We start from the raw sequence: 144,179 nt of genomic DNA, 5'->3' as shown, positions 1-144,179 counted from the left end.
GCCGGCCACGGAGCAAACTGTAATCGTATGTGATGAGTAGACATTTACACTGTAGAGGAACGTAACGGGCGGGCCATTAGGTTGCAAGAACTAAGGTGTCTAACAGTTACGGAATCGGTGGACGTACATTTTATAATTAAAATACGACAGGGCCAGTTACAATAAAATTATCTAGATATACATTTGCGGGCAAGTACCATGGGTGACGTTAATTCGAACTTTCAACAGTACAGTAATCAATAACACATCAGAACTTAATATCAATAGGGATGTCGAAATATTCAATCAATTCTCGTCCCCGCCCGCCATGTGCTTCAAAACTGCATACGTATCTCGTGATTTCAAGGTTCTGCAACCAGTACACAACAAGGAGTTACGAGTCCCATTTATTCCGGCGCCATTTTGGGCGAGGACGGGCAGGTCCAGGATATAGTCAAAATGTCTCTACCAACCATCGACTATGATGATGTTCATATGCTGTATTTATTAGAGTAACACTCATCTGTCCACATGAAATTAATTTGCCACAATCTAAACATGTCATTTTAATCTTTCCAAAGTTCTTCTAAAAATTTGGGACCGTTTCCCTTGCCTCTGAAGCTCTCAGTGCCACTTCTTTGATGAATGTACTAGCAGGTCAGGGGTTCTCCTCCAAATCTCTCTTTTATGCAGCACTATAATTAATTGGTGCCACCTCTCCATATGACGATGCATGGTATAGTTACCACAACTATATTTTTTTTCGGTTCCTCTGGAGAGTTCATCGTGGCAGATGAAGCGTGTAACGTACCGGGCATTTACCTTTTTTTGCATGTACAGGAAAGGAAAAAAAAATCGAGCGTCCGAGTTCTAAGGTGTCCCAGGGCCATTTTAGTGGAGGACATGATACAGCGATAATGCCCTGGATAAGGACACTTCCTTCGGGCACCCCACGCCGTCTTTCGGCGCAGCATTGTAGGATGGCCACACCAGTGCGGCAACTTGCTAGACACCACCTCGGTGCCATCCGGATCTCGGCGCCCCACTGCAGATGAACTGCCTCCACATGGAGAAGCGGGAGAGGCTCGTTTGCGCCGCCTCCCCCCCCCCCTTCGGGCACCCCACGCCGACTTTCGGCGCAGCATTGTAGGATGGCCACACCAGTGCGGCAACTTGCTGGACACCACCTCGGTGCCAACCGAATCTCAGCGCCTTGTGTTGTCTTCCATTCCGAAAATATTGTTGGCAGCATTTTGAAAGGAAAGACAAACAGCCGTTTGTGGCCCTCACTACACCGTTCTCCTAGTGAGTCTCACATTGTTACATTTAGGAAGAATGTTGAAGAGTAGTATGTTTAAAATCTGAAGCCATTGTTATACAAACTCTCAACCAGCCTTGGATGGAAAAATCCTGAAGAATGTACAAACTGAAAACCAGTTTTTCTCTGTATAGCATCAGCAGCAACGCTTGAGTCAGCTTTGTGTGAAGCCGCCATTTTGATTCAATCAATAGCGTCCCCCTGCACACATTCAGGGACCTGGTCGTGTCTTCAGGTCAAACGGATTGTGGGACAAGATGCACAAAGGAAAAGGAAAAAAGTTCCGCCGGACCCCGGGAGGTGGCCGCCTATGTCATGGGCGATCTTAGGCCACACCAGGGCAATAGTGAAGCTGCAGCAGGTGCAAATAAGCTTCAGACAGTGTTACAAGCGCTGCTCAGAACTCTCAACTATGACACCACCTCGGTGCCATCCGGATCTTGGCGCCTTGTGCTGGTTCCGGCCTATTCACACATCGGTCCGCTACTGACGCCACCTCACAGGCCAACGGGGCACCCCACGCCGACTTTCGGCGCAGCATTGTAGGATGGCCACACCAGTGCGGCAAATTGCTGGACACCACCTCGGTGCCATCCAGATCTCGGCGCGTTGTGCTGCCTTCGGCCTATTCGCCACAAGTGCGCACGCAACTCAGCTGCATAGCGAGTGAAACACCAAGGGGCGCCCCACTGCAGCCGAGGAACCTCCATCTTGGGGGCGACGCACAGCATCACATTGCTTTCCAATGCAGTCAGATCCTCAAACAGCCCCCACTGACTGACGCGAACTCACAGGCCAACGGGGCGCCCCACGCCGACTTTCGGCGCAGCATTGTAGGATGGCCACACCAGTGCGGCAAGTTGCTGGACACCACCTCGGTGCCATCCGGATCTTGGCGCGTTGTGCTGCCTTTGGCCCCATTCGCACATCAGTCCGCTACTGACGCCATCTCACAGGCTAATGGGGCGCCCCACGCCGACTTTCAGCATTGTAGGATGACCACACCAGTACAGCAACTTGCTAGACATCACCTCGGTGCCATCCGGATCTCGGCGCCCCACTGCAGATGAAGTGCCTCTCAACTATGAAACCACCACTGTGACATCCGGATCTTGGCGCGTTGTGCTGCCTTCGGCCTATTCGCACATCGGTCCGCTACTGACGCCATCTCACAGGCTAATGGGGCGACCCACGCCGAGTTTCAGCATTGTAGGATGACCACACCAGTGCAGCAACTTGCTAGACATCACCTCGGTGCCATCCGAATCTTGGCATCTCAACGCCTAGTGGTATCTTCCATACAGAAAATATTGTTACGCTACCTTTGGCCCCATTCGCACATCAGTCCGCAACTTAGACATCACCTCGGTGCCATCCGGATCTTGGCATCTCAGCGCCTTGTGGTGTCAGTCAGAAAATATTGTTGCGCTGCCTTTGGCCCCATTCGCACATCAGTCCGCTACTGACACCATCTCACAGGCCAACAGGGCGCCCCACGCCGACTTTCAGCATTGTAGGATGGCCACACCAGTGCGGCAACTTACTAGACACCACCTCGGTGCCATCCGGATCTTGGCGCGTTGTGCTGCCTTCGGCCTATTCGCACATCGGTCCGCTACTGACGCAAACTCACAGGCCAACGGGGCGCCCCACGCCGACTTTCAACATTGTAGGATGGCCACACCAGTGCTGCAACTTGCTGGACACCACCTCGGTGCCATCCGGATCTTGGCGCGCTGTGTTGCCTTCGGCCTATTCGCACATCGGTCCGCTACTGACGCCGCCTCACGTGCCAACGTATTTTCTCCGCATTTTATACCCTATGCCGCATAACAGGTCATGTGACTTGTTTATAAAACTTTTCATTGGTTCATTTTACTTTTGGTTTCCTAATGATGGAAGGCTTGATCATATGACCTAAAAACAACACTTTTCATTGGATGAAAACTTTTTTTTTTTCCAAACGATGAAAGCCCCACCTTGTTTCTGGATGTTTCAGACTGAAGCTGGCGTCAGCATGAGAGCACCACCATCTCGTAGCTCCGTCGTAGTCATTCCGCGAGCAATCATGGCAGCCGCTCCCCACCAGAAGCCTGCAGGAGTCGGGGCCCCCAAAACTTTTGATGAATTCTCAAGGCGGAGGGGACGCTTTCGAGAATGGGGTCCAAGACCTAGCAGACAAGCGTCCGATTTCCAAGGTGTCCCAGGGCCATTTCAGTGGACCAGGCCCAAAAAGGAAAGAGCCTGCCGCCATTTTGAGAGTCCTGTGACAGCCGCCTATCGCTGCACCGCAAGAGTGGGCGCAACTCAGCTGAATTGCGGCTTTTGACACAGTGGACCAAAAACGGACGGAATGGCAACTGAAACGGTAAAGGGGCGCCCCACTACAACAGATGACACTCCACCTGGAGAGGCCCGTTCACGCCGCCTCCCCCGGGGCGCCCCACGCCGTTATTCGGAGCAGCATTGTAGGATACCAAAACCAGTGCGGCAACTTACTGGACATCACCTTGGTGCCATCGTTCTGCTGCCTTGGAACTATTCGCACAACAGTTTGCTACTGAAGACCCACCCCCCGCGACGCCCCACGCCGTTATTTGCTGGGTGGCAACTTACTAGACATCACTTTCGTGTCATCTAGATTTCAGCGCGTTCTGCTGCCTTGGAACTATTCGCACAACAGTTTGCTACTGATGACCCGCCCCACGCCGGAAATCTGGACGTTGTGCTGCGTTGGGACTATTCGCACAGCCGACCGCTACTTCGTTGTTTTTCCCTAAAAATGTTTATATGTTATTACTATTTTTGTTTTCTTGTATATATTTATAAATTATTAAAGTTTTATAATCTTACTACTTTGTCGGAGTGCTATATATTTTTAATGTGACACATAATTGTAAAAACTTTCATGTACAAAGAGTCATCCCTGGAATCTTCCGCTTCACGCTCGGTCCCCTCCCCAATCACAATACAGGATGGTTTTCAGATAATAGCAACGCTTCTGCTGTGACGGATCTCATCGAGTGTGGGCCTTGATCTACTATAACTCCTTTGAAGAGGGGTGAATCTTTACAGCTGTGGCCATAAACTACATCTGCAGGGCTAGCTGATACCCTAGGACCAGCCTGGACAATCGGACACAGAGGAAAAGGAGTGTCAGAGGGTGCAGTAGTGAATAGGGCGAAAGGGAGGTGTCGGGCGGGCACAGGGTGTGATTCTCAGGAAAGAGCAGCGCAGATGGGGGGAGGTTTATTACCCATGCATAAGACAGAGAGCGGGGGTGACCACTGCCTGGGGGAGATGCTTGCGAGGGTGGGGAGCCATGCTAAGGATCGACAGCGTGCACAGAGTGGGTCTGGTCAAGGCATCTAAAATGGCTGCCGTGCACGACAAAAGTGTGGCATTTGAAAAAAGACAAGATGGCGCAGACAATGTTTTTCAACACTTCCTGATTTCCTTCGAATCGAACGTTAACAGACGTTGGGGCATATTACCAAAGTTAAGCGATATTTATCCCTAACGATGCATTGCAAAGATTTTTTTACCGTCAGAAATTATCGCAGATAAACCTTGCTATTATCAAAGTTTATCGCAAATACGATAAAAACCGACCGCAATGCATTAATATCGCTGAAAACTCAGCGATATTCATGCATTACCGAGCTAATCCTCTTAGCCATGTTATCCACCTCCCATAGGATAACATGGCTAAGAACTGCTCTGGGCAGCTGTTACTTTTTGGAGATATTCGCGCTTATCTCGAATATTTCCAAAAGTTGATAATAGGAGATAGCGATGTTAGCGACTGTTTCCAGTCGCTAACATCTTGGCATGCCCACTTTGCATGTCATTAGTGATAAATATCACTCACATGCAAAGTGGGGCCCAAGATGGTCGCTATCTCCTACTAGCCGTCGCTAACTGGTGTTAGCAACAGCTAGGTAATACAGATATAATTTTATCTCCGCGAAGCGGAGCGCTGTTACAGATATATATCTTGTTTTTGAACGTTAATTTCTCAAAATGCACTGAAGCACATATATTGAGACCTAGCAAAGGCACATCGGGCTACCAGTCCCTAATATTTTACCAAGTTTCGTGCAAATCCATTCAGCCGTTCGATTATTATTATTATTTATTTTTTTTGCCCCGCGGGGCCCTTTTAAAACCTCCACATCAAACCTAGGGGATCAGCGAGGATCTACTATGCCCCCTTATGGTCATTTGCCCCTTCGCTTTGGCCTCCTCTTGTCTCTCGATCCTACCGAGAGACAAGATGGCGGCCGCTACGGACTGTTTGGAATGTTTACAGACACCGGAGAGCCAATCAGCTTCGCTTCGCAAAGCTCCGTAACGCGAAAAGTACGCGAAGCGGTGCGCTGTTACAGATATATATCTTTTTTTGAACGTTAATTTCTCAAAATCCACTGAAGCACATATATTGAGACCTAGCAAAGGCACATCGGGCTACCAGTCCCTACAATTTTGCCAAGTTTCGTGCAAATCCATTCAGCCGTAAGATTATTATTATAATTTTTTTTTTTTGCCCCGCGGGGCCCTTTTAAAACCTCCACATCAAACCTAGGGGGTCAGCGAGGATCTACTATTCCCCCTTATGGTCATTTGCCCCTTCGCTTTGGCCTCCTCTTGTCTCTCGATCCTACCGAGAGACAAGATGGCGGCCACTACGGACTGTTTGCGGCCACTACGGACTGTTTGGAATGTTGACAGACGCCGGAGAACCAATCAGCTTCGCTTCACAAAGCTCCGTTGCGCGAAAAGTACGCGTCCTAGGCCGCTGCCCGGTCCGCGCTTACAGATATATATCTTTTTTTAAACGTTAATTTCTCAAAATCCACTGGAGCACATATATTGAGACCTACAAAAGGCACATCGGGCTACCAGTCCCTACAATTTTGCCAAGTTTCGTGCAAATCCATTCAGCCGTTCGGGCTAAAAGTGAGGCCAACCGCCCTATGGAAATTAACATGGGAAAAACGCGTTTTGGGACCCCCCTTTTTTCTCGGCCCCCCCTTGACGAACCCCCCCCAAATTTTCAAAGGCTGCTCAGAAACAAAATGTGCCATTTTCCTGAAAATTTCAGCCAATTCCGTCCACAAACGGCAAAGTTATTAGACATAGAATTTTCAAAAATCCCATAGAGAAAAAATCCTAACTATATATACCTACTGGCGACCGCCAGTAGGTAATATATATATATATATATATATATATATATATATATATATATATATATATATATATATTACCTACTGGCGGTCGCCAGTAGGTATATATAGTTAGGATTTTTTCCCTATGGGATTTTTGAAAATTCTATGTCTAATAACTTTGGCGTTTGTGGACGGAATTGGCTGAAATTTTCTGGAAAATGGAACATTTTGTTTCTGAGCAGCCACTGGAAATTTGGGGGGAGTTGGTCCAGGGGGGGCCGAGAAAAAAGGGGGGTCCCAAAACGTGTTTTTAACATTGAGTTTTCCATAGGGCGGTTAGCCTCACTTTTAGCCCGAACGGCTGAATGGATTTGCACGAAACTTGGCAAAATTGTAGGGACTGGTAGCCCGATGTGCCTTTTGTAGGTCTCAATATATGTGCTGCAGTGGATTTTGAGAAAATAACGTTCAAAAAAAGATATATATCTGTAAGCGCGGACCAGGCAGCGCCCCGGTACGCGTACTTGACGCGTAACGGAACTTCGCGTAGCGAAGTTGATTGGCTCTCCGGTGTCTGTCAACATTCTAAACAGTCCGGAGCGGCCGCCATCTTGTCTCTCGGTAGGATCGAGAGACAAGAGGAGGTCAAAAGCGAAGGGGCAAATGACCTTAAGGGGGCATAGTAGATACTCCCTGACCCCCTAGGTTTGATGTGGAGGCTTTAAAGGGGCCCCGCTAAGCAAAAAAAAAAAAAAATTTTTTTGTTTTTTTTCGTGGTTAGCGCCCGGTACGCGAACCGGGAAGCGTACTGGGGAGCGTATCACAATAAAAAATGAATGATAGACTTTTCAAATGCTGTATGTTAATTGATTGTTGGTTTTGTTGATTATTTTTTTTTTTTTTAAACTTTTTTTATTGTGTTTCATAATTTATTAAACTTTCTAACATTTCATTGTCAGAAATTTCATAATCATGGAATATAGATTGTAGTCTCTGAGGTTGTAAAATGTCCTCATTTGCAAGGAGGTTATCTACTGCTTGCACACATTGCAGTAGTTCTTGGTCCCATGTTTCATCCATAAATTCAATCTCATTTGGATCAATGATTTCTGTGTTGGACTCTGGAAGGACAATTTCAAATGAAATGTTTTGTTCACTTTCCATTTTTCCTGAAATTTGCATAAAAAAAATATATATTAGTAGAGGTAGGGCACTGTTGGGATTAATTTTAGATAGGCAGTTTTTATCAGAGAATTTATCTTTGGGCAGTATATAGTATCAGAGTGGAAGTAGGAATATAAAAAAGTGTATCTAAATTTATAAGTACTACAGAGGGATAGTATATAACTAACAGAAAAAGTTTGCCATATTAACTTAAAGTGCACAATATACTTCAGTTTTAAAAATAACAACTTACCTTTAAAAAGAAGTTGAAGTTATTAATGAAAATCCAAATGAAATGTACACCAGGAAGTAGTAGTCAAAATGGCTGTGTTTCCTTCTCTTCCTTTATATATATTCGGGTACATAACCAATCAAATGTCAGGTAAAAAAAGTAGAAAATGAAAGTAACATTTTAATTGGTTGTCAATTCCAACACTTCAGATGTGTTTTGTGAAGTAATTTACCTCACGGTATTTAGAGAGGACTACAGGCTAAATGGCTAAATGGAATTCCAATCAAATTTGTGAAAATGGTAGGGATTGGTATGTAGTATGAGCTATTCTATATTTGGTGAAATTGTCTCCAGTGGCGTTTCTGTGAACTACTTTCCCACCTTTTTTGATGGTGCGCTTCCCAGGAAGCGACCCGGTACGCGAACCGGTGAGCGCCCTGGTACGCGAACCTTAAGCGTAACGGGAGTCCACCATTTTGTGTTTCGGTCGAATTATGATACAAGATGGAGGGCAAATAATGTTCAGAATGGGTAGAAGGGGGCACGGTAGACTTATCTTGACCCCCTAGGTTTTGTGAGGGTGGCTGAGGAGGCCCATATGTGCGAAAAAAAAAACATTTTTTTTAAAAATTTCGCGAGGTTAGCTCCCGGTACGCGTACCGGGTAGCGCACCAGGGATTGTACTTTGTTGAAAATTAGTGAAAAAAGTTAGAGTAAAATAATAATTGTGAGTAATTAGATGTAGGGTAGCTCTGAGAAGAGCTTTTGGGTTTATAGTACATTTTGGTACTTATAAGTAGGTACCAATGCACATTTTTAAATTCAGAGTGAAAACTCTGTTGCCCTCATCTGAGAAGTGAACTCCATCTCCTCTGTAGATATCTTGCATGTAATAACGCAAGTTATTGTTGTACAGGGAGCCCATTCCATGGTCTCTCATGTAAGCTGAAACAGATTTGTTTACATGCTTCCTCGACTTCTCAATTTGTGGACAAAATTGGTTTGACCACCTCCATTTCTGTCTTTGGCATATATTTGAATATACCAAGGCAGTCTGAGGAAAAAGTGCCATCAATTGCTCAAAGGTGTCCTTTAAAAGCATTTCCAGACCTACACCAGTCAAAGTGCCCAAGTCATTACCTCCACAGTGCACAATTAACAGGTCAGGTTTTGGCAAATGCATAAAGGTTTTCACCAATGGTATCAATTGGTGACATTTTAATCCTCTGTGGCCAAACCACTTAATTTCCACATCTTGTAAATTGAGGTTAGGTAAATTCCTGCTTTCAACGTACCTTTGAGCCCAGTGAATATAACTATGACCAACAATCCAGACAGAAAACATGGTGAGAGAAGGTTCTCCTGCAGTCAGATGAAGTGTGGCAATGAAATGGCAGTTGAAAAAATGTGAGTTTGAAATGAAAAAAACTGTGGAGTTTCTGTGTTCATGAAGTAGTAACAGTGATTGGTGGATTTTAATTGATGAAAACAGAAAGTTAGGGTGTACAGATGTGTTGTTTGAAAGATGTATTTTGAGTGGTCAATAAAAAATCATTAAATGAAAGAAAGCACTGGATATGCAGGTGCACTGAGAGTTCAGAGTTCAATTGCAACATTGTTGTGTGAATTTGCAAACACCAGAGTTTCTCCAAGAGGTGGTTGCTATGGAAAATAGGCAGAAAGGGCAGAGGGGGAAGGGTTTTCATTTGAAAAAAAGTGAGGGAAGAGTTTTGATTGGGTGACATGAGAAATATGTGTGAAGAATTACACCATTTCTGTGCTTTTGATAGCTGCAGACTCTGGAGTGCATACCTTTTGCTCTGCTGAAGACAAATTGGTGTGTTTCTTAGACTGTTTTCAAACTCAAAGTATTTGCTAAGGTGAGAAAATATTTCTTTACTTTAGATAGAGAATAGTGTGCTTTAAGGAGAAAATTATGATTTATGTGGCGCAATTTGCTAGTAAATATGCTCTCACATGTGCATGGAAATTTTTGATTTTGAATGTTTTTGTTATATAGCCATGTTAAAAGTGACGCAACCATGCTGGAAAGCCAATCAAAAAATGCTTTCATGTGTTTTAATGACATTTTAAGTCATTTTCTGATGTGCAGTGTTTAGAAATTATGATTTGAAAATCGTTTTTGTGGAAAAGGAATTGTTTTTAAATTCATGACAAGGATATAATGGTGTATGGTTATTTATAAGGCAATTGACTGTCCTTGATGTTATTTTTCTCATTTTAGTGTAAGACCTTTCTCTGTGGCGCAAATTGCTTGTAAATATGCTCTTACATGTGCATGAAAATTTTAATTATCAATGTTTGTGTTACATAGCCATGATAAAAGTGAACCATCCATGCAGGAAAGCCAATAAAAAAACGCTTTCATGTGTTTCAATGACATTTTAAGTCATTTTCTCATGTGCAGTTTTTTGAAATTATGATCTGAAAATCGTTTTTGGGAAAAAGGAATTGTTTTTAAATTCATGAGAAGGACATAATGGTGTATGGTTCTTTATAAGGCAATTGACTGTCCCTGATGTTATTTTTCCCATTTTAATGTCAGACCTTTCTTTGTGGCGCAAATTGCTTGTAAATATGCTCCCACCTGTACATTGAAAATTTTGATTTTGAATGTTTATGTTACATAGCCATGTTAAAAGTGACCCTACCATGCAGGAAAGCCAATCAAAATACGCTTTTATGTGTCTTAAGGACAATTTAAGTAATTTTCCCATGTGTAGTGTTTTGAAGTTATGATTTGAAAATCGTTTTTGAGGTAAAGGAATGTTGTTAAAATTTATGTTCGCCATATGCCCCCAAATTTCTTTTTCAGGGTTGCAGCAGGGTGTTCTTGAGACACCCCTGCACTTTTGGAATAAATTCCTAATTTGTGATGAGCAAATTGTTAATCGCAAATTGCACCTTCATTTATATGAGCCTCCTAGCCCATGGAAATGAATGGGTAATTTGCAATTAGCAATTTTCTCATCGCAAATTTGGAATGGTAAAGAATCGCTATTTATTCCTTAAAATTCGCTTTTTTGGAAATGCAAAATAGTTATATGATACATATGGCGGTTGATGTCTAACAAGATAAGAAGCTTATGGATACATTTATGATGACTGGTGCAATGAAGTAGAAATCACTTACTTCATTGGTAGGCCTTTACAATAAATTATCTCCTCTGTATTCTTCATCAAGCATAACTTTAATCTGCAATCCTGAGTAGGCCTCACCTTAAACAAACCTCTGGATAGGCCACATCTTATTGTCATCCTGATTTAATCATTTATAATTCTAGGGACAGATTTATGATAGGTGTATACCTCTTTTGTGCCACTTAGAAAACATTGTCCATGGGGAAATGACTTAAAATGTCATTAAGACACATGAATGTTTTTTTTTAAAACGTTTGCAATTTTTTTGGGTCACTTTCAACATGGCTATGTGTCTGAAACAGTCAAAATCTAAATTTGCAATGCACTGGTGGGAGCATATTTACAAGGAATGTGCTTCATGGGGAAAGGTCTTATAATGTAATATGGGAAAAATGACATTAGAGATACTGAAATGCCTTATAGAGAAGCATACACCATTATGTCCTTGTCATAAATTTGCAAACCATTACTTTTCCCCAAAAACGATTTTCAAATTATATTTAGAAAACAGTGCACATGTGGAAATTACTTAAAATGTCAATAATTCAAAATTTGTGATTCCTTAAATGCAATGTATCAAAAAAAAATATGTAAAAAATGATATTAAGGATTTGGAAACTACCACCAACTTGTAGTTTGTGGTAATTTGCGAATTCTTTTCAAAAAGCATTTTTTTTTAAAAAAAAAAAGGTCCCATATGACGCCCATACATGCCATTAGGGCATGTAGGTGTGCCATGTGCTCCCAAATTTCTTTTTCAGGGGTGCAGCAGGGTGTTCTTGAGATACCCCTGCACGCTTGAAAAAAATCCTATTTTGTGATGAGCTAATTGCTAATCACAACTTGCAACATTAATTCCTATGAGCCTCCTAGCCTATGGAAATGAATGGGTAATTTGCAATTAGCAATTTGCTCATTGCAAATTAGGAATAGTAAAGAATCGCTATTTATTCCTTAAAATTTGCTATTTATAATATGTAAAATATTTTGATGATACATATGGCAGTTCATCTGTAACAAGATAAGAAGCTTAGGGATAGATTTATGATGAGTGGCGCATCCCCAGGGATGTGACAGTCATCCTGCGCCACTGTTCCGCCACCCATGGTGTGCTGCATTTACAATGCGGCGCAGCATGGGGCAAAAAAGGCACAGATGCGTGACGCATCTGTGCTGTAAAGGTGGCGCATTGCTGGAGTTGTATCGTAAGTGCGATGCAGCTCCAGCAAGGATCAGGGGTGCCCCATCTATACAATGCTGCGTCAAGACCTATGCCAGCTTCAAGCAGGCGCAGGGTTTTGAAGCAGCTTTCTCCTATCTGATTGTAAATGCGGCACACCATGGGTGGTAAAGCAGTGGTGCACATTAACTGGTGCATGCCTGGGGATGTGCCATTTAATATAAATCTGCACTTTAACATTTGAGTATGTGCAGGGGACACAGAGTCGTTGAGGCTTATCCAAGGTTAAGAACAGATGAGTCCTGTTCAGTGAAAAATTAGACATAGGCTTCACCTGCTCAGCATCGCTGGACATGGCTAAATAATAGCTGCAAAATGTTACTCTTGTTAAATAATTTTACTATTATAATCTGTGAGATTTGTCTCTTACTCTGCAACATCTCATTGTTGTTGTCTTTCTTTAAAGATAAAGACAACCTCAACATGAGCGACAATCTGCAATCAGTTGATTTTGACCTCATCATTGAACTTGTAATTGAAACATCAGTGGATGTTGATCCATTGGATGATTTAAATCCTGAGGATGAAGAAGAGCGTGATGAGGATGCAGATTTGTCCGAATTATATGATATAGGATGGGAAGCTGACCTGCTTGAGCCTTTGGAATTATAAACATTTATTTTTAAAATGTATAATCAATAAAAAGTAAAAAGGTAAACCGTTTAATTTAAAAATAAAGACACCTTCAAAAACAGGTTATGTGTAGTGTCTTCAATAAAATATTAAAATATGCTCATAAAATTAGATCAGATTCACATATAAAATAGCATAGGTAACATAAATATAAATCTCATTTCTTTTCTGCTATTTCTGTATTGTAAATTTGCAAGGACTAAAAAATCTTCTATTTAAAATGTCAAGTAGTGTGTTATGTTTTTGATCACTATTACTGATTTACTGTTTGATAATAATGTTTAATAACATTTTTATTATATTTTTCCTCAGATTCAACTATGCCTACAAAAATAAGAGAGATGAAGGCTGCAAAACGTCAAAGACAGCAGGAGAAAAAAAAAAATGCAGCAGTCCTCTAACAAAAAGATTTCTCAAGCGATGAAGAAAGCACCGGGTAAGAGCTCTAAATATTTCATAAAAATATTTCTAATAAAAAAAATATTAGTACAGAAAATGTTTCAATCCATAACAACACAAGTAAATCAAATGGAAAGAAAAGGACAAATGAAAATGTTACTGCTAGAGCAAGAGATAAATCTGTGCATGATAGTAGAAGGAAACAACAGTTTACGGAGATTCGTAAACGAATGTTCCGTAACAGGATAATTGGCAATTTGTTAAAAAATATTAAGAAAGGTCAACAGAAATTAGTTTTTTATAGGAGAAAAAAAAAAGTTGAGAAAGTTATTGATCAGGCTTTTGAAATTAAACGTAAGTTATTTATTTTGATAATCAATAGAATTAGGAAGCTAAACAAGGCAATTTTTGATTTCAAAAGAAATAGTAGATGGAAGAGAATAGTTAATCGTAGTAATTTTTGTGAAGTTTTTTCTGGAGAATGGATACATAGTTCAAGCTGTGAGGCATTTTTTAATGAAGAGAGTTATTTCCAGGATAATGATTTGGTGCATGCAGTTGACATCAGTGGTCGTGCTTATGAAGTGAAAGATGGTTGTCCAGTTGAAAAAGAAAAACTTGTGACAACAGAGGCAGAAGAGTTGTTAGGTAATGAGGTTTTAGGAAGACGTGCTAAGGGTCCTGTGTACACCTGGAAGTGTAGTAGTATTTGCAGTGTGCGACAGGATTCCATCAATTTGCTTTGTGATTTTGTACGGTCATTTAACAAGAAAAGTTTGAAGCAGAAAATGAGGTTGTTGCAAGAATTAGATCCTTGCAGAGTGAGAGAAGTGACAGGTTTGCATGGTCATTCACTGGCTTGTCTTTCCAGGAGAGTATGCCAGAGTGTTTTTCATCATTTCAGGATGCTAGCAGTGCATCATAACAAAGTGAGGAAGTTAGTTAGACTGTTGTATTATGCTAAGAGTCCAGCAATTATGCTGAAACAATTATGCGCTGCTCTTTTGCATGGTTCTGAAATAGATGTGAGGAATATATGTGAAGAAATTGAGTTTTGTTACTTTGGAAGTAAAGAGGAGAATGTTGAAATTGAGCAAGAAATAGAGGGTCATTTGGAAGATACTGTACATGTTTCCAGTACAGATAATTTCCAGAGGGAAATTGCGACGTTTGACATGAAATCAAGTGAGAGGCCTAATTTCACTTGTGTGTGTTGTCGACGCACTTATTATAAGAATCAGACTAAGTTAGTGGATTTATATGCAAAAAGTGAAAGGGAAAATAATAGTGAATGGAAGGATTTTGCAACATACTTGATGGTAGAAAATTGTTTTGATTTGGGATTGGATCAACGTGTGTGTACTTATTGTTGTAACAAATTAAAACAAAACCAGATGCCTGCTAGAGCAGTTCATAATAATCTGGAATTGGTTGAGATTCCTTCTGAATTGAAGGATTTAAATACTTATGAATCTATTTTGATTCAAAGTATCCATCCCTTTCAGGCTATTGTAAGAATGGAGCCAAAGACAGGGAAATTGCCTCCATCAGATTTACAGAGAGGATTAAAGGGAAGAGTTGTTTATTTGCCTCTAGATTTGAAGAAAAACATTAACACAATTGGAGTAGAAAAAGTGGAAGAGGAACCTCTGGTTATCTTAGTTAATGGGGTTCCGACAAAGAATAAGAAAATATGGCAAGATTTAGTAGATGTTAGGAAAGTTAAAAAGGCAACATTGTATTTGAAAAAAAATAATAAATACTATAAGAATGTATATGTTGCAGAAGAGGAAGTAAGTGAGGAAGAGGATAGCGATTTGTGTGCTGGTCAAATTGAGAAAGTAGAACCCTCTACTAGTGAGGAAATATATGAACATTATAGTGTTCATCCTTTGCATTCAAAGGAAGTCATGGGGAATGCTATTGAGTTGTTTCAAATGAAACAAGCCAAAGGGAGTCCCATTAGTGTTTGGGAGGAAAGTTTGGAAGCTCGGTGTTTCCCACAGCTTTTTCCAACAGGTCAGGGAGGAAGATATGATGAGCGACCTCATCAAATTCCTGCTTCTGAATACCGGACTTTGCGATTGTATGCAGGAGATGCTAGGTTTCGACAATGCATTCCTTATTTGTTTCATCTCCTGTTTGAAAGCGATCTGTCTGGACTGTCATATGCAGTGAACCACATCTTGAAAAGTGGTATACACATGCAAAACATCTCGGCAAGTGATTTTATGGATAAAGTGAATGTCCAAGATAGTATTTTGGATTCTCACCTGATTAATCTCATGGCGTGTCAGCGTGGTACTAATGAGTACTGGTACCGTCGTCATGGTGATTTAAAATGTATGCTGAGGAACTTAGGTACTCCCACATGGTTCCTCACTCTGAGCTGTGCCGAGTATGGCTGGGAAGACTTACTTGAATTTCTACGAGAGGCAAATGCTAACGTAGAAAACATCGAATTCAAGACACCCGGAGAACTGTGCTCTTTGGATCCAGTCAATGTATGTAGGTACTTCAATCATAGATTTGAAGCTATGATGTCTTTCATCATGAATAAGAAGAATCCACCTCTTGGAGAGGTGTTGGATTTCTTCTGGAGAAAGGAGTACCAAGCAAGAGGTGCTCCTCATATACATATGTTGCTGTGGATCAAGGATGCACCTAAATTTGGAACGGATCCAGAAGACTCAGTGATGAGTTTCATCCAACAGTATTCTACGTGTGCTGTTCCAAACGCAAAGGAGAAGAAAAGCCTAAGAGAAAAAGTTCTGCGTTTCCAAAGCCATCGATGTGGAAAGTACTGCCGTCGTAAATTCCGAAAGAAAGACAAGTTCTACACCAAATGTCGTTTCGGCTTTCCACGACCGGTGATTTCTAAAGGAAGAGTAAACAGTTTGATGTCTTCGCTGCGACATAATGTGATGAAGAAATCACCTAAAAACACTTACAATTTGAAGAGGAACGAAGAGTCCAAGTACATCAACGACTACAACCCGGTGATTTTGTCCATGTGGAATGCTAACATGGATATACAGTTTGTGGCTGATAACTGTATGGCTGTGGCTCGGTATGTGACGTCTTACATCACCAAAAAAGAGAAGACAGAATTGAAGGATATGTGGGAGGACATTTCCCATGAAAAGAGCCTCAGCAAGAAGTTGTACAGTTTCAGTCTGAAGATGTTGTCGCATCGAGAAATCGGAGCGTACGAATGTTCTGACCGGTTGTCTTCAGCAAGTCTCTATGCCAAGTCCAGGAGTATCGTTTGGGCGAGTCTTGGTCTTGCTGCAACGCGTAATCGAGTTCTCAAACCTGTGCGGGAAATTGAGTATTTGGCGGAAAAGGAGCCAAACAGTACCGACATTTTGAAGACAAACATGTTGGATACATATTATCCAAATCGAAGCAGTCACCTAGAGAATGTTTGTCTGTATGAGGTTCTGCAAAATTACATGTTCAAGAGGAACATCAAAGAAGATACTGAGAAAGGAGTGTATGCTGTAATAGGAAGTGAGGGATGTCTGGTGAAGCAAAGAAAATGCCACTTGATAAACCATCGAAAATTGAGTGGCGAATCTCCTGAAAAAAAGGAGTTTTTCTATTTAGCACTTTTGCAACTTTTCAAGCCTTGGCGTGCAGAAGAGGAACTGCTTGGAGATTTCCTCTGTTATGAAGACTCTTTCAATGCCGCCAAGGAGACCATAGAATGTCCTGCTTTTCCCAAATATGTAGAAATGTTGAATGCGGAAATTGAGCAGGAAGCAACGATTGCAGCCGAGATTGCCAGAGACAGTTCTCAGGACAGTCAGAGTTCTGCTTCATTGAGTCAGGATCCACTAGGAGGACCTCTTATTGAAAATGAAGCTGCCACTGCTATGAATGAGGTGGAAAGAGCCATGGCACATGCTCAAGAGGATGCGGTTAACTTAGAAGAGTTGGAAAGGCAACTCAACGTTGAGCAGAGGAAAATATATGACGAAGTTACCATGCAAATTGATCATGGATTAAGTCATGATAAGAAAGAGTGCTCATGTACGTCGTTGAAGCCTGTCCGACTGTACGTGAGTGGAGAAGCGGGAACTGGAAAAAGTTTCCTCATTAAAGCAATTTCATGCTATTTGCAGGAAAGGACAGAGTCATCGCTGTCTTGTGTTGTCACTGCTCCAACTGGACTGGCAGCACATAATATTAAAGGGATTACTTTACATCGTTTACTGATGCTGCCAGTGGAGCATGACAACAAATTAGAATATCACAAGCTATCTGGAGATGCTTGTTTTGAAGTTTCAAGAATCTTGAGGAAAATGAAACTTCTTATCATTGACGAAGTAAGCATGGTTTCCAATGTCATGCTTGCCTTTGTGCATTTGAGGATGCAAGAAGTTCTCAAAACAGAGTATGATGTGTTATTTGGTGGCAAACACATCATTGTTTTCGGAGATCTTCTGCAGCTGACACCAGTGAAAGGGCAACCTGTGTTCAAAATGCTCACGCATGAAGATACCAGGAAGTGCCTAGGCAGCATTGGCAACGTCAATATATGGTTAAACTTCAATTATGCTGAACTGCATGAAAATATGCGTCAGGCAAAGGATGAAGTTTACAAGACTATTCTACAAGATGTTAGAATTGGAAAAGTGACCGAGCATGGGAAAGAAGCTTTACATGCACGATTACTGTCAAATTTATATCCAGAACAAGATGTTGTGCCTGAGAATATTTTTCAGAAAATTACTGATAAGAAATCTGGAATATGTTTGATGCCAACTCTTGCAGAATGTGCCAAATTTAACAACAAAATGTTGCATTTAGAAAAGCAAGAGATTGTGAAAGTGGAAGCTATTGATAGAGTAGAGCATATGGGATCAACAATTATTTTGTCTGAGAATCTGAAATCAAAATTGGATTCATTAGAGAAGACTATATCTAAAACTGCAGGTTTTGAAAAGACTCTGAATGTGTGCTTGAACTGCCGTATAATTTTAAGAAGGAATTTACATGTTGAAAGAGGTCTGGTAAATGGATCAATGGGTAATGTTGTTGATTTTGTGAAATACAGAAATAGAGATGGAATTGAATTTTTAAAAATTAAATTTGATGGCATTGAGGAAGTACAGCTAATTGCTCGTTGTTCTGCTAGATTTTTGCTTGTAAAAGACTTATATGTTCGCCGTAAGCAGTTCCCTGTTTGCTTGGCATATGCGGTGACAATTCATAAATCGCAAGGTTTAAGTGTAGACACTGCATTGGTGAATATTGGCAGTTCTGTGTTCAAGGAGGGTATGGCATATGTGGCATTGTCACGAGTTAGAACTTTATCGGGATTGTACTTGATTGAGTGTGATGTCAGAAACATTTGTGCAGATCTAGATTGTGTTAAGGAATACAATAGGTTAAGAAGAGAGTATGCGCCACATTTGCCTCAGTTTCCTTTGTTTGAGAAACGTCTGGTAGGCCGGAAACGAAGAAATGAGAACAATACTGGGGAGGTTGTAGCAAAAAGACAAAAAGTGAATGAACCTAAAATTACAAGCAGAAACAAAGAGGATTCTGTTGAAGATGTTGTTGGTTTTCAGTTTGAAAACAGTTCTGGTGTCAACTGCTATGCTAATGTAGTAATTAATGTTTTGTTTTCTCTAAAAAATGTAAAAGAAGAGATTGTGGTCAATTCTGATCAAAGATTTTGCAGTTTGTTGAATTCTGTGTTAGAGAAATGTAGCACAGATAGAACAAAAATAGAAAGTGTGTCTGAAATTCGAAACCTGTTAGACAGATGTTCAGGGCAAACACAATTCTCTCAAAATATTCAGCAAGATTGTCAGGAGTTTTTAATGTATATGCTTGATGTATTACATGCTGAAGGTGTAGATGTAGATCAGCTGTTTGGGCTTTCTTATCAATGGCAGCATGACTGCGAGAACTGTATGGTATCAAGTACTACTAGTGTAGACTCAGAAAGATTTATATATTTAACTTTGCCAGACAGTAAATCAGTCTCCTTTAATAAGCTAGTAAAAGCTGCTAATCACAGCATGGAGTGTAGCCAATGTAAATCTGAAATGATGTCCACATTATTTATACGAACATATGGCCAGTACGTCATTTTAATGTTCCAACGATGTAGGCCTGATGGAACAAAATTGACAACTTTAATAAAAAATTTTGTAGCTTCGCAGTTGTCAATATCAGGAAGGACTTTTGTAACTACAGCAATTATATATCATGACGGCCCTTCAATATCATCAGGACATTACACAGCTTATTTAAAGTCTAGAAATGGCTGGTCATTCTGCAATGATTCTGTTTTAATTTTCAAAAAAAAATTGCCGTATGACCTTAAAAACTCTTACCTGGTGTTTTTAAAACCAAAATTTTAGGAAAATAATCTCGGGATATGATCTGTGGAATTTCAAGAAGTTCTAATGGCTCCTACACAATTTGGCCTTGAGGATAAGTGTAGTTCAGAGACATAACTTCTAATCAAAGGATTGGACATCATGGAGATGTATGTGCACTTTAAATGAGTTCAGAAAAACTGTTTCTTTTCATAAGCTAATTGAAGCAGCCAATCAAAACATGGAGTAGAGGGAATGTAAGTCTGCAATGCTGTCTACTGTTTTACATTGCTTTGTGATTAAAAGTGATGTAGAGAATTAAATAATTGTAGTACTCATAGAGGTAGTGTAAGTCTGCTTCATATTAAGCAGTATCAGTGTCATAGGAAATGTAGAACATGACTGACCAAGAAGGGGAAGATATTACTATTCCAGGATTGTGAAAATGATCTTCAACATTTTAATTCTGAAAGTTGCGGAAATGCCAAATGATGGGATTGGCTTACAAGAAATCCAAGAGTTATAAATATCTCTGACTAGATTTGGCCTTGTGGAAAATAGTGGTAGAGAGCAAGAAGTCATTTATTGCATGTAACGTGTTTTTAAAAACGATGGAGGTTTTCTTTCAGAAAGTGGCGGGCTGAAAGTAATAACAGCACAAAAGAGTGTAAGCTGTTCATAGGACATCCTTGGACGTCATGGAAAGTAAGTTAACTTTAAGGAGTTCTGAATTTTATTTTCTGATGTTGTATGGGTTTTTTAAACACAATCATTTTGATTGTGTTTTTTTTTCCCCGCTGTTACATGATGAATACCTTCAAGTCACTGTTTTTAGTGAATTTTGATACATTCTGAGAACAGCAAAAATAAACCATTTAACATGTATAATTAATTCTGTACTGTTTGCATTTATGATGTATATGTAGAACTGTGTAGGAGGCATGGAGAAGGTGAGTTTTCTGTAAGTGTTAAATTTATTGTATGCAGTGCTGCACTTCTACGTATTCTTTCATATGCTGGACTACATCTGCACAATGAGATACCTAAGCAAAGGAAACACAAGTGATGTGATTGTGAAATGAGCAAAATAAATTGCACATATTTCAATTACATCACCTGAGTTTCCTATCATTACGAATCACATTGTGCAGATCAAGTTTAGGTCTGTCCAGGGAAACATAGGAGGTTTCTACTTTGTTGAAGAGTGCAGTGGACATGACTCACTTCATTAGTAGACTTTCACAGATATTATCTCCTCTGTACACTTCAACAAGTGTAAATCTCATCTTGAACTCTGAGTAGGCCTCACCTCAAACAAATCTCTGGATAGGAGACATGTTATTGGCATACTGAAGCGACACTTTTCTGAAACAAGAGCAATGCAAAAGATGCACCATGTTTTAAGATAGGCCTCACTTCATCTGCATCAAGATACTGTTAGTTTAAAATGTATATCTTTAGCATTGTGTAGAGGACCTGGAGAAGCAGAAGCTTCTGTCAGTGTCAAAGTTGTTGAAAAACTATTTGTCCTTCAATATTTTCCCTTGTCTTTTGTAATTTTTAAATACATATTTTAATTTTTTTCAAATGTTGGTTCTCTCTTTCACAGATTGAAAGTATAGAAATAAAATGTGATTAATTTAACGGCAATTACAAGGTAAATAGTTGTACTCTTTTCGTTACATTTCTATCACATTCACCTACTATTAGATCCACTGCTTCACTTCTTTAATCCTCAGTTTCCTGCCTTTGCTACTTTCCTCATTCCTTTCTCTATTACCTATTTACTCAACTCCTTCCACTCTTTTTCTCAGTCCCTCTGTTCTCATAGTTCCTCAGTCTTGTTCACTCACTCCATCTCTATTACTCTTAGTGTCTGTGAATTACTTTCCCAACTTTTTTTTTTTTGGGACCGCTTCCTGGGAAGTTGCCCGGTTCGCAAACCAGCAGCGTTATGGCAGTCCACCATTTTGTGTTTCGTTCGAATCAAGATACAAGATGGAGGGCAAATAATGTTCAGAATAGGTAGAAGGGGGCACGGTAGATGTATCTTGACCCCCTTGGTTTTCTGAGGGTGGCTGAGGAGGACCATAGTTCTTCACTCTTGTTCACTCTCTCTGTTTCTATTAATGTCACTGTTTATGACTGATCAAAAAAATGTTTTTTAAAAAAGAACAGTAACTATAAGGGAAGGAAATAGACAGTTATGTTAAAAGAAAGACAGCTATAGGGAGTAAACTAACGATACTGTTACCTACAATCCACTGCTGTTGATGTTACTGACCATGTCATGAATGATGTAATATGTGACATCATCAACAGTGGATTGTAGGTAACAGTATCCTTAGTTTACTCCCTAGAGCTGTCTTTCTTTTAACATAACTGTGTATTTCCTTCCCTTATAGTTACTGTTCTTTTTTAAAAAATATTTTTTTGGTTAGCTTCCGGTACGCGTACCGGGTAGCGCTCCGGGAGCGAACTAAGAGAAATACAGGTTGGCAGAGTTCCAAATATTCTACCAATTTTTTTATAATGGGGAGTTAGTTCTGAAAAGAACTTTTTTTTTATGTTTTTGTTGTTTTATATTTTTTTTAGTATTTTTTGAACATTTTTTTACTTTTTTTGTATTTTCTGAACGTTTTTAAAATTTTTTTGGTTTTTTTGGGGGGGGGGGAAACAAAAACGATCCATTATAAAGGGCTCAACAGGAGCAAAAAAAAAAAAGAATTTATTTTTTGGTGCGTCTTGTGCAAACATTAATATGATTTTGAATTGCTCGCAAAATCAAAGTGATGCTACTTTCTCTGTAGCAGATGAAAGCGCCACATTCCACGCACACTTGTTTTACGTGCCCAAACAACATTTGGATGTTTGCAATCACCTCCCTCGCCTCTGGTCCCGACACCTCTGGAACCACCGATCTTCTTGCCATTTGGAGGGGATTTTGTTGTTGGTCACGTAGCTGGGCAGCACTATAATTATTTGGGTGCCACCTACTCATATGCCGATGCATAGTATGATTGCCATAACTATATTTTTTATCAGTGCCCCTTGACAATCTGTCACCGCATATGCGGCAAAACACGTAACGAGCATTCACTTTCTTTTGCCCCTCAGGAATTCTGTAGAATTGCCAGATATAATTCTCCTGTCGATTGTACCTCCTGGGCTCCTCTGGCAAAAACTCATGCTCTTCCTCCTCTTCCTCCTCTTCCTGTTCTTCCTCTTCTTGCAGAATTACTTCTGCAGGTGGTCCTCTCTTTCTTGGATTTGGTGGAGGTGGTGGGCTAGCACCAGCTGAAGCTACTAATGAAGCCATCACAAAGTCTCAATAAAGGGTCTTTCTCTCACCAAGATGAAAGTCAGAGTGATGAAAGAAGGAGGGGTTTTCATCATTTGGGAAAAACAAAAGTTCTAAACCAATGAAAAGTGTCCATTTTAGATCACATGACCTTGTATTACATCATTAGGAAACCAAAAGTGAAATGAACCAATGAAAAGTGTTATTATCGAGTCACATGACCTGCTATGTTTACATTACGCGGTCGGCGCCGCGCCGCGGATCGCTTCCGGTTCGCGTACCGCTGCGCTTCCGGGTACGCGAACGTATCACGTAATATGACGTATTACGCGAGAACGCGAAACGTCATGCTGACGCGAAGCGTCGCGATGTTGTTTTGTAACGCGAGAGGTGCGCTAAAGGAACGTTTACCAGTTCGCGTACCGGGTCGCGCCTCCGGATTGAGCTAACGGGAAGCTAACCGGTACGCGTACTGGGAGCGAAACAAAAAAAATACAAAAAAAATTGTATAAAAAACATGTAAAAAATATTTTTCTTTTTAAAGAATAATACATTGTAAAGGTTTTGATATTAGCTATTAAAAAACCAATGAAATTCACTGAAAAAACCATAGGTTATAGACCATATATAGTTAGGAATTAGCATTTACAAAACCTTAAAAATTCACTGAAAAAACCATAGGTTATAGACCATATATAGTTAGGGATTAGCATTTAAAAAACCTTATTTTACTCACACAAAACCATTGAAATTCCATATATAGTTAGTTGTACTAACTATATATCACGCACCCGCAATCCACTGCTGATGATGTCACATATTACATCATTCATGACATGGTCAGTGACATCACTGATGACATCACTGATGACATCTCAAATGACATCACTGATGACATCACTGATGACATCTCAAATGACATCACTGATGACATCACTGATGACATCTCAAATGACATTACTGATGACATCACTGTTGTGATAATACGATGAACCTCTTCAGACTCTAATATAACCTTAGATACACTCAGTGTAAACACAGACTCACAGATTGTCACTCATCCATGAAGTTACACACACACCTAGACAGTCATGCAAACAATCAATCACACCTCCATTTCCTTAACTATACAGTTAAACACACCTTACTTACTTATTCAAACAAATACTAAAACATATTTACTCACTTATACAATCCTGGATACAAGTTCACAATGATCCATACAGCCACTCACACATTCACTGGCTCTTATGCACAGTTATTTATATATGTCAACTCTCACATGTACTGTATTTTACATATGTACTTAATTTGACATGTAGCACTGAGATATCTATTCACTCACCAATACAGTCATGCACACAGTCAACCGCCCATACAGCTGTTTCCAACATGCACTTTTGAACCCATACATCTATGCACAGAGTCATACACTTCCCAGCCACTCACACACACACTCAGTCTCCCATACAAATGCTTGGGCAACCAATCAATAACCTATATAGTTACTCATATAGCTACTGATCAACACATGCAGCAGTTTACAGAACAACAGACATAATGATGCACAAATTAAGACAGTTTAGTCACTAACCCATGCACTCAGTGAGACACATTTAATCACTCACTCATACAGTCAGTCACGCACCTACTAAATCCTTCATCCAGACACTTCTACATCTACTCATTCTTCAATATGTAAAACATATTTAAACTTTACAGAAACACACAGTCACTGGATGATGTCATCAGTGATGTCATCAGTGATGTCATTTGAGATGTCATCAGTGATGTCATCAGTGATGTCACTGACCATGTCATGAATGATGTAATATGTGACATCATCAGCAGTGGATTGCGGGTGCGTGATATATAGTTAGTACAACTAACTATATATGGAATTTCAATGGTTTTGTGTGAGTAAAATAAGGTTTTTTAAATGCTAATCCCTAACTATATATGGTCTATAACCTATGGTTTTTTCAGTGAATATATATATATATATTCCAGCTCCAAAGTACCCAACGTACAAAGGAGCACCCGGACCTCAGCTGCCCACAAGGAGCCTTAAATGGTAAGCACGCCTTCAGCACAGCAATATCCTTTAACTGTTCAAACTGCCCTGGATGCCTGACGCGTTTCGAAGTGTCCCCACTTCTCTTCAGAGGCTTTGGCAGTTATGAAGGAGCGCTTGAGGCACCACACCCCTTCTTGCTTAGATGCACGCCCAGGATGGGACTTATGGGACTTGTAGTGCCTCACGTCGTGCTAATGTTCAGTCGGAAACATTTCAAGCCCACAGATGGGCCTCGCTGTCTGGAATACGTGCAGAATCCATACGCAGCTGTCCCATGTTCTCGGCCCATAGTCAAGACCGCATGGCCCCCGGTTCTTTCAGGGTGGTGCTCCTTCCGCGGCATCGGTCGCCACGTAAATATTCCAGCTCCAAAGTACCCAACGTACAAAGGAGCACCCGGACCTCAGCTGCCCACAAGGAGCCTTAAATGGTAAGCACGCCTTCAGCACAGCAATATCCTTTAACTGTTCAAACTGCCCTGGATGCCTGACGCGTTTCAAAGTGTCCCCACTTCTCTTTAGAGGCTTTGGCAGTTATGAAGGAGCGCTTGAGGCACCACACCCCTTCTTGCTTAGATGCACGCCCAGGATGGGACTTATGGGACTTGTAGTGCCTCACGTCGTGCTCATGTTCAGTCGGAAACATTTCAAGCCCACAGATGGGCCTCGCTGTCTGGAATACGTGCAGAATCCATACGCAGCTGTCCCATGTTCTCGGCCCGTAGTCAAGACCGCATGGCCCCCGGTTCTTTCAGGGTGGTGCTCCTTCCGCGGCATGGGTCGCCACGTAAATATTCCAGCTCCAAAGTACCCAACGTACAAAGGAGCACCCGGACCTCAGCTGCCCACAAGGAGCCTTAAATGGTAAGCACGCCTTCAGCACAGCAATATCCTTTAACTGTTCAAACTGCCCTGGATGCCTGACGCGTTTCGAAGTGTCCCCACTTCTCTTCATAGGCTTTGGCAGTTATGAAGGAGCGCTTGAGGCACCACACCCCTTCTTGCTTAGATGCACGCCCAGGATGGGACTTATGGGACTTGTAGTGCCTCACGTCGTGCTAATGTTCAGTCGGTAACATTTCAAGCCCACAGATGGGCCTCGCTGTCTGGAATACGTGCAGAATCCATACGCTGCTGTCCCATGTTCTCGGCCCGTAGTCAAGACCGCATGGCCCCCGGTTCTTTCAGGGTGGTGCTCCTTCCGCGGCATGGGTCGCCACGTAAATATTCCAGCTCCAAAGTACCCAACGTACAAAGGAGCACCCGGACCTCAGCTGCCCACAAGGAGCCTTAAATGGTAAGCATTAAAGGTTTTTGGGTTGAACCTTCACTGCTGTCGGAGTGCTTCCTACCTGTGTGACAAACCCCCGAGCATTGATATTTGGCGGCAGTCCAGCCGTCCGGATTGCACCACCCTGCGAGCAAGGGGGGGCCAAGAGGAAAGTGATCAACCTACCTCAGTTTGGGGCAGCAGTGTTGGATGAGGATGGAAGCACATGCGGGGGCTCATCCAGAGCCTTAGCAGGTGGAACAGCTAAGAAAGTGTATCCATCCAGGATTAAAGGACTCAAACTCCCAGACTGCATTACACACAGTCCCATCTTGGCAGCCATTGAGAGGCGTGTTATGAATATAATATGCAGTCATGGGACTACACGCCATTTCGTACTATGCCGCCGAGGAAGAAGGAATTCGAAACACGTACGGCGTACGGAGTGACTATTTTAACCTTCCGACATGTTGCGTGCCATCCATACCAATGATTAAAGGTTTTTGGGTTGAACTTTCACTGCTGTCGGAGTGCTTCCTACCTGTGTGACAAACCCCGAGTATTAATATTTGGCGGCAGTCCAGCCGTCGGGATTGCACCACCCTGCGAGCAAGGGGGGGCCAAGAGAAAGTGATCGACCTACCTCAGTTGGGGGCAGCAGTGTTGGATGAGGATGGAAGCACATGCGGGGGCTCATCCAGAGCCTTAACAGGTGGAACAGCTAAGAAAGTGTATCCATCCAGGATTAAAGGACTCAAACTCCCAGACTGCATTACACACAGTCCCATCTGGGCAGCCACTGAGAGGCGTGTTATGAATATATTATGCAGTCATGGGACTACACGCCATTTCGTACTAGCCGCTGAGGAAGAAGGAATTCGAAACGCGTACGGCGTACGGAGTGACTGTTTTAACCTTCCGAAATGTTGCGTGCCATCCATACCAATGATTAAAGGTTTTTGGGTTGAACCTTCAATGCTGTCGGAGTGCTTCCTACCTGTGTGACAAACCCCCGAGTATTGATATTTGGCGGCAGTCCAGCCGTCGGGATTGCACCACCTTGCGAGCAAGGGGGGGCCAAGAGGAAAGTGATCGACCTACCTCAGTTTGGGGCAGCAGTGTTGGATGAGGATGGAAGCACATGCGGGGGCTCATCCAGAGCCTTAACAGGTGGAACAGCTAAGAAAGTGTATCCATCCAGGATTAAAGGACTCAAACTCCCAGACTGCATTACACACAGTCCCATCTTGGCAGCCATTGAGAGGCGTGTTATGAATATATTATGCAGTCATGGGACTACACTCCATTTCGTACTATGCCGCTGAGGAAGAAGGAATTCGAAATGCGTACGGCGTACGGAGTGACTGTTTTAACCTTCCGACATGTTGCGTGCCATCCATACCAATGATTAAAGGTTTTTGGGTTGAACCTTCACTGCTGTCGGAGTGCTTCCTACCTGTGTGACAAACCCCCCGAGTATTGATATTTGGCGGCAGTCCAGCCGTCGGGATTGCACCGCCCTGCGAGCAAGGGGGGGCCAAGAGGAAAGTGATCGACCTACCTCAGTTTGGGGCAGCAGTGTTGGATGAGGATGGAAGCACATGCGGGGGCTCATCCAGAGCCTTAACAGGTGGAACAGCTAAGAAAGTGTATCCATCCAGGATTAAAGGACTCAAACTCCCAGACTGCATTACACACAGTCCCATCTGGGCAGCCTTTGAGAGGCATGTTATGAATATATTATGCAGTCATGGGACTACACGCCATTTCTTACAGTGCCGCTGAGGAAGAAAGAATTCGAAACGCGTACGGCGTACGGAGTGACTGTTTTAACCTTCCGACATGTTGCGTGACATCCATACCAATGATTAAAGGTTTTTGGGTTGAACCTTCACTGCTGTCGGAGTGCTTCCTACCTGTGTGACAAACCCCCGAGCATTGATATTTGGCGGCAGTCCAGCCGTCGGGATTGTACCACCCTACGAGCAAGGGGGGCCAAGAGGAAAGTGATCGACCTACCTCCGTTTGGGGCAGCAGTGTTGGATGAGGATGGAAGCACATGCGGGGGCTCATCCAGAGCCTTAACAGGTGGAACAGCTAAGAAAGTGTATCCATCCAGGATTAAAGGACTCAAACTCCCAGACTGCATTACACACAGTCCCATCTTAGCAGCCATTGAGAGGCGTTTTATGAATATATAATGCAGTCATGAGACTACACGCCATTTCGTACTATGCCGCTGAGGAAGAAGGAATTCAAAACACGTACGGCGTACGGAGTGACTGTTTTAACCTTCCGACATGTTGCGTGCCATCCATACCAATGATTAAAGGTTTTTGGGTTGCACCTTCACTGCTGTCGGAGTGCTTCCTACCTGTGTAACAAACCCCCGAGTATTGATATTTGGCGTCAGTCCAGCCGTCGGTATTGCACCACCCTGCGAACAAGGGGGGGCCAAGAGGAAAGTGATCGACCTACCTCAGTTTGGGGCAGCAGTGTTGGATGAGGATGGAAGCACATGCGGGGGCTCATCCAGAGCCTTAACAGGTGGAACAGCTAAGAAAGTGTATCCATCCAGGATTAAATGACTCAAACTCCCAGACTGCATTACACACAGTCCCATCTGGGCAGCCATTGAGAGGCATGTTATGAATATATTATGCAGTCATGGGACTACACGCCATTTCTTACTGTGCCGCTGAGGAAGAAGGAATTCGAAACGCGTACGGCGTACGGAGTGACTGTTTTAACCTTCTGACATGTTGCGTGCCATCCATACCAATGATTAAAGGTTTTTGGGTTGAACCTTCACTGCTGTCGGAGTGCTTCCTACCTGTGTGACAAAGCCCCGAGCATTGATATTTGGCGGCAGTCCAGCCGTCGGGATTGCACCACCCTGCAAGCAAGGGGGGGCCAAGAGGAAAGTGATCGACCTACCTCAGTTTGGGGCAGCAGTGTTGGATGAGGATGGAAGCACATGCGGGGGCTCATCCAGAGCCTTAACAGGTGGAACAGCTAAGAAAGTGTATCCATCCAGGATTAAAGGACTCAAACTCCCAGACTTCATTACACACAGTCCCATCTGGGCAGACATTGAGAGGCGTGTTATGAATATATTATGCAGTCATGGGACTACACGCCATTTTGTACTATGCCGCTGAGGAAGAAGGAATTTGAAACGCGTACGGAGTGACTGTTTTAACCTTCCGACATGTTGCGTGCCATCCATACCAATGATTAAAGGTTTTTGGGTTGAACCTTCACTGCTGTCGGAGTGCTTCCTACCTGTGTGACAAACCCCCGAGCATTGATATTTGGCGGCAGTCCAGCCGTCGGGATTGCACCACCCTGCGAGCAAGGGGGGGCCAAGAGGAAAGTGATCAACCTACCTCAGTTTGGGGCAGCAGTGTTGGATGAGGATGGAAGCACATGCGGGGGCTCATCCAGAGTCTTAGCAGGTGGAACAGCTAAGAAAATGTATCCATCCAGGATTAAAGGACTCAAACTCCCAGACTGCATTACACACAGTCCCATCTTGGCAGCCATTGAGAGGCGTGTTATGAATATATTATGCAGTCATGGGACTACACGCCATTTCGTACTATGCCGCTGAGGAAGAAGGAATTCGAAACACGTACGGCGTACGGAGTGACTATTTTAACCTTCCGACATGTTGCCTGCCATCCATACCAATGATTAAAGGTTTTTGGGTTGAACTTTCACTGCTGTCGGAGTGCTTCCTACCTGTGTGACAAACCCCCGAGTATTAATATTTGGCGGCAGTCCAGCCGTCGGGATTGCACCACCCTGCGAGCAAGGGGGGCCAAGAGGAAAGTGATCGACCTACCTCAGTTTGGGGCAGCAGTGTTGGATGAGGATGGAAGCACATGCGGGGGCTCATCCAGAGCCTTAACAGGTGGAACAGCTAAGAAAGTGTATCCATCCAGGATTAAAGGACTCAAACTCCCAGACTGCATTACACACAGTCCCATCTGGGCAGCCATTGAGAGGCATGTTATGAATATATTATGCAGTCATGGGACTACACGCCATTTCTTACTGTGCCGCTGAGGAAGAAAGAATTCGAAACACGTACGGCGTACGGAGTGACTGTTTTAACCTTCCGACATGTTGCGTGCCATCCATACCAATGATTAAAGGTTTTTGGGTTGAACCTTCACTGCTGTCGGAGTGCTTCCTACCTGTGTGACAAACCCCCGAGTATTGATATTTGGCGGCAGTCCAGCCGTCGGGCTTGCACCGCCCTGCGAGCAAGGGGGGGCCAAGAGGAAAGTGATCGACCTACCTCAGTTTGGGGCAGCAGTGTTGGATGAGGATGGAAGCACATGCGGGGGCTCATCCAGAGCCTTAACAGGTGGAACAGCTAAGAAAGTGTATCCATCCAGGATTAAAGGACTCAAACTCCCAGACTGCATTACACACAGTCCCATCTGGGCAGCCATTGAGAGGCATGTTATGAATATATTATGCAGTCATGGGACTACACGCCATTTCTTACTGTGCCGCTGAGGAAGAAAGAATTCGAAATGCGTACGGCGTACGGAGTGACTGTTTTAACCTTCTGACATGTTGCGTGCCATCCATACCAATGATTAAAGGTTTTTGGGTTGAACCTTCACTGCTGTCGGAGTGCTTCCTACCTGTGTGACAAACCCCCGAGCATTGATATTTGGCGGCAGTCCAGCCGTCGGGATTGTACCACCCTGCGAGCAAGGGGGGCCAAGAGGAAAGTGATCGACCTACCTCCGTTTGGGGCAGCAGTGTTGGATGAGGATGGAAGCACATGCGGGGGCTCATCCAGAGCCTTAACAGGTGGAACAGCTAAGAAAGTGTATCCATCCAGGATTAAAGGACTCAAACTCCCAGACTGCATTACACACAGTCCCATCTTAGCAGCCATTGAGAGGCGTGTTATGAATATATAATGCAGTCATGGGACTACACGCCATTTCGTACTATGCCGCTGAGGAAGAAGGAATTCAAAACACGTACGGCGTACGGAGTGACTGTTTTAACCTTCCGACATGTTGCGTGCCATCCATACCAATGATTAAAGGTTTTTGGGTTGCACCTTCACTGCTGTCGGAGTGCTTCCTACCTGTGTAACAAACCCCCGAGTATTGATATTTGGCGGCAGTCCAGCCGTCGGGATTGCACCACCCTGCGAGCAAGGGGGGGCCAAGAGGAAAGTGATCGACCTACCTCAGTTTGGGGCAGCAGTGTTGGATGAGGATGGAAGCACATGCGGGGGCTCATCCAGAGCCTTAACAGGTGGAACAGCTAAGAAAGTGTATCCATCCAGGATTAAAGGACTCAAACTCCCAGACTGCATTACACACAGTCCCATCTGGGCAGCCATTGAGAGGCATGTTATGAATATATTATGCAGTCATGGGACTACACGCCATTTCTTACTGTGCCGCTGAGGAAGAAGGAATTCGAAACGCGTACGGCGTACGGAGTGACTGTTTTAACCTTCTGACATGTTGCGTGCCATCCATACCAATGATTAAAGGTTTTTGGGTTGAACCTTCACTGCTGTCGGAGTGCTTCCTACCTGTGTGACAAAGCCCCGAGCATTGATATTTGGCGGCAGTCCAGCCGTCGGGATTGCACCACCCTGCGAGCAAGGGGGGGCCAAAAGGAAAGTGATCGACCTACCTCAGTTTGGGGCAGCAGTGTTGGATGAGGATGGAAGCACATGCGGGGGCTCATCCAGAGCCTTAACAGGTGGAACAGCTAAGAAAGTGTATCCATCCAGGATTAAAGGACTCAAACTCCCAGACTTCATTACACACAGTCCCATCTGGGCAGACATTGAGAGGCGTGTTATGAATATATTATGCAGTCATGGGACTACACGCCATTTCGTACTATGCCGCTGAGGAAGAAGGAATTCGAAACGCGTACGGAGTGACTGTTTTAACCTTCCGACATGTTGCGTGCCATCCATACCAATGAATAAAGGTTTTTGGGTTGAACCTTCACTGCTGTCGGAGTGCTTCCTACCTGTGTGACAAACCCCCGAGCATTGATATTTGGCGGCAGTCCAGCCGTCGGGATTGCACCACCCTGCGAGCAAGGGGGGGGCCAAGAGGAAAGTGATCAACCTACCTCAGTTTGGGGCAGCAGTGTTGGATAAGGATGGAAGCACATGTGGGGGCTCATCCAGAGCCTTAGCAGGTGGAACAGCTAAGAAAGTGTATCCATCCAGGATTAAAGGACTCAAACTCCCAGACTGCATTACACACAGTCCCATCTTGGCAGCCATTGAGAGGGGTGTTATGAATATATTATGCAGTCATGGGACTACACGCCATTTCGTACTATGCCGCTGAGGAAGAAGGAATTCGAAACACGTACGGCGTACGGAGTGACTATTTTAACCTTCCGACATGTTGCGTGCCATCCATACCAATGATTAAAGGTTTTTGGGTTGAACTTTCACTGCTGTCGGAGTGCTTCCTACCTGTGTGACAAACCTCCGAGTATTAATATTTGGCGGCAGTCCAGCCGTCGGGATTGCACCACCCTGCGAGCAAGGGGGGGCCAAGAGGAAAGTGATCGACCTACCTTAGTTTGGGGCAGCAGTGTTGGATGAGGATGGAAGCACATGCGGGGGCTCATCCAGAGCCTTAACAGGTGGAACAGCTAAGAAAGTGTATCCATCCAGGATTAAAGGACTCAAACTCCCAGACTGCATTACACACAGTCCCATCTTGGCAGCCATTGAGAGGCGTGTTATGAATATATTATGCAGTCATGGGACTACACTCCATTTCGTACTATGCCGCTGAGGAAGAAGGAATTCGAAATGCGTACGGCGTACGGAGTGACTGTTTTAACCTTCCGACATGTTGCGTGCCATCCATACCAATGATTAAAGGTTTTTGGGTTGAACCTTCACTGCTGTCGGAGTGCTTCCTACCTGTGTGACAAACCCCCGAGTATTGATATTTGGCGGCAGTCCAGCCGTCGGGATTGCACCGCCCTGCGAGCAAGGGGGGGCCAAGAGGAAAGTGATCGACCTACCTCATTTTGGGGCAGCAGTGTTGGATGAGGATGGAAGCACATGCGGGGGCTCATCCAGAGCCTTAACAGGTGGAACAGCTAAGAAAGTGTATCCATCCAGGATTAAAAGAACTCAAACTCCCAGACTGCATTACACACAGTCCCATCTGGGCAGCCATTGAGAGGCGTGTTATGAATATATTATGCAGTCATGGGACTACACGCCATTTCGTACTATGCCGCTGAGGAAGAAGGAATTCGAAACGCGTACGGAGTGACTGTTTTAACCTTCCGACAAGTTGCGTGCCATCCATACCAATGATTAAAGGTTTTTGGGTTGAACCTTCACTACTGTCGGAGTGCTTCCTACCTGTGTGACAAACCCCCGAGCATTGATATTTGGAGGCAGTCCAGCCGTCGGGATTGCACCACCCTGTGAGCAAGAGGGGGCCAAGAGGAAAGTGATCGACCTTCCTCAGTTTGGGGCAGCAGTGTTGGATGAGGATGGAAGCACATGCGGGGGCTCATCCAGAGCCTTAACAGGTGGAACAGCTAAGAAAGTGTATACATCCAGGATTAAAGGACTCAAACTCCCAGACTGCATTACACACAGTCCCATCTGGGCATCCATTGAGAGGCGTGTTATGAATATATTATGCAGTCATGGGACTACACGCCATTTCGTACTATGCCGCTGAGGAAGAAGGAATTCGAAACGCGTACGGCGTACAGAGTGACTGTTTTAACCTTCCGACATGTTGCGTGCCATCCATACCAATGATTAAAGGTTTTTGGGTTGAACCTTCACTGCTGTCGGAGTGCTTCCTACCTGTGTGACAAAGCCCCGAGCATTGATATTTGGCGGCAGTCCAGCCGTCGGGATTGCACCACCCTGCGAGCAAGGGGGGGCCAAGAGGAAAGTGATCGACCTACCTCAGTTTGGGGCAGCAGTGTTGGATGAGGATGGAAGCACATGCGGGGGCTCATCCAGAGCCTTAACAGGTGGAACAGCTAAGAAAGTGTATCCATCCAGGATTAAAGGACTCAAACTCCCAGACTTCATTACACACAGTCCCATCTGGGCAGACATTGAGAGGCGTGTTATGAATATATTATGCAGTTATGGGACTACACGCCATTTCGTACTATGCCCTTGAGGAAGAAGGAATTCGAAACGCGTACGGAGTGACTGTTTTAACCTTCCAACATGTTGCGTGCCATCCATACCAATGATTAAAGTTTTTTGGGTTGAACCTTCACTGCTGTCGGAGTGCTTCCTACCTGTGTGACAAACCCCCGAGCATTGATATTTGGCGGCAGTCCAGCCGTCGGGATTGCACCACCCTGTGAGCAAGGGGGGGCCAAGAGGAAAGTGATCAACCTACCTCAGTTTGGGGCAGCAGTGTTGGATGAGGATGGAAGCACATGCGGGGGCTCATCCAGAGCCTTAACAGGTGGAACAGCTAAGAAAGTGTATCCATCCAGGATTAAAGGACTCAAACTCCCACACTGCATTACACACAGTCCCATCTGGGCAGCCATTGAGAGGCGTGTTATGAATATATTATGCAGTCATGGGACTACACGCCATTTCGTACTATGCCGCTGAGGAAGAAGGAATTCGAAACGCGTACGGCGTACGGAGTGACTGTTTTAACCTTCCGACATGTTGCGTGCCATCCATACCAATGATTAAAGGTTTTTGGGTTGAACCTTCACTGTTGTCGGAGTGCTTCCTACCTGTGAGACAAACCCCCGAGCATTGATATTTGGCGGCAGTCCAGCCGTCGGGATTGTACCACCCTGCAAGCAAGGGGGGGCCAAGAGGAAAGTGATCGACCTACCTCCGTTTGGGGCAGCAGTGTTGGATGAGGATGGAAGCACATGCGGGGGCTCATCCAGAGCCTTAGCAGGTGGAACAGCTAAGAAAGTGTATCCATCCAGGATTAAAGGACTCAAACTCCCAGACTGCATTACACACAGTCCCATCTTGGCAGCCATTGAGAGACGTGTTATGAATATATTATGCAGTCATGGGACTACACGCCATTTCGTACTATGCCGCTGAGGAAGAAGGAATTCAAAACACGTACGGCGTACGGAGTGACTGTTTTAACCTTCCGACATGTTGCGTGCCATCCATACCAATGATTAAAGGTTTTTGGGTTGCACCTTCACTGCTGTCGGAGTGCTTCCTACCTGTGTAACAAACCCCCGAGTATTGATATTTGGCGGCAGTCCAGCCGTCGGGATTGCACCACCCTGCGAGCAAGGGGGGGCCAAGAGGAAAGTGATCGACCTACCTCAGTTTGGGGCAGCAGTGTTGGATGAGGATGGAAGCACATGCGGGGGCTCATCCAGAGCCTTAACAGGTGGAACAGCTAAGAAAGTGTATCCATCCAGGATTAAAGGACTCAAACTCCCACACTGCATTACACACAGTCCCATCTGGGCAGCCATTGAGAGGCGTGCTATGAATATATTATGCAGTCATGGGACTACACGCCATTTCGTACTATGCCGCTGAGGAAGAAGGAATTCGAAACGCGTACGGCGTACGGAGTGACTGTTTTAACCTTCCGACATGTTGCGTGCCATCCATACCAATGATTAAAGGTTTTTGGGTTGAACCTTCACTGTTGTCGGAGTGCTTCCTACCTGTGAGACAAACCCCCGAGCATTGATATTTGGCGGCAGTCCAGCCGTCGGGATTGTACCACCCTGCAAGCAAGGGGGGGCCAAGAGGAAAGTGATCGACCTACCTCCGTTTGGGGCAGCAGTGTTGGATGAGGATGGAAGCACATGCGGGGGCTCATCCAGAGCCTTAGCAGGTGGAACAGCTAAGAAAGTGTATCCATCCAGGATTAAAGGACTCAAACTCCCAGACTGCATTACACACAGTCCCATCTTGGCAGCCATTGAGAGGCGTGTTATGAATATATTATGCAGTCATGGGACTACACGCCATTTCGTACTATGCCGCTGAGGAAGAAGGAATTCAAAACACGTACGGCGTACGGAGTGACTGTTTTAACCTTCCGACATGTTGCGTGCCATCCATACCAATGATTAAAGGTTTTTGGGTTGCACCTTCACTGCTGTCGGAGTGCTTCCTACCTGTGTAACAAACCCCCGAGTATTGATATTTGGCGGCAGTCCAGCCGTCGGGATTGCACCACCCTGCGAGCAAGGGGGGGCCAAGAGGAAAGTGATCGACCTACCTCAGTTTGGGGCAGCAGTGTTGGATGAGGATGGAAGCACATGCGGGGGCTCATCCAGAGCCTTAACAGGTGGAACAGCTAAGAAAGTGTATCCATCCAGGATTAAAGGACTCAAACTCCCAGACTGCATTACACACAGTCCCATCTGGGCAGCCATTGAGAGGCATGTTATGAATATATTATGCAGTCATGGGACTACACGCCATTTCTTACTGTGCCGCTGAGGAAGAAGGAATTCGAAACGCGTACGGCGTACGGAGTGACTGTTTTAACCTTCTGACATGTTGCGTGCCATCCATACCAATGATTAAAGGTTTTTGGGTTGAACCTTCACTGCTGTCGGAGTGCTTCCTACCTGTGTGACAAAGCCCCGAGCATTGATATTTGGCGGCAGTCCAGCCGTCGGGATTGCACCACCCTGCGAGCAAGGGGGGGCCAAAAGGAAAGTGATCGACCTACCTCAGTTTGGGGCAGCAGTGTTGGATGAGGATGGAAGCACATGCGGGGGCTCATCCAGAGCCTTAACAGGTGGAACAGCTAAGAAAGTGTATCCATCCAGGATTAAAGGACTCAAACTCCCAGACTTCATTACACACAGTCCCATCTGGGCAGACATTGAGAGGCGTGTTATGAATATATTATGCAGTCATGGGACTACACGCCATTTCGTACTATGCCGCTGAGGAAGAAGGAATTCGAAACGCGTACGGAGTGACTGTTTTAACCTTCCGACATGTTGCGTGCCATCCATACCAATGATTAAAGGTTTTTGGGTTGAACCTTCACTGCTGTCGGAGTGCTTCCTACCTGTGTGACAAACCCCCGAGCATTGATATTTGGCGGCAGTCCAGCCGTCGGGATTGCACCACCCTGCGAGCAAGGGGGGGGCCAAGAGGAAAGTGATCAACCTACCTCAGTTTGGGGCAGCAGTGTTGGATGAGGATGGAAGCACATGTGGGGGCTCATCCAGAGCCTTAGCAGGTGGAACAGCTAAGAAAGTGTATCCATCCAGGATTAAAGGACTCAAACTCCCAGACTGCATTACACACAGTCCCATCTTGGCAGCCATTGAGAGGGGTGTTATGAATATATTATGCAGTCATGGGACTACACGCCATTTCGTACTATGCCGCTGAGGAAGAAGGAATTCGAAACACGTACGGCGTACGGAGTGACTATTTTAACCTTCCGACATGTTGCGTGCCATCCATACCAATGATTAAAGGTTTTTGGGTTGAACTTTCACTGCTGTCGGAGTGCTTCCTACCTGTGTGACAAACCTCCGAGTATTAATATTTGGCGGCAGTCCAGCCGTCGGGATTGCACCACCCTGCGAGCAAGGGGGGGCCAAGAGGAAAGTGATCGACCTACCTCAGTTTGGGGCAGCAGTGTTGGATGAGGATGGAAGCACATGCGGGGGCTCATCCAGAGCCTTAACAGGTGGAACAGCTAAGAAAGTGTATCCATCCAGGATTAAAGGACTCAAACTCCCAGACTGCATTACACACAGTCCCATCTGGGCAGCCACTGAGAGGCGTGTTATGAATATATTATGCAGTCATGGGACTACACGCCATTTCGTACTAGCCGCTGAGGAAGAAGGAATTCGAAACGCGTACGGCGTACGGAGTGACTGTTTTAACCTTCCGAAATGTTGCGTGCCATCCATACCAATGATTAAAGGTTTTTGGGTGGAACCTTCAATGCTGTCGGAGTGCTTCCTACCTGTGTGACAAACCCCCGAGTATTGATATTTGGCGGCAGTCCAGCCGTCGGGATTGCACCACCTTGCGAGCAAGGGGGGGCCAAGAGGAAAGTGATCGACCTACCTCAGTTTGGGGCAGCAGTGTTGGATGAGCATGGAAGCACATGCAGGGGCTCATCCAGAGCCTTAACAGGTGGAACAGCTAAGAAAGTGTATCCATCCAGGATTAAAGGACTCAAACTCCCAGACTGCATTACACACAGTCCCATCTTGGCAGCCATTGAGAGGCGTGTTATGAATATATTATGCAGTCATGGGACTACACTCCATTTCGTACTATGCCGCTGAGGAAGAAGGAATTCGAAATGCGTACGGCGTACGGAGTGACTGTTTTAACCTTCCGACATGTTGCGTGCCATCCATACCAATGATTAAAGGTTTTTGGGTTGAACCTTCACTGCTGTCGGAGTGCTTCCTACCTGTGTGACAAACCCCCGAGTATTGATATTTGGCGGCAGTCCAGCCGTCGGGATTGCACCGCCCTGCGAGCAAGGGGGGGCCAAGAGGAAAGTGATCGACCTACCTCATTTTGGGGCAGCAGTGTTGGATGAGGATGGAAGCACATGCGGGGGCTCATCCAGAGCCTTAACAGGTGGAACAGCTAAGAAAGTGTATCCATCCAGGATTAAAAGAACTCAAACTCCCAGACTGCATTACATACAGTCCCATCTGGGCAGCCATTGAGAGGCGTGTTATGAATATATTATGCAGTCATGGGACTACACGCCATTTCGTACTATGCCGCTGAGGAAGAAGGAATTCGAAACGCGTACGGCGTACGGAGTGACTGTTTTAACCTTTCGACAAGTTGCGTGCCATCCATACCAATGATTAAAGGTTTTTGGGTTGAACCTTCACTACTGTCGGAGTGATTCCTACCTGTGTGACAAACCCCCGAGCATTGATATTTGGAGGCAGTCCAGCCGTCGGGATTGCACCACCCTGTGAGCAAGAGGGGGCCAAGAGGAAAGTGATCGACCTTCCTCAGTTTGGGGCAGCAGTGTTGGATGAGGATGGAAGCACATGCGGGGGCTCATCCAGAGCCTTAACAGGTGGAACAGCTAAGAAAGTGTATCCATCCAGGATTAAAGGACTCAAACTCCCAGACTGCATTACACACAGTCCCATCTGGGCATCCATTGAGAGGCGTGTTATGAATATATTATGCAGTCATGGGACTACACGCCATTTCGTACTATGCCGCTGAGGAAGAAGGAATTCGAAACGCGTACGGCGTACAGAGTGACTGTTTTAACCTTCCGACATGTTGCGTGCCATCCATACCAATGATTAAAGGTTTTTGGGTTGAACCTTCACTGCTGTCGGAGTGCTTCCTACCTGTGTGACAAAGCCCCGAGCATTGATATTTGGCGGCAGTCCAGCCGTCGGGATTGCACCACCCTGCGAGCAAGGGGGGGCCAAGAGGAAAGTGATCGACCTACCTCAGTTTGGGGCAGCAGTGTTGGATGAGGATGGAAGCACATGCGGGGGCTCATCCAGAGCCTTAACAGGTGGAACAGCTAAGAAAGTGTATCCATCCAGGATTAAAGGACTCAAACTCCCAGACTTCATTACACACAGTCCCATCTGGGCAGACATTGAGAGGCGTGTTATGAATATATTATGCAGTCATGGGACTACACGCCATTTCGTACTATGCCCTTGAGGAAGAAGGAATTCGAAACGCGTACGGAGTGACTGTTTTAACCTTCCAACATGTTGCGTGCCATCCATACCAATGATTAAAGTTTTTTGGGTTGAACCTTCACTGCTGTCGGAGTGCTTCCTACCTGTGTGACAAACCCCCGAGCATTGATATTTGGCGGCAGTCCAGCCGTCGGGATTGCACCACCCTGTGAGCAAGGGGGGGCCAAGAGGAAAGTGATCAACCTACCTCAGTTTGGGGCAGCAGTGTTGGATGAGGATGGAAGCACATGCGGGGGCTCATCCAGAGCCTTAACAGGTGGAACAGCTAAGAAAGTGTATCCATCCAGGATTAAAGGACTCAAACTCCCACACTGCATTACACACAGTCCCATCTTGGCAGCCATTGAGAGGCGTGTTATGAATATATTATGCAGTCATGGGACTACACGCCATTTCGTACTATGCCGCTGAGGAAGAAGGAATTCGAAACGCGTACGGCGTACGGAGTGACTGTTTTAACCTTCCGACATGTTGCGTGCCATCCATACCAATGATTAAAGGTTTTTGGGTTGAACCTTCACTGTTGTCGGAGTGCTTCCTACCTGTGAGACAAACCCCCGAGCATTGATATTTGGCGGCAGTCCAGCCGTCGGGATTGTACCACCCTGCAAGCAAGGGGGGGCCAAGAGGAAAGTGATCGACCTACCTCCGTTTGGGGCAGCAGTGTTGGATGAGGATGGAAGCACATGCGGGGGCTCATCCAGAGCCTTAGCAGGTGGAACAGCTAAGAAAGTGTATCCATCCAGGATTAAAGGACTCAAACTCCCAGACTGCATTACACACAGTCCCATCTTGGCAGCCATTGAGAGACGTGTTATGAATATATTATGCAGTCATGGGACTACACGCCATTTCGTACTATGCCGCTGAGGAAGAAGGAATTCAAAACACGTACGGCGTACGGAGTGACTGTTTTAACCTTCCGACATGTTGCGTGCCATCCATACCAATGATTAAAGGTTTTTGGGTTGCACCTTCACTGCTGTCGGAGTGCTTCCTACCTGTGTAACAAACCCCCGAGTATTGATATTTGGCGGCAGTCCAGCCGTCGGGATTGCACCACCCTGCGAGCAAGGGGGGGCCAAGAGGAAAGTGATTGACCTACCTCAGTTTGGGGCAGCAGTGTTGGATGAGGATGGAAGCACATGCGGGGGCTCATCCAGAGCCTTAACAGGTGGAACAGCTAAGAAAGTGTATCCATCCAGGATTAAAGGACTCAAACTCCCACACTGCATTACACACAGTCCCATCTGGGCAGCCATTGAGAGGCGTGTTATGAATATATTATGCAGTCATGGGACTACACGCCATTTCGTACTATGCCGCTGAGGAAGAAGGAATTCGAAACGCGGACGGCGTACGGAGTGACTGTTTTAACCTTCCGACATGTTGCGTGCCATCCATACCAATGATTAAAGGTTTTTGGGTTGAACCTTCACTGTTGTCGGAGTGCTTCCTACCTGTGAGACAAACCCCCGAGCATTGATATTTGGCGGCAGTCCAGCCGTCGGGATTGTACCACCCTGCAAGCAAGGGGGGGCCAAGAGGAAAGTGATCGACCTACCTCCGTTTGGGGCAGCAGTGTTGGATGAGGATGGAAGCACATGCGGGGGCTCATCCAGAGCCTTAGCAGGTGGAACAGCTAAGAAAGTGTATCCATCCAGGATTAAAGGACTCAAACTCCCAGACTGCATTACACACAGTCCCATCTTGGCAGCCATTGAGAGGCGTGTTATGAATATATTATGCAGTCATGGGACTACACGCCATTTCGTACTATGCCGCTGAGGAAGAAGGAATTCAAAACACGTACGGCGTACGGAGTGACTGTTTTAACCTTCCGACATGTTGCGTGCCATCCATACCAATGATTAAAGGTTTTTGGGTTGCACCTTCACTGCTGTCGGAGTGCTTCCTACCTGTGTAACAAACCCCCGAGTATTGATATTTGGCGGCAGTCCAGCCGTCGGGATTGCACCACCCTGCGAGCAAGGGGGGGCCAAGAGGAAAGTGATCGACCTACCTCAGTTTGGGGCAGCAGTGTTGGATGAGGATGGAAGCACATGCGGGGGCTCATCCAGAGCCTTAACAGGTGGAACAGCTAAGAAAGTGTATCCATCCAGGATTAAAGGACTCAAACTCCCAGACTGCATTACACACAGTCCCATCTGGGCAGCCATTGAGAGGCATGTTATGAATATATTATGCAGTCATGGGACTACACGCCATTTCTTACTGTGCCGCTGAGGAAGAAGGAATTCGAAACGCGTACGGCGTACGGAGTGACTGTTTTAACCTTCTGACATGTTGCGTGCCATCCATACCAATGATTAAAGGTTTTTGGGTTGAACCTTCACTGCTGTCGGAGTGCTTCCTACCTGTGTGACAAAGCCCCGAGCATTGATATTTGGCGGCAGTCCAGCCGTCGGGATTGCACCACCCTGCGAGCAAGGGGGGGCCAAAAGGAAAGTGATCGACCTACCTCAGTTTGGGGCAGCAGTGTTGGATGAGGATGGAAGCACATGCGGGGGCTCATCCAGAGCCTTAACAGGTGGAACAGCTAAGAAAGTGTATCCATCCAGGATTAAAGGACTCAAACTCCCAGACTTCATTACACACAGTCCCATCTGGGCAGACATTGAGAGGCGTGTTATGAATATATTATGCAGTCATGGGACTACACGCCATTTCGTACTATGCCGCTGAGGAAGAAGGAATTCGAAACGCGTACGGAGTGACTGTTTTAACCTTCCGACATGTTGCGTGCCATCCATACCAATGATTAAAGGTTTTTGGGTTGAACCTTCACTGCTGTCGGAGTGCTTCCTACCTGTGTGACAAACCCCCGAGCATTGATATTTGGCGGCAGTCCAGCCGTCGGGATTGCACCACCCTGCGAGCAAGGGGGGGGCCAAGAGGAAAGTGATCAACCTACCTCAGTTTGGGGCAGCAGTGTTGGATGAGGATGGAAGCACATGTGGGGGCTCATCCAGAGCCTTAGCAGGTGGAACAGCTAAGAAAGTGTATCCATCCAGGATTAAAGGACTCAAACTCCCAGACTGCATTACACACAGTCCCATCTTGGCAGCCATTGAGAGGGGTGTTATGAATATATTATGCAGTCATGGGACTACACGCCATTTCGTACTATGCCGCTGAGGAAGAAGGAATTCGAAACACGTACGGCGTACGGAGTGACTATTTTAACCTTCCGACATGTTGCGTGCCATCCATACCAATGATTAAAGGTTTTTGGGTTGAACTTTCACTGCTGTCGGAGTGCTTCCTACCTGTGTGACAAACCTCCGAGTATTAATATTTGGCGGCAGTCCAGCCGTCGGGATTGCACCACCCTGCGAGCAAGGGGGGGCCAAGAGGAAAGTGATCGACCTACCTCAGTTTGGGGCAGCAGTGTTGGATGAGGATGGAAGCACATGCGGGGGCTCATCCAGAGCCTTAACAGGTGGAACAGCTAAGAAAGTGTATCCATCCAGGATTAAAGGACTCAAACTCCCAGACTGCATTACACACAGTCCCATCTGGGCAGCCACTGAGAGGCGTGTTATGAATATATTATGCAGTCATGGGACTACACGCCATTTCGTACTAGCCGCTGAGGAAGAAGGAATTCGAAACGCGTACGGCGTACGGAGTGACTGTTTTAACCTTCCGAAATGTTGCGTGCCATCCATACCAATGATTAAAGGTTTTTGGGTGGAACCTTCAATGCTGTCGGAGTGCTTCCTACCTGTGTGACAAACCCCCGAGTATTGATATTTGGCGGCAGTCCAGCCGTCGGGATTGCACCACCTTGCGAGCAAGGGGGGGCCAAGAGGAAAGTGATCGACCTACCTCAGTTTGGGGCAGCAGTGTTGGATGAGCATGGAAGCACATGCAGGGGCTCATCCAGAGCCTTAACAGGTGGAACAGCTAAGAAAGTGTATCCATCCAGGATTAAAGGACTCAAACTCCCAGACTGCATTACACACAGTCCCATCTTGGCAGCCATTGAGAGGCGTGTTATGAATATATTATGCAGTCATGGGACTACACTCCATTTCGTACTATGCCGCTGAGGAAGAAGGAATTCGAAATGCGTACGGCGTACGGAGTGACTGTTTTAACCTTCCGACATGTTGCGTGCCATCCATACCAATGATTAAAGGTTTTTGGGTTGAACCTTCACTGCTGTCGGAGTGCTTCCTACCTGTGTGACAAACCCCCGAGTATTGATATTTGGCGGCAGTCCAGCCGTCGGGATTGCACCGCCCTGCGAGCAAGGGGGGGCCAAGAGGAAAGTGATCGACCTACCTCATTTTGGGGCAGCAGTGTTGGATGAGGATGGAAGCACATGCGGGGGCTCATCCAGAGCCTTAACAGGTGGAACAGCTAAGAAAGTGTATCCATCCAGGATTAAAAGAACTCAAACTCCCAGACTGCATTACACACAGTCCCATCTGGGCAGCCATTGAGAGGCGTGTTATGAATATATTATGCAGTCATGGGACTACACGCCATTTCGTACTATGCCGCTGAGGAAGAAGGAATTCGAAACGCGTACGGCGTACGGAGTGACTGTTTTAACCTTTCGACAAGTTGCGTGCCATCCATACCAATGATTAAAGGTTTTTGGGTTGAACCTTCACTACTGTCGGAGTGATTCCTACCTGTGTGACAAACCCCCGAGCATTGATATTTGGAGGCAGTCCAGCCGTCGGGATTGCACCACCCTGTGAGCAAGAGGGGGCCAAGAGGAAAGTGATCGACCTTCCTCAGTTTGGGGCAGCAGTGTTGGATGAGGATGGAAGCACATGCGGGGGCTCATCCAGAGCCTTAACAGGTGGAACAGCTAAGAAAGTGTATACATCCAGGATTAAAGGACTCAAACTCCCAGACTGCATTACACACAGTCCCATCTGGGCATCCATTGAGAGGCGTGTTATGAATATATTATGCAGTCATGGGACTACACACCATTTCGTACTATGCCGCTGAGGAAGAAGGAATTCGAAATGCGTACGGCGTACAGAGTGACTGTTTTAACCTTCCGACATGTTGCGTGCCATCCATACCAATGATTAAAGGTTTTTGGGTTGAACCTTCACTGCTGTCGGAGTGCTTCCTACCTGTGTGACAAAGCCCCGAGCATTGATATTTGGCGGCAGTCCAGCCGTCGGGATTGCACCACCCTGCGAGCAAGGGGGGGCCAAGAGGAAAGTGATCGACCTACCTCAGTTTGGGGCAGCAGTGTTGGATGAGGATGGAAGCACATGCGGGGGCTCATCCAGAGCCTTAACAGGTGGAACAGCTAAGAAAGTGTATCCATCCAGGATTAAAGGACTCAAACTCCCAGACTTCATTACACACAGTCCCATCTGGGCAGACATTGAGAGGCGTGTTATGAATATATTATGCTGTCATGGGACTACACGCCATTTCGTACTATGCCCTTGAGGAAGAAGGAATTCGAAACGCGTACGGAGTGACTGTTTTAACCTTCCGACATGTTGCGTGCCATCCATACCAATGATTAAAGTTTTTTGGGTTGAACCTTCACTGCTGTCGGAGTGCTTCCTACCTGTGTGACAAACCCCCGAGCATTGATATTTGGCGGCAGTCCAGCCGTCGGGATTGCACCACCCTGCGAGCAAGGGGGGGCCAAGAGGAAAGTGATCAACCTACCTCAGTTTGGGGCAGCAGTGTTGGATGAGGATGGAAGCACATGCGGGGGCTCATCCAGAGCCTTAACAGGTGGAACAGCTAAGAAAGTGTATCCATCCAGGATTAAAGGACTCAAACTCCCACACTGCATTACACACAGTCCCATCTGGGCAGCCATTGAGAGGCGTGTTATGAATATATTATGCAGTCATGGGACTACACGCCATTTCGTACTATGCCGCTGAGGAAGAAGGAATTCGAAACGCGTACGGCGTACGGAGTGACTGTTTTAACCTTCCGACATGTTGCGTGCCATCCATACCAATGATTAAAGGTTTTTGGGTTGAACCTTCACTGTTGTCGGAGTGCTTCCTACCTGTGAGACAAACCCCCTAGCATTGATATTTGGCGGCAGTCCAGCCGTCGGGATTGTACCACCCTGCAAGCAAGGGGGGGCCAAGAGGAAAGTGATCGACCTACCTCCGTTTGGGGCAGCAGTGTTGGATGAGGATGGAAGCACATGCGGGGGCTCATCCAGAGCCTTAGCAGGTGGAACAGCTAAGAAAGTGTATCCATCCAGGATTAAAGGACTCAAACTCCCAGACTGCATTACACACAGTCCCATCTTGGCAGCCATTGAGAGGCGTGTTATGAATATATTATGCAGTCATGGGACTACACGCCATTTCGTACTATGCCGCTGAGGAAGAAGGAATTCGAAACACGTACGGCGTACGGAGTGACTATTTTAACCTTCCGACATGTTGCGTGCCATCCATACCAATGATTAAAGGTTTTTGGGTAGAACTTTCACTGCTGTCGGAGTGCTTCCTACCTGTGTGACAAACCCCGAGTATTAATATTTGGCGGCAGTCCAGCCGTCGGGATTGCACCACCCTGCGAGCAAGGGGGGGCCAAGAGGAAAGTGATCGACCTACCTCAGTTTGGGGCAGCAGTGTTGGATGAGGATGGAAGCGCATGCGGGGGCTCATCCAGAGCCTTAACACGTGGAACAGCTAAGAAAGTGTATCCATCCAGGATTAAAGGACTCAAACTCCAAGACTGCATTACACACAGTCCCATCTGGGCAGCCACTGAGAGGCGTGTTATGAATATATTATGCAGTCATGGGACCACACGCCATTTCGTACTAGCCGCTGAGGAAGAAGGAATTCGAAACGCGTACGGCGTACAGAGTGACTGTTTTAACCTTCCGAAATGTTGCGTGCCATCCATACCAATGATTAAAGGTTTTTGGGTTGAATCTTCAATGCTGTCGGAGTGCTTCCTACCTGTGTGACAAACCCCCGAGTATTGATATTTGGCGGCAGTCCAGCCGTCGGGATTGCACCACCTTGCGAGCAAGGGGGGGCCAAGAGGAAAGTGATCGACCTACCTCAGTTTGGGGCAGCAGTGTTGGATGAGGATGGAAGCACATGCGGGGGCTCATCCAGAGCCTTAACAGGTGGAACAGCTAAGAAAGTGTATCCATCCAGGATTAAAGGACTCAAACTCCCAGACTGCGTTACACACAGTCCCATCTTGGCAGCCATTGAGAGGCGTGTTATGAATATATTATGCAGTCATGGGACTACACTCCATTTCGTACTATGCCGCTGAGGAAGAAGGAATTCGAAACGCGTACGGCGTACGGAGTGACTGTTTTAACCTTCCGACATGTTGCGTGCCATCCATACCAATGATTAAAGGTTTTTGGGTTGAACCTTCACTGCTGTCGGAGTGCTTCCTACCTGTGTGACAAACCCCCGAGTATTGATATTTGGCGGCAGTCCAGCCGTCGGGATTGCACCGCCCTGCGAGCAAGGGGGGGCCAAGAGGAAAGTGATCGACCTACCTCAGTTTGGGGCAGCAGTGTTGGATGAGGATGGAAGCACATGCGGGGGCTCATCCAGAGCCTTAACAGGTGGAACAGCTAAGAAAGTGTATCCATCCAGGATTAAAAGAACTCAAACTCCCAGACTGCATTACACACAGTCCCATCTGGGCAGCCATTGAGAGGCGTGTTATGAATATATTATGCAGTCATGGGACTACACGCCATTTCGTACTATGCCGCTGAGGAAGAAGGAATTCGAAACGCGTACGGCATACGGAGTGACTGTTTTAACCTTCCGACATGTTGCGTGCCATCCATACCAATGATTAAAGGTTTTTGGGTTGAACCTTCACTACTGTCGGAGTGCTTCCTACCTGTGTGACAAACCCCCGAGCATTGATATTTGGAGGCAGTCCAGCCGTCGGGATTGCACCACCCTGCGAGCAAGAGGGGGCCTAGAGGAAAGTGATCGACCTACCTCAGTTTGGGGCAGCAGTGTTGGATGAGGATGGAAGCACATGCGGGGGCTCATCCAGAGCCTTAACAGGTGGAACAGCTAAGAAAGTGTATACATCCAGGATTAAAGGACTCAAACTCCCAGACTGCATTACACACAGTCCCATCTGGGCAGCCACTGAGAGGCGTGTTATGAATATTTTATGCAGTCATGGGACTACACGCCATTTCGTACTATGCCGCTGAGGAAGAAGGAATTCGAAACGCGTACGGCGTACGGAGTGACTGTTTTAACCTTTCGACATGTTGCGTGCCATCCATACCAATGATTAAAGGTTTTTGGGTTGAACCTTCACTGCTGTCGGAGTGCTTCCTACCTGTTAGACAAACCCCCGAGCATTGATATTTGGCGGCAGTCCAGCCGTCGGTATTGCACCACCCTGCGAGCAAGGGGGGCCCAAGAGGAAAGTGATCGACCTACCTCAGTTTGGGGCAGCAGTGTTGGATGAGGATGGAAGCACATGCGGGGGCTCATCCAGAGCCTTAACAGGTGGAACAGCTAAGAAAGTGTATCCATCCAGGATTAAAGGACTCAAACTCCCAGACTGCATTACACACAGTCCCATCTGGGCAGCCATTGAGAGGCGTGTTATGAATATATTATGCTGTCATGGGACTACACACTATTTCGTACTATGCCGCTGAGGAAGAAGGAATTTGAAACGCGTACGGCGTACGGAGTGACTGTTTTAACCTTCCGACATGTTGCGTGCCATCCATACCAATGATTAAAGGTTTTTGGGTTGAACCTTCACTGCTGTCGGAGTGCTTCCTACCTGTGTGACAACCCCCCGAGCATTGATATATATATATATCTATACTACTATGATAAAGTAAGAACTTTCTGGCTTTGAGGCGGGTAAACACGGGAACCACGGCGCCAATCCACACACCCGATACACCGTTGAAATCGTCAGGGTGTGTAGATGGTTATAGGCTATATAAATATAAAAATAAACTGTATTTACAAAATTTATATTAAAAAAAAAGTTGTCCCTCCAAAGTAGCGCCGGCCGCGACGTGCGTGCTCACGTCAGGAGCACGGGGAGGAGCGGCGTCCGAGGAGCAGCGGACATGGCGCGGGGAGGAGCGGTGACGTGTGGAGCAGCGGACAGGCGAGCGGCGGTGCGAGCAGCGTAGAGGCGGACATTGCGTGGGGGAGGAGCGGCGGCGGACAGGCGGTGAGGAGCAGAGCGGCGAGGAGCGGTGAACTGAGGAGCGGCGGCTGAGGTAAGGCTCCGGGGACAATGTCGGGGCAGGAGGTGGACGGTGAGTTACAACAGAACAGATCGGCTGAGGAAAGGCAATGTCGGGGAAGGCGGGGGTCGGGGCAGGCGGGGGACGGGGACTGACAAGGTGACGGGTGGAACATTTTGCAGGTACTACAGTCCACGGGGAGTTACAACAGAACAGATCGGCTGGGGAAAGGCAATGTCGGGGCAGGCGGGGGTCGGGGCAGGCGGGGGACGGGGACTAACAAGGTGACAGGTGAACATTTTGTCTGACCTCCATTGACTCAGGACAGGCGGGGGTCGGGCCAGGCGGGAAAACAGATCGGCTGAGGAAAAGCAATGTCGGGGCAGGCGAGGGACGGGGCGGGCGGGGGCCCGGGCTGCTGGGCAATGTCGGGGGAGGCAGGGGTAGGGGAAGCCTGAATGCTCCCAGACAAGGTCGGGATGGGCTGCTAGTATATATATATATATATAAAATCCCAAAAAGAATCAAGTTGCCTTGCAAGGAAACGCCAGCTCAGTTGAGAATTTCACCTTAGTTTATTGTGGGCAGCAAACACGTCGCACTCTCCCTGACAACCGATTTGCCAAACATGTTTTGGACTGATGGCCCTTGATCACTGGCAGCATTCAAAGGCCGAAATATGTTTGGCAAATCTGTTGGCAGGGAGAGCGCAACGTTATTGCTGCCCACAATAAACTAAGGTGAAATTCTCAACTGAGCTGGCGTTTCCTTGCAAGGCAACTTGATTCTTTTTGGGATATTAATTGCGGCGAGCCTCGCCATGGAGACGCCCCGCCACGTATCCAGTGAACCTGTAGTGCCGGGAAGAGTGGCACTGTGTGGATTTGTGAATACCAGTCTCTGTGGAGCAAGGTAATAGTGGACAACGCTGGGTTTCCTTGCCACAGGACCCACTTGGGGATAATGTTTTGGCACAAAGTACTGTACAACACCCATCTGGTTTTTGAAGAACTACTTACCCCAGAATGCATTGGCAAATGAGAGGTTACAGCTGGGCGGGGTTATGGTAATAAAGTCGATACAGCTGCCTGAGCTTTGAATGCTGCCATTGATCAAGGGCTGTCGGCCCGAAACATGTTTGGCAAATCTGTTGGCAGGCAGAGCGCGACATGTTTGCTGCCCACAATAAAGTAAGGTGAAATTCTCAACTGAGCTGGCGTTTCCTTGCAAGGCAACTTGATTCTTTTTGGGATATTAATTGCGGCGAACCTCGCCGTGGAGATGCCCCGCCACGTATCCAGTGGACCTGCAGTGCCAGGAAGAGTGGCGCTACGTGGAGTTGTGAATACCAGTCTCTGTGGAACAAGGTAATAGTGGACAAAACTGGGTTCCCCTGCAACAGGACCTACTTGGGGATCATTTTTTGGCACAAAGTACTGTACAGCACCCATTTGGTTTTTGAAAGACTACTTACCCCAGAATGCATTGGCAAGTGAGAAGTCCCATCTGGGCAGGGTTATGGTAATAAAGTCAATACAGCTGCCTGAACTTTGAATGCTGCTAGTGATCAAGGGCCGTCTGGCCGAAACATGTTTGGCAAACTGTTGGCAGGGAGAGCGCAACATGTTTGCTGCCCACAATAAACTAAGGTGAAATTCTCAACTGAGCTGGTGTTTCCCTGCAAGGCAACTTGATTCTTTTTGGAATATATACATACACACACACACACACCTTTTGCTCCCTCTTTCATTATTGTTGTAACTCCTGTAAACTCATTTCTTGCCAACATCTCTCTGGTATCAAAATGTTTAGCCATTACTATACAGAACAGAAAAAGAAAACCACATCAATAAATCAAAAAATGTGCGCCTTGCTCCTTTACAACAAATGTCTTGTAAGTCTGTTCTTTAACCCTCATACCACAGTAATTATCTATTGTTTATCAATGAAATCTAATCTTTATCAAAATATTCTTAGTACTTTTCTGTTAATCTACAATAAGCACTCCACTAACAACCTATAAACAAAAAATAGAATAGAAATAAAAATTACTTTAGTGAGGAAGAGTGGTCTGTTTTGGGGGTTCAACCCCATGTCTTTGGACTGTCAAACTGCTTGTTGTTCAGTTTCCCTACCTTTCGGCCATAGTGGCGCTCCATCGTGTTTAAGAAAAACTTTTAAACTCTTACTATTTATAGCAGGAGTGAAAAACATTTTAGTTTTATTCTGTATATCATACGTAGTAAGCAATTGTCTTTTTAAAAAAATGTATGTCTTTTTTTCAAAATGTATCTATTTACAGCACTGTACACAATTTCCTATCCATATTCAATCCGAATTGGACTGTTTTAAGTTTGTTTATCCAAAATGTTTCTCTAATTTTAATTTTATTCTCAAAGTCCCCCTTCTTCTGTCTAGGGAGACATGTTCTATTCCCATAAACCGTATTCCACCAACTTCAGTACTTATATGGTTGTCACATAAATGTATTGCAATGGGATATTTCATATCACAATTCTTGATTGCCTTCAGATGTTCCATCCATCTAATCTTAAGTTTCCTAATTGTGGATCCTATATACATTTTGCCACAAATACATATCGTTGAATAAACACCAGTATTCGTGTTGCAGGTAATAAAAGAAGCAATTTCATATTTTCTACAGTACCTACTGTCAAAAAATGTTTTTGTCCTGTCTACAGCATGTTTACAACAGATACAGTTGTTGCATCTTTAGGAGCCCTTTGGCAGTGTGTTTAGTCTATTGTCTTCTCTTTCCATCCCTCTATTTCGTACCTCAAAAGTTACTGTATCGCTAGGACTAGGTAAATTTCGCAATGTAGGTGCTTTTTTTTATATACCATGAAAGGTTTGGATGGTAAAAATGTTTTAATGTCATTGTCCAGTGTGAGAACATCCCAGTGTTTTCGTAGAGTATTGTATACCCTTCTGTTCCCTTCACTGTATGTTGTAATATATCTGAAATTTCCGTTATCTTTAAATCTGCTCTTTACCCTGTCTTTCAACAGTTCTTCTATAGTTAAATTTTGAGCTCTTTTGGTCTTATTGATTACATCAATAATACCATAGGTTTCAGGGACGTTATAGTTAGTTGGACATTTGACTCATATAAAACCAGAGCAATTCGCCTGTTATAGTTAGTTGTGCTAACTTTAACTTGAGCACCCGCAATTCACTGCTGATGATGTCACATATTACATCACTCATGACATGGTCAGTGATATCACTGATGACATCACTGATGTCATCTCAAATTACATCACTGATGATATACCTGATGACATCATCCAGTGAATGTGTGTTTCTGTAAAGTTAAAATATTTTTCATATATATCTATGCCAAGGTGTATTGAAGAATGAGTGGATTTACAAATGCCTGAAGGGATTTTTTAGTAGGTGCGTGACTGACTGTATAAGTGAGGGATTGAACGTGTCTTACTGAATGCATGGGTTAGTGACTAAACTGTGTGGAAGTCAGTATTAGTTTCTCAGTTGGTGTGTAAGCGGCTGCATGGGTTGGTGAGTAGCTACATGAGTGTCTATATGGGTTATTGATTTGTTGTTTGAGTATCTGTATGGATGCCTGAGTGTCTGTGTGGGTGGGTGTGGCTCTGTGCATAGATGCCTGAGTGGGTAATTCACTGGTTGCATGGATTCAAAAGTACATCTGGGAAGGGCGGTATTGGTGAGTTAGTGTGTGTATGGGTGTGTTGGTGAGTGAATGAATGTCTCTGTGACTACATATGTTTTAAGGCAGTATATGTGAGTGTTAGAGTATATAAATGACTATACGTGAGAGTAAGTTATTTGAAGAGTGGGTGTATAAATGAGTGTCTGCTTGTATCAGTGATTGTATAAGACAGTAAGTATGTGTTAGTATCTGCATAAATAAGTGATGTGGTATGTGTATAAAAAGCTGAGTTGGTGTGTATAACTGTATACATGAGTAAATGGGTATGTGATTGATTCTTTGCATGACTGACTAGGTGTATGAATAACTCTATGGATGAGTGGCGGAGTCTGACTGTATGTATAGGTGTAAGAGTGCATATTATAGTACTATATTGATGATGAGTAGCTGCATGTATAAGTGACTGGATGTGTGTGTAGACCTAGAAAATAGTGGCTGGTATGTAGTATCTGGCATTGTTGTGTGTATGTTTTCAAAAACAGTAGTCTGTATTTTAGAGTGGGTGTATCAAAGTTTATATTAGGGCATCAGCATGTGCATCAGATTATCACATGGATGATGTCATCTGTGATGTCATCAGTGATGTCATTTGAGACGTCATCAGTGATGTCATCAGTGATGCATACACACTAACCTCAGCAGATGCCATGGGCTAAGGGGCAAGCCAGCCTCCACTCTATTATGAATCCACAAAAGAAGACTGCCCCTAGTAGATACCTTTAGGAACACAATCTAGGGGAACTCTTCTTTTGTGGATTCATGTCATCAGTGATGTCACTGACCATGTCATGAGTGACGTAATATGTCATCAGCAGTGCATTGTGGGTGCACGACTTATAGTTAGCTCAACTAACAATAACGGGCAAATTTCTCTGGTTTTATATGAGTCAAATGTCCAACTAACTATAACGTCCCTGAAACTTATGTTTTTTTTGGTGTATTTCAAAGGTTTTTTAAATACTAATTCCTAACTATAACGTATGTAAAACCTATGGTTTTTTCAGTGAATTTCGAAAGTTTTTTAAATGTTAATTTCATATTTTAATATTTATAAAACCTATATTTTTTCTATTTTTTTGTAATATTTTGGAACTCTATTATCCTTATTTTTTTACTTTAAATATTATGTAATGTTTTATATCTTCCCAAAAATATGTATTTCTTTTCAAAAAGTTTTTTTTTTAGAAAACTGGAGTCCCATACCGGTAGTGTACCAAGCTTCATCAGCACGCGAATCCTATCCACCATATTGCTAAACTCGTAAATAATGCACATTTCTTATCCGAAGGGTTCGTGGCACAGCGTCACGCGTAACATCATATACGTATGAGGTCGTGGCAGCTGCTACTTTGGTATGCGACGGGTACGCAGTACCAAGCCGCGCGTTACGTCATGTACATATGGGGTTGCGCCCGCTGTACGTTGCGTATGCGCCGAGTGCAGACTGCCAGGCCGTGTGTTACGCCGGGTACGCCATTCCCTCATTTTTTTTATGTCTCCAAACTATATCTAAATAAGTTTAAAGTATATATGACAGCAAGCGATAATCTAAAATATTTTAAACATTTATAAATTTCTAACTGTAATAAACTTATATTATGGTAAATATATTTTCTCAAAATCCCGTCGGGTGCGGCCCCCTTGTGTGCTATGTGCGCGATTGCCATGTGACCTTAAAAAAAAGCATTAGATTGGTTCATAACATTTCCCATTGTATCAGTTGGAGGACCCCAATCATTTTCATTATTCTCTCTACAGCGTTTGATGAGAGACACCTCTTCTGCTTAGAGAGCTTTTTTGAAAAGTTTATTGCTGTGTACATATATCTTAAACTACACCCAACATGCAAGAATCATCTTGATCAATATTCATGGTCTGTACAGTAGCCTTCCACGCGTGATGGCCATGCATCTGAAACTTTACATCAAAAAACAAATGTGTGTTACACGATGCTCCTTGTGTGTGTGCATTATTGTGCTGCCTTTCGGCCTGGATATTGGTGGCTCAAAGGGATATCATCAGCCATGGACAGAGTGCACATCCTAGATCACTTGTGACAAACAGTAAAGAGTAATGTGTAGATTTGTGTTGCAGTATGCTCTGTTGTCAGGCTTTACCAATATAGTAGTCTGTCATATGTGAGACTTTCAGATTCACGTTTGACATGCATTGCTTGGCTGTAATAAGCGTTATCATTGTGTATGACGTTGCCTTACTGCTGATCCTCCCTCCATCCGAGCACATTCACGTGTGTGAGCTTCGCGATAGCAACACTTTCAATAATTCCGCACACCATTGACATGAGTGTCTGCCCATATCCACAAGCTTGACAATGACATGTGATGTTGGCCATTCAATGTTTTCGGACAGCATCTGATTAGCGATAGTTGCCACCCTCCAGGTACATGCTACATTAATTTAAATTGTGTATTGTGCAACGTCAAAACTGCAACAGGGACACACACATAAGTACACTTCCTGGCCAGGCAGGAACTGAACAACGCCCAGGTCCCCGGAATAATTATTCACACCCCTACTCTGGCCTTGAGTACGCAAGCCCAGCCCACTTTGCGTATGTATAAATAGGATAAGGATGATGCCACATGTCCCAGTTCTTCCACACTGCCTCGGGTGATACGGGTGCATCCACCTCGCATATCACAAATCGCAATTAAAAAAAGAGATCCATGAGGTGTACACCATCCTGGCAATCAAAACTCGATTTGAATTGTGAACCCTGCTGGCCATCGTGTTTGGACGCACAACAATGCCAGGAGGTGAGCAGTGGGGCCTGGGTGCACAGGGGCTTCAATTGAGCGTGGTGCGGCGGGAGGGATGGGGTGCATCAGCCTGGATGGCAGGGTGAACAAGCGATGTTGCCGTGCGTAATGATGTGATCTCTGACCTCATTCAATCACATCTCTGTCTTATTTTAAGGACCTGCTGGACCGTACTGTAGGCCTGAGCCAGTGGGCAGCGCTGCCCTACAGACATGTGGTGGTGGCTTTTGGGGCACTGTAGTGAGCTGTTTACTAAGTGTACATGCTTGCGCCACTGCATTACACGGGCACCTTATGCTTCTAGCATGCGCTCAGTTCCTTTGTATGTGAACCTTGGCATAACATATTATTATTTAACCTTGTGTATTCTCGTGCACTACAACTCCTCTTTGAACCATGATTACCACTAACAGTTGGTAGATTGTACTTCAAGAAGGAAGGATGCACTCAACTGGTGTTCTATATGAAGCTTGAAATAAACCTTTATTTACTTCAAGACATTTCCAGCATTATATTATTTCTCCCTTTTCAGACACTGAGTTGGTTGCGCCAAAATGGGCGGAGCGGGTGATCAGCCCGTGATGATGCCCTGGGCATTCTGACGCCTTCCATCGTGGTATTAAGACACCGTCCCCGACTGGGTACCTGCTGTGCCACCCTGAGAGAGGCACCCCAGAGTCAGAGCTCGCACCGGCACGTCGTTGGACCAACCGGTGGTGGCTGGTGAGCAGTGAAGCCTTTTTGCGCAGGAGCTGCAATTGAGCACAGTGCAGGGGAAGGTGGCTGAGGTGCAACAGCCTGGGTGCACAGGTACAGGCAAGCGATGTTGCCATAGATAATAATGTAATCTCTGGCCTCATTCATATCTCTGTTTCATTTTAAGGACTTGCTGGACCTCATTCTTTCTCGCGGACCCCAGCGTCCCAGACACACGGGTGATGGGAGCTGAACAGTGAGGGCTGGGTGCAGTAGGCCGACGCTCTGTCTCCTCCTACCTCTGTTCTTTTGACTCTCCCTCCCCTACTCCTTCCACCCCCTCGCTCTCTGTCCCATTCTCACTTTTTTCCTTTCATTCTGACTACCTTTCTTATGTTTCTTTTTTGTCTTGCAGGTTTTGTACGCTGCTTCCGGAGGAGTCCCACACACTTTTTTCATTTTATACTATTGTTTGTTCAAATAACGTTTCCATTTATTTGTGTTCTTTTAATAAAGGTTATTCTTTTTTACCAATAAATAATTGAGTGCATGGGTCTTCTTTTTCTGACAACCCATGTCTGTAGTTTATTGTGAAAATCGGGGGTTGATAGGAGGTTACGAGGGAAAACATTTGTAATTTATTGGTGCACCTACCAAATATAAACCAACAGACTATTACATAAATGAAGCCTGGGTAATTCTACAACTGCAAGGGTTCTATGAGTGTATCACTTTATAACACCATGAGTACTGCCCATTTGATTGCAGAACCAATAAGGCACTGCCTAGAGCCACCAAGGCTTCAGGGAGTGGCGAGGCCCACCCTGCATATTTAAATAAAGCCCCGGAGGGTGGCGATCTCCGGACTTGAGTTGGCCTCGAAGCCCCCCGAACAATTAGTAAACAATACCCGGTGACGTGGTGATCCCCTACGCTGCGAAACGTCTCCATGCCCTCCCGCGCCTAATTTACATGTGTGATTAAGGTCCTAAGCTCTGCAGAGACCCCGCAATATAATAATAGGATTGCCCGGAACATTACACACAAGTAGGCTCATTTAAATGAACGGATGAGACCCAGCTTCATTTTCTTTCTCCATTTTTACCATCCGAATCCGCATTATTGAAGCAATACAAGGTTTTCATCCTCTCGCTTCAATGATTTTCTATCACAGGGTGGAAGCCATGCTCCCGCCCTGCAATAGCAAACATAAATGTCCAGCGGATGCACACCCCGGGACATTGTATGAGCTGCGTCTGGGAGGTGGCGCTCCATAAGGCCATGATGCATTTGTTACTGCATAACTACAGAATTAGTATACTAATACTACTTGCACACGTGTAGTACAGTGACCAGAGTGTAGTGAAGAGGTAGAGAAAGCCCAAAATCAAAAAATATAAATCCTACCAGAGGTCGGATGACATAGTTCGATAAGCCGATGACCCTGGGATGAGTAGAAACAGCTTCACAAAAGAATGAGTCTTCAGCAGAATGCAAGGAAGCTTGAAATATTGGTGAGTGCTGCCTTCTTTTTACTTCTCCCGCTCATCGCCAAATTTATGTAGTGAAGAGGCAGACAGCAGTGGATCCGATAAGTAGATTTATTGCAGGAAAACAAGACAGCTTAAACAGCCACCAACAGGAGCAGACAGCAAGTCAACCATCTTCTCCAGCACTGTGTACAAACTCTCCAAGATTCCCCTCATGACAGCCCTACATTCTAACATTACATACTTACAATCTAGCAGCATTCCATACTAACATTCTACTATGAATTACATTGGAATACTACACAAAGCATATGACTCTACAGCAATGAGCTCATGGTTTCATCCACAAGTCGTCAGACCGTTAGGGGTGAGTAGTTCGCTTCCCACTCCCTGTATTGTATAAACGCAAACTAACACTACTTCCACAGGTATGCTACAGCGCCCCCAAGTACATCACTTTACAGCAATGAGCTCACAGTTTAGGCTCACAGTTTAATCCCCGAGCCTTCAGACCAGTAGGGGTGAGTAGTTTGCTTCCAACTCCCTCTATAGCAGGGGTCTCCAAACTGTGGGGCGCGACCCCCAGGGGGGCCCTCAAGTGATGTAAAGGGAGTCACGCCTTCCCAGTCACACTTCTGCCCAGGCCCAAGGGCTTCATTCCCCCCTCATTCCCCGTCCTGTGTCTCAGCCTGGGCTGCTGCAATGCAACTCCAGCTGCTGGGGGCTCGGCTGGGCAGTGTCTGGAGTCTTATCACAGGTCTTTAAAGACCATTTGCATATTTACATGCCTTTTTAAACTGGTTACAGAGGATTTTGGTTCCAGTACCCCCTGGGTCCCCACTCTGCCTGTTCCTTACATTTGTATTTTACAATTACTGCTGTAGTGTAAGAATGCATTTCATGAAAAGGAATATAAAGTAGAGTTGCAAAAAGAAAAATGCCTGCCGTGTTTTGTTTAAAGAGCCTGCAAAGACCTTCTCGACACTAAATATGCTTATAATAAAAAAGTATGTATGCATTCATTATGTGACCTTTCTGTCTTTGTTCTCTTTATCAATCAATCAATCAAATCATCTTTATTCGGATAAGAATATTCATAAAAGTACAATTCATCACCACCAATAAAGATACAGTAAATGTTAAAACATATAGATATACATTATCATCCAATACAGATACAAAATACAAAGATAAAATCACATTAAAAAGAGTTGGACGGGCCTAAAAACTAGCAGCTTGAATGGCATGGTGCAGAATGTAAGTTTGAAACAGTTTGTCCAAATCAGCAAAGGATTGTGAATAAAGTGTGATACGATTAATTTGTGCAAAGTCAGCAATAATTTACATGTAAAGTGCATTATTATTCAATAAGACAACAATATCTTCCAGATAAATTCCAAAATTATTCACTGGGACTTCTTGCAACAACATCAAGATATTGGTTATGAGCGGGGTAATAAAAGACATTGCACTTGACCATCTTACAGAATGTATTGCTCGTCTTACAAAATTTATACCACATTAGGATTTATTCATTGAAGCACGGGAGCGTACCGCAGCTTGTAGGAATGTGCTTACACGGAAAATCAGATCATTACTTCCTAGTTTTAAAATGTCAAAGTATGCTAATTTAAAATCCAAGATAGCCCGTGCCTTGAAATGTGGAGCGAAGTACTGTTTTGTGTATCTTACATAAAATTTACAAAAGAGTAAAAAATGTAACAAAGTTTGTTTACTACCAATGCCGCAGGGGCAGTTCAGTTGCTCCAAATTGCTATTAAAGCCTATTGGAAAGCAGAGTAAATATTTTATGCTGCCATCCCTAAGACGGTAGAGTAAACTACTTTTCCATCTCCCTATATTCTTCCTAAGATATTGTTGTGGCATATGATGTTGAATGCTTGGTGTCTCCAAAAGGGGCATATATCTAATAATCAATGGTTTGTGGTGCTCGATGTCCTGTCTTTCTTTATGATACAGGTCGTAAAGCGCCCCCCTGACTGATCTTATATTCATTCCTTCTTCTGCTCGTGGACATGAAAAAATATGCTGCAAGTTCACGCTAGCTAAACTATTTTTTTTATGTTCAATCGTTTTTATTGGTCAGCAAATGCAAACAAAAAGAATACAAGCAATAGTACATATATACGTGGTTCTTCCAGGATGAGATACAATAAAGTAAGTAAAGAGACAAAGTAGATTAAATTAATACAAAGTTAATACAAAATACTAAATGCGAAATACGAGATACAAAATAAGGAAAAGTAAGGTAAGTGAAATCACAATAAGGTTCCACATAGCTCGTTAAAAATAGATGAACAATTATACTTATAATGCCGACATATGAGTTGAGATTGAGTATCATTGTTCCAAGTAATAACAGTACTTCATTCCCGAGCAGTTTCATCAATGAGAGTGCCAGCACAGAGAACAACATATATATGTATACAGCCACCTTTGTCGCTCTTAAGACAGTCTATGATTATTTTTCTTGTTAAAATTGCTGCGGGATTCTGCCATATTTTCAACCAAAATATCGCTGGGTGTGACCTGATAAAATCCTCCACATATTGTAAATTCAAATCCTTATGACATATATAATTTGGGTATGAAATGTGCGCACCAAGAATTTTCCTACAGAATCTGTTCTCTTCAATTTGAATCCCACTACAATTCGCCTGCCCCCAGACTTCGGCACCATAAGTGGCCGTTGGGACACATTGCGATTTATATATCTGAATCAATGGTACCACTACCTCGGATTGTTTTGGTTGGCGAAGGCTAACAATAGAATTGACCGCTATGGTAAGTTTACTTCTACCGTGGGCAGTGTGGGCTTGCCACAAGCCTGATTCTGAGAAAACTAGGCCCAAATAAGGAAAAGTGCTTGTGCATGTTAACGATTCACTGCCCGATGTAATGGACTTAATACAGTGTTTTTTTGGCCCACAGGTTATTATATAAGATGTTTTTTAAATTTGTGCAAAGATCCAGATCCGCCATAAAAGACACAAATCCTGTAACTAAAGTGCGAAGTGCGTTGGGAGTGCGACCCATAAGAACCGCATCGTATGCGTATAAAAGCACAGGCAGTAATTTACCATTAATTTTGGGTACATCACTAGTCAATTTTGATAAGGAGTTGTGTAATTCATTTATATAGAGGATAAAAAGCATAGGGGCCAGAACACAACCTTGTCTGACCCCTCTGCCAATGGTGATGTCCCCAGAGACTTCCCCATCATTACTTATCCTCACCCGTGCCTTCATATCCCTGTGCAAATATGCCAAAAAACAATCAATAGTTTAAAAGAATTTGCCATAACCGTGATCTATTAACAAAATCAAATGCTGAGGTTAAATCCATAAAACCCAAATAAAGTGGAACTTTTTGTGCAACCGTATATTTCCCCAAAATAAGATTCAAATTCAGGCACTTTTCCACAGTTCCAACATTGCTTCTTAAACCCAGCTGGCAACAATTTAAAATATGGTTGTCTTCCGCCCAGTTCCTAATTTTGTTAAAGACAACCCTGCCCAAGATCTTCAAAGTATTGTCTATCAGAGAAATTGGGCGATGACAGCTGGGGTTAGATCTGTCACCTTTTTTAAAAATGGGCCCAATAATACTGGTTGACCAAGAGCTCGGGATAGCTGCATTAGTCAAATTATTAAAAACATTACATAAAAGAGGAGCCCAAAATCCGGTTAATGTTTTATAAGATCAATTGATAGCCCATCCAAACCTGGTGCTTTGTTCCCTAGACTTTAGTATATGGCATCTTCGACTTCAGATATAGTTATAGCAACCTTTGGGACTGGGGAACAGGTATAACTACTGGAGGTTTTTGTGGGAGCAGTATAAATTCTGGCGAAGTGCTCCTCCCATAGCTCACTAGATATGTTGCAGCTTATGGGAGTAATATTCGTGTCCATAGACCTCATACTTTTAACTTCCTTCCAGAATCCAGTTACATCCTTCAGAGAAGCAGCCCTGGCAAGATTATCCCAGCGTTCTTTCAGTATCTCCTCTGAGCGTATCTTAGTTGCTTTTTTGTAACAGGCTCTTAATGATCTGACTAGAGTTATGTCCCTCGGTGAAACCGCTAATGCTTCACGCAGTTCTCTATTAGCCCGCGAGCAAGAGCTATCGAACTATCTGGATTCTTGCTTAGATTAGTAATAGGTTTAGAGATTATGTGATTAATGCCAATACATAAACCACTAAAAGCCTCAATAATCTCACCACCCGAGGTGCTACTTGACAAACACATATCTACGAGTGCGGGATGCGTTCTTATCATACGAACAAAGAGGGCTTTATTGTCTATCCCCTTCCATATCAATCTGAGCTTGTCAGTAGATGCCACCAGATGTTAAGCCCCTATTTCCTTCTGAGCAATGAATTTAGAGGAAAATCTAATAGTTGTTAAAATTGGGTTATGGTCACCTTGACTCGTACATAAAACCTCAGCCTTTACTAAAAAAATTCCAATGAGGATGCTGTAAAAAACATAGTCTATAATAGATGAGCAACCACGTCCTCTGTAGGTAGGCAATAGACCCTTAGTTGTGTTAGCACCGACCTTTTCCATTACATTAATCAGATTACGGGGGCATAAATAGTTACAAAGTTCCTCCCCTCTTTTACATGGGATCGCCCTAACTGGGGTAATGGTGATGTTATCAATACCACTATACAGTCGGGCGTTAAAATCCCCACCTAAGAGTATTCCGTCTATTTTGCCATACCTCTGCTCGCCATTCAGTTCATCAATAAATTCAAAAAATGTAATAAAATTTCTATTTGGTAGTGACGTAAAATCATTATTATAAAAATTGATTAAACATATCGAAGCCCCCCGTGAATAAATAGTGGCTTGGAAATTTGCATCATTTATCGTTACAGATTTTATGCTACCCTCAGCCGATATCTTTAGCCATGTTTATAACCCTATGCACGGTCGGCCTATTTTTGGCCTATTTACAATACTATTATGACACACAAATCTTTCTAAAAACAATTCACTTGTGCACCACGTCTCCTGGAACATCAAAATATCATAATTACTAACAGATCAACCCACTCTGTGGAATTCAGTTTAGATCTTAATCCTGCAATATTCCAACTTAAAACATTTAAATTCGAATCTGGGGTTGTAAGTTCGCTAGCAACTGGGCGTGGTATTGAGGGGTCTGCTGTTTCCGCTATAATAGTCGGTTGGTGATTCAATAGTCAATCCTGGCTCTCCAAACTAGACAGAGCAGTAAACCGATTCTGTGAATTCCATGTTGGTATAAAAGGATTACGTGGGCCCAATGGGGGTTTGTAAAAAAAGCCCAGTGGTAGAGAATGTATATGGGTTGGGGCAGTATTGTGATTGACTTGTGCTCGCAACAGCCATTCCACCAGGGGGGACGTCTAAAATAAACGACTATACAGTCGCCTGAAATATTCTTTTCTGAAGATCCCACCCAACCTACACGTCGCACCATTGGGATTTCATTGGCGTTTACCATCCCTAAGCCCTTATATTTTTTTAGGCAATCAGTGCTCTTGTTTTTAAGTTGTTCCCATGATTCTGAATGGTCTTTCTTCAGGGAAGGAACACCAGCTAAGATTACAACGTATGGGCAGGCCTCTGGAGGTAAGTTAAGAACACCTTTAGAGGGATTCCTAGCCTGATTTTTATAGGTAGGGATATCTTCCGAAGCAGTTGCTATAGTTGTAGGAACAGGGTTCGGTGGTACAGGAGTGGCTGGCACTAGATTTCGTCACTGACTATTACTAGTGGTCCCATTGCCAACAGCTGCATTTGGCAAGGGCATCAGAATGGGAGTGGATTTTAGAGGATGACTATCCTTAAAATTGCCACACTTATCACTTGCAGCATTAACAGTTGGAGGTGTACAGACACAACTCACCTTTAACATGCCATGGTCAGTTACTTCCATTTGTTTATTACCCCCCACAATTTTATCAACAATAGTGACATTATTTTTCTTTGTATCGGGTTTCTTGACCAGGTTTTCCAGTCTGTCCAGCCGTTTAAACAAAACGTTGAATTGTTTGTCTACCAATAATTTTAATCGATCATAGACAGAATCCATTATAGTGTCAATTGGAATGTCACCCGATCTTCCCTGTATACCATGTATAATCATATGTTCAGTTTGTGTATGGGTGGAGTTAATACCATCTTCAGCTGTGGTCAAGTCTACGGTGTTATCCTGAGTTTGCTTGATTGGGCCTGTTGTAACAGCAATGGATCCACGCCTCCACATGCTTAGGGGAGTAGGTTGAGTTTTTAGGCAAGCAGGCTGTTTTCTCTTACTGCTAGTGGGTTTAGTTACTCCTCTCTTCCTTTTTTCCCCCCACTATTTTAGTGACTGAGGCCAAATCCCCACTACTGACATTGACTTGAGGCCCCAATTGGCGTTCTAAGTTGTCCGCATCAACATCAGCAGTCTCAATCTCATTATCAAGGACATTGGACAACATTTCTCCGCTGACTGGGGGTGGTAATCAGTACATTTGGGGACAATGGGAGAGGGATAGATGAATTGTCCTGTTCAGCTCTGCCCGAAAAATGCAGATGTGGTGCTGGTAGGCTCATGGAGAGTCTTCTTTCAGTTAACTCGATCTCTGTTGAGACCATGTTAACAGCTTCTACAAGCATGCTTTCAATGGTGGTGGCAGATGAGGTCTTAGTACCAGATTTAACTGTACGCTTCCCCATAGTGTTTTGATGTCACTCACCTTCTAATAATGCTTAGGGGGGTTGCACGGCCCGGCCTCTTTGGCCCCTGACGGCCACAGACGGCCCGCCCTTTGCCCGGGCTTAGCCCGGCGCCGCCCGCGCGTGTCCCGCGATGCGTGGGGGTGGGAGTGCTTTTGAGTGCTGGTGCCGGCGCAGGAATCACATGTCTCCCCTGCAAAGACTGCTGGGAGATGTAGGCAATGCTGGAAGCCATTCCCCTCACGGCGCGTGAGCAATGCTGGAAGCCGTTTCCCTCACAGCGCAGGAGCAACGCTGGAAGCCGTTCCCCTCACGACACGGTCCAGCGGAACCTAACATCAGCCGTTCCCCTCGTGGCAAGATGGTGAGTCTAGAAGCGCGTCCCGCGATGCGTGGGGGCGGGAGCGCTTTTGAGTGCTGGTGCCAGTACAGGAATCACGTGTCTCCCCTGCAAAGACTGCTGGGAGATGTAGGCAATGCTGGAAGCCATTCCCCTCACGGCGCGTGAGCATTGCTGGAAGCCGTTTCCCTCACGGCGCAGGAGCAGCGCTGGAAGCTGTTTCCCTCACGGTGCAGGAGCAGCGGAACCTAAGATCAGCCGTTCCCCTCACGGCAAGATGGTGAGTCTAGAAGCGCGTTCTCTTTAATTATCAGTCATGGATCATTGAGGCAGCCCTAGAACACCATTAAAAGTTCTTTCTATTTATAATTACTGTTCGAAGTCTGCACAGATAAGTGCTGAAAATACAGCTTTAGGTGACTGCTTATTTTTGTACCGACAGGGCCATCAAAATAATCTGGTGGCAACCCTAACCATAGGACTGTAAGTTTGTTGAAGGATCAGCACATTATTTATTTACTCCACCCTTGATCCCCAATTAAATGCAGCAATAGTTTAACTTAGATCTTAAACCCTACACCGCCGTCAATAATATGCTGAGTTACTTCAAGTGTCTGGGAATGCACCCTGTATTCAGACAACTCATTCTCGCCCTTCACTTTCATGCTCACCCTGCACTCACAGCGATCACAATGGACTCACACTGATCACCATGCACTCACACCGTTCACCCGCTCACTCTGCACTCACAATTCACTTGCGCTGTTCAACCTATACCTCACCCTGCAGTCACATGAGTACACTACTCATCCTGTACTCATGTAACACTTCACTTACCTGTCCCCCTCACTGCTCAATATGCAACTCACTCAAACAAGCCCATCATTAACCATGCATTCATTCATCCCACTCTGCACTTACATCTGCACAAAAAGTCATATGGTCACCTCACTCACCCTGCAGTCACTCCTCTTACCCTACTCTCACACTGTTGCATCGCTCACCGTGCACTCACATGGGCACTCTTGTCACCCACACAGTGCAGAGGGTTAATGTGCCTGCCACAAAGAATATGTACCATGCAGATCACAGAAATGAGTGTGAGTAAACTATGAGTAGCGCTATAAAAAAATGAAATGTTTGTCAGACAGGTGCTATAGAGAGATGAGGTGCATTGTTGGTGAGTGGCAGTGAAGGGATTCATGGAGAAGGAGGAAACTGGGGTGGGGCACCACAAAAAGACTGTTGCACTGTGTACGACCAGTGATAGGACCAGCCCTGGCTGGGAGTGTTAGCCCCCCTCCGAAGTTCTGGTCTAGTGACTCCCCTGCTTCTGCCTATTATTATTATTTACATTTGTAGTGCTCTACTGTTACCAAAAGATGTCCTGGGGTTAATAATCATCTGCTGCCTGAAGGCAAATGAGAAACACACAGAAGGAGAAGGAGAACCAGCCAAATGGGATAACCTACAGAGCATAGAGAAAGGTTTTTATATCTTCCTAAAGGATAATAGATTATTGGTAGAGCAAAGCAAAGGAGGGTGCAAGTTCCATAAGTGCGCGGCCTACACCAAAACAGCGAGACAGACAACTCATGCCTTCTTGAATTAGGGCAAATAAGCAGAGTGGCACAGGTTGAGATGAGCATACGGGTCTGACCCATATGCTTGGTGAGGAGAGATGAGAGGATGAGAGAGGACAGCAAGGAAATGAGAGAATTTGATTGAAGAGGTCAGGGATGAGGAGAAATGTGAATTGATGAAGAGAAGTGTGGACACGCAAGAAGTGAGTGTGAGCCAAAGGTGAGGGCTTCTGTAAGAACAAAGGCTAGATGTGAAAGATGAATGGGGGAAGTTGAGAGGTGTAAGACACAAATAGACAAAAATTTGAAAGGAGAGATGAGGTCAATGAGAAGTGCTGAGGGGTATGGGAGGTGACGGGACCAGAGAGGCCATGAGATAAATGCGAGAGACTGTTAGAGATGAGGGCAGTGAAAAGACAGAATGGCAAAAGGTGATTAAAGCTGAAGTGAGATGTTGAATGGAGAGAGTTCATAAGTTGTAAAAAGGGCTGAAAGAAAATGGCCTGCAAAGAGCGAGAGAGATCTGGGGTCAGGAGAAGGGAGATGAATGGAAGGGAGGGGCTGAGAGGAAAGCTACATTGGTAAACTGCTTAACTCTGCACAAAACTGCCAGGGTTTTCAGGGACCCCTGCTTCTCCTGGCCAGGACCAGGTGAGCTTCTAATGCGGTAGCGCGTATTCCTGCGGAGTGGAAGGCCCTTCACAAAGTGACTAGAAATCTTTCTGATGTTATTTGCTGTATTTTGGTTATAAACCGGTACTGATGTGGTGAAATCTTTCCTCAGCTTTACTGTGTGTAAAAAATGTCAAAATAATGAAGCAATGCTATCCCAAAATACGCGACATCACATAACATCATTTACATTTTCTTCCCACACAATTTAGTCAAACCTGTTACATAATTTGGTCCTCACCTGCCTCATAATTCCAGTAGCCCTGCCTACAGGTTTAGAAATTTTTATCTGGAGGGGGTCCTTACGCCTCAAAATGTTGACAGGGGGGTTTGGGGATCCAAAAGTTTGAAGACCTCTGCTCTATAGTATAAACGTATACTAACACTACTTACACAGTTATACCACAGCAGCCAGTATGCTACAGTGCCCAGAACCCATCACTTTACAGCAATCAGCTCGGTTTCATCCCCGAGTCTTCACACCGGTAGGGGTGAGTACTTCGCTTCACACTTCCGGTATAGTATAAACGCAGGGTAGGGGTCAGTAGTTTGCTTCCCACTCCCTGTATGATATAAACGCCTACTAACACTCCTTGCACACATTTGCTACAAAGAACAGAGCACTTCACTTTACAGCAATATGCTCACGGTTTAGTCTCTCGGTTTCATACCCTAGTGTAGCAGCATCTCACCTCAGCCCTATGTCACTCTGAGCAACACCGCACTTTCAGACCGGTAGGAGTGACTACTTCGCTCCGCACTCCTCCACAGAGGTTACAGTGCTCCTATCCTCCTGTTTCCTACTCTTTTTGCCTATTTTTCCCCTTACTCATTTCAACAGAATCACAAAATGGCTGCCAGTACTTCCTAGTTGCTACAGCTCGTAGCCACTAAACAGCAAGCTCGTGCTCGTAACACCTCAGCCAATCAGATGGCAGAATTCCCAAATATCAATATCTGTAAATTTTGATATTTCTCCCAAACTACTGAATGGATTTACACCAAATAAACAAAAGCGTGCCTTCTAGACCAAGACCCTTCTCCCTGCCAAATTTGGGATAATTCCGTTCACCCGTTCAACCTGTAGCCTTGTCTAAAGTTTCCTATGGAAATTACATGGATAAAACACGTTTTGAGACTCCCTTTTTTCTGGGTCCCCTTGATGAATCACCCCCACATTTTCAACATGGGAGCTGATGTGAACAAAGAATTAGTTTGGAAAATGTCATTAAGATTCATCAAACGACGCCAAAGTTATAAGCAAAGCAAAAAATGCTCTTCCTATGGAAACTGGGTCCTAACTATAACTAGCTACTGGCGAACGCCGCTAGGTTATATATATATATCATTATTATTTTGGTAAGTTGCATTTATCCTGCCACTTTTCAATTATTCCCGTTGTGGCACATGAAGGGTTGGTGATCATTCCTCACGGCACTCACGTGTCTCTTTCCATTGTATCCACTGGCCTTTGTTACCTCATATGTGTAGGCTTGTAGGGAGCTGCGTAGCCCTGTGCCGTCTGTGAAACTACCATCATGGCGGCGATTTTCATTTAGGTCTATTTTATTTTTTGGCATCCTTGGGCGGTATTGCAGATTATGCTTTAACTTGTCTCGAGTCTGAGATAGCATTTATGTATTTTTGTGATTTTGCCCACACGCAGAGGAACATATACCGATGTGAAATTATTTGTGATATTATTTGTGGAATCACGTATAATTATTTCTGTAATGTTTTGTTTTGATTTTCGATATAACATTGAATATTATGTCTTGCGATTTGCAAGGTGGAACGATACTCAGTTACAATTTATACTACTGTTCCAATATGGTGGCGTTCCTTAGCGTGCAAGTCCTGTTTTGATGTTTACTAACTGTGACTTCATTAACCGTTGAAACTGAGTGTAAACCTAACGTGATCAAGGCTGTCCGCAGCCGAAACATGTTGTTAGGAAAATAAACACCCTTGGAGTAGCAGCGGAGTTGCGTGTAATTGTGTGATCTGAGAGCACCGTCATTTGGGACTGTTTGGAACGTTTACATACCGGCGTGCTCGGCCGGCATTGGTGCCACCTCCCTCGGGGCCGCATACAGCGCATTCAGGGCGGACTTGGAAAGCATATATATATATATATATATATATATATATATATATATATATATTCACTGAAAAAACCATAGGTTATAGACCATATATAGTTAGGAATTTGCATTTACCAAACCTTGAAAATTCACTGAAAAAACCATAGGTTAGAGACCATATATAGTTAGCTGGACATTTTATTGACATAAAACCAATGAAATTCCATATATAGTTAGTTGCACTAACTATATATCGCGCACCCGCAATCCACTGCTGATGATGTCACATATTACATCATTCATGACATGGTCAGTGACATCACTGATGACATCACTGATGACATCTCAAATGACATCACTGATGACATCACTGATGACATCTCATTTGACATCATTGATCACATCACTGATGACACCATTCTTGTGCTAATACGATGAACCTCTTCAGACTCTAATATAACCTTAGATACACTCAGTGTATACAGACACTCACACACTTTCACTCATCCATGGAGTTACTCACACACCTAGTCAGTCATGCAAAGAAACAATCTCACCTCCATTTCCTCAACTATACAGTTATACACACCTTACTTATTCAAACATATACTAACACATATTTACTCTCTTATACAATCCCTAAAACAAGTTCACAATGATCCATATAGCCACTCACACATTCACTGGCTCTCATGCACAGTTATTTATATATGCCAACTCTCACATGTACTGTGTTTTACATATGTACTTACTATGACATGTAGCATTCAGATATCCATTCACTCATCAATACACTCATGCACACAGTCAACCGCCCATGTAGCTGTTTCCACATGCACTCTTGAACTCATACACCTAGTGAATCAACTGCTCACACATCTATGCACAGAGTCACACACCTCCCAGCCACCCCCACACACACTCAATCTCCCATACAAATACTTGAGCAACCAATCAATAACACATATAGCCTCTCGTATAGCTAATGATCAACACATGCAGCAGTTTACACCACAACAGACATACTGATGCACACATTCAGACAGTTTAGTCACTAACCCATGCATTTAGTACGACACATTTATTCACTCACTCATACAGTCAGTCACGCACCTACTAAATCCTTCATCCAGACACTTATACATCCACTCATTCTTCAATATGTAAAACATGTTTAAACTTTACAGAAACACACAGTCACTGGATGATGTCATAAGTGATGTCATCAGTGATGTCATTTGAGATGTCATCAGTGATGTCATCAGTGATGTCACTGACCATGTCATGAATGATGTAATATGTGACATCATCAGCAGTGGATTGCGGGTGCGCGATATATAGTTAGTGCAACTAACTATATATGGAATTTCATTGGTTTTATGTCAATAAAATGTCCAGCTAACTATATATGGTCTCTAACCTATGGTTTTTTCAGTGAATTTTCAAGGTTTTGTAAATGCAAATTCCTAACTATATATGGTCTATAACCTATGGTTTTTTCAGTGAATTTCATTGTTTTTTTAAAAGCTAATATCTATATCTGTAAAATATATTCTTTATTACGTGACGTATCACGTAGCCACGTGAGACGCCTCATGACGCGTCGCATAACCGTGACGTATCGGCTCTGCAGCGCAAACAAAACCCGTAACGTAAGCGCGCGGAGCACGCTTACAGATATATATATTTTTTTTAACCTTAATTAGACAAAATCCACACGTGCACATATCTTGAGGCCTTGCAAAGGCACATCAAACAAACAGTCCCTACAATTTTTCAAAGTTTGCTGGAAATCTATTCCCTTAATTTTTTTTTTTACTGTTTCCCTTGGTTTTCCCCTTGTTACGCTTACCGGGACGCTACCCGGTACGCGAACCGGACGCTCCAAAAACACAAGATGGCGGACTCCCGTTACGCTGCCGGTTAGCTGCCCGGTTCGCGTACCGGGAAGCGCCTCTACCGCGAAAAATCGTAATTTTTATTTTTTATTTTTTTGCCCCGTGGGGGACTTTAATATCCCCCTTATCAATCCTAGGGGGTCAGGAGGGGTTTACCTTGCCCCCTTTCCTTAATTTCCCCCTTCGTTTTTCACCACATCTTGTCTCTCGATCCTACCGAGAGACAAGATGGCGGCCGCTCCGGACTGTTTAGAATGTTGACAGACACCGGAGAGCCAATCAGCTTCGCTTCGCGAAGTTCCGTTACGCATCAGGTACGCGAACCGGGGCGCTAACCGGAGCGCTGTTACAGATATATATATTTTTTTAAACGTTAATTTCTCAAAATCCACTGGAGCACATATATTGAGACATAGCAAAGGCACGTCGGGCAAACCATATCTACAATTTTGCCAAGTTTCATGTAAATCCATTCAGCCGTTCGAGCTAAAAGTGAGTCCAACCGCCCTATGGAAAAATGAATGGGAAAAACGTGTTTTGGGACCCCCCCTTTTTTCTCGCCCCCCCCTTGACGAAACCCCCCCAAATTTTCAGGGGCTGCTCAGAAACAAAATGTGCCATTTTCCTGAAAATTTCAGCCAATTCCGTCCACAAACGCCAAAGTTATTAGACATAGAATTTTCAGAAATCCCATAGAGAAAAATCCTAACTATATATACCTACTGGCTATCGCCAGTAGGTAATATATATATATATATATATATATCAATCCATATGGCTCTCTTTCTTTTCCGGTAGGCGCTGCTAGTTGTGGCCGCGTTGCTCCTGCGGTTGAGCCCAACCGCTACTTATCCAAACAATGATTCCTTCACGGTGAACAAGACAGCGGAGGCTGTCGAAACGCGTTGGTTTTGTCTTGGTTTTGACACCCTATGGATTAAAATAAATAACCTTGAAATCAATCTCCTTGAGAATCGTGTTTGGTAATTGCGACTCCAGGATTTCCTTCCGTGGAAGGAATCATTGTTTGGATATATATATATATATATATATATATATATATATATATATATATATATATATATTCACTGAAAAAACCATAGGTTATAGACCATATATAGTTAGGAATTAGCATTTAAAAAACCTTATTTTACTCACACAAAACCATTGAAATTCCATATATAGTTAGTTGCACTAACTATATATCGCGCACCCGCAATCCACTGCTTATGATGTCACATATTACATCATTCATGACATGGTCAGTGACATCACTGATGACATCACTGATGACATCTCAAATGACATCACGGATGACATCACTGATGACAACATCCAGTGACTGTGTGTTTCTGTAAAGTTAAAATATGTCTTACATATTGAAGAATGAGTGGAAGTATAAGTGTCTGGACGAAGGATTTAGTAGGTGCATGACTGAATGTATGAGTGAGTGATTAAATGTGTCTCACTGAGTGCATGGGTTAGTGACTAAACTGTCTTAATTCGTGCATCATTATGTCTGTTGTTCTGTAAACTGCATCATGTGTTGATCAGTAGCTATATGAGTAACTATATGGGTTATTGATTGATTGCCCAAGTATTTGCATGGGAGACTGAGTGTGTGTGTGGCTGGCTGGGAGGTGTGTGACTCTGTGCAGATCAATGTGTACTTGTATCAATGATTGTATAAGAGACTAAGTATGTGTTAGTATATGGTTGAAAACGTAAGGTGCTCTATGTTTAACTGTATAGATTAGAAAATGGAAGTGTGATTGATTCTTTACAGGACTGACTAGGTGTGTGAGTAACTCCATGGATGAGTGGCAGAGTGTGAGTGTCTGTATAGGTGTATGAGTGCATATGAATGTGTGTGTAGACGTAGGAATCAGTGAGTGCGTATGTAGTAACTAGTATTGGTGTGTCAATGGTTTCAAAAATTATACTCTGTATTTAACACTGAGTGTAACAGAGGTTATATTAAAATGTGAGGAGATGCATTGTATTGTCACATGAATGATATCATCAGTGATGTGGTCATTGATGTCAAATGAGATGTCATCAGTGATGTCATCCGTGATGTCATTTGAGATGTCATCAGTGATGTCATCAGTGATGTCACTGACCATGTCATGAATGATGTAATATGTGACATCATCAGCAGTGGATTGCGGGTGCGCGATATATAGTTAGTGCAACTAACTATATATGGAATTTCAATGGTTTTGTGTGAGTAAAATAAGGTTTTTTAAATGCTAATTCCTAACTATATATGGTCTATAACCTATGGTTTTTTCAGTGAATTTTCAAGGTTTTGTAAATGCTAATTCCTAACTATATATGGTCTATAACCTATGGTTTTTTCAGTGAATTTCATTGGTTTTTTAAAAGCTAATATCTGTAGCTGTAAAATGTATTCTTCTTTAAATCCAAAAATATATTTTATATGTTTATTAATAAAAAAAAATTTAATATTTTTTTTGTTTCGCTCCCGGTTCGCGAACCGGGAAGCTTTCCGTTAGCTCAATTTGATGCCGCGACCCGGTCCACGAACCGGTAAACGTTCCGTTAGCGCAACTGCCGCGTTAGAAATCAACATCGTGACGCGTCGCGGAAGCGCGATGTATCACGTTGTCGCGTAATGCGTCTTATGACGCGCTGCGTTAGCGCACCCGGAAGTGCTCCGGGGCACGAACCGAGGCGCGAAGCGCAGCTCCCCGGAAGCGATCCGCGGCGCATCGCGAAAGCGCGACGTATCGCATTGCCGCGTAATGCGTCTTATGACGCACCGCGTTAGCGCACCCGGAAGTGCTCCGGTGCGCGAACCGAGGCGCGAAGCGCAGCGACCCGGAAGCGATCCGGGGCGCATTCCGCAGCGCGTAACATAAGCGTGAGAGGTCATGTGACTTGTTAATAAAACTTTTCATTGGTTCATTTAACTTTTGGTTTCATAATCATGTAAGGCTAGGTCAGGTGACCTAAAAATAACACTTTTCATTGGTTTAGAACTATTGTTTTTCCCAAATGATGAAAACCCCTCCTTCTTTCCTCACTCTGACTTTCATCATTGTGAGAGGAAGACCTTTATTCATAATAGAGCAATGGCTTCAGTACTTGCTTCAGCTGGTGCACCCCCACCACCACCTCCACCTCCTCATGGGAAGAGAGGACCACCTCCCCAGGTCATCACCAACACAGAGGAGGAAGAGGAAGAAATAGAGGAAGAGGAGAGAGAAGGACCACAGTTCTTGGAAGAGGTGCCCCGGGTTTCCCATAGGAAAGCCAGTTTCATTTGGCAGTTTTTTTCAATGCCTCCAGGGCAGAAGAAAGTGAATGCGAGGTATGTCACCTGCCTCATTTGCAAAGAGAAATTATCAAGAGGGACTGATAAAAAGTATAGCTATGGGAACTATACCATGCATAGGCACATGAGCAGGTGGCATCCACTCAATTACAGCCGGGCGGAAATTCGTGACATGGAACAAAACCCAACAGCAACTCCTGTGGCCAGGTCCACCTCGTTAATATCATTGACAGCAGCAGAGGCACGGGAAACCGTGCCAAACATCCAGGATAATTTTGGGCATATGAAATTTACTTGTCTGCACTGCGGTGCATTGATATCATGTGGCAACATGAGTATTAATTCCATCAACCTGGCTTATAACAATCATAATTGCCCTAACCGCCCCACACAGTAATTTTTTTTTTGCTCCTGTTGAGCCCTTTTCAATGCCTGTTTTTTGTTGTTTCCCCCCCCAAAAAAACCAAAAAAAATATAACATTGTTCAAAAAATACAAAAAAATAAAAAAATAAAAAAAAAATAAAAAAAAAATATAAAACAACAAAAACATTAAAAAAAGTTCCTTTCAGAACTACCTCCCCTTTCAAAAAAAATTGCTGGAATGTTTAGCACTCTAGCAAGCTCTATTTCTTTTAGTTCGCTTCCCAGTTCGCTTCCCGGTTCGCGAACCGGGAGCGAACCAAAAAAAAAAAAAAAAAAAAAAAAAGAAGAGTAAGTATAAGGAACGTAAACAGAGAGTGATGTTAAAAGAAAGACAGCTATAGGGAGTAAACCAGAGATACTGTTTAATAGATCTATTTACCGAAGAAAAGACGGAAGAGGGTATAATTGTGGAAAACAAAATAGATAAGGAAGTGAAAGAAAAAAAAGAGAGTAGAACAATAACAAAGAAGAGTTTCTTGGAGAATGTGAGTGAATGTTCAAAATAAGATTAAAACATGGGGAATAACAGAGAGAAAAAATAGAAAACAGAAAACAAAAAATAACAGAAAAAGATTAATTGAAACAGCAAAGAAATGTAAATGACATAGAGCCATATCATCAACATAGGCAATAAAAGTTTTGCAGCTTTTATCGGCAGAAATATGTCACCAAAGCCGCATTTGCGGCAGAAAACTGCTGCTAAAACCACTTTTGCACCAGTTTTCTGCCAATAAAAACAGCAATAATTTTATTGGCTGTGTTCATAATATGCCCCTTAGTGTGCTTCAACTACACAGAGAAAGCATTATGAAGAAGTAGTGAAAAAGTGATCAGTGAAAGACACTGAGAGTAATAGAGACGGAGTGAGTGAACAAGAGTGAGGAACTATGAGAAGAGAGGGACTGAGAAAAAGAGTGGAAGGAGTTGAGTAAGTAGGTAAAAGAGAAAGGAATGAGGAAAGTAGCAAAGGCAGGAAACTGAGGGTTAAAGAAATAAAGCTGTGGAACTAATAGTAGGTGAATGTGATAGAAATGTAACGAAAAGAATACAAAACATTTACCTTATAATTGTCGTTAAATTACTCACTTTTTGTTTTTATACTTTCAATCTGTGAAAGAGAGAACAGACATTTGAAAAATATTAAAACATGTATTTAAAAATTACAAAAGACAAGGGAAAAGATTGAAGGACAAACAGTTTTTCAACAACTTTGACACTGACAGAAGCTTCTGCTTCTCCAGGCCCCCTACACAGTCCTAAAGATATACATTTTAAACTAACAGTATCTTGATGCAGATGAAGTGAGGCCTATCTTAAAACATGGTGCATCTTTTGCACTGCTGTTGTCTGAGAAAAGTGTCGCAAGACACTAACATTTTAAATGATTGCTTCAGGATGCCAATAAGATGTGTCCTATTCAGAGGTTTGTTTGAGGTGAGACCTACTCAGGGTTCCAAATGAAATTTCGAGTTGTTTGAGGAGAACAGAGGACATAATACATGTGGAGGCCTACCAACGAAGTGATTAATGTCCACTGCACTCTTGAACAAATGTCAGACCTCCTCTGTCTCCAGGAACAGGCCTAAACCTCATCTACACAATGTGGTGTGTAATGTTAGGAAACACAGGTAATATAATTGAAAAACATGCACATTTTTTTGCTCATTCCACAATCATATGACCTGTGTTTCCTTTGCTTAGGTATCTCATTGTGGAAATGTAGTCTATCATATGAAAGACTACGTAGAATATGAGCACTGTATGCAAGAACTTTGACACTTACAGAAGCCTCTCCTTCTCCATGCCTCCTACACAGTTCTAAATGTACATCATAAATGGAAACAGTACAGAATTAATTATACATGTTAAATGGTTTATTTTTGCTGTTCTCAGAATGTATCAAATTTCACTAAAAACAGTGACTTGAAGGTATTCATCATATAACAGCGGGGAAAAAAAAACACAATCAAAATGATTGTGTTTAAAAAACCCATACAACATAACAAATCAGAATTCAGAACTCTTTAAAGTTAACTTACTTTCCATGACGTCAAAGGATGTCCTATGAACAGCTTACACTCTGTTGTGCTGTTATTACTTTCAGCCCGCCACTTTCTGAAAGAAAACCTCCATCGTTTTGAAAAACATGTTACATACAATAAATGACTTCTTGCTCTCTACCACAAGTTTCCACAAGGCCAAATCTTGTCAGAGCCATTTATAACTCTTGGATTTCTTGTAAGCCAATCCTGTCATTTGGCATCTCCGCAACTTTCAGAATTAAAATGTTGAAGATCATTTTCACAATCCTGGACTAGTAATATCTTCCCCTTCTTCCTCAGTCATGTTCTACATTTCCTATGACACTGATACTGCTTACTATGAAGCAGACTTACACTACCTCTATGACTACTACAATTATTTAATTCTCTACATCACTTTTAATCACAAAGCAATGTAAAACAGTAGACAGCATTGCAGACTTACATTCCCTCTACTCTATGTTTTGATTGGCTGCTTCAATTAGCTTATAAAAAGAAATCGTTTTTCTGAACTCATTCAAAGTGCACTTATTTCTCCATGACGTCCAGTCTTATGGTTAGAAGTTATGTCTCTGAACTACACTTATCCTCAAGGCCAAATCGTGTAGGAGCCATTAGAACTTCTTGAAATTCCTCAGAGCACATCCCGAGATTCTTTCCCTAAAATTTTGGTTTTAAAAACACCAGGTAAGAGTTTTTAAGGTCATACGGCAATTTTTTTTTGAAAATTAAAACAGAATCATTGCAGAATGACCAGCCATTTCTAGACTTTAAATAAGCTGTGTAATGTCCTGATGTTATTGAAGGACCGTCATGATATATAATTGCTGCAGTTACAAAAGTCCTTCCTGATATTGACAACTGTGTGGTATATAAATAAATAATACCGGATCTAGGTTTTACTGGACATAGTAATAACAGATAGCTCAATAAATAAGAGTCAAGATTCGAGGTAGTAGGAGTTTGCAGGTTTAATACAGCATAAAGGACAGGAACAGGACAACCTGCACGGCAACAGGATGGCAGCGCTGCCGGGGGCAGGATCAGGATCAGCGTAACATTTAATAACAGTGCACAAATATATATACTAAAACAGTTACATTACAATGAATTACAGTAGGCGGAGCAGTGGGTGTGGTCAATAGCAGTCGCGAAAGATAAGGCATAAAAGTGGGTGTAACAGGGGCGTATACATAGACATGTGATGTAAACGTAACAGAATATGTCATAAATGGGGCGGAAACATGGAGGGGGCTTACCTAAGGAGCCGGGACCTCTAACCTAATGGTGCGCGCAAACTGACAATGACGTGTTACTAGGAGAAGCTGGGGGCTATGAACTCTGTGCTAGGAGCAGAGACTGAAGTCTGGAGAGTCAGGGCGACATGTACCTAAACAGTATCTAGTATCTGATGTTTAGAGAACATGTTGATAGAATCCAAAAGTTATCGGGGTAAAGGCTAACGGACTCTAAGACTGGAGCATGCATTATTCTACATGTAGTGCGTGATGAAGAATATTAAATGACCATTAAATGCAGTATTTCTCTTACATGGAGACGTAAAGGCTAGACAATGACGGAAACTATTGATGCGATTCAGTAGCTTAGGAATGCAGAGAAGGAGGGCTGGACTGATAACTAGAATCATAACATACTCTTGGCAGACTCAGAGGCAGAGCCAGGCTGAGCCGGGCACTGTGAGGCAGGAAGTAAGTGAAGGGTCGAGGATACAGGTGGGGGCTGTATCGCTCCTCAGCGAGGACTCAGAAGACAGGAGCTGAATCTGGTGTCCGGGCCCTTTTGAGGCCTAGAAACGGGGACTTTACAATGAAATAACGTGCACACTGAGAAACGTGGCAACGTAACTTTACATAGGCCTGATACTCGTAGCTTTCACGAGAACTGGAAACTGGCATACTAGAGATGGACACAACTGTAATTGCGTCTTTAATCAAACATGGGGGATACATATGCATATTTAATCATGCACACATAACATAAGATGGAGGACACGTAGGGACACAGAACATGGCAAAATTTACTTTTCCACATTCCCTCCTTGTCACTACGTTTCCATCAGGAAACATCAATATTCATGATACCATCTATCATTTCATACAGTATCATTTGCTCGTCTCGAATTTTCTTGGAACGGGATTTAGGACGGGACTTGGGACTAGGAATACAAGATGTAGCACAAATGCCGCAAATCGCAGGGCCACATTGTAAACAGAGGCAGCAACTGAATATGATCGCTACTGCAATACCCAGAAATGACAATACTTTCCATCCCCAGGCGGAAATTATATTCCAGAACCAACCGGACCATGTCCAGGTGCCTGGATCTTGGTGTAACATATGGGCAATTTTATGGAGTCTGGTAATAGCTGAATAAACAGACGGTGCGTTATTAGGAATGAAAATGCAGCAACTAGATCCGATGACTCTACAGGCCCCGCCCCTATCGGCCAGTATGACGTCAAGGACGAGACGATTCTGGAGCACGACAATTCTCATAAAGGATTGTTCTTCGGTTAAGTTACCTAGAGCAGAAGTAGTCTCAATCACTACTGCTTCAAGTGTTCTGGTTAATCTACGTATCAGTTTACTATTCACGACAGTACCTAAATAGGGGAAGACACCTTTATTGATATCTATGTATTGTTCTAGAGCAGTTTCAGTATAATCGACAATCGGGAGATTTCTCTTGTGTCTAGTATGTACTAGGTGGGAATTCCTATGATAGTCAGGTGGGGCTAGGAAAACTGGTGGCAGTAGGAAGGCAATGTAACATGTTCCCTCCCAATCGAGGGGCAGACGAACATATGCGGTCTGACCACAAACAAAATAAGAATGACGTGAAGCTTTGAAAATAGATTTCCCACTGTCACTATACTTGACAATAGTAGTACAATCACTATGGCCTACATGTACGGAACCATTATTTCGGACACATAATTCACCTTTGACTGGTAATACTGACATGGCAGGTAAGTCTGGAGTAGAATCAGACTGAACATTCAGGACCATAAAATTCGAAGAATAACTACCCAAATTATAAACTTCATTTTCTAGATCTAACCCTGTTCTGTGGGGAAGACCTTGCTTGTCTGGGAAACATGTACTGTTCAGAAAAGACATATCTGTTGAGGATGACGTTAACGTGGACCATGCTCCACACGAACCGTTATGTGAGAATGGATAAGGAAAGAGTGGCAGAACTCCCTTCGGTGTCTGGAAAGGGGGGAGTCGACCACACACCCAACAATTTGTGGCATTGCTGGTCTGGTGTGAATAATGTAACATGCGGATAAAGGAGTTATTACGCATAGCAAGACGATAAGAAAGTTCATGAGGAGGCAGATCACTAAACGTGTGCTCTACTGTAACATTAGCAGACTTATTTACATGAGAAACTGGAAAATACAAATAAAATGCATAACTGGTGCAGGAAATCATAATGCTAAAATATAGCAGAAAACATAATATAATAGTGCAACTTCTAGAGTTCTCACTAACTCTCTCTCTGTGGGGGTCTATTATATACATGTCAGAAACCGGTCTAACCGTTTCACCTAGGGGAGGACTTAGACAATCAAACTGGCTGACTTATTTTACTAGACCTTAGTTTAAGCTTATACTCCTGTTGCAGAGTTTTCTCTAACAGGGAAGGGTTCGTAGCAATGTCTTTTGCGGGACAGTCCTTAAGAATAGTACTTTGGCAGTTTTTAAGATCCTCGGAAATGTTCTTTGAAACAGGTTTCAATCCAAAAAATCTTTTCACATGTGACAGGTGGACCCAGCCCTTCCTGCCTTCCAGCTTGACGGCAGTACGGGTGGCCAGGAGGACCTGTCGGGGTTCCTTCCAGCGAGGCTCCAGCGGACTTGAACGATCAAAATTCCGGACAAGAACCATGGATCCGGGAACGATTTCATGCGGTGCCACCTCGGTATTGTCTGGAAATGCGGCAGCAACCTGTGAACGACAAGAGTTGAGGGCAGACATCAAGGAAGCTAGGTAATCTGTCAGCATATTACTTGAAACATCGGTAATACTTCGAGGTCTAGGTGTACCCCACATGTTAGGGGGGCGGCCGAATACGACCTCATAAGGGGACAGACCTGATCTGGAATGTGCGACCATGCGCATATAAAACAAGGCAACTGGCAGAGCTACTAGCCAGTCCACACCTTTCTCTTTACATACTTTTGCAATTCGGATTTTCAGGGTCTGATTATGTCTCTCTACGAGACCGGCTGCTTCTGGATGGCGTACACAATGGAACTTCCACTGGTGCCCTAACAACAGGGAAATATGTTTCATAAGCTCGGATGAGAATGGCTGGCCGTTATCAGAATATACGACTCTAGGGAGTCCATAACGGGGGAAGAATTCACGAACCAACTGCTTGGCAGTGGTCGCGGCTGTGTAATCTGGGACTGGATATGCTTCTGTCCACCTGGACAAAGCGCATACAACTACAAGGACATACTTGAAACCTCGACATCGCTCCATCTGAATATAATCCATCTGGAGGACTTCAAAAGGGTGGTCAGGGGGCTGGAATCCACCTTGTTCCACCGGGACACTTTTACCTGGATTAAACTGACAACATATCATACAGGTACGGACCTTCTGCTTGGCTGCAGCTCGTAAATGCTTGTTGAACCAAATGTTCTGGATACTATCTAACATAGCTTTTTCTCCTAAATGTGCTGGACTATGTGCGGTATTGATAATGACTTGAACCATAGAGTCGGGGAGAAACCATGTGGCTTTACCCTTCGTTACCCATCCCTGATCTGTCTGGACCCCTCCTTGTTCGGACCATTTCTTGATTTCCTCGGGAGTAGCATGTAACTGGATATCTATGACATCTTGAGTAGGGTCCTTAACTGTCATACAGGTAGTTGGATCTGGAGTGTGTGTCGGTGTCTTGTTAACTGAAATGTCTGGTGTCTGTGCTGTAAGCTTGGCTGTGCGATCTGCTAGATCATTACCTTGAGAAATAGTGTCAGTAACTTTCGTATGTGCTTTGCATTTCATGATAGCAATAGATGTCGGTAAGTGTATGGCATCTAACAGAGCTTGAATAAGGAGACCATGCTGAATCTTGGTTCCATGAGAAGTCATGAAACCTCTTTCCTGCCAGAGCACTCCAAAGTCGTGTACGACTCCGAATGCATAACGTGAATCTGTGTAAACATTAACTTTCAGGTTCTTGGCGTGTATGCAGGCTTGTGTCAGAGCAACTAGCTCTGCTGCTTGAGCAGACAGGGTGTCAATACGGTGTGTTTCAATAACTTCAGTGTCAGTAGTCACTGCATACGCGGCTACTAGTTCTCCTGTACTTGTTCTCATACATGAACCATCCACATAAAGTGTCAGGTCGGGATCTGGTAATGGAATATCTGTCAAGTCTTGTCTTGGCTTAGTCATAGTGTTAACAACTTCCACACAGTCATGTGTGGCAGGATTTGAAGTAACTGACGGTAACAGTGTTGCAGGATTTAGAACGTTGCAGCGTCTGATTTCTATGTGTGGCTGGAACAGTGTCAATTCATAACCTGTTAAACGTGCAATTGTCAAGTGCTGAGTCTGTGTTCGGTTTAAAAGAACTTCCACGGAGTGTGGGACTTGTACTGTCAAGGAATGTCCTAATACTATGGAATCACTTTGTCTGATAGCTAGTGCTGTGGCTGCAACTGACTTGAGGCACGCAGGCAGAGCCTGGGCTACAGGATCTAATGTGCTCGAAAAATAAGCACAGGGCTTGTATTGTCCTGCTTGATCTTGTGTGAGAACAGATAATGCTGTACCTTCGCGTTCAGTGACAAAAAGCGTAAAAGGCTTACTGTAGTTCGGTGTAGCAAGAACTGGAGCTTGGCATAAGGCTTTCTTTAATTCATTGAAACTAAGTGTATGTTCAGATGTCCAAGGGAGGACAGTCGATACGGCTGCCTCCTGTGTCGTTAACTGTATCAGTGGTTTAGCTAGAAATGCATACTGAGGAATCCATTGTCTGCAGTAAGAAGTGAGGCCAATAAAAGCACGTACCTCCTTCTGGGTCTTGGGCTGAGGAAGACTCGCTATTAACTGGATACGGTCGGGTGTCAACTGCCTACCCCTCTTGGACAGTAAGTGGCCTAAGTAGATCACTTGCTGGACACAGAATTGAAGCTTAGAAGGGGACACCTTGTGCCCCATCTCGGCAAGGAAATACAAAACTGTAAGGGATGCTCGCTCGCAAGCACGTTCAGAACGGGCTGTGATCAGTAGATCATCGACATACTGGAGCAGGGCAGTGTCAGTTGGCATGTGAATATTATCTAGTTGTCTCTTAAGTGCTTGACTGTAAATACTAGGACTTTCTGTGAAACCTCGAGGAGCGCGTGTGAACATATAGCTCCTTCCATTTAAACAAAATCCGAAAAGGAACTGGCTGTCTGGATGAATGGGGACACTAAAAAATGCGTTCTTGAGGTCTATGACTGAAAAAAATGAGGCTTCAGAATCAATGGCTGTCAATAGGGAAGAGATATCTGGGACAACTGGGTACTGGGGAATAATACATTTGTTAAGTTCTCGAAGGTCAATCACTAATCGATATACTGGGGGTGCATTTGGATCAGTACGTTTCATGACTGGAATGATCGGAGAATTACATACATTGGAGTCAGTTTCTACAACTACTCCTTGAGCGATGAGCTCGTCAATAATTTTGGATAAGGCTGTTACAGCCTCAGGTGGCAATCTGTACTGTCTGATTCGTGGTAACACTACACCTGGCTTGAGAGTCACACGATGGGGTGTGATTTGCATATAGCCAACATCAGTTGGACCTTGCGCCCATAGATGCTGCGGAACATTGGACAACCTCGGATCAAAATCTCGTAATACATAGTGACCCTTGAAGTCACGTAGGAACAGTCGTATTCCCTCTGGGGAACAGCAAATAACTGCACCTAATTCTTTCAGTGTTTTAATGCCTAACAGATTTTCTGGACACGACTTCGTAAGTAACAGATTAGTAGTGCGGGACAATGGACCTACTTCTAGAGTAACTGGCTTAGATATCTCGTTTACAATAGGCTTTCCTGAAAATCCAAGGGAAACATTTCTTGAGCCTGAGAGCGGAGCCCCTGGAACTTCGGCGTGACTGATGGTGGTCCTACTTGCCCCTGTATCAATCAAAAACTTTCTGTCTTTCCCTAATACTTGACTATGAACATAGGGACCCTCTTGATCTACAGGTATCTCAATGAGAGGCAAGCCTACCTCCCTCTCTAGGCTGTTTCATGAATATGGCTGATACTCTGGATACTCGGACTGTGCATACTGGTACATCTGTTGTGTAACATGCTGTGTTGCAGCAATAGGCTGCGGTGCTGGAACTGTCTGTTGTGCATTCTGTGGCTGAGAAGTCTGTGAAACTTGTTCTTGTCTAGGCGGACGTGGTCTTTCTTTAGTCTTACCAGTAGCTATGTTGTGTTTCAGAACTGCACACTCGTTTATATAATGACCTGGCTGTTTACAATAATTGCAGGTCCCTTTAACGGGAACTGCAGAATGACTGGCTTGATTCGTACCCCTCTTCTGACTGTCTTGAGGAACAGATTGTGCAACTAGTACTTTCATTTTCGTGTCTTTCATACGTTTCCTTTCATGATCTTGTTCTTCTCTGATTCTATTCTGGTGGTATTGAAGCATCTGTAACATCTGGGACGGGGTATTAGCTTGCCAGGTACTTTCGACTTTCAAAACTCGATTCTTCACTTGTGGACTTGAATTCTCGACTAATTTAGTAACAAAAAGATGAGGGTATGACTCGCTACTTGTCTTGAGGCCACTGTTGATACTAAAGCATTTCTCGAATCTAGAATAAAAATCACTAGTGTCTTCGTCTTGTTTCTGTTTACAGGCTGAGATTGCATCCCAGTCTTCCTTTTTAGTGACTAATAATCTTGGCAAAACTTGTATTAACAATTCTGGTAATTCTTTACACTTTTCTCCTAGACCGGTACCTGGTACTCGTATCTTATCTTCATCTTCTAGGACTGCCCAATCGATCTTTTTCTCTCCCACCTCCCAATCTTTTTCCTTGAGTTTTTCGTATACCCCTGCGGGCAACAGGACTTTTAACATTTTAATTATATCTGGATACGTGTATTCTCCCATACGGAGCATGTCCTTTAATTCTCGGTGGAACCCTGCTGGATCTTTGTCGTGACAGGGAATTAATTTCTTCATCTCTAAGAGTTCCATCTTTGTAATCGGAGTGTAAACAAACACTCGTTGCATTTCACCATCTGTTGTCCTAACTGGGTGTACTTCTCGTAACGGATTCTGTCTATCTATGTAAAACGGTTTACTTTCTGGAGGTGAGACATGAACGAAATGCGGGTTTAAAAACATACTATATTTGTGGCGCTGTTCTAGAATGACACTAATTAAATCGGTACCTAAACCTTTCCATCTATACTGGAGTAACTCGTTCAGGACATCGTGTAACGGACCTGGATCAGAATGTTGACCCTCATACAGAGTAATGAGGTGCTGGATCATATACATACCCACCAGTCGTTGCTCGGCTGGGGGCAGTTTCAGGAACATTTGTGCCACTATTTCGTCTGGAAAAGTGGTAGAATCAGTAATCCATCGGACTGCTGATCGGACTAGTTCTTGTTCATGCATAGTACTTAACTCACTGTAACCGATTCGTGATTTCAGAATGTGATCGGTAGCTTGAAATACCTGTTCCAGAGAACCTTGTTCTGGTGCTGGATGATGTAGAACTGACTTGTGTTCTAGGCGCAAATTACGGTCTGGAAATCTAGATTTTCCTACATACGCTATTCTAGTGGGATTCTCGTCCTCTACCTCTTCAGTAGAGTCATTTTCTTTCTCGCTTACTTGTGCTGCTTTACGTTGTTCGTGTAACTTTAGTATTTCCTTACGAATTTTCTTGTACATACTCTCTATACTACTGATAGTCTTGTGTTTACCCTCGGCTATATTATCACTCCACCTTGTCAGGATTTTCATTTCGGCCGGATCTTTAGTCGGGGAATCTTGTTCTCTTATTAGACAATTAATCAGAAACTTTAATATCATGAGCTGGATCTCAGCTTTCCTTTGAGACATGGCTTCGCCAATACTTTCTGGATCATCCCCTGTACGGATGAAACGATATATTCTGTCTAGATCTCCTTTCATATCTGGTAGGGTGTCCAAATACCCGGTCACCCGTCTTACACGGATGGCATATATTACTGTACTATCATCACCTGCAACTGGATCATAGCGGCATTCAGTGAGAGCTCGTCGGATGTCTGCAACGGACTTAAATTTGGGCATACGCTGTAACGCACATTCATGTAACTCGGCCAACGTTCTACGTTGGTGTGGTGGCGGGGTACCAGGAGGACCTCCTCCTGCGGCCCCTAAACTGGAATCGTCGACTGATACTCTTCGTACTAGCGCGGCGGGAAATTGTAATGTAGGCTGGACCTGGGGTACCGTAGCAGGTACTGCAAGAGGTGCCCCGGTGTCTGGGGGAGCAGGAATTGCCTGATTTACAGGGACTGGCGGAACAGGATTTGCATATTCCGGGACTGTGTCGTCCAAATAGGACGAGATGAAAATATCAGCTGCGGTCGGTTTGTGACGTAGCTTAGTCGGAACTAGTGGTGGCGGAAAATTACTGGATGCCTCCGGGGTTGCTTTTGGCAAGCCCTCGGCAAGAAGAGGATACATACCCTTAATAAGGGCATGCCTCTGTCTGTCTGACTGTTCTGTTTTAACTCGTTCACCTATCTCGATTAGTTCCCTTTCTTGGGCTCGTTCTAAGGATTCTCTACTTAGTTCTGACTTTCTGATTTCTTTTTCGGTTCTTTTATGAGATTCTTTGCGCCATAACTCGATGGCATCCTTCTGTGACTGTCTGGCTTTCTTTTTCCATAATGCTTCTTCTACTCTCATGATGCACTCGGCATCCCATGTACCCGATACGGGCCATCTATACTTTTCTTCTAATTCCTTGGTATACTCTACCCATAAATCTAGATATAATATGGCACTTATGCCATGCTTCTGATACATAAAATGACCTGGACTGTCCCTAGGCGGGACAGGAACTGCTGCTTCTAGCAGACCTTTTCTGGTTTTTAACTGACGTAATTTCGAGAATAAAGGCATGACTGAACTGTAATCTAGACACAATACAATACACAACGAACACGATAACTACACCACTTTCATACCACGACATTAAAAATACATGAAGAACATTTAAAATAACAGTTCGAACAGAATACTACCTGGAATACTGAAAACAGAATACATGAATTTTCTCGAGAACAGAACTGACTAGAACAGAAACTAGATGCACTGCTGAAACAGTACGAAACTTACCGGTCTCATAAAGAGACACGTCAGGACCCGCATCCACCGAAGTGGACACTTCGTTTTGGGTCTGTGTACCACCAACCCACGGACCAGAGTCAATTAGACTGACCCTGTCTAGATACTACCCCAGCAATGGTACTCACCGGGCAGCAAGAATGGAAGGCCTCGGACTGGACTGGACTGCTTCGACGCCGGACGGACGAACTTCGGACTTCTGTTACGGGTGGGCCTCCGGATACCTCGGACCTTGGACTCTCGGCTTGGGCTCTGGTCGAGACTCGCCGCGTTCCTCCACCGCCTCGTCTGGATGCTGGACCGCCACCTCCGTCTCCTCCGTGGGCCTGAGGGATACTTGAAGCAGAAATATCTGCACGTGTACGGTATGGTTCCGTCACGGCTGCAGAGGGTCAGGGGGCCGGCGTGGCTTCACCGGCGCGTGGGGAAAGGGCAAGTCCCTATTCGGGCGCCATTATGTGGTATATAAATAAATAATACCGGATCTAGGTTTTACTGGACATAGTAATAACAGATAGCTCAATAAATAAGAGTCAAGATTCGAGGTAGTAGGAGTTTGCAGGTTTAATACAGCATAAAGGACAGGAACAGGAAAACCTGCACGGGAACAGGATGGCAACGCTGCCGGGGGCAGGATCAGGATCGGCGTAACATTTAATAACAGTGCACAAATATATATACTAAAACAGTTACATTACAATGAATTACAGTAGGCGGAGCAGTGGGTGTGGTCAATAGCAGTCGCGAAAGATAAGGCATAAAAGTGGGTGTAACAGGGGCGTATACATAGACATGTGATGTAAACGTAACAGAATATGTCATAAATGGGGCGGAAACATGGAGGGGGCTTACCTAAGGAGCCGGGACCTCTAACCTAATGGTGCGCGCAAACTGACAATGACGTGTTACTAGGAGAAGCTGGGGGCTATGAACTCTGTGCTAGGAGCAGAGACTGAAGTCTGGAGAGTCAGGGCGACATGTACCTAAACAGTATCTAGTATCTGATGTTTAGAGAACATGTTGATAGAATCCAAAAGTTATCGGGGTAAAGGCTAACGGACTCTAAGACTGGAGCATGCATTATTCTACATGTAGTGCGTGATGAAGAATATTAAATGACCATTAAATGCAGTATTTCTCTTACATGGAGACGTAAAGGCTAGACAATGACGGAAACTATTGATGCGATTCAGTAGCTTAGGAATGCAGAGAAGGAGGGCTGGACTGATAACTAGAATCATAACATACTCTTGGCAGACTCAGAGGCAGAGCCAGGCTGAGCCGGGCACTGTGAGGCAGGAAGTAAGTGAAGGGTCGAGGATACAGGTGGGGGCTGTATCGCTCCTCAGCGAGGACTCAGAAGACAGGAGCTGAATCTGGTGTCCGGGCCCTTTTGAGGCCTAGAAACGGGGACTTTACAATGAAATAACGTGCACACTGAGAAACGTGGCAACGTAACTTTACATAGGCCTGATACTCGTAGCTTTCACGAGAACTGGAAACTGGCATACTAGCGATGGACACAACTGTAATTGCGTCTTTAATCAAACATGGGGGATACATATGCATATTTAATCATGCACACATAACATAAGATGGAGGACACGTAGGGACACAGAACATGGCAAAATTTACTTTTCCACAACTGCGAAGCCACAAAATTTTTAATTAAAGTTGTCAATTTTGTTCCATCAGGCCTACATCGTTGGAACATTAAAATGACATACTGGCCATATGTTCGTATAAATAATGTGGACATCATTTCAGATTTACATTGGCTACACTCCATGTTGTGATCAGCTGCTTTTACTAGCTTATTAAAGGAGACTGATTTACTGTCTGGCAAAGTTAAATATATAAATCTTTCTGAGTCTACACTAGTAGTACTTGATACCATACAGTTCTCGCAGTCATGCTGCCATTGATAAGAAAGCCCAAACAGCTGATCTACATCTACACCTTCAGCATGCAATACATCAAGCATATACATTAAAAACTCCTGACAATCTTGCTGAATATTTTGAGAGAATTGTGTTTGGCCTGAACATCTGTCTAACAGATTTCGAATTTCAGACACACTTTCTATGTTTGTTCTATCAGTGCTACATTTTTCTAAGACAGAATTTAACAAACTGCAAAATCTTTGATCAGAATTGACCACAATCTCTTCTTTTACATTTTCTAGAGAAAACAAAACATTAACCACTACATTAGCATAGCAGTTGACACCAGAACTGTTTTCAAATTGAAAACCAACAACATCTTCAACAGAATCCTTTTTGTTTCTGCTTATAATTTCAGGTTCATCGACTTTTCGTCTTTTTGCTACAACCTCCCCAGTATTGGTCACATTTCTTCGTTTCCGGCCTACCACACGTTTCTCAAACAAAGGATATTGAGGCAAATGTGGCGCATACTCTCTTCTTAACCTATTGTATTCCTTAACACAATCTAGATCCGCACAAATGCTTGTGACATCACACTCAATCAAGTACAATCCCGATAAAGTTCTAACTCGTGACAATGCCACATATGCCATACCCTCCTTGAACACAGAACTGCCAATATTCACCAATGCACTGTCTACACTTAAACCTTGCGATTTATGGATTGTCACCGCATATGCTAAGCAAACAGGAAACTGCTTACGGCGAACATATAAGTCTTTTACAAGCAAAAATCTAGCAGAACAACGACCAATTAGCTGTACTTCCTCAATGCCATCAAATTTAATTTTTAAAAATTCAATTCCATCTCTATTTCTGTATTTTACAAAATCAACAACATTACCCATTGATCCATTTACCAGACCTCTTTCAACATGTAAATTCCTTCTTAAAATTATACGGCAGTTCAAGCACACATTCAGAGTCTTTTCAAAACCTGCAGTTTTAGATATACTCTTCTCTAATGAATCCAATTTTGTTTTCAGATTCTCAGACAAAATAATTGTTGATCCCATATGCTCTACTCTGTCAATAGCTTCCAGTTTCACAATCTCTTGCTTTTCTAAATGCAACATTTTGTTGTTGAATTTGGCACATTCTGCAAGAGTTGGCATCAAACATATTCCAGATTTCTTCTCAGTAATTTTCAGAAAAATATTCTCAGGCACAACATCTTGTTCTGGATATAAATTTGACAGTAATCATGCATGTAAAGCTTCTTTCCCATGCTCGGTCACTTTTCCAATTCTAACATCTTGTAGAATAGTCTTGTAAACTTCATCCTTCGCCTGACGCATATTTTCATGCAGTTCAGCATAATTGAAGTTTAACCATATATTGACGTTGCCAATGCTGCCTAGGCACTTCCTGGTATCTTCATGCGTGAGCATTTTGAACACAGGTTGCCCTTTCACTGGTGTCAGCTGCAGAAGATCTCCGAAAACAATGATGTGTTTGCCACCAAATAACACATCATACTCTGTTTTGAGAACTTCTTGCATTCTCAAATGCACAAAGGCAAGCATGACATTGGAAACCATGCTTACTTCGTCAATGATAAGAAGTTTCATTTTCCTCAAGATTCTTGAAACTTCAAAACAAGCATCTCCAGATAGCTTGTGATATTGTAATTTGTTGTCATGCTCCACTGGCAGCATTAGTAAACGATGTAAAGTAATCCCTTTAATGTTATGTGCTGCCAGTCCAGTTGGAGCGGTGACAACACAAGACAGCGATGACTCTGTCCTTTCCTGCAAATAACATGAAATTGCTTTAATAAGGAAACTTTTTCCAGTTCCCGCTTCTCCACTCACGTACAGTCGGACAGGCTTCAACGACGTACATGAGCACTCTTTCTTGTCATGACTTAATCCATGATCAATTTGCATGGTAACTTCGTCATATATTTTCCTCTGCTCAACGTTGAGTTGTCTTTCCAACTCTTCTAAGTTAACCGCATCCTCCTGAGCATGTGCCATGGCTCTTTCCACTTCATTCATAGCAGTGGCAGCTTCATTTTCGATAACAGGTCCTCCTAGTGGATCCTGACTCAATAAAGCAGAACTCTGACTGTCCTGAGAACTGTCTCTGGCAATCTCGGCTGCAATCATTGCTTCCTGCTCAATTTCCGCATTCAACATTTCTACATATTTGGGAAAAGCAGGACATTCTATGGTCTCCTTTGCGGCATTGAAAGAGTCTTCATAACAGAGAAAATCTCCAAGCAGTTCCTCTTCTGCACGCCAAGGCTTGAAAAGTTGCAAAAGTGCTAAATAGAAAAACTCCTTTTTTTCAGGAGATTCGCCACTCAATTTTCGATGGTTTACCAAGTGGCATTTTCTTTGCTTGACCAGACATCCCTCACTTCCTATTACAGCATACACTCCTTTCGCAGTATCTTCTTTGATGTTCCTCTTGAATATGTAATTTTGAAGAACCTCATATAAACAAACATTCTCGAGGTGAATGCTTCGATTTGGATAATATGTATCCAACATGTTGGTCTTCAAAATGTCGGTACTGTTTGGCTCCTTTTCCGCCAAATACTCAATTTCCCGCACAGGTTTGAGAACTCGATTACGCGTTGCAGCAAGACCAAGACTCGCCCAAACGATACTCCTGGACTTGGCATAGAGACTTGCTGAAGACAACCGGTCAGAACATTCGTACGCTCCAATTTCTCGATGCGACAACATCTTCAGACTGAAACTGTACAACTTCTTGCTGAGGCTCTTTTCATGGGAAATGTCCTCCCACATATCCTTCAATTCTGTCTTCTCTTTTTTGGTGATGTAAGACGTCACATACCGAGCCACAGCCATACAGTTATCAGCCACAAACTGTATATCCATGTTAGCATTCCACATGGACAAAATCACCGGGTTGTAGTCGTTGATGTACTTGGACTCTTCGTTCCTCTTCAAATTGTATGTGTTTTTAGGTGATTTCTTCATCACATTATGTCGCAGCGAAGACATCAAACTGTTTACTCTTCCTTTAGAAATCACCGGTCGTGGAAAGCCGAAACGATGGCTTTGGAAACGCAGAACTTTTTCTCTTAGGCTTTTCTTCTCCTTTGCGTTTGGAACAGCACACGTAGAATACTGTTGTATAAAACTCATCACTGAGTCTTCTGGATCCGTTCCAAATTTAGGTGCATCCTTGATCCACAGCAACATATGTATATGAGGAGCACCTCTTGCTTGGTACTCCTTTCTCCAGAAGAAATCCAACACCTCTCCAAGGGGTAGATTCTTCTTATTCATGATGAAAGACATCATAGCTTCAAATCTATGATTGAAGTACCTACATACATTGACTGGATCCAAAGAGCACAGTTCTCCAGGTGTCTTGAATTCGATGTTTTCTACGTTAGCATTTGCCTCTCGTAGAAATTCAAGTAAGTCTTCCCAGCCATACTCGGCACAGCTCAGAGTGAGGAACCATGTGGGAGTTCCTAAGTTCCTCAGCATACATTTTAAATCACCATGACGACGGTACCAGTACTCATTAGTACCACGCTGACACGCCATGAGATTAATCAGGTGAGAATCCAAAATACTGTCTTGGACATTGACTTTATCCATAAAGTCACTTGCCGAGATGTTTTGCATGTGTATACCACTTTTCAAGATGTGGTTCACTGCATATGACAGTCCAGACAGATCGCTTTCAAACAGGAGATGAAACAAATAAGGAATGCATTGTCGAAACCTAGCATCTCCTGCATACAATCGCAAAGTCCGGTATTCAGAAGCAGGAATTTGATGAGGTCGCTCATCATATCTTCCTCCCTGACCTGTTGGAAAAAGCTGTGGGAAACACCGAGCTTCCAAACTTTCCTCCCAAACACTAATGGGACTCCCTTTGGCTTGTTTCATTTGAAACAACTCAATAGCATTCCCCATGACTTCCTTGGAATGCAAAGGATGAACACTATAATGTTCATATATTTCTTCACTAGTAGAGGGTTCTACTTTCTCAATTTGACCAGCACACAAATCGCTATCCTCTTCCTCACTTACTTCCTCTTCTGCAACATATACATTCTTATAGTATTTATTATTATTTTTCAAATACAATGTTGCCTTTTTAACTTTCCTAACATCCACTAAATCTTGCCATATTTTCTTATTCTTTGTCGGAACCCCATTAACTAAGATAACCAGAGGTTCCTCTTCCACTTTTTCTACTCCAATTGTGTTAATGTTTTTCTTCAAATATAGAGGTAAATAAACAACTCTTCCCTTTAATCCTCTCTGTAAATCTGATGGAGGCAATTTCCCTGTCTTTGGCTCCATTCTTACAATAGCCTGAAAGGGATGGATACTTTGAATCAAAATAGATTCATAAGTATTTAAATCCTTCAATTCAGAAGGAATCTCAACCAATTCCAGATTATTATGAACTGCTCTAGCAGGCATCTGGTTTTGATCTAATTTGTTACAACAATAAGTACACACACGTTGATCCAATCCCAAATCAAAACAATTTTCTACCATCAAGTATGTTGTGAAATCCTTCCATTCACTATTATTTTCCCTTTCACTTTTTGCATATAAATCCACTAACTTAGTCTGATTCTTATAATAAGTGCGTCGACAACACACACAAGTGAAATTTGGCCTCTCACTTGATTTGACCTGAAACGTCGCAATTTCCCTCTGGAAATTATCTGTACTGGAAACCTGTACACTATCTTCCACATTACCCGCTTCTTCTTGGTCAATTTCAACATTCTCCTCTTTACTTCCAAAGTAACAAAACTCAATTTCTTCACATATATTCTTCACATCTATTTCAGAACCATGCAAAAGAGCAGCGCATAATTGTTTAAGCATAATTGCTGGACTCTTAGCATAATACAACATTCTAACTAATTTCCTCACTTTATTATGATGCACTGCTAGCATCCTGAAATGATGAAAAACACTCTGGCATACTCTCCTGGAAAGACAAGCCAGTGAATGACCATGCAAACCTGTCACTTCTCTCACTCTGCAAGGATCTAATTCTTGCAACAACCTCATTTTCTGCTTCAAACTTTTCTTATTAAATGACCGTACAAAATCACAAAGCAAATTGATGGAATCCTGTCGCACACTGCAAATACTACTACACTTCCAGGTGTACACAGGACCCTTAGCACATCTTCCTAAAACCTCATTACCTAACACCTCTTCTGCCTCTGTTGTCACAAGTTTTTCTTTTTCAACTGGACAACCATCTTTCACTTCATAAGCACGACCACTGGTGTCAACTGCATGCACCAAATCATTATCCTGGAAATAACTCTCCTCATTAAAAAATGCCTCACAGCTTGAACTATGCATCCATTCTCCAGAAAAAACTTCACAAAAATTACTACGATTAACTGTTCTCTTCCATCTACTAATGCTTTTGAAATCATAAATTGCCTTGTTTAGCTTCCTAATTCTATTGATTATCAAAATAAATAACTTACGTTTAATTTCAAATGCCTGATCAATAACTTTCTCAACTTTTTTTTTTCTCTTATAAAAAAGCACTTTCTGTTGACCTTTCTTAATATTTTTTAACAAATTGCCAATTATCCTGTTGCGGAACATTCGTTTACGAATGTCCCTAAACTGTTGTTTCCTTCTACTATAATGCACAGAGTTATCTCTTGCTCTAGCAGTAACATTTTTGATTGGCCTTTCCTTTCCATTTGAATTGCTTCTCTTTTTCTGGACTGAAACATTTTCTGTAGTAATATTTTTTTTTTACTACAAATATTTCTTATGAATGTTTTTGTACTCTTACCCGGTGCTTTCTTGGTGACTTTACAAATCTTTTTGTTAGATGACTGCTGCTTTTTTTCATTCACCTGCTGTCTTTGACGTTTTGCAGCCTTTCTCAGTCTTTCTTTCGTTGGCATGGTGAAATGTTGAAATGATCTGCAGTTGAATCTGTGGTAAAATATATTAAAAAATGTTATTAACCACTATTACCCAACAGTACATCAATAACAGTAATCAAAAACTTAAAACACTACTTGACATTTTTACATAGAAGATTTTTTAGTGCTTGGCAAATTTAGAATACAAAAATAGCAGAAAAGAAATGGAATTTATATTCATGTTACCTGTGCTATTTTATATGTGAATCTGATCTAATTTTATGAGCATATTTTAATATTTTATTGAAGACACTACACATAACCTGTTTTTGAAGGTGTCTTTATTTTTAAATTAAACGGTTTACATTTTTACTTTTTATTTATTATAAATTTTAAAAATAAATGTTTATAGTTCCATAGGCTCAAGCAGGTCAGCTTCCCACCCTATGTCATATAATTCGGACAAATCTGCATCCTCATCACGTTCTTCTTCATCCTCAGGATTTAAATCATCCAAGGGATCAACATCCACTGATGTTTCAATTACGAGTTCAATGATGAGGTCATAATCAACTGATTGCTGATTGTCGCTCATGTTGATGTTGTCTTTATCTTTAAAGAAAGATAACAACAATGAGATGTTGCAGAGTAAGAGACAAATCTCAGAGATTATAATAGTAAAATTGTTTTACAAGAGTAACATTTTGCAGCTATTATTTAGCCATGTCCAGCGATGCTGAGCAGGTGAAGCCTATGTCTAATTTTTCAGTGAACAGGACTCATCTCTTCTTAACCTTGGATAAGCCTCACCGACTCTGTGTCCCCTGCACATACTTAAATGTAAAGGGGCAGATTTATGTTAAATGGCACATCCCCAGGCATGCACCAGTTAACGTGCACCACTGCTCTGCCACCCATGGTGTGCCGCATTTACAATCAGATAGGACAAAGCTGCGTCAAAACCCTGCGCCTGCTTGAAGCAGGCATAGGTCTTGACGCAACATTGTGGAGATGGGGCACCCCTGAGCCTTGCTGGAGCTGCATCGCACTTGCGATACAACTCCAGCAATGCACCACCTTTACGGCACAGATGCGTCACGCATCTGTGCCGTTTTTGCCCCATGGTGCGCCGCATTGTAAATGCAGCACACCATGGGTGGCGGAACAGCGGCGCAGGATGACTGGCACATCCCTGGTGATGCGCCAGTCATCATAAATCTATCCCTAAGCTTCTTATCTTGTTAGAGATGAACCGCCTTATGTATCATCAAACTATTTTGCATTTCCTAAATAGCGAATTTTAAGGAATAAATAGCGATTCTTTACCATTCCTAATTTGCGATGAGCAAATTGCTAATTGCAAATTACCCATTCATTTCCATGGGCCAGGAGGCCCATAGGAATGAAGGTGCAATTTGCGATTAGCAATTAGCTCATCGCAAATTAGGAATTTTTCCAAGGGTGCAGGGGTGTCTCAAGAACACCCTGCTGCACCCCTGAAAAAGAAATTTGGGGGCATATGGCGCACATACATGCCCTAAGGGCATATATGGGCGTCATATGGCACCTTTTGTTTTTTGGAAAAAAAGCTTTTTGAAAAGAATTCGCAAATTACCACCAACTAGAAGTTGGTGGTAGTTTGCAAATCCTTAATGGCATTTTTTGCATATTTTTTGTTTGATACATTGCATTTAAGGAATCGCAAAATTTGCAAATCCTTCAGTGCAATCGCAAAATAAGGAATAGCAAATTTTGCTATTCCTTATTTTGCATCAAACTTGTTTGATACATACCATTTGTCTAATTAGCATTCGCAAAGGCCGAAATTCGCAGAATTTTGACCTTTGCGAATGGTAATTAGCTTGATACATATGGCCCCAAGTGAGGCCTGTCTTGCAACATGGTGCATCTTTTGCATCACTGCTGCATCGGTTTCATGTGGCACGTTTTTTTTACACCATGACACATCTGCCTAAATGCATCAATTTGTAATTTTGTCGCCTCATAGCAAATCTTTTGCACCACCACTGCATCACAAAAGTGACGCACAGTGGCGCAAAAGAGGCATACACCTATCATAAATCTGTCCCTAGCATTTTAAATGATTAATTCAGGATGACGATAAGGTGTGGCCTATCCAGAGGTTTGTTTAAGGTGAGGCCTACTCAGGATTGCAGATTAAAGTTACGCTTGATGAAGAATACAGAGGAGATAATACATGTAAAGGCCTACCAATGAAGTAAATAATGTCCACTTTATTGCGCCAGTCATCATAAATGTATCCCTAAGCTTCTTATCTTGTTACAGATGAACCGCCATATGTATCATCAAACTATTTTGCATTTCCTAAATAGCGAATTTTAAGAAATAAATAGCGATTCTTTACCATTCCTAATTTGCAATGAGCAAATTGCTAATTGCAAATTACCCATTCATTTCCATGGGCCAGGAGGCCCATAGGAATGAAGGTGCAATTTGCGATTAGCAATTAGCTCATCGCAAATTAGGAATTTTTCCAAGGGTGCAGGGGTGTCTCAAGAACACCCTGCTGCACCCCTCAAAAAGAAATTTGGGGGCATATGGCGCACATACATGCCCTAAGGGCATGTATGGGCGTCATATGTCACCTTTTGTTTTTTGGAAAAAAAGCTTTTTGAAAAGAATTCGCAAATTACCACCAACTAGAAGTTGGTGGTAATTTGCAAATCCTTAATGGCATTTTTTGCATATTTTTTGTTTGATACATTGCATTTAAGGAATCGCAAAATTTGCAAATCCTTCAATGCAATCGCAAAATAAGGAATAGCAAATTTTGAATTAAGGACATTTTAAGTCATTTCCCTATGTGCAGTGTTTTCAAATTATGATTTGAAAATCGTTTTTGGGGAAAAGGAATGGTTTGTAAATTTATGACAAGGACATAATGGTGTATGCTTCTTTATAAGGCATTTCAGTCTCTCTGATGTCATTTTTCCCATATCACATTAAAAGACCTTTCCCCGTGGAGCACATTCCTTGTAAATATGCTCCCACCTGTGCATGGTAAATTTAGATTTTGACTGTTTGAGTTACATAGCCATGTTAAAAGTGACCCAAAAAAGTTGCAAAGGCTTTAAAAAAACACTTTCATGTGTCTTAAGGACATTTTAAGTCATTTCCCCGTGGGCAGTGTTTTGTAAGTGGCGCAAAAGAGGCATACACCTATCGTAAATCTGTCCCTAGCATTTTAAATGATTAATTCAGGATGACGATAAGGTGTGGCCTATCCAGAGGTTTGTTTAAGGTGAGGCCTACTCAGGATTTCAGATCAAAGTTACACTTGATGAACAATACAGAGGAGATAATACATGTAAAGGCCTACCAATGAAGTAAGTTATGTCCACTTCATTGTGCCAGTCATCATAAATCTATCCCTATGCTTCTTATCTTGTTAGAGATGAACTGCCATATGTATCATCAAACTATTTTGCATTTCCTAAATAGCGAATTTTAAGGAATAAATAGCGATTCTTTACCATTCCTAATTTGCAATGAGCAAATTGCTAATTGCAAATTACTCATTCATTTCCATGGGCCAGGAGGCCCATAGGAATGAAGGTGCAATTTGCGATTAGCAATTAGCTCATCGCAAATTAGGAATTTTTCCAAGGGTGCATGGGTGTCTCAAGAACACCCTGCTGCACCCCCTGAAAAAGAAATTTGGGGGCATATGGCGCACATACATGCCCTAAGGGCATGTATGGGCGTCATATGGCACCTTTTGTTTTTTGGAAAAAAAGCTTTTTGAAAAGAATTCGCAAATTACCACCAACTAGAAGTTGGTGGTAATTTGCAAATCCTTAATGGCATTTTTTGCATATTTTTGTTTGATACATTGCATTTAAGAAATCACAAAATTTGCAAATCCTTCAGTGCAATCGCAAAATAAAGAATAGCAAATTTTGCTATTCCTTATTTTGCATTAAACTTGTTTGATACATACCATTTGTCTAATTAGCATTCGCAAAGGCCAAAATTCACAGAACTTCGACCTTTGCAAATGCTAATTAGCTTCATACATATGGCCCCAAGTGAGGCCTGTCTTGCAACATGGTGCATCTTTTGCATCACTGCTGCATCAGTTTCATGTGGCACGATGTTTTTTACACCATGACACATCTGCCTAAATGCATCAATTTGTAATTTTGTCGCCTCATAGCAAATCTTTTGCACCGCTGCTGCATCACAAAAGTGACGCACAGTGGCGCAAAAGAGGCATACACCTATCATAAATCTGTCCCTAGCATTTTAAATGATTAATTCAGGATGACGATAAGGTGTGCCCTATCCAGAGGTTTGTTTAAGGTGAGGCCTACTCAGGATTGCAGATGAAAGTTACGCTTGACGAAGAATACAGAGGAGATAATACATGTAAAGCTCTACCAATGAAGTAAGTGATGTCCACTTCATTGCGCCAGTCATCATAAATGTATCCCTAAGCTTCTTATCTTGTTAGAGATGAACCGCCATATGTATCATCAAACTATTTTGCATTTCCAAAATAGCAAATTTTAATGAATAAATAGCGATTCTTTACCATTCCTAATTTGCGATGAGCAAATTGCTAATTGCAAATTACCCATTCATTTCCATGGGCCAGGAGGCCCATAGGAATGAAGGTGCAATTTGCGATTAGCAATTAGCTCATCGCAAATTAGGAATTTTTCCAAAGGTGCAGGGGTGTCTCAATAACACCCTGCTGCACCCCTGAAAAAGAAATTTGGGGGCATATGGCGCACATAAATTTTAACAACATTCCTTTACGTCAAAAACGATTTTCAAGTCATAATTTGAAAACACTGCACCCGGGGGGAAATGACTTAAAATGTCCTTAAGACACATGAAAGTGTTTTTTTAAAGCCTTTGCAAGTTTTTGGGTCACTTTTAACATGGCTATGTAACTCAAACAGTCAAAATCTAAATTTACCATGCACAGGTGGGACCATATTTACAAGGAATGTGCCCCACGGGGAAAGGTCTTTTAATGTAATATGGGAAAAATGACATCAGAGACACTGAAATGCCTTATAAAGAAGCATACACCATTATATCCTTGTCATAAATTTACAAACCATTCCTTTTCCCCAAAAACGATTTTCAAATCATAATTTGAAAACACTGCACATAGGGAAATGACTTAAAATGTCCTTAAGACACATGAAAGCGTTTTTTGATTGCCTTTCCAGCATGGTTGGGTCACTTTTAACATAGCTATGTAACACAAACATTCAAAATCTAAATTTGCCATGCACAGGTGGGAGCATATTTACAAGGAATGTGCCCCACGGGGAAAGGTCTTTTAATGTAATATGGGAAAAATGACATCAGAGACACTGAAATGCCTTATAAAGAAGCATACACCATTATATCCTTGTCATAAATTTACAAACCATTCCTTTTCCCCAAAAACGATTTTCAAATCATAATTTGAAAACACTGCACATAGGGAAATGACTTAAAATGTCCTTAAGACACATAAAAGCGTTTTTTGATTGCCTTTGCAGCATGGTTGGGTCACTTTTAACATAGCTATGTAACACAAACATTCAAAATCTAAATTTGCCATGCACAGGTGGGAGCATATTTACAAGCAATTTGCTCCACAGAGAAAGGTCTTACATTAAAATGGGAAAAATAACATCAGAGACACTCAATTGCCTTATAATGAAGCATACACCATTATGTCCTTATCATAAATATTATAACCATTCATTTTCCTCAAAAACGATTTTCAAATCATAATTTGAAAAGACTCCACAGCTCCTATGCACAATAACACCCTGTCAGTACTAATACTTCACATTTTCTCCAATTACATTTTCTCAAAGAAACAAAATCTATTTGTAAAACACTTGAGACAAAGCAACATTTGAAGAACACAACTTTCTTCATAATTTTCTCCTTAAAGCACACTATTCTCTATCTAAATTAAAGAAATCTTTTCTCACCTTAGCAAATACTTTGAGTTTCAAAACAGTCTCAGAAACACACCAATTTGTCTTCAGCAGAGCAAAAGGTATGCACTCCAGAGTCTGCAGCTATCAAAAGCACAGAAATGCTGTAATTCTTCACACATATCTCTCATGTCACCCAATCAAAACTCTTCCCTCACTTTTTTTCAAATGAAAACCCTTCCCCCCTCTGCCATTTCATGCCTTTTCTGCATGGCAACCACCTCTTGGAAGACTTCTGGTGTTTGCAAGTTCACACAACAATGTTGCAATTGAACTCTGAACTCTCAGTGCACCTCATATCCAGTGCATTCTTTCATTTAATGATTTTTTCTTGACCACTCAAAATACATCTTTCAAACAACTCATCCATGCACCCTAACTTTCTGTTTTCAGCAATCAAAATCCACCAATCACTGTTACTGCTTCATTAACACAGAAACTCCACAGTTTTTTTCATTTTAAACTCTTATTTTTTCAACTGCCATTTCATTGCCACACTTCATCTGACTGCAGGAGAACCTTCTCTCACCATGTTTTCTGTCTGGATTGTTGGACATAGTTACATCTATTGGGCTCAGAGGTATGCTGAGAACAGGAATTTACCTAACCTCAATTTACAAGATGTGGAAATTAAGTGGTTTGGCCACAGAGGATTAAAATGTCACCAATTGATACCATTGGTGAAAACCTTTATGCATTTGCCAAAACCTGACCTGTTAATTGTGCACTGTGGAGGTAATGATTTGGGCACTTTGACTGGGGTAGGTCTGGAAATGCTTTTAAAGGACACCTTTGAGCAATTGATGGCACTTTTTCCTCAGACTGCCTTGGTATATTCAAATATATGCCAAAGACAGAAATGGAGGTGGTCAAACCAATTTTGTCCACAAATTGAGAAGTCGAGGAAGCATGTAAACAAACCTGTTTCAGCATACATGAGAGACCATGGAATGGGCTCCCTGTACAACAATAACTTGCGTTACTACATGCAAGATATCTACAGAGGAGATGGAGTTCACTTCTCAGATGAGGGCAACAGAATTTTCATTCTGAATTTAAGACTGTGCATTGGTACCTACTTATAAGTACCTAAATGTACCATAAACCCAAAAGCTCTTCTCAGAGCTACCCTACATCTGATCACTCACAATTATTATTTTACTCTAACATTTTTCACTAATTTTCAACAAAGTACGCTCCCTGGGGCGCTACCCGGTACGCGAACCGGGAGCTAACCTCGCCAAATTTTTAAAAAAATGTTTTTTTTTCGCACATATGGGCCTCCTCAGCCACCCTCAGAAAACCTAGGGGGTCAAGATAAGTCTACCGTGCCCCCTTCTACCCATTCTGAACATTATTTGCCCTCCATCTTGTATCTTAATTCGACCGAAACACAAAATGGTGGACTCCAGTAACGCTTAAGGTTCGCGAACCGGGGCGCTCGCCAGTTCGCGTACCGGGTCGCTCCCTGGGAAGCGCACCATCAAAAAAGGTGGGAAAGTAGTTTACAGAAAAGCGACTGGAGACAATTTCACCAAATATAGATTAGCTCATACTACATACCAATGCCTACCATTTTCACAAATTTGATTGAAATTCCATTTAACCATTTAGCCTGTAGACCTCTCTAAATACCCTGAGGTAAATTACTTCACAAAACACATCTGAAGTGTTGGAATTCACAACCAATTAAAATATTACTTTCATTTTCTACTTTTTTTACCTGACATTTGATTGGTTATCTACCTGAATATATATAAAGGAAGAGAGAGAAACACAGCCATTTTGACTACTACTTCCTGAACTACATTGCAAGATCATTTTCACTCACAACTTAAACTTCTTTTTAGAAGGTGAGATATTATTTTATAAATTTGAAAACATTTTCAGATAGTTATATACTATCCCTCTGTAAGAGTTAGACATTGAGAAAGGCTTCTTTATTATAATTATGGATTGATTTAGGTTTCTGTGGTATAATTATGAATTTACTTAGGCTTCTTCACAGGCACTTTTTAATAGTACTACTTCACGCCTGAAACCATACAGTGCCCATAGATTACTTCTCTGTTATAAACTCACAAGTACCTGTCTGAACTTAAACCCAACAGTGCCCTATCTCTACTGATATATTTATTTTTTATGCAAATTACAGCAATAAAATGGAAGGTGAGCAGAATGTTTCCTTCGAAATTGTTCTGGAGAACAACACAGAAAAAGATATTGAGGACAATGATGACTCAGATTTCATGGATGAATCACGGGACCATGAATTAGTTCAATGTGTAGAATCTGTGGATCATTTACTTCATTATGATGACGGTCAAATGTGGGAACTTATGTTCACTCAACAAGAGGACATATCGGACAGTCAAATGCTAGACGTTCTATTAAATTTTGAAAAACAATCCGAAAAATAAAATTGTATGTAATATTAAAAAATTGTTTGAGTCTTTAATCATTTTTATATGTAATTCATAAACTAGTTAAATGTTAGAAATGTTATTAAATTTTCAAACACAATCACAATAATAAATAATTGCTTAAAAAATAAAAAAAATTAAAAAATAATCAACAAAACCAACAATCAATTAACATACAGTATTTGAAAAGTCTATCATTCTTTTTTCCTTATAGTACGCTGCCCAGAACGCTTCCCGGTTCGCGAACCGGGCGCTACCCACGCAAAAAAAAACAAAAAAAAAATGTTGTTTTTTTTGCCCCGCGGGGCCCTTTTAAAGCCTCCACATTAAACCTAGGGGGTCAGGGAGGATCTACTATGCCCCCTTATGGTCATTTCCCCCTTTGTTTTGGCCTCCTCTTGTCTCTCAATCCTACCGAGAGACAAGATGGCGGCCGCTCCGGACTGTTTAGAATGTTGACAGACACCGGAGAGCCAATCAGCTTCGCTACGCGAAGTTCCGTTACGCGTAAAGTACGCGAACCGGAGCGCTGCCCGGTCCGCTGTTACAGATATACATCTTTTTTTGAACGTTAATTTCTCAAAATCCACTGGAGCACATATATTGAGACCTAGCAAAGGCACATCGGGCTACCAGTCCCTACAATTTTGCCAAGTTTCGTGGAAATCCATTCAGCCGTTCGGGCTAAAAGTGAGGCCAACCACCCTATGGAAAACTTAATGTTAAAAACACGTTTTGGGACCCCCTTTTTTCTCGGCCCCCCCTTGACGAACCCCCCCCAAATTTCCAGGGGCTGCTCAGAAACAAAATGTTCAATTTTCCAGAAAATTTCAGCCAATTCCGTCCACAAACGCCAAAGTTATTAGACATAGAATTTTCAAAAATCCCATAGGGAAAAAATCCTAACTATATATACCTACTGGCGACCGCCAGTAGGTAATATATATATATATATATATATATATTCACTGAAAAAACCATAGGTTTCAGGCCTTATATAGTTAGGAATTAGCATTTAAAAAACCTTTGAAATTCACTGAAAAAAACCATAGGTTTCAGGCCTTATATAGTTAGGAATTAGCTTTTAAAAAACCTTTGAAATTCACTCAAAAAACTATAAGTTTTAGGGGTGTTATAGTTAGCTGGACATTTCACTCATACAAAACCATTGAAATTGCTCCTAAATAGTTAGTTGTACTAACTATATTTTGCGCACCTGCAATCCACTGCTGATGATGTCACATATTAGATCATTCATGACATGTTCAGTGACATCACTGATGACATCTCAAATGACATCACTGATGACATCACTGATGACATCATCCAGTGAATGTGGTTTGCTTCGTTATTTATATATATAGCAATTTGCATTGAAGAATGAGTGGATATATATAAATAAATATTTGGATGGACGATTTAGTAGCAGTGTAATTGACTGTTTACTTGACCAATTTATAATGTCTCACTAAATATAGTGGATAGTGACTAAACTGTGTGAATATCTGTATCACTTTGTCAGTTGTTGTGTAAACTGATTCTACAGTTGCTTACTAGCTATGTGAAAGTCTATATTAGTTATTGATTAGTTAACTGAGTATTTGTATGGGAGTGTGAAAGTGTGTGTGGTTCGGTGGGGTGTGTGTACTTGTCCAAAGATGTGTGAATAGTTGATTCAGTAGATATATGAAGTTAAAACTACATGTTCTAACAGTTTGGGTGAGTGAATCTCTTTATGGGTGTGGTGATGAGCAAATATATTTCTCAATGGTACACTTCCAACAAACTAGAAAAATAAAAGGCAGTGTATGTGTCAGTTGTTGTACATAAACAAGTATACATAAGACTCAATGATTGTGTGAGTGACTGTATGGATAACTGTATACTTGTAATAATGATTTTATAATTCACTAAGTATGACTTACTATCTAAATGAATAGATGAAGTGGTGTTTGTATAAGTGTTTTGCTAAGTAAATATGTAAGTATGATCCATTGTTTGCATAAGTGAGTAGGATGACTTCATATGTGAATAGGATGTGTGCTGTTGTTTAATGTCGATATAGGTGTATAAGTATTTTTGATAGTGTTCTATTGTTCATTGACAGCATGTATGAGTGAATCTACAGTTAAATGATTAGATGTGTGTATACATCTATGAATCACTGAGTGGATTTTTAGATACTTGTATTGCTGTGACAATGGATTCAAATATGATACTCTGTATTTTACAAAGAGTGATGAAAGATTGTAATAGTGTATGAAAAGGTGTATGTGATGGTCACGTGGATGATGTCATCAGTGATGTCATTTGAGATGTCATCAGTGATGTCACTGACCATGTCATGAATGATCTAATATGTGACATCATCAGCAGTGGATTGCGGGTGCGCGAAATATAGTTAGTACAACTAACTATATAGGAGCAATTTCAATGGTTTTGTATGAGTGAAATGTCCAGCTAACTATAACACCCCTAAAACGTATAGTTTTTTGAGTGAATTTCAAAGGTTTTTTTAAAAGCTAATTCCTAACTATATAAGGCCTGAAACCTATGGTTTTTCAGTGAATTTCAAAGGTTTTTTAAATGCTAATTCCTAACTATATAAGGCCTGAAACCTATGTTTTTTTCAGTGAATTTGCAAGGTTTTTTAAATGCTAATTCCTAACTATATAAGGCCTGAAACCTATGGTTTTTTCATTGACTTTCAAAGTTTTTTTTAATGCTAATTCCTAACTATATAAGGGCTGAAACCTATGGTTTTTTCAGTGAATTGCAAAGGTTTTTTAAATGCTAATTCCTAACTATATAAGGCCTGAAACCTATGGTTTTTTCATTGAATTCGCAAGGTTATTTAAATTCTAAATCTATTAGCGGATAACGTTTTTATATATTCAAACATTTTTTTAATGCTAATTCCTAACTATATAAGGCCTGAAACCTATGGTTTTTTCAGTGAATCTCAAAGGTTTTTTAAATGCTAATTTCTAACTATAAAAGGCCTTAAACCTATAGTTTTTTCAGTGAATTTGCAAGGTTTTTTAAATGCTAATTCTATTAGCGGATAACGTTTAAATATATTAATATCCTAGTGGGACCACCTGAGCAGCCCTAGGGGGTCAGGGTGTTTCTACCCTGCCCCCTTTTTATGTTCTACACGTTTGTTTTTCTGCTTTCTTGTGCCTCAGTCTACTAAGACCCAAGATGGATGCCAACACTTCCTGGTTAGAAGTGTTGACAGCCAATGAGCATGCAGCTTTCTCAGGAAGGCATGCTGATTGGATGTCACTGTCTGTCAACACTAGCACAAAATGGATGCCAACACTTCCTGGTTAGGAGTGTTGACAGCCAATGACCATGCAGCTTTCTCGGGAAGGCATGCTGATTGGCTGCCACTGTCTGTCAACACTCCAAACCAGGAAGTGTTGGCAGCCATCTTGTGCCTTGTTAGAACCAAGGCACAAGAAAGCAGTGAAACAAAGGTGTGAAACTCGCAAAGGGGCCAGAGTAGAAGCACCCTGACCCCCTAGGCCTGCAAGGCAAACATTACCCCGCGGCTTTTGCCTTGGGGGTCCTTGTGGGACCCCCTGAGCAGGCCTAGGGGGTCAGGGTGCTTCTACCCTGCCCCCTTTTTGAGTTCTACACATTTGTTTTTCTGCTTTCCTGTACCTCACTCTACCGAGGCACAAGATGGCTGCCCTCAATTTCTGTTTTAGAGTGTTGACAGACAGTGGCAGCCAATCAGCATGCAGCTCGTGCACGTAGGGGTACACGCACATATGCGCACGTACGCGTACCGTACGCGTACGTACGCGTACGGTAGGCGTACCGGTAAGCTTAGGAGTAAGCTTAGGGTGAGCTGCTATAGATATATATGTGTTTTTGAAGTTAATTTTCATAAAAACCACCAGAGCAATTTTCACCAAACATAGCAAAGGCACATCTGCGTACCAGTCCCTACAATTTTCCCAAGTTTGGTGTAATTCCGTTCAGCGGTTCGGGCTGTAGACTCGTCAGACCGTCCTATGGAAATTAACATGGGGAAAACATGTTTTGAGACCCCCCTTTTTTCTCAGTCCCCACTTCACGAATCCCCCCGAAACTTCTAGGGAAGGAGCACAGCAGAGCTGGCCAAAATTTTAGAAAATTACACGCAAATTCCTCAACCGGCGCCAAAGTTATTCCCAATAGAATGTTGCAGATTTCCTATGGTAGCCAATCCTAACTATATATACCTACTGGCTATATATTAAGTTTCACAAAGCACCCCAAAGCGAGAAGCACTCCCAAACAGCTCGCTCCAGGTAAGAGAGAAATCAAGTGCAACCTGCGCTAGCAGAGCCTGATGTGTTTTGGGCCACGCCCTTCCTCAGAGGCTCTCTGCTGCTGAATCACTGCCACCCGGCCGGGGGGCGCACCGCCGCGAAGCATGCGGCTCTGTCGCTGGAGCTGTTTTCAGCGGAGCAGAACTTACAGGCGTATGGTTTATTTGGAAGGGTGTATCCTGGTGCATCCGTGATTGGACATTATTTACACAAGAACTGCTTGCAGCCCACTGGGGATTTAATGTATGGACTTCCAGTCCCAGCATGCAATTTGAAGTTTTACTCACCTGAGTTGAATTGTTTATCAAATAAAAGGGTGATCGCTGGAAACCATTTTGCTGACAGTTTATTTGTGTGCAGCAGAGAAACCTATGATTAAGGGTGGAATACTCGAAACGCGTCAGGTATCTGCAGACGCTGGTTGCACCTGACTCTTCCTTGTCCTGATGAAACGCCATCCAGTGAGTGCGCCCTGCTTTGTGGGTAACCTGTGGAACTTAATAAATACGACCGACCCGGCCGGGGGGCGCACCGCCGCGAAGCAGGCGGCTCTGTCGCTGGAGCTGTTTTCAGCGGAGCAGAACTTACAGGCGTATGGTTTATTTGGAAGGGTGTATCCTGGTGCATCCGTGATTGGACATTATTTACACAAGAACTGCTTGCAGCCCACTGGGGATTTTATGTATGGACTTCCAGTCCCAGCATGCAATTTGAAGTTTTACTCACCTGAGTTGAATTGTTTATCAAATAAAAGGGTGATCGCTGGAAACCATTTTGCTGGCAGTTTATTTGTTTGCAGCAGAGAAACCTATGATTAAGGGTGGAATACTCGAAACGCGTCAGGTATCTGCAGACGCTGGTTGCACCTGACTCTTCCTTGTCCTGATGAAACGCCAACCAGTGAGTGTGCCCTGCTTTGTGGGTAACCTGTGGAACTTTATATATATATATATATATTACCTACTGGCGGTCGCCAGTAGGTATATATAGTTAGGATTTTTTCCCTATGGGTTTTTTGAAAATTCTATGTCTAATAACTTTGGCGTTTGTGGACGGAATTGGCTGAAATTTTCAGGAAAATGGAACATTTTGTTTCTGAGCAGCCCCTGAAAATTTTGGGGGGGTTCGTCCAGGGGGGGCCGAGAAAAAAGGGGGGTCCCAAAACGTGTTTTTAACATTGATTTTTCCATAGGGCGGTTAGCCTCACTTTTAGCCCGAACGGCTGAATGGATTTGCACGAAACTTGGCAAAATTGTAGGGACTGGTAGCCCGATGTGCCTTTTGTAGGTCTCAATATATGTGCTCCAGTGGATTTTGAGAAATTAACGTTTAAAAAAAGATATATATCTGTAAGCGCGCTCTGGGCAGCGCTCCGGTCCGCGGACCTTAAGCGTACCGGAACTTCGCGTAGCTAAGCTGATTGGCTCTCCGGTGTCTGTCAACATTCTAAACAGTCCGGAGCGGCCGCCATCTTGTCTCTCGGTAGGATTGAGAGACAAGAGGAGGCCAAAACAAAGGGGGAAATAACCATAAGGGGGCATACTAGCTCCTCCCTGACCCCCTAGGTTTGATGTGGAGGCTTTAAAGGGGCCCCGCTAAGCAAAAAAAAAATAATTTTTTTTTTTTTTTTTTTCGTGGTTAGCGCCCGGTACGCGAACCGGGAAGCGTACTGGGGAGCGTAACACAATAAAAAATGAATGATAGACTTTTCAAATGCTGTATGTTAATTGATTGTTGGTTTTGTTGATTTTTTTTTTTTTTTTAAACTTTTTTTATTGTGTTTCATAATTTATTAAACTTTCTAACATTTCATTGTCAGAAATTTCATAATCATGGAATATAGATTGTAGTCTCTGAGGTTGTAAAATGTCCTCATTTGCAAGGAGGTTATCTACTGCTTGTACACATTGCAGTAGTTCTTGGTCCCATGTTTCATCCATAAATTCAATCTCATTTGGATCAATGATTTCTGTGTTGGACTCTGGAAGGACAATTTCAAATGAAATGTTTTGTTCACTTTCCATTTTTCCTGAAATTTGCATAAAAAAAATATATATTAGTAGAGGTAGGGCACTGTTGGGATTAATTTTAGATAGGCAGTTTTTAACAGAGAATTTATCTTTGGGCAGTGTATAGTATCAGAGTGGAAGTAGGAATATAAAAAAGTGTATCTAAATTTATAAGTACTACAGAGGGATAGTATATAACTAACAGAAAAAGTTTGCCATATTAACTTAAAGTGCACAATATACTTCAGTTTTAAAAATAACAACTTACCTTTAAAAAGAAGTTGAAGTTATTAATGAAAATCCTATTGAAATGTACACCAGGAAGTAGTAGTCAAAATGGCTGTGTTTCCTTCTCTTCCTTTATATATATTCGGGTACATAACCAATCAAATGTCAGGTAAAAAAAGTAGAAAATGAAAGTAACATTTTAATTGGTTGTCAATTCCAACACTTCAGATGTGTTTTGTGAAGTAATTTACCTCAGGGTATTTAGAGAGGTCTACAGGCTAAATGGCTAAATGGAATTCCAATCAATTTTGTGAAAATGGTAGGGATTGGTATGTAGTATGAGCTAATCTATATTTGGTGAAATTGTCTCCAGTGGCTTTTCTGTGAAATACTTTCCCACCTTTTTTGATGGTGCGCTTCCCAGGGAGCGACCCGGTACGCGAACCGTTGAGCGCCCCGGTTCGCGTACCTTAAGCGTTCCGGGAGTCCACCATTTTGTGTTTCGGTCGAATTAAGATACAAGATGGAGGGCAAATAATGTTCAGAATGGGTAGAAGGGGGCACGGTAGAGTTATCTTGACCCCCTAGGTTTTCTGAGGGTGGCTGAGGAGGCTTATATGTGCGAAAAAAAAACATTTTTTAAAAAAAAATTCGCGAGGTTAGCTCCCGGTACGCGTACCGGGTAGCGCACCAGGGAGCGTATTTTGTTGAAAATTAGTGAAAATAGTTAGAGTAAAATAATAATTGTGAGTGATTAGATGTAGGGTAGCTCTGAGAAGAGCTTTTGGGTTTATGGTACATTTAGGTACTTATAAGTAGGTACCAATGCACATTTTTAAATTCAGAGTGAAAACTCTGTTGCCCTCATCTGAGAAGTGAACTCCATCTCCTCTGTAGATATCTTGCATGTAGTAACGCAAGTTATTGTTGTACAGGGAGCCCATTCCATGGTCTCTCATGTAAGCTGAAACAGATTTGTTTACATGCTTCCTCGACTTCTCAATTTGTGGACAAAATTGGTTTGACCACCTCCATTTCTGTCTTTGGCATATATTTGAATATACCAAGGCAGTCTGAGGAAAAAGTGCCATTAATTGCTCAAAGGTGTCCTTTAAAAGCATTTCCAGACCTACACCAGTCAAAGTGCCCAAGTCATTACCTCCACAGTGCACAATTAACAGGTCAGGTTTTGGCAAATGCATAAAGGTTTTCACCAATGGTATCAATTGGTGACATTTTAATCCTCTCTGGCCAAACCACTTAATTTCCACATCTTGTAAATTGAGGTTAGGTAAATTCCTGCTTTCAACGTACCTTTGAGCCCAGTGAATATAACTATGACCAACAATCCAGACAGAAAACATGGTGAGAGAAGGTTCTCCTGCAGTCAGATGAAGTGTGGCAATGAAATGGCAGTTGAAAAAATGTGAGTTTGAAATGAAAAAAACTGTGGAGTTTCTGTGTTCATGAAGTAGTAACAGTGATTGGTGGATTTTGATTGATGAAAACAGAAAGTTAGGGTGTAGAGATGTGTTCTTTGAAAGATGTATTTTGAGTGGTCAATAAAAAATCATTAAATGAAAGAAAGCACTGGATATGCAGGTGCACTGAGAGTTCAGAGTTCAATTGCAACATTGTTGTGTGAATTTGCAAACACCAGAGTTTCTCCAAGAGGTGGTTGCTATGGAAAATAGGCAGAAAGGGCAGAGGGGGAAGGGTTTTCATTTGAAAAAAAGTGAGGGAAGAGTTTTGATTGGGTGACATGAGAAATATGTGTGAAGAATTACACCATTTCTGTGCTTTTGATAGCTGCAGACTCTGGAGTGCATACCTTTTGCTCTGCTGAAGACAAATTGGTGTGTTTCTGAGACTGTTTTCAAACTCAAAGTATTTGCTAAGGTGAGAAAATATTTCTTTACTTTAGATAGAGAATAGTGTGCTTTAAGGAGAAAATTATGATTTATGTGGCGCAAATTGCTTGTAAATATGCTCTCACATGTGCATGGAAAATTTAGATTTTGAATGTTTGTGTTAAATAGCTATGTTAAAAGTGACCAAACCATGCTGGGAAGGCAATCAAAAAACGCTTTCATGTGTTTTAATGACATTTTAAGTCATTTTCTGATGTGCAGTGTTTAGAAATTATGATTTTAAAATCGTTTTTGGGGAAAAGGAATTGTTTATAAAATCATGACAAGGACATAATGGTGTATGGTTCTTTATAAGGCAATTGACTGTTCCTGATGTTATTTTTCTCATTTTAGTGTAAGACCTTTCTCTGTGGCGCAAATTGCTTGTAAATATGCTCTTACATGTGCATGAAAATTTTAATTATCAATGTTTGTGTTACATAGCCATGATAAAAATGAATCAACCATGCAGGAAAACCAATCAAAAAACGCTTTAATGTGTTTCAATGACATTTTAAGTCATTTTCTCATGTGCAGTTTTTTGAAATTATGATTTGAAAATCGTTTTTGGGAAAAAGGAATTGTTTTTAAATGCATGAGAAGGACATAATGGTGTATGGTTTTTTATAAGGCAATTGACTGTCCCTGATGTTATTTTTGCCATTTTAATGTCAGACCTTTCTTTGTGGCGCAAATTGCTTGTAAATATGCTCCCACCTGTACATGGAAAATTTTGATTTTGAATGTTTATGTTACATAGCCATGTTAAAAGTGACCCTACCATGCAGGAAAGCCAATCAAAAAACGCTTTTATGTGTCTTAAGGACAATTTAAGTAAGGTTATGGATACATTTATGATGACTGGTGCAATGAAGTAGAAATCACTTACTTCATTGGTAGGCATTTACAATAAAATTTTCTCCTCTGTTTTGTTCATCAAGCGTAACTTTATTCTGCAATCCTGAGTAGGCCTCACCTTAAACAAACCTCTGGATAGGCCACATATTATTGTCATCCTGATTTAATCATTTATAATGCTAGGGATAGATTTATGATAGGTGTATACCTCTTTTGTGCCACTTAGAAAACATTCTCCATGGGGAAATGACTTAAAATGTCATTAAGACACATGAATGTTTTTTTTTTTTTAAACGTTTGCAAATTTTTTGGGTCACTTTCAACATGGCTATGTGTCTGAAACAGTCAAAATCTAAATTTGCAATGTACAGGTGGGAGCATATTTACAAGGAATGTGCTTCATGGGGAAACGTTTGCAATTTTTTTGGGTCACTTTCAACATGGCTATGTGTCTGAAACAGTGAAAATATAAATTTGCAATGCACAGGTGGGAGCATATTTACAAGGAATGTGCTTCATGGGGAAAGGTCTTATAATGTAATATGGGAAAAATGACATTAGAGATACTGAAATGCTTTATAGAGAAGCATACACCATTATGTCCTTGTCATAATTTTGCAAACCATTACTTTTCCCCAAAAACGATTTTCAAATTATATTTTGAAAACACTGCACATGTGGAAATTACTTAAAATGTCATGTACATATGGTGGTTCATCTGTAACAAGATAAGAAGCTTAGGGATACATTTATGATGACTGGTGCAATAAAGTGGACATTACTTACTTCATTGGTAGGCCTTTACATGTATTATCTCCTCTGTATTCTTCATCAAGCGTAACTTTGATCTGCAACCCTGAGTAGGCCTCACCTTAAACAAACCTCTGCATAGGCCACACCTTATCGTCATCCTGAATTAATCATTTAAAATGCTAGGGACAGATTTATGATAGGTGTATGCATCTTTTGCGCCACTGTGCGTCACTTTTGTGACGCAGTGGCGGTGCAAAAGATTTGCTATGAGGCGAGAAAATTACAAATTGATGCATTTAGGCAGATGTGTCATGGTGTAAAAAAAACGTGCCACATGAAACTGATGCAGCAGTGGATGTGCCAGTCATTTTGCGCCGCTGTTCCGCCACCCATGGTGTGCTGCATTTACAATGCGGCGCAGCATGGGGCAAAAATGGCACAGATGCGTGACGTATCTGTGCTGTAAAGGTGGCGCATTTCTGGAGTTGTATCGTAAGTGCGATGCAGCTCCAGCAAGGCTCAGGGGTGCCCCATCTATACAATGCTGCGTCAAGACCTATGCCAGCTTCAAGCAGGCGCAGGGTTTTGAAGCAGCTTTCTCCTATCTGATTGTAAATGCGGCACACCATGGGTGGTAAAGCAGTGGTGCACATTAACTGGTGCATGCCTGGGGATGTGCCATTTAATATAAATCTGCACTTTAACATTTGAGTATGTGCAGGGGACACAGAGTCGTTGAGGCTTATCCAAGGTTAAGAACAGATGAGTCCTGTTCAGTGAAAAATTAGACATAGGCTTCACCTGCTCAGCATCGCTGGACATGGTTAAATAATAGCTGCAAAATGTTACTCTTGTTAAATAATTTTACTATTATAATCTGTGAGATTTGTCTCTTACTCTGCAACATCTCATTGTTGTTATCTTTCTTTAAAGATAAAGACAACCTCAACATGAGCGACAATCTGCAATCAGTTGATTTTGACCTCATCATTGAACTTGTAATTGAAACATCAGTGGATGTTGATCCATTGGATGATTTAAATCCTGAGGATGAAGAAGAGCGTGATGAGGATGCAGATTTGTCTGAATTATATGATATTGGATGGGAAGCTGACTTGCTTCAGCCTTTGGAAATATAAACATTTATTTTTAAAATTTATAATCAATAAAAAGTAAAAAGGTAAACCGTTTAATTTAAAAATAAAAACACCTTCAAAAACAGGTTATGTGTAGTGTTTTCAATAAAATATTAAAATATGCTCATAAAATTAGATCAGATTCACATATAAAATAGCATAGGTAACATAAATATAAATGTCATTTCTTTTCTGGTATTTCTGTATTGTAAAAATGGCAATGACTAAAAAATCTTCAAAATAAAATGTCAAGTAGTGTGTTATGTTTTTGATCACTATTACTGATTTACTGTTTGATAATAATGTTTAATAACATTTTTTATTATATTTTTCCTCAGATTCAACTGCAGATCATTTCAAGATGCCTACAAAAATAAGAGAGATAAAGGCTGCAAAACGTCAAAGACAGCAGGAGAAAAAAAAAACGCAGCAGTCCTCTAACAAAAAGATTTCTCAAGCCATGAAGAAAGCACCGGGTAAGAGCTCTAAATATTTCATAAGAAATATTTCTAATAAAAAAAATATTAGTACAGAAAATGTTTCAATCCATAATATGACAAGTAAATCAAATGGAAAGAAAAGGACAAATGAAAATGTTACTGCTAGAGCAAGAGATAAATCTGTGCATGATAGTAGAAGGAAACAACAGTTTTGGGAGATTCGTAAACGAATGTTCCGCAACAGGATAATTGGCAATTTGTTAAAAAATATTAAGAAAGGTCAACAGAAATTAGTTTTTTATAGGAGAAAAAAAAAAGTTGAGAAAGTTATTGATCAGGCTTTTGAAATTAAACGTAAGTTATTTATTTTGATAATCAATAGAATTAGGAAGCTAAACAAGGAAATTTTTGATTTCAAAAGAAATAGTAGATGGAAGAGAATAGTTAATCGTAGTAATTTTTGTGAAGTTTTTTCTGGAGAATGGATACATAGTTCAAGCTGTGAGGCATTTTTTAATGAAGAGAGTTATTTCCAGGATAATGATTTGGTGCATGCAGTTGACATCAGTGGTCGTGCTTATGAAGTGAAAGATGGTTGTCCAGTTGAAAAAGAAAAACTTGTGACAACAGAGGCAGAAGAGTTGTTAGGTAATGAGGTTTTAGGAAGACGTGCTAAGGGTCCTGTGTACACCTGGAAGTGTAGTAGTATTTGCAGTGTGCGACAGGATTCCATCAATTTGCTTTGTGATTTTGTACGGACATTTAACAAGAAAAGTTTAAAGCAGAAAATAAGGTTGTTGCAAGAATTAGATCCTTGCAGAGTGAGAGAAGTGACAGGTTTGCATGGTCATTCACTGGCTTGTCTTTCCAGGAGAGTATGCCAGAGTGTTTTTCATCATTTCAGGATGCTAGCAGTGCATCATAACAAAGTGAGGAAGTTAGTTAGAATGTTGTATTATGCTAAGAGTCCAGCAATTATGCTGAAACAATTATGCGCTGCTCTTTTGCATGGTTCTGAAATAGATGTGAGGAATATATGTGAAGAAATTGAGTTTTGTTACTTTGGAAGTAAAGAGGAGAATGTTGAAATTGAGCAAGAAATAGAGGGTCATTTGGAAGATACTGTACATGTTTCCAGTACAGATAATTTCCAGAGGGAAATTGCGACGTTTGACATGAAATCAAGTGAGAGGCCTAATTTCACTTGTGTGTGTTGTCGACGCACTTATTATAAGAATCAGACTAAGTTAGTGGATTTATATGCAAAAAGTGAAAGGGAAAATAATAGTGAATGGAAGGATTTTGCAACATACTTGATGGTAGAAAATTGTTTTGATTTGGGATTGGATCAACGTGTGTGTACTTATTGTTGTAACAAATTAAAACAAAACCAGATGCCTGCTAGAGCAGTTCATAATAATCTGGAATTGGTTGAGATTCCTTCTGAATTGAAGGATTTAAATACTTATGAATCTATTTTGATTCAAAGTATCCATCCCTTTCAGGCTATTGTAAGAATGGAGCCAAAGACAGGGAAATTGCCTCCATCAGATTTACAGAGAGGATTAAAGGGAAGAGTTGTTTATTTGCCTCTAGATTTGAAGAAAAACATTAACACAATTGGAGTAGAAAAAGTGGAAGAGGAACCTCTGGTTATCTTAGTTAATGGGGTTCCGACAAAGAATAAGAAAATATGGCAAGATTTAGTAGATGTTAGGAAAGTTAAAAAGGAAACATTGTATTTGAAAAAAAATAATAAATACTATAAGAATGTATATGTTGCAGAAGAGGAAGTAAGTGAGGAAGAGGATAGCGATTTGTGTGCTGGTCAAATTGAGAAAGTAGAACCCTCTACTAGTGAGGAAATATATGAACATTATAGTGTTCATCCTTTGCATTCAAAGGAAGTCATGGGGAATGCTATTGAGTTGTTTCAAATGAAACAAGCCAAAGGGAGTCCCATTAGTGTTTGGGAGGAAAGTTTGGAAGCTCGGTGTTTCCCACAGCTTTTTCCAACAGGTCAGGGAGGAAGATATGATGAGCGACCTCATCAAATTCCTGCTTCTGAATACCGGACTTTGCGATTGTATGCAGGAGATGCTAGGTTTCGACAATGCATTCCTTATTTGTTTCATCTCCTGTTTGAAAGCGATCTGTCTGGACTGTCATATGCAGTGAACCACATCTTGAAAAGTGGTATACACATGCAAAACATCTCGGCAAGTGATTTTATGGATAAAGTGAATGTCCAAGATAGTATTTTGGAATCTCACCTGATTAATCTCATGGCGTGTCAGCGTGGTACTAATGAGTACTGGTACCGTCGTCATGGTGATTTAAAATGTATGCTGAGGAACTTAGGTACTCCCACATGGTTCCTCACTCTGAGTTGTGCCGAGTATGGCTGGGAAGACTTACTTCAATTTCTACGAGAGGCAAATGCTAACGTAGAAAACATCGAATTCAAGACACCCGGAGAACTGTGCTCTTTGGATCCAGTCAATGTATGTAGGTACTTCAATCATAGATTTGAAGCTATGATGTCTTTCATCATGAATAAGAAGAATCCACCTCTTGGAGAGGTGTTGGATTTCTTCTGGAGAAAGGAGTACCAAGCAAGAGGTGCTCCTCATATACATATGTTGCTGTGGATCAAGGATGCACCTAAATTTGGAACGGATCCAGAAGACTCAGTGATGAGTTTCATCCAACAGTATTCTACGTGTGCTGTTCCAAACGCAAAGGAGAAGAAAAGCCTAAGAGAAAAAGTTCTGCGTTTCCAAAGCCATCGATGTGGAAAGTACTGCCGTCGTAAATTCCGAAACAAAGACAAGTTCTACACCAAATGTCGTTTCGGCTTCCCACGACCGGTGATTTCTAAAGGAAGAGTAAACAGTTTGATGTCTTCGCTGCGACATAATGTGATGAAGAAATCACCTAAAAACACTTACAATTTGAAGAGGAACGAAGAGACCAAGTATATCAACGACTACAACCCGGTGATTTTGTCCATGTGGAATGCTAACATGGATATACAGTTTGTGGCTGATAACTGTATGGCTGTGGCTCGGTATGTGACGTCGTACATCACCAAAAAAGAGAAGACAGAATTGAAGGATATGTGGGAGGACATTTCCCATGAAAAGAGCCTCAGCAAGAAGTTGTACAGTTTCAGTCTGAAGATGTTGTCGCATCGAGAAATCGGAGCGTACGAATGTTCTGACCGGTTGTCTTCAGCAAGTCTCTATGCCAAGTCCAGGAGTATCGTTTGGGCGAGTCTTGGTCTTGCTGCAACGCGTAATCGAGTTCTCAAACCTGTGAGGGAAATTGAGTATTTGGCGGAAAAGGAGCCAAACAGTACCGACATTTTGAAGACAAACATGTTGGATACATATTATCCAAATCGAAGCAGTCACCTAGAGAATGTTTGTCTGTATGAGGTTCTGCAAAATTACATGTTCAAGAGGAACATCAAAGAAGATACTGAGAAAGGAGTGTATGCTGTAATAGGAAGTGAGGGATGTCTGGTCAAGCAAAGAAAATGCCACTTGATAAACCATCGAAAATTGAGTGGCGAATCTCCTGAAAAAAAGGAGTTTTTCTATTTAGCACTTTTGCAACTTTTCAAGCCTTGGCGTGCAGAAGAGGAACTGCTTGGAGATTTCCTCTGTTACGAAGACTCTTTCAATGCCGCCAAGGAGACCATAGAATGTCCTGCTTTTCCCAAATATGTAGAAATGTTGAATGCGGAAATTGAGCAGGAAGCAACGATTGCAGCCGAGATTGCCAGAGACAGTTCTCAGGACAGTCAGAGTTCTGCTTCATTGAGTCAGGATCCACTAGGAGGACCTCTTATTGAAAATGAAGCTGCCACTGCTATGAATGAGGTGGAAAGAGCCATGGCACATGCTCAAGAGGATGCGGTTAACTTAGAAGAGTTGGAAAGGCAACTCAACGTTGAGCAGAGGAAAATATATGACGAAGTTACCATGCAAATTGATCATGGATTAAGTCATGATAAGAAAGAGTGCTCATGTACGTCGTTGAAGCCTGTCCGACTGTACGTGAGTGGAGAAGCGGGAACTGGAAAAAGTTTCCTCATTAAAGCAATTTCATGCTATTTGCAGGAAAGGACAGAGTCATCACTGTCTTGTGTTGTCACTGCTCCAACTGGACTGGCAGCACATAATATTAAAGGGATTACTTTACATCGTTTACTGATGCTGCCAGTGGAGCATGACAACAAATTAGAATATCACAAGCTATCTGGAGATGCTTGTTTTGAAGTTTCAAGAATCTTGAGGAAAATGAAACTTCTTATCATTGACGAAGTAAGCATGGTTTCCAATGTCATGCTTGCCTTTGTGCATTTGAGGATGCAAGAAGTTCTCAAAACAGAGTATGATGTGTTATTTGGTGGCAAACACATCATTGTTTTTGGAGATCTTCTGCAGCTGACACCAGTGAAAGGGCAACCTGTGTTCAAAATGCTCACGCATGAAGATACCAGGAAGTGCCTAGGCAGCATTGGCAACGTCAATATATGGTTAAACTTCAATTATGCTGAACTGCATGAAAATATGCGTCAGGCAAAGGATGAAGTTTACAAGACTATTCTACAAGATGTTAGAATTGGAAAAGTGACCGAGCATGGGAAAGAAGCTTTACATGCACGATTACTGTCAAATTTATATCCAGAACAAGATGTTGTGCCTGAGAATATTTTTCAGAAAATTACTGATAAGAAATCTGGAATATGTTTGATGCCAACTCTTGCAGAATGTGCCAAATTTAACAACAAAATGTTGCATTTAGAAAAGCAAGAGATTGTGAAAGTGGAAGCTATTGATAGAGTAGAGCATATGGGATCAACAATTATTTTGTCTGAGAATCTGAAAACAAAATTGGATTCATTAGAGAAGAGTATATCTAAAACTGCAGGTTTTGAAAAGACTCTGAATGTGTGCTTGAACTGCCGTATAATTTTAAGAAGGAATTTACATGTTGAAAGAGGTCTGGTAAATGGATCAATGGGTAATGTTGTTGATTTTGTGAAATACAGAAATAGAGATGGAATTGAATTTTTAAAAATTAAATTTGATGGCATTGAGGAAGTACAGCTAATTGCTCGTTGTTCTGCTAGATTTTTGCTTGTAAAAGACTTATATGTTCGCCGTAAGCAGTTCCCTGTTTGCTTGGCATATGCGGTGACAATTCATAAATCGCAAGGTTTAAGTGTAGACACTGCATTGGTGAATATTGGCAGTTCTGTGTTCAAGGAGGGTATGGCATATGTGGCATTGTCACGAGTTAGAACTTTATCGGGATTGTACTTGATTGACTGTGATGTCAGAAACATTTGTGCAGATCTAGATTGTGTTAAGGAATACAATAGGTTAAGAAGAGAGTATGTGCCACATTTGCCTCAGTTTCCTTTGTTTGAGAAACGTCTGGTAGGCCGGAAACGAAGAAATGAGAACAATACTGGGCAGGTTGTAGCAAAAAGACAAAAAGTGAATGAACCTAAAATTACAAGCAGAAACAAAGAGGATTCTGTTGAAGATGTTGTTGGTTTTCAGTTTGAAAACAGTTCTGGTGTCAACTGCTATGCTAATGTAGTAATTAATGTTTTGTTTTCTCTAAAAAATGTAAAAGAAGAGATTGTGGTCAATTCTGATCAAAGATTTTGCAGTTTGTTAAATTCTGTGTTAGAGAAATGTACCACTGATAGAAGAAACATAGAAAGTGTGTCTGAAATTAGAAATCTGTTAGATAGATGTTCAGGCCAAACACAATTCTCTCAAAATATTCAGCAAGATTGTCAGGAGTTTTTAATGTATATGCTTCATGTATTACATGCTGAAGGTGTAGATGTAGATCAGCTGTTTGGGCTTTCTTATCAATGGCAGCATGACTGCGAGAACTGTATGGTATCAAGTACTACTAGTGTAGACTCAGAAAGATTTGTATATTTAACTTTGCCAGACAGTAAATCAGTGTCCTTTAATAAGCTAGTAAAAGCTGCTAATCACAACATGGAGTGTAGCCAATGTAAATCTGAAATGATGTCCACATTATTTATACGAACATATGGCCAGTACGTCATTTTAATGTTCCAACGATGTAGGCCTGATGGAACAAAATTGACAACTTTAATTAAAAATTTTGTAGCTTCGCAGTTGTCAATATCAGGAAGGACTTTTGTAACTACAGCAATTATATATCATGACGGCCCTTCAATATCATCAGGACATTACACAGCTTATTTAAAGTCTAGAAATGGCTGGTCATTCTGTAATGATTCTGTTGTAATTTTCAAAAAAAAATTGCCGTATGACCTTAAAAACTCTTACCTGGTGTTTTTAAAACCAAAATTTTAGGAAAATAATCTCGGGATATGATCTGTGGAATTTCAAGAAGTTCTAATGGCTCCTACACAATTTGGCCTTGAGGATAAGTGTAGTTCAGAGACATAACTTCTAATCATAGGATTGGACATCATGGACATGTATGTGCAGTTTAAATGAGTTCAGAAAAACTGTTTCTTTTCATAAGCTAATTAAAGCAGCCTATCAAAACATGGAGTAGAGGGAATGTAAGTCTGCAATGCTGTCTACTGTTTTACATTACTTTGTGATTAAAAGTGATGTAGAGAATTAAATAATTGTAGTACTCATAGAGGTAGTGTAAGTCTGCTTCATATTAAGCAGTATCAGTGTCATACGAAATGTAGAACATGACTGAGCAAGAAGGGGAAGATATTACTATTCCAGGATTGTGAAAATGATCTTCAACATTTTAATTCTGAAAGTTGCGGGAATGCCAAATGATGGGATTGGCTAACAAGAAATCCAAGAGTTATACATGGCTCTGACAAAATTTGGCCTTGTGGAATCTTGTGGTAGAGAGCAAGAAGTCATTTATTGTATGTAACATGTTTTTAAAAACTATGGAGATTTTCTTTCAGAAACTGGTGGGCTGAAAGTAATAACAGCACAAAAGAGTATAAGCTATTCATAGGACATCCTTGGACGTCATGGAAAGTAAGTTAACTTTAAGGAGTTCTGATTTTTGATTTCTGATCTTGTATGGGTTTTTTAAACACAATCATTTTGATTGTGTTTTTTTTTCCCCGCTGTTACATGATGAATACCTTCAAGTCACTGTTTTTAGTGAATTTTGATACATTCTGAGAACAGCAAAAATAAACCATTTAACATGTATAATTAATTCTGTAATGTTTCCATTTATGATGTATATGTAGAACTGTGTAGAAGGCATGGTGAAGGTGAGGCTTCTGTAAGTGTCAAAGTTGTTGCATGCAGTGCTGCACTTCTGCGTATTCTTTGATATGCTAGACTACATCTGCACAATGAGATACCTAAGCAAAGGAAACAGAAGTGATGTGATTGTGAAATGAGCAAAATAAATTGCATGTATTTCAATTACATCACCTGTGTTTCCTATCATTACGAATCACATTGTGCAGATCAAGTTTAGGTCTGTCCAGGGAAACATAGGAGGTTTGGACTTTGTTGAAGATTGCAGTGGACATGACTCACTTCATTGGTAGACCTTCACATGTATTATGTCTTCTATTCTCTTCAACAACTCGAAATTTCATCTGCAACCCTGAGTAGGCCTCACCTGAAACAAAACTCTGGATAGTAGACATCTTATTGGCATCCTGAAGCAATTATTTTAAATTTTAGTGTCTTGCGACACTTTTCTGAGACAACAGCAATGCAAAAGATGCACCATGTTTTAAGATAGGCCTCACTTCATCTGCATCAAGATAGTGTTAGTTTAAAATGTATATCTTTAGGACTGTGTAGCTTCTGTAAGTGTCAAAGTTATTGAAAAACTGTTTGTCCTTCAATCTTTGCCCTTGTCTTTTGTAATTTTTCTATACATGTTTTTATATTTTTCAAATGTTTGTTCTCTCTTTCACAGATTGAAAGTATAAAAATAAAAAGTGAGGAATTTAACGACAATTATAAGGTAAGTATTTTGTACTCTTTTCGTTACATTTCTATCACATTGAACTACTATTACTTCCACTGCTTCATTTCTTTAATCCTCAGTTGCCTGCCTTTGCTACTTCCCTCATTCCTTTCTCTATTACCTACTTACTCAACTCCTTCCACTTTTTTTCTCAGTCCCTCTCTTCTCATAGTTCCTCACTCTTGTTCACTCACTCCGTCTCTATTACTCTTAGTGTCTTTGACTGATCACTGTATCACTATTTGTTCATAATGCTTTCTCTGTGTAGTTGAAGCACACTAAGGGGCATATTATGAATGCAGCCAATAAAATTATTGCTCTTTTTATTGGCAGAAAACTGGTGCAAAAGCGGCTTTAGCGGCAGTTTTCTGCCGCAAAAGCAGCTTTAGCGACACATTTCTGCCTATAAAAGCTGCAAAACTTTTATTGCCTATGTTGATAATATGCCCCTATGTTATTTACATTAGGGCTATATTGTCCAGTATAACAATCAAAATTGCTCTCCAAAGACACCAGGCAAAGCAGACGCTCCCTCAAACAGATCACCAAGCGCAATTTACCCTACTTACAATCTAGCCTGTTCTCTGTCGAGACTTTAGCAATCTTTAGAGCACAAGATAAGATTTTTTTACATGGAAGAGCCATACGTATTGCAATTCTACTTAAGAAACAAGCATTGGCATAGTCAATAGGTCTCGCCTTTGGGACCTTATACGTGTTTAGCCATGCAACAGTTGATGTTGCTGCACCAAGGATATTATGCTGCATAACTAAAGACTTAGAAGGTCCAAAAGTCGATACCTATTGGCTATGCCAATGCTTGTTTTTCTTTCACTTCGTTATCTATTTTGTTTTTCACAATTATACCATCTTCTGTCTGTTCTTTGGTAAATAGATCTATTAAATAGTATCTCTTCTTTACTCCCTATAGCTGTCTTTCTTGAAACATCACTCTCTGTTTATTTTCCTTATACTTACTCTTTTTTTTTAAAAAGTTTTTTTTTTGGTTAGCTCCCGGTACGCGTACCGGGAAGCTAAACCGGAAGCGAACCAAAAGAAATAGAGCTTGCCAGAGTGCTAAACATTCTAGTAATTTTTTTGGAAAGGGAAGGTAGTTCTGAAAAGAACTTTTTTTTTTATATTTTTGTTGTTTTATATTTTTTTTGTATTTTTTGAACATTTTTTGTTTTTTTGTATTTTTTGAACGATTTTATATTTTTTTTGGTTTTTTTGGGGGGGGGGAACAACAAAAAACAGGCGTTGAAAAGGGCTCAACAGGAGCAAAAAAAAATTACTGGGGGCGGTTAGGGCAATTATGATTGTCATAAGCCAGGTTGATGGCATTAATACTCATGTTACCACATGATATCAACGCACCACAGTGCATACAAGTATGTTTCATGTGCCCAAAATTCTCTTGGATGTTTGGCACAGTTTCCCGTGCCTCTGCTGGTGTCAATGATATTGACGATGTTGACCTGGCCACAGGAGTTGCTGTTGGGTTTTGTTCCATATCCCGTATTTCCGCCCGGCTGTAATTAAGTGGATGCTTCCTGGTCATGTGCCGATGCATGGTATAGTTCCCATAGCTATACTTTTTATCAGTCCCTCTTGATAATTTCTCTTTGCAGATGAGGCAGGTGACATACCTCGCATTCACTTTCTTTTGCCCTGGAGGGATTGAATAAAACTGCCAGATGAAACTGGCTTTCCTATGGGAAACCCGGGGCACCTCTTCCAAGAACTGTGGTTCTTCTCTCTCCTCTTCCTCTAGTTCTTCCTCTTCCTCCTCTGTGTTGGTGATCACCTGGGGAGGTGGTCCTCTCTTCCCATGAGGAGGTGGAGGTGGTGGTGGGGGTGCACCAGCTGAAGCAAGTACTGAAGTCATTTCTCAAGTATTAATAAAGGTCTTCCTCTCACAATGATGAAAGTCAGAGTGAGGAAAGAAGGAGGGGTTTTCATCATTTGGAAAAAACAATACTTCTCAACCAATGAAAAGTGTTATTTTTAGGTCACCTGACCTAGCCTTCCATAATTATGAAACTAAAAGTGAAATGAACCAATGAAAAGCTTTATTAACAAGTCACATGACTCTAACTTTCATGTTACGCGCTGCGGAACGCTCCCCGGTTAGCTTCCGGTTCGCTGCGCTTCGCGCCTCGGTCCGCGCCCGGGGACACTTCCGGGTGCGCTAACGCAGTACGTCACAAGACGCATTTCGCGGCAACGCGATACGTCGCGCTTTCGCGCCGCGGATCGCTTCCGGGGAGTTGCGTTTCGCGCCTCGGTCCGCGCCCCGGGGCACTTCCGGGTGCGCTAACGCAGTACGTCATAAGACGCATTACGCGGCAACGCGATACCGTCACTATGTTGATTTGTTACCGGTTCGCGGACCGGATCGCGGAATCGAATTGAGCTAACGGGAAGCTTCCCGGTTCGCGGACCGGGAGCGAAACAAAAAAAATATTAAAAAAAAATTATTAAGAAACATATAAAATATATTTTTGGATTTAAAGAAGAATACATTTTACTTCTGTAGATATTAGCTTTTAAAAAACCAATGAAATTCACTGAAAAAACCATAGGTTATAGACCATATATAGTTAGGAATTAGCATTTACAAAACCTTGAAAATTCACTGAAAAAACCATAGGTTATAGACCATATATAGTTAGGAATTAGCATTTAAAAAACCTTATTTTACTCACACAAAACCATTGAAATTCCATATATAGTTAGTTGCACTAACTATATATCGCGCACCCGCAATCCACTGCTGATCATGTCACATATTACATCATTCATGACATGGTCAGTGACATCACTGATGACATCACTGATGACATCTCAAATGACATCACTGATGACATCACTGATGACATCTCAAATGACATCACTGATGACTACATCCAGTGACTGTATAATTCTGTAAAGTTAAAATATGTCTTACATATTGAAGAATGAGTGGATGTATAAGTGTCTTGATGAAGGATTTAGTAGGGGCATGGCTGACTGTATGAGTGACTGATTAAATGTGTCTCACTGAGTGCATGGGTTAGTGACTAAACTGTCTTAATTTGTGCATCATTATGTCTGTTGGTGTGTAAGCTGCTGCATGTGTTGATCATTAGCTATATGATTAACTGTATGGGTTATTGATTGGTTGCCAAAGCATTTGTATGGGAGACTGAGTGTGTGTGTGGGTGGCTGGGAGGTGTATGACTCTCTGCATAGATGTGTGAGCAGTTGATTGACTAGATGTATGGGTTCAAAAGTGCATGTGGAAACAGCTGTATGGGCGGTTGACTGTGTGCATGAGTGTATTGGTGAGTGAATGGATATCTCAGTGCTACATGTCAAAGTAAGTACATATGTAAAACACAGTACATGTGAAAGTTGACATATATAAATAACTGTGCATAAGAGCCAGTGAATGTGTGAGTGGCTGTATGGATCATTGTGAACTTGTATACAGGATTGTATAAGTGAGTAAATATGTTTTAGTATATGTTTGAATAAGTAAGGTGTGTATAACTGTATAGTTGAGGAAATGGAGGTGTGATTGATTCTTTGCATGACTGACTAAGTGTCTGAGTAACTCCATGGATGAGTGACAGTCTATGAGTGTCTGTTTACACTGAGTGTATCTAAGGTTATATTAGAGTCTGAAGAGGTTCATCGTATTATCACATGAATGATGTCATCAGTGATGTGATCAGTAATGTCAAATGAGATGTCATCAGTGATGTCATCAGTGATGTCATTTGAGATGTCATCAGTGATGTCATTTGAGATGTCATCAGTGATGTCATCAGTGATGTCATTTGAGATGTCATCAGTGATGTCATCAGTGATGTCACTGACCATGTCATGAATGATGTAATATGTGACATGATCAGCAGTGGATTGCGGGTGCGCGATATATAGTTAGTGCAACTAACTATATATGGAATTTCAATGGTTTTGTGTGAGTAAAATAAGGTTTTTTAAATGCTAATTCCTAACTATATATGGTCTATAACCTATGGTTTTTTCAGTGAATTTTCAAGGTTTTGTAAATGCTAATTCCTAACTATATATGGTCTATAACCTATGGTTTTTTCAGTGAATATATATATATATATATATATATATATACATATACATATACATATACATATATATATATATTACCTACTGGCGGTCGCCAGTAGGTATATATAGTTAGGATTTTTTCTCTATGGGTTTTTTGAAAATTCTATGTCTAATAACTTTGGCGTTTGTGGACAGAATCGGCTGAAATTTTCAGGAAAATGGCACATTTTGTTTCTGAGCAGCCCTTGAAAATTTGGGGGGGGGTTCGTCCAGTGGGGGCCGAGAAAAAAGGGGGGTCCCAAAACGTGTTTTTAACATTGAGTTTTCCATAGGGCGGTTGGCCTCACTTTTAGCCCGAACGGCTGAATGGATTTGCACGAAACTTGGCAAAATTGTAGGGACTGGTAGCCCGATGTGCCTTTTGTAGGTCTCAATATATGTGCTCCAGTGGATTTTGAGAAATTAACGTTTAAAAAAAGATATATATCTGTAACAGCGGACCGGTTAGCGCTCTGGTTCGCGGACTTTTCGCGCAACGGAGCTTTGTGAAGCGAAGCTGATTGGTTCTCCGGCGTCTGTCAACATTCCAAACAGTCCGTAGCGGCCGCCATCTTGTCTCTCGGTAGGATCGAGAGACAAGAGGAGGTCAAAACAAAGGGGGAAATAACTATAAGGGGGCATAGTAGATCCTCGCTGACCCCCTAGGTTTGATGTGGAGGTTTTAAAAGGGCCCCGCGGGGCAAAAAAAAATAATAAAAATAATAATTGAACGGCTGAATGGATTTGCACGAAACTTGGCAAAATATTAGGGACTGGTAGCCCGATGTGCCTTTGCTAGGTCTCAATATATGTGCTCCAGTGGATTTTGAGAAATTAACGTTCAAAAAAAGATATATATCTGTAACAGCGCTCCGCTTCGCGTAACGGAGGTTTGCGAAGCTGATTGGTCATTCTGTCACTGGGCTATAGTTGGGCTACATCTGGCTGATATTTGGGCTACATTTGTTTTTTTGTGTGTCTGGCGGCCATCTTTGGGCTACATTGGGCTACATTGGGCTTCATTGGGCTACATTCGGCTAATTAGCAAATAGCTCATCGCAAACTAGGAATGGTAAAGAATCGCTATTTATTCCTTAAAGTTCGCTATTTAGGAAATGCAAATAACTTTGATGATACATATGGCGGTTCATCTCTAACAAGATAAGAAGCATAGGGATAGATTTATGATGACTGGCGCATCACCAGGGATGTGTTAGTCATTCTGTGCCGCTGTTCCGTCACCTATGGTGTGCTGCATTTACAATGCGGCGCATCATGGGGCAAAAACAGCACAGATGCGTGATGTATCTGTGCCGTAAAGGTGGCGCATTGCTGGAGTTGTATCGCAAGTGTGATGAAGCTCCAGCAAGGGTCGGGGGTGCCCCTGTCGCAGGGTTTCTGTTCTCACACAGAACTGTGGACAGAGGATTGGAACCTCGGCGAATTAGGGTGTCCCAAAACTCACGTTAGTAATCAAAAACTATTTAGCAAGCTAGGTACAGTGTCACATTGGATATAACAAACTCTCAATGTTTAGACAATCCAGAATATGAACTTATAGTACCTCAGGATACGTGGAACTCATGAACAGTCGGTCGTTATATATTTCTTAGAAACCAGAACATGGAGTTAAGAAGAACACATGTGTATTTGAAATGTTTATTTACTAATGCCGTCTTCTCAGGCGTAGTACCTTAGATAATAAAAGTACACATATTATCAGTAGCAAAATTACCAGCATAGTTACTAGTACATAAAAAGTGAATGGTGATAGTATGTTAACATGCTGTAAATGAATAAGAGTTAGCAACACTTATAAGCAGCCGCGGGCCGTGGAGGGAGTTACGGTGAGGCAGGGAGGCGGGGAGGGGGAGAAGCAGGGTGGAGAATACAAGTACACATATTATCAGTAGCAAAATTACCAGCATAGTTACTAGTACATAAAAAGCGAATGGTGACAGTATGTTAACATGCTGTAAATGAATAAGAGTTAGCAACACTTATAAGCAGCCGCGGGCCGTGGAGGGAGTTACGGTGGGGCAGGGAGGCGGGGAGGGGGAGGGGCAAGGTAGAGAGGGCTCCACCCTGCTTCTCCCCCTCCCCGCCTCCCTGCCCCATCGTAACTCCCTCCACGGCCCGCGGCTGCTTATATCTCACCCTCCCTAATACACATATTATATTATTTGCTAAGAAGGTCTCTTTGTGTTGGTTTAGGGCGTGTCCATACTTTAGTGTCTTAGATTTGAAGGAATCACATCAGCATACACCAGCTCTCTCTTCATGTGAACCGCATCAACTGTTGTGTATGTGTGTTCGGCAAAGCAATATAAAACCCGCCTCATGCCCAGAATTGGCAGAAGTTGCACTTATGTTATGAGTATGAAGTCGTGGAGATCAGACCTCATAACAATTCTGTATCGTGTTGTTCTTGAAACTTTAGCACTCGCTGTACAGATATAGTTTAACAAGTAAAGCAGATAGTAGACCAATAACATATTATTCTCATGTAAACCACGATGAACTACTAGGTGGAAAGCTAAAGCAACAACTAAGTGTCGTGTGCAGAAGTTGCAAAAAAGGAAAAATGGCGTTTAAACCGGTAATGAGCCCATGCTAACTTAACACGGTGTAAAGATATCCAGGACCTAGATGACACCTCCTCATGATCCGGAAACGAACTGAATAAGATAATAGAAGTGCCATCTCATGAGAGCAGATTGCAAGTTTATATGTGGACGGTCCGCAAGGTAAAGCATTAAAAACTAGGAAAATTCAATGCTAAAGAAAAATAAAACAGCCAAGTACTTTATCGAGTCTTAAGCCAATAGGCAAGGTAAATAATAAAAACTTGACAAATAAGTCAATGAATTGTCAATGAAATGCTAGTACTCAGCATATCAAACATGAAAAAGGTCTATGACATAACTGTGTATGCAAAATAAGCTGCAACAGCCTCCAATAGGAAGTCACCGTCTTCATCCGAAAACAGTTCAGCCATCCAATTTAAAAGCGGAAAAGAACATACGTGCTCTCCCAGCACCGGATCCTCTATCACCATCAGAGGACAGCTCGGTGGGTTTTCAAGAAAGCTGTGTTCCAAGAAAGACTGTGCTGCCGCCAGTAAATTCCAGGGACCAAGTAGTCCATGCATCAATGCCACAGCCATAATCCTTTCGCCAGGACAAATCAACTCGTGAGTAATGATAGGAGTCATCAGCTGATTAAAGTCGACGTCAGGAGAAACCGGTCCGCAGAGACACAAATCAATGGCCCAATCGAAATCACAGGTCAGGAAGTGAAATACAGGCTGGACACAGGTGAAGTAGGAGAACCGAAAAGATAATCCATATGCCGTGCTTAATATCGCCAACGGCATTGTGCCATAATATTCTAGCATGCGATTGCGGAACAGTGTCAGCAGCTGCAGGGTCGGAGGTTGCATAGGAGGGACATCCATATTTAAAAATGTAAAAAAGCACAAGAGCGTCCGCTGGTAATGCAAGTAAAAATGCAATCCACGAACCAGAGTGGAGAAAATGGAATGAAAGGGAGCAGGGATGACTCCAAAGATTTTCTCAAATGAAGTCACGAGACCACTGGTAACAACTTTAAAAAAGTGTGCCAGGGATTTTGTGGAGGATGCGTTAAAGATAGTCGGAAACATGTTGCTGAAATTGAAAGGCAAACCTGTGTACGGGTGTTCGCTATGTGAAGTACGAAAGTTTCACGGGCCGAACTCAAGGCCACCTCTCTCTGAGACAAAAGAGCTCTTATTCTTGTCATGCCGTTGAAACGTGTCCCAAGGTTGGTATTTGTGGCCAGATTGAAAACTCCCTATGTTCATGTGTGGGAGGAAATAGAACATTTCTGCAGCAAATAACCCGTTCACTTACTGTTACGATAAAAGGAATACTTTTTAATTAACTCAGAACAATCTTCATTATTGAGCATCAAATAACTACCATTTTCCAACAACTTGAACGTGGGGATGATAGCAGGAACTGGCGTGCCTTGCAACACGCAAGCCATATTTGGTCGGTGTTTGTTGCATGAATCGTGTAACTGTATGTGCCTACACATTAGTGAATGATCTGGCGTCTCAGTGCATTCCTCTCCATTCAGATAAACTTCTTGATCATCTTTGAAACATCTGTATGTGTATGGAAGCGACCAGACCTCATGAACAAAAGCACTACCTAAAGGTTCATAAAGACCTATTGGTATATATTTCATACAATTTGAAAACTTATATAAAGCAAAAGGCAGCGTTATTAAACCGTGGATAAGGCATGTTGCCAAAAAACCCGCAATCCTCTGCTGATGATGTCACTGAGCATGTCATGAATGATGTAATATGTGACATCATCAGTAGTGGATTATGGGTAATAGTATCTCTAGTTTACTCCCCTATAGCTGTCTTTCTTTTAACATAAGTGTGTGTTTCCTTCCCTTATACTTACTGTTTTTGGTTCGCTTCCAGTTCGCGTACCAGCGAGCGAACTAGGAAGCGAACTAAGAGAAATAGAGGTTGGCACAGTTCCAAATATTGTACCAATTTTTTAATAACGGGGAGGTAGTTCTGAAAAGAACTTTTTTTTTTATTTTTCTGAACATTTTTTTACTGTTTTTGAATTTTTCGGAACAGTTTTATATTTTTTGGGGTTTTTCTTGGAGGGGGCAATGAAAACGATTCATTGTAAAGGGCTCAACAGGAGCAACAAAACAAAAAAAAGAAGTATTTATTATTTTGGGCGTTTCGGACAAACTTGCATATGATAGTCAATAGCTCTGTTGATCAGAGTGATGCTTCTTTCTCCGTAGGAAATGAATCCATCGCAAAATACGCAGGTGTGTTTTACTTCACCAAATCTCATTTGTATATTTGGCACCATCTCCCTGCCCTCTGGTCCCGTTACTTCCGGTACAACTGATCTTCTGGCCATAATAGGGAGATTATCTAGGTCGTTCCGAAACTGTGCAGCACTGTAGTTGTTAGGATGCCACCTAGTCATATGGCGATGCATTGTGTAGTTTCCGAAACTGTATTTTTTGTCGGTCCCTCTGGACAGTCTATCTTGACATATAAGGCAAGTTACGTATCTTGCATTTACTTTTTTCTGACCTTTGGGAATTTTAAAAAATTGCCAAATGAAGTTTTCTTTCCGGTGAGACGTCTTGGGCTGCTCAGGCAAAAACTGCCTCTCTTCGTGCTCGTCCTCCTGTTCCTCTTCTTCTTCTTCTTGTTGAATTACAACTTGAGCAGGTGGTCCACTCTTCCTTGGATGTGGTGGAGGTGGTGGGGAAGCACCAGCTGAAGTTACTAAAGAAGCCATTGCTCAGTGATCACAAAGGGTCTTTCTCTCACAATGATGAAAGTCAGAGTGAGGAAAGAAGGAGGGATTTTCATCATTTGGGAAAAACAAGAGTTCTCAACCAATCAAAAGTGTTCATTTTAGATTATATGACCTAGTCTTACATCATTAGGAAACCAAAAGTGAAATGAACCAATGAAAAGTGTTATTACCAAGTCACATGACTTGCTGTGTTTACGTTAAGCGCTTTGCAGGGCCTCCCGGTTTGCTTCCAGAAACCTGCGCTTTGGCACTCGCTTCGCGTACCAGTTTGCTAACGTAGCACGTCATATGACGTATCAAGCGACAACGTGGAACGTCATGCGGACGGGAGGCGTCACGATGTTGTTTTCTAACGCGGCACTTGCGGTAAAGAAACGTTTACCGGCTCGCGGTCTATTTCGCGGCATCAAGGTCAGCTAACGGGAAGCTTCCCGATTCGCGAAGCGGGAACGAAGAAAAAAAAATATTTTAAAAAAAAATTATTCATAAACATATAAAATATATTTTTGGATTTAAAGAAGAATACATTTTACAGCTACAGATATTAGCTGTTAAAAAACCAATGAAATTCACAGAAAAAACCATAGGTTATAGACCATATATAGTTAGGAATTAGCATTTACAAAACCTTGAAAATTCACTGAAAAAACCATAGGTTATAGACCATATATAGTTAGGAAATAGCATTTAGAAAACCTTATTTTACTCACACAAAACCATTGAAATTCCATATATAGTTAGTTGCACTAACTATATATCGCGCACCTGCAATCCACTGCTGATGATGTCACATATTACATCATTCATGACATGGTCAGTGACATCACTGATGACATCACTGATGACATCTCAAATGACATCACTGATGACATCACTGATGACAACATCCAGTGACTGTATGCTTCTGTAAAGTTAAAATATGTCTTACATATTGAAGAATGAGTGGATGTATAAGTGTCTGGATGAAGGATTTAGTAGGTGCATGACTGACTGTATAAGTGAGTGATTAAATGTGTCTCACTGAGTGCATGGGTTAGTGACTAAACTGTTTTAAATTGTGCATCATTGTGTCTGTTGTTTTGTAATCTGATGCATGTGTTGATCATTAGCTATATGACTAACTATATGGGTTATTGATTAGTTGCCCAAGTATTTGTATGGGAGACTGAGTGTGTGTGTGGGTGTCTGGGAGGTGTATGACTCTGTGCATAGATGTGTGAGCAGTTGATTCACTAGATGTATGGGTTCAAAAGTGCATGTGGAAACATCTGTATGGGCGGTTGACTGTGTGCATGAGTGTATTGGTGAGTGAATGGATATCTCAGTGCTACATGTCAAAGTAAGTACATATGTAAAACACAGTACATGTGATAGTTGACATATATAAATAACTGTGCATAAGAGCCAGTGAATGTGTGAGTGGCTGTATGGATTATTGTGAACTTGTATCAGGGATTGTATAACAGAGTAAATATGTGTTATTATATGTTCCAATAAGTAAGGTGTGTATAACTATATAGTTGAGGAAATCGAGGTGTGATTGATTCTTTGCAAGACTGACTAGGTGTGTGAGTAACTCCATGGATGAGTGACAGTCTGTGAGTGTCTGTTTACACTGAGTGTATCTAAGGTTATATTAGAGTCTGAAGAGGTTCATTGTATCATCACATGAATGATGTCATCAGTGATGTGATCAGTAATGTCAAATGAGATGTCATCAGTGATGTCATCAGTGATGTCATTTGAGATGTCATCAGTGATGTCATCAGTGATGTCACTGACCATGTCATGAATGATGTAATATGTGACATCATCAGCAGTGGATTGCAGGTGCGCGATATATAGTTAGTGCAACTAACTATATATGGAATTTCAATGGTTTTGTGTGAGTAAAATAAGGTTTTCTAAATGCTATTTCCTAACTATATATGGTCTATAACCTATGGTTTTTTCAGTGAATTTTCAAGGTTTTGTAAATGCTAATTCCTAACTATATATGGTCTATAACCTATGGTTTTTTCTGTGAATATATATATATATATATATATATATAGTTAGTTGTACTAACTATAACTCGCGCGCCCGCAATCCACTGCTGATATTGTCACATATTACATCATTCATGACATGGTCAGTGAGATCACTGATGACATCTCAAATGTAACTATTGAAGGACCCCACCCATTTCAACCATTCTTCTTAGACCTTCTTTGGAGGAACATCTGAGAGCTCAGAAGAACTTTCTTTTGCTGATTGCACACCTGCTATTGCTTTCAATTACAAAACAATGGCTTCTGGACAGCAGCAACCATCAGATTCTGAACACTCATTTGATGATGTATTTGTTCCAGAACCTACACGCCCTGAGAGATACACCTCAATGGTGTGGAAGTTTTTTTCAAAACCTGAGGGACAAAAAAAGTCAACGCAGTTAAAGTCACCTGTAAGATCTGCAAAAGGGTCCTGTCAAGAGGTGACCCCACCAAAAAATACTCTTGCGGGACCGCAAGCTTGGTAAAGGACCTGAAGACTCTGCACCCTGTAAACCTGGCGAACTAGGAGTGCAGAAGACTGTGCGAAAACCCTCCTCCTGCAGTTGCAAGCAACTCTGGTACTGCGTCGTTGCCACAACATCTGGACATACGTCCACAGTTTGCTCACATCAAGATACACTGCATTAAGTGCAACAGATTATTGTGTTACGGGGTGCAGTCTGTGGATCTTATCTGCAGAGCATAGGAAAACCATTGGTGCTAGACTCTTGTTTTTTTTCTTCCTGCAGTTAATTGTTTTGTTCCTATGGTTCAATTTTTTTTTGTTGGAAAAAAACCAAAAAAATCACAAAATTGTTCAAAAAAGCACAAAAAAATATAAAACATAATAAAACAAAAAAAAGTTCTTTTCAGAACTAACTTCTCTGGTTAAAAAAGAGCTATATTTGTATGATAGTGTGTGAAAGTTTGGTTGAGTGTACGCGTAGTGTATAATTGATTGAAAGAATGCATTAGTAGTGTATGGTGAATGTATAAGTGCAGAACAATAAGTAAGTACTGCAGCATGACACGGTAACCTCTTAAGCTGCAGTGTGCTGTGGTACTTCCAAAGCACAGGGATGCAACATATGTGCATAAATGTGTTGCAAGTCTATGCTTCCCTCTGTACTGCTGTTTAAACTGCAGCCATCTGGTGACACAGATACCCTTGCACCATGGTGCATGGTGTGGAGTTTGTTTTTGTGCATGAAGATACACCTTCCTGCACAAAAACAATCAGTGAAGGCATTTGTCTCCTTCAATGCAGCATATATTAAATGAGAAAAAATGAGGAGAAATGAAAACAATTCTCCTTGTTGAGCACTGCTACACCAATTGGAGAATGGTGCAGCATTCACACACCTGTCCAGATTTATGATATCTGATAAATCTGGAGATGTGTGTTGTTCTATGAGTGTTCTGTGTAAACACACACAGCAACACCTATTGAACACCCCTTCAATGGAAAGTGGTGTGTATGATGAGGTCGTATTTACATGGAAAAGAAAAGATATACAAAGGGCCCGATGTAGGTGGCCAAATACCGGTCGGAAACTGTGAAATTCGGTAAATTTCACCATTACCGACTGGTATTTAGCCATTCCTGATGTAGGGAAGGAATCGGTAATAAGGGATCGGTAAATACCAATTCCTTAATACCGATTCCTTATTGGCCTTGCATTTAAGGAAACGGTAATACCGATTCCTTAAATGCAATGTAGAAAGCACATAAAAGAGTGCTTTTGGGCCTTAAGGAATCGGTAATTACCACCAACTTCAAGTTGGTGGTAATTACTAAATTCCTTGAAAAAAACACTTTCTTGCTTTTTTTGAAGTGCCGTGTGGCACACATCGATGTCCTTAGGGCATGCATGTGTGCCACATATGCACACATGGGGTCCCAGACTACAAAGAACAAATGGTCGACATTAGGGATTATTTAATCACAAAGTCAAAAGAGAAACGAAGTTAATTCAGAGAACCATGTTTTTAATCACACAGTACTCACAGACAACCTTATAATAGGTATATGTATCACCAAGATTTTACACTTTTTTCAACTATATTGATTATGCCCACATATAAAGCAAAGGTGAGGAAGGGGAGTGCCGTGAGGGAATTCAGTGAAATAAGTAAACAGTGACAAAATACTCATTTGACAAATAGAAAAGTACACATTGGCCATTACTTCTCTATACAATCTTAAAAGTGGTCCCCTGTGATCAGGGCCACAGGAAAAGAGGCATGAATCATTACGAAAACATTTATAACCAAGCACCCCATATAGCTGTACAAATCCTGCTGGCGCTGGGAGTTGGTGGATGTAAAAGAAGATAGTCTACGTTTCGACCCAAATATGTAGGGAAATTTGCCCTTACAGCGCGGGTCTTCTTCAGGACAGTGGGGAGCAGTGGGCAGACCTCCTAGGGTTAAAAGAGAGTAGGAGAACAGAATCAGGGTTCAAGGTCTGTAAAAGATCCAAGATAATCCGTAGCAGCAGAACATGCTCGGACAAGACAATAAAAATACACACACGGAGGACATTAGGACCATAGCATACATCACATCATTGGGGGGCTGGAAAGGACTATGCCGGGGTCCAGGGCAACTCAACTGAGTAGACACGTCTAAACTGTCTCATTTACCTGGGGAGCAAGAGGGCGTCGTGAAAAGCGCACTCCAAATCGTCAGACAGCGTGGTAATCTGAGGCCAAAACGACACTAAGGTTTGTATTTGAGTGGTTAGGTGATTAAGAAAAGAAAAGCATCTCACACCAGCACTGGGCTGTGTGAATAATTACCTTATCGATATTGCATCACTTAGGATTCAGTAGAGAAGATCAAAATCTGAAAAAGGAGCAGGGCTGAATTTATCACCTGAGCCATAATGATCGGCACATTCACAGGGAGCAGAGGAGGCAGAGAACACAAACTCACCTATCTCTGAGCAAAATTACAGCGCGGACTGTGAGAAAGCCTCGTTCCAAGCTTGTCAAAAAATAAATACCTGGGGGTTAAGTAGAAATCAAATTTAGCCACTCATCTTAAATCCAAAGGGTGCATGGACATTAAAGAATGCCAGTTAAGGACTCACCAATTAGATGGGTATCGTAGGACGGAAAGAATCACGCCGCTACCCGTCAAGACAAACAATGTTCTACAGCGGTAACCAGAAAGTGAGAGGGGGCGTGGTCACGCACTAGATGGCTCATATAGACATCAAAAAGAGACTGATTCGCCGTCTTGGAGTCCAGTTGCCAGGTAACCAAATATAACATTATGGGAGCGCCGAGCAGCCGTGTGATTCAAAAGCTGCCTCTGCTCGAAAGGGATCGTCAGAAACCCTCATGCGAGGGCAGGAACTGATTATTGCACAGATGTAGTGCCAGAGAAGACCCAAATTAAAAAAACGTTTTATAAATTATACATTAGCGTGGTAACAGAAGTATAGTGTGTGTACCTACCACACGTTGGTATAACACATATTACTACTGCAGATCAGCAGGGATAAATCCCCGGTAAAAATAGTATTTTCAAAAACTGAAAGCAACAGAGGGGGCGTGGTCACGCACTAGATGGCTCATATAGACATCAAAGAAAGACTGAATCGCCGTCTTGGAGTCCAGTTGCCAGGTAACCAAATATAACATTGTGGGAGCGCTGAGCAGCCGTGTGATTCAAAAGCTGCCTCTGCTCGAAAGGGACCGTCATAAACCCTCATGCGAGGGCAGGGACTGGTTATTACACAAATGTAGTGCCAGAGAGGACCCAAATTTGAAAAAACATTTTGTAAATTATAGATTAGCGTGGTAACAGAAGTATAATGTGTGTACCTACCACACGGTGGTATAACACATATTACTACTGCAGATCAGCAGGGATAAATCCCAGATAAATTGGTATTTTCAAAAACTGAAAGCATACATGTCACCAAACCTTATGTTGAAACAGATGGAACACCACACGTATTATTAGACAGTCAGTGAAAATCATGCGTGCACCTACCATGCATGGCGGTGAAGACACACTTTGAGGCTAGAAGGGAGTAGGAAGGCATACACCAAGTCATGGGTATTACAGATTGGCAAGTTGTCCAAAACGGTTTTCAAACTCGTTGAGACCATTCTGAACAGAGTCAAAATGATCAATCCATTTGAGTTCTCTGGTATTAAGAATAGGTAGTAGATTGCCACCCCTTGGGCCCAATTTGACGTGTTCTAGTGCAACCCACTTGAGACTATCAGGTAGGTGTTGTTCTTTGGTGCAATGATCAACCAATGGAGCACCAGCCACCTTGCACCTAATGTGGCTACAGTGTTGCATGAAACGCACTTTGACGCGCTGCTGCGTTTGACCAACGTAAATCAGATCGCAAGGGCACACTATACAATAAATCACACCCATGGTGTTGCAATTGGTGTGTGATTTCAAAGTGATGCAATGATGTTTGAAACTAAATTCCTTCGTCTGAATAGTGGATGGGGAGGCTTTACAATTGCCACATCTGTAATGTCCCACAATCGGAGGCAGATTCTAAAGTGAGGTAAGAGTGGGTTCAGTTGGAGTTTCCAAGAAAGAACAAACCACAAAGTCGCGAATATTTTTGGCCTTTTTGAAGGAATGCAGAGGTAAGGTATTACTGTCTAAATCCTCAGAGATCATGTCCCAATGCTTATTGACCACTTTCTTAATTGCATTACTCTTGGTGGAATATGTGGTCACACATATCATACGTCTCTCAGTCTCATTGTTCCTTGTGCTCGGTTGAAGCAGGGATTCCCGTGGATTGAACCAAGCTCTTTTGCGACACTTTTTTGTTAGACGTTTAGGATAGCCCCGTTCAATGAGGCGTTCCATTAGGTTCTCTGATTGTTCCATATAATCCTCCTTCTTGCTGCAGTTGCGGCGTATCCTTAGAAACTGCCCGAAGGGCAGGTTGTCCCTGAGGCCTCTTGGGTGATGGCTTGAGTATTGCAAAAGTGAATTACGCTCTGCCGGTTTCCTGTAAAGGGTAGTATGTAGGACTTCATCTTCAGCGATGATGGAAAGATCAAGGAAATCTACAGTGTGTTTATCGAATTTGATGGTAAATTGGATATCCTTTGATTTCGTATTGAGCCAGTTGTAGAATTCCATTATTTCAGTTTCAGTGCCCTTCCAAACAAAGAGGATATCATCAATATACCTCATCCACAGTTGTATTTGTGATCTGAATGGGTCAGAGGTGTTGAGAATGAAAGTGTCTTCAAAGGTAGACATGAAAATAATTGCCAGATCAGGGGCGTAGGGAGCCCCCATCGCTACCCCTTTGGTCTGGAGGTAGAAACAGTTTTTAAATACAAAAAAGTTTCTCATCATTGCGATTTTAAGTAACAAGATGATGAATGAGGTGGGCACAGGTACCGGTGCTTCACGTCTATCTAAAGCCATGGCGGCCACAACCAAAGCTTCTTCTTGGGGGATACTCGTGTACAGAGACACGATATCACAGGTGGCAAGACACTCTTCATTGGGATTGAAATGACGTCCATCCACTATATTAATGGTGTGTGTTGTATCCCGTAGGTATGTCTCCGTACGTTCTGCAAGTGGTTTCAAGAAAAAATCGATATATCGACTCAGAGGCTCAAGTATCGAGCCGCACCCAGAAACAATAGGTCGGCCTGGGAGATTCATCATATCCTTATGTACTTTCGGAAGTGTGTATATGGTAGGCAGACGAGGGTTTTTTTGATTCAGGTACTGGAACTCCTGTTCCGACACAAAACCTTGATTCAAGCCATCTTGGGTAACTTTGAAAATGTCCATTGCGAGATCTTTGGATGGATCACCTGCAAGTACCTTGTAGCTGATCCCATCTCCAAGCTGTCTCATAATCTCATCTGTGTATTTATCCACATCTTGCACAATAATTGCACCGCCCTTATCTGCCGGCTTCACGATGACATCCTTGTTGTTTTTCAGAGAGGACAGTGCCATTTTCTCTGCCTGAGTGATGTTATATTTAGTATATTTGTTCTCGATGAGGATCTTTTTGACGTCCCGTAGGACAATACTTTCATACGCTAATATTCTGGATGTCATGGCATAAGTCGGGGGGACAAAGGTAAATGGTATTCGTAGGCCAGTGACTGATGAATTCATCTGTAGCGGTTTGTTCTTGAAAAAGTACTGGAGTCTGATTTTCCTGAAGAAGCTATGTAGCTCAGCTATCGTAGTAAACATGTTGGGTAGGGCAGTTGGTACATAAGATAGACCACGACTCAGCACTTTGACTTCATCATTGGTCAGGGCATAGGATTAGATGTTAATCACTGGTGAAATCAGGGGTTTCACCACCTGTAGTTCTTCCGGCGGGTCGACCTCTCTCCGTGTTCCTCTTGGGGGAAACAGACCTGCTTCATTCCTCTCCCTCTCCCAGTGTCCCATTCTGCTCCCGGGTTCTGTTGGCCCCTGCCTGTACCTCTGTTCCAGTTGTTGCCACGGCCGCGTGGTGGTCTCCATCCTCCCTGTCCTAAAAAAGGATTCGGTGGGTAAGATGGATCAAATGAATCTGGATATACAAAAGGTCTGCTTGGACCGGCTTGTTCAGAATCTTCGCCAAAGCTATACGATGAGTCTGAAAAAGTTGTAAAATTCCGTCTACCCCTGTAGCCTCCACGTCCCCGGCTAGTGAAACGCCCCTGCGGGTCCTGCCGATAGTAGTCTTCTTGCAGGTACGGGTAAGTCTTTTTTTTGTCGTAGAAACGCAGATCACGGGCGAGCTTCTCTAGTTTCTTCTTGATAGTAACTGTTTCAAAGTCTTGCAGTGTAGCCACCAACTTGGTCAGAGCTTCCTTGGAGTTAATCAGTGTGGAGTCCCCAGTGATCTCTGCTTTAAGTTCAGCTATCTGTTTTGTCAGGACTTGGACCTGCTCCGCCGCCGTCTCGATTCCCAACACCATCCAGTGTCGGGAACAGTTGTTAGCGACAAAGCTAAATCCTTCCCTGAATTTGGGTATATCTACAAAAATTGCCGGTTCAATCTTGACTTGCAACCCTACAGGTATGATGTTGGATTGCAGGCACTGGGCAAGGAAATGGCCATGCAATTTCGTCCTGATCAGTTTTTTCTCAAGGCGCTCCAATTTATTGATCTTATCATTAAGTGTGAAATCAATAGCAGGTGTATTGGGAGATAGGAAATTATGTGATGGATCATGAAGAAGTTGTTGGATGTATTCCTCCGTGTATGTAAAGATGTCTTTATCTACCATTATGTGATAGCTAATCAAAGCCAAAATATTTTGTAGAGACAATAGAATAAAAGCAAAAAAACCTTGCAGACGATATCTGCTCGAAGTATATTACAGTAAACAAGGTTAACCCAAAAAAGAGTCACAGGGACCTGGGTAGTTAGTGTTATGGACAAGGGGTCCCAGACTACAAAGAACAAATGGTCGACATTAGGGATTATTTAATCACAAAGTCCAAAGAGAAACGAAGTTAATTCACAGAACCATGTTTTTAATCACACAGTACTCACAGACAACCTTATAATAGGTATATGTATCACCAAGATTTTACACTTTTTTCAACTATATTGATTATGCCCACATATAAAGCAAAGGTGAGGCCATTATGGCTCAGGTAATAAATTCAGCCCGCTCCTTTTTCAGATTTTGATCTTCTCTACTGAATCCTAAGTGATGCAATATCGATAAGGTAATTATTCACACAGCCCAGTGCTTTTGTGAGATGCTTTTCTTTTCTTAATCACCTAACCACTCAAATACAAACCTTAGTGTCGTTTTGGCCCTCAGATTACCACGCTGTCTGACGATTTGGAGCGCGCTTTTCACGACGCCCTCTTGCTCCCCAGGTAAATGAGACAGTTTAGACGTGTCTACTCAGTTGAGTTACCCTGGACCCCGGCATAGTCCTTTCCAGCCCCCCAATGATGTGATGTATGCTTTGGTCCTAATGTCCTCCGTGTGTGTATTTTTATTGTCTTGTCCGAGCATGTTCTGCTGCTACGGATTATCTTGGATCTTTTACAGACCTTGAACCCTGATTCTGTTCTCCTACTCTCTTTTAACCCTAGGAGGTCTGCCCACTGCTCCCCATTGTCCTGAAGAAGACCCGCGCTGTAAGGGCAAATTTCCCTACATATTTGGGTCGAAACGTAGACTATCTTCTTTTACATCCACCAACTCCCAGCGCCAGCAGGATTTGTACAGCTATATGGGGTGCTTGGTTATAAATGTTTTTGTAATGATTCATGCCTCTTTTCCTGTGGCCCTGATCACAGGGGACCACTTTTAAGATTGTATAGAGAAGTAATGACCAATGTGTACTTTTCTATTTGTCAAATGAGTATTTTGTCACTGTTTACTTATTTCACTGAATTCCCTCACGGCACTCCCCTTCCTCACCTTTGCTTTATATGTGGGCATAATCAATATAGTTGAAAAAAGTGTAAAATCTTGGTGATACATATACCTATTATAAGGTTGTCTGTGAGTACTGTGTGATTTAAAACATGGTTCTCTGAATTAACTTCGTTTCTCTTTTGAATTTGTGATTAAATAATCCCTAATGTCGACCATTTGTTCTTTGTAGTCTGGGACTCCTTGTCCATAACACTAACTACCCAGGTCCCTGTGACTCTTTTTTGGGTTAACCCTGTTTACTGTAATATACTTCGAGCAGATATCGTCTGCGAGGTTTTTTTGCTTTTATTCTATTGTCTCTACAAAATATTTTGGCTTTGATTAGCTATCACATAATGGTAGATAAAGACACCCTTACATACACGGAGGAATACATCCAACAACTTCTTCATGATCCATCACATAATTTCCTATCTCCCAATACACCTGCTATTGATTTCACACTTAATGATAAGATCAATAAATTGGAGCGCCTTGAGAAAAAACTGATCAGGACGAAATTGCATGGCCATTTCCTTGCCCAGTGCCTGCAATCCAACATCATACCTGTAGGGTTGCAAGTCAAGATTGAACTGGCAATTTTTGTAGATATACCCAAATTCAGGGAAGGATTTAGCCTTGTCGCTAACAACTGTTCCCGACACTGGATGGTGGTGGGAATCGAGACGGCGGCGGAGCAGGTCCAAGTCCTGACAAAACAGATAGCTGAACTTAAAGCAGAGATCACTGGGGACTCCACACTGATTAACTCCAAGGAAGCTCTGACCAAGTTGGTGGCTACACTGCAAGACTTTGAAACAGTTACTATCAAGAAGAAACTAGAGAAGCTCACCCGTGATCTGCGTTTCTACGACAAAAAAAAGACTTACCCGTACCTGCAAGAAGACTACTATCGGCAGGACCCGCAGGGGCGTTTCACTAGCCGGGGACGTGGAGGCTACAGGGGTAGACGGAATTT

This window comes from Lissotriton helveticus, chromosome 9 (assembly GCF_964261635.1).
Source record: "Lissotriton helveticus chromosome 9, aLisHel1.1, whole genome shotgun sequence".
Lineage (NCBI taxonomy): Eukaryota > Metazoa > Chordata > Amphibia > Caudata > Salamandridae > Lissotriton > Lissotriton helveticus.
This window is presented reverse-complemented; position numbering follows the sequence as displayed.